The 144,179-nt window shown below is 43.5% G+C and overlaps 2 protein-coding genes and 1 long non-coding RNA gene across 14 annotated transcripts; 1 reads left to right on the top strand and 2 right to left on the bottom strand.

Moving 5' to 3' along the window:
- Nucleotides 1-7,929: 7,929 nt before the first annotated feature.
- Nucleotides 7,930-109,031, bottom strand: PIK3CB (phosphatidylinositol-4,5-bisphosphate 3-kinase catalytic subunit beta). Of its 12 annotated transcripts, none has more exons than XM_037406312.1 (27): nt 108,944-109,031; nt 105,489-105,691; nt 88,121-88,289; nt 82,452-82,508; nt 65,514-65,633; nt 50,808-50,993; nt 48,845-49,070; nt 47,022-47,245; nt 44,185-44,367; nt 43,754-43,924; nt 42,759-42,836; nt 40,071-40,322; nt 39,408-39,504; nt 38,401-38,531; nt 34,828-34,881; nt 33,130-33,318; nt 27,787-27,908; nt 25,800-25,943; nt 24,733-24,832; nt 22,147-22,325; nt 21,410-21,519; nt 21,010-21,088; nt 13,469-13,636; nt 12,884-13,007; nt 11,710-11,855; nt 9,985-10,117; nt 7,930-9,473 (listed from the first exon to the last, which is right to left on the bottom strand). In XM_037406312.1, exons 6-27 carry the CDS (start codon nt 50,958-50,960, stop codon nt 9,336-9,338), a joined length of 3,201 nt encoding a protein of 1,066 aa, XP_037262209.1. In that variant the 5' UTR covers nt 50,961-50,993; nt 65,514-65,633; nt 82,452-82,508; nt 88,121-88,289; nt 105,489-105,691; nt 108,944-109,031; the 3' UTR covers nt 7,930-9,335. The 12 variants fall into 12 exon arrangements, with proteins under 12 accessions (XP_037262209.1, XP_037262216.1, XP_037262220.1 ...); XM_037406313.1 differs by lacking the exon at nt 108,944-109,031 and adding an exon at nt 107,160-107,315 and having other exon boundaries at nt 7,934-9,473; XM_037406319.1 differs by lacking the exon at nt 65,514-65,633.
- LOC119156526 lies at nt 87,332-88,332 on the top strand. The gene is made up of 2 exons (XR_005107176.1): nt 87,332-87,594; nt 87,827-88,332. It is a non-coding gene; the product is annotated as an uncharacterized LOC119156526 (long non-coding RNA).
- Nucleotides 109,032-140,947: 31,916 nt separating the features above from the next.
- On the bottom strand, nt 140,948-143,176 carry FOXL2 (forkhead box L2). Its single transcript, XM_037407085.1, has one exon. It carries the CDS (start codon nt 142,960-142,962, stop codon nt 142,042-142,044), a length of 921 nt encoding a protein of 306 aa, XP_037262982.1. The 5' UTR covers nt 142,963-143,176; the 3' UTR covers nt 140,948-142,041.
- Between the last annotated feature and the right edge of the window lie 1,003 nt (nt 143,177-144,179).

Below are 144,179 nucleotides of genomic sequence, written 5' to 3' on the forward strand. Positions count from 1 at the left end.
CCACCGCCTCTGTTCGTTTTCAGCAACCAGCCTGATCATGAAAGTGAGCGCGTAGAGGGAAATATTTATTGTATTTAATGTCCAAGCCTACTTTCTCCAATTACGTGGAACAGTGGTTGAGAAAGAATATCCAGAGTCGCCTTGTATCTGCAGGATTTTCCAAAGCTGGTATTTGCTCCATCTGACAGAAAGCGGCTGCTCACTGATCTTGACTAAACCTTCTGCGTAACTCTGGACACTTCCAGGTTTGGAGAGGAACAGATCCAAACGTCACCAGGCGCAACACAGTTAGAAAGAGGCTTTCGAAAAGCTACTCGGACTTCTGCTCTCATCTGAGCAGGTGCTGCTGTTATGGCAGATGAAACGAGCTGGCGCAAGGGAAAGAAGGGACTCCCAGAAGAAAGCACAGGAGATGGGAAGCACAGCCAAAAAAAGCGAGCACGGCTATTTAAGAAGAGATTTTCTGGACTGAGCCTCTTCTCTGGGTCTCCTAAGAATAAACTGTAAGTACATCCAAGGCTAAGTTTTGTATACATTTTTAACAAAAATTTTGTAAGTATTCCCAGAGCACCTTTCAAAGAGCCACAGATCCCTTTGTCACCCAGGCTGGATTAGCTGTCCCACACACAAGGGGACAGTTACAGGCAAATTAAATAACTTAACCTAAAAAACTAGCAAGTCACTGGCAGAAGTAGGTATGAAATCCAGGTCTCCAGACCTTGTGTGTCTACATCTTTATCATGTAACCAATTCCCTATGCTTTCTCCCACCCAGCAAGAGAAATCTGGAGGGGCAGCATCTCTATTCCTCCGCATACACACAGGCGCTGCCAGGTGTGACAACCCAGGACAATTTTCTAGGAACAACATTGCCGCAGTTAGTGGCACCAGTACACCCAGCTCCAGGGTGTAACAGGCAGTAGCAACATATGGGCAGCAGCCAAAAATCACTGTTTGACAAAGTTAGTACTACCAATTCTCTTGAACCAGAACATAATTATTGCTTATGTTCCTGTAATAGTGCCTTTATGCTTACTACTTTTCAGATAGATGAAGAAGGGGGACCAGGGATGGGGGGATGGACGAGACACAAGCAATTCAAAACTATTCATTTTTTAACCAGATGAAGCAAAGCAAAAATGAGTTTGAGCTAACTACTTTGTGCATGTATTAGCTTTGAGCTATCACCATCACTCTTACGGGATTTGAAATTCTTTTCTTGGGTCTTTGTACTTAATATTATTCTTCCCTAACGTTAGGTAAACTTGGTGTGTGCATCATGCTAAGATCAGGAGTAGTTTTCCAGTAAATGCCTTTTTTCATCCATTACAAGAGCAGTTTTCTGCACAGATCTCCTAAAAAGGAGTCTGTCTTTGATAATTATCATGAAATTACTGTCTTAGCAGGAAGTACATGCAAGTCTCGGCAATTACTCAGCTAACTACATTAAGCTTGATAGCCACAGCAGCTGGTTACAAGCTCAACATAAGATTAAAATACGCTAGCCAGAAATGATCCTGAGCGCCACATTCTTCTCTCAGACTGATCCAATTGCAGAACAACCAATACCAAGGGCTTTGCTTTGGGATTTATCTTGCTGCACTGCTGAGGAACTGGACTGGAAACATAGTCAAACATCCAAGGAATTAGTGAATTACAGCTGTGAATTTTCCCTGTTGTCCATAACTTTACTGAAGCACACATTTGGGAGACAGCCAAGTGCAAACAAAGCAGTAAAATCATGCTTTCTAGGCCTTGATCCTTAGTCTTAAGTGATGAATGCAGGTTTTCCCCAGTTTGATTAAAAAAAAATAAAAATCAAAACAGTAACATAGCATCCTTGTCCCATGGTACACTCACATTAATGGAAAGTCAGCCAGTCTTCAGACTTTGCTGGATGTATTTCCACAGATGTTGCATAGCAGTTGTTTTTTATAAACATTAAGTCATCAGGGCCTACAACTTTCACAGTGCTGTAGCCAAATCAGATAATCTCTACAGTTCAGCACCAATTTGTGAGCTCTTGTAAGGGATTATGTAGGTTAGTGTCTGATTTTGACATACTATTTTGCAGGCTGCTCTAGGTGAACCTGCTTTAGCAGGGAGTTGAACTAGATGATCTCTAGAGGTCCCTTCCAACCCTGACCATTCTGTGATTTTATATAATATAATGGTAAATAACTCTATCCAGAGTGCTTTTCTTTCAACCCTTCCATCTCTATTCAAGGATAGTGTAATACAGGGTTTTATCTACTAGCCAGCATAATTATTAGCGCATGACAAGTATAAAAAGAACCTTTATGATCGCATAGGTGAAGCCTACTTGGTCAGAAGCCTGTAATTCAGACACACAGAGCTGTATGAAATTTGTCTTCATGCAAACACACGAGGCTCATGCCACGATCAGCCAGAGAAAAGCTGTACATTAAAGAACAGAGTAGAAAGCTCCTACCTAGCTAGATGACTTTTTTTTAATTTTTTTTTACTGTTTTGTTTAAACGGTGACAATCCTTTTAACCCTGTTCTGAAACTAATGCCCTGTCACTGCCATCAGAGCACCAGAGCCAGACTCTCCTTTTCCTGTCTGTTCCCATTTTCTGGGGGTGCCCACAGGCTGCACCTGCTCCTCCTGTCCCAGGAAAAGCCTCGGGAAGGGCTCACACTTCACACACCAGCTGCTCCTGCTGATCTCATCCATCTAGGGAGCGCACAGGTTAAACCCCTCACCTTTCCGACTGTTCTAGGCCTCAGGGAAGAAGTCCGCTCTTTGAAGACAAGAGGAGATGTTTACACAGGAAAGGTTCCAAAAAGCTGAAGCCAGCACGGGAGGAAATATGTTCTTTAAGGCACCCGCCCTCTGGGAAAATGTGTCCGAAATGTGAAATCCTCGTCTGCCAGAAATGCGAGACGCTGCATTCAGAAAGCAGCTTCATTGCCCACAGCCTGCTCGACCATTATGACAGAGGAGACAACGCTGGCTCCAGTATGTTGGTTGCAGAGAGTCGAGTATGCAGAGGCGATTAAAGGTTTGCTGCGCGTGTCTTGCTGGTCCCTGACCACATCCAAAATGCTACAGCTGGGATCCGTTCAGGCTGACTGGATCGTCGGTCTGTGCAACCTGTGTGCGTCAGCACTTACAACGATGCTGTAGTTATGTAGCAGATGTACCATCACTAATTCAGCTAGCTTAAACTCTGCAAACAAAGATCTGTAAGTAGGAGCTAGAAGTTTCTGAGCTATTAGGAACAGGGAATTGTTTCAGAAACATTTCCAGAGTTTTGTTTTTCCTCTTGAGGAAACAAGATTATCCCATTGAGCTGCAACAGAGAAAGTGAGTATTAAATGCAGAACCACTGGGTCATTACGCTTATTTGTGATGTCTAGGTACGTTTTGCTGTTGTTTGTGTTCTGGAACATTAAACTGTTTATTTTTAAATGAACTAACACTGGTATGGCATTTGATGGGAGAAGGGGGCTTTTAAAGGCTATCCTAGCCACAAAAATTGTAGATTACATTCAAATTCCCTTCTAGAACTTCTGAACTTTTACAGACTTTCAACTCCTAACTTACGATCCAGCACCTCTCCTTAAAAGGAGCAATAACGATCACAGCTCACAAAGTATTTAAGCTTTCTTTGGGTTTAAGGTCTGTGTAGTACAGCACCAAGCAGAACAGCGCTGGAAGTCGAAGCGTACCAGTGGAACCCACACCTTGAGGTGTCTGTCCCCACTCCCTTCCCAACGCATGGAAGGACTTGCCCAGCACGGTGAGTAGCCAACACGCAGCGGTAGGTGGCATTAAGGTCCAGGCATACACAAGACTATTTGCCTTTATAGAATCCATAAATTCCATATAAAATAAATTCCATATAAAATCCATAAAGGGTAAGGGTGGAAGTAGCCGCTGCAGCGGGTCACCCCAAGCCTAGCAGCACGCATCTTCTCCTCCCAGGCCAACCGGCCCGACTCCGTACGCAGGGTGAATTCCTGGCTACTTACTTGGTAAGGAACAGGCTAAACAGACTTGATCTCACACAGACATTAATATTAACGGTTCTTTTATTTAGCCAAGCAGACAGAACATGTGCCGGGGAGTCTGGACCTCTGTTTCACCACTCCTTTTCCTATGTTCCCAATCCACTAGTCCACAACGGAAAGGACTCTGTCCTCCCCACTCCCCTTTTGGCGCTGTTCCATTTTTGTTCCAATGAACGTTTGGTAAGGGAACTGGAATCCAAATTGTATTTTTTCTGTCCCTAGAGAGCACTTTAACTCAACTCCGCCATCCATTCTTGTGTGGCGGTTTTGCACTTCCCCTTGGAAAAGGGTTTCGACAGGAGGAACCCAGAGCTGTGCACACAACATTCCCACACTCCGCAGTATCCTAAGCAATACCAGCTCCCCCCGTGGGATGTCAAAAGGACACCCAGTGCTCCTTATGCAAGGGAGATGAAGAGACAATTTCAGAAACAAGAATGAGCTGCTTTGCCCATGTCACACAGGCGGTCAGATGGCAAATGCACGCTCAGAGAGGGCTCACGGGGCAAAGCCCGTCAGGTCAGACCCATAGAAGAAAACCTCACGCAGGATTCACCATCGGAAACCACTACCAGGTTCCCCACTTCTGCCCAGACTGGGTGGTTCTGGGCACCCGCAGCACGTGCCCAGTTGCCCTGCCCAAACACAGACTTCTAAAGCCAAACATTAACATTACCTCTCACCAACATCCTTGCGCTACGTTTCTATGGGGCTTGACTGTGGCTTCCACTCATTTGCTTCATAAAAGCCAAAAGATGCCTGGCAAATCAGAATTAACCTTTTTCATTTCTCTCTGACTGCTATTCTGAAATTGTGACCCTTCACAGGTTTCCCAAGAATAAGAAATTAAGAAATGTATATTTCTTAGATATAAAAATTAAGAAATAAGAATTAATAAATACATATTCATTCCCATCCCTCTTCATCAAGCAATCCAAGGGAAATTTCCCCAGATACTCCCCTGAGGAAAAGCAAGGTGACAGACCGAAAGGACAAAGGACTCATCACAGTAGCATTATTTTACATCTGACAGTCCAATCCAGTAAATCCTGCTAAAACAGGTTACACAGTTGAGACGGCTTTTAGCCAAGTGTTCTAGAGGTGACTTCACAAGCATGGTTCTAACAGCATCCAACGGGCAGAATTCCCTCCTGTGGTTTGCAAGAGGACAGACAGCAAGTTCCTCATGTGGGCTGTTGGGCTGGAAAGGCACCCAAATAATCGTAGCATGGACACCCAGCTCATAAAGGGAAACCCTCCTCCTCTGGCTTCACCAACAGCTCGTGCTATTTTGCCATAATGCTGTTTGAAGCACAGCTAGTAACGTGGGCAAGGCACCTCAGTTCCCTGCTCAGCACCAGCAGGAGCACATACCCTTTTCTTGGTCAGTCGTGGAGCCAGGCCTGGAAGGAATAACAAGATTTTTATTATGCGCGGAGGCAGCGCAAGCAGCGCAGTACTCAGGTCTCCTCAGTAGCATTAGCTGTTGAAATTACTGCATCTTTCCTGGGCTAGCTAACAAAATTTGGTTGGTCCTGCGTATTCCTGAGACCACTCTTGCTCCACCTGTGCACTCGGTTTTACACAAAAAAAAAATCCTCAACGTCCCCATGGGAACGTTAGAAACCCCAGCTCTGCTGAGTCACCAGCCCCTGAACTAAGGGGTACGGGGCTGTGCCCCCGAGGGCAGTGACCCGTGTGGGCACGGTTACACACGCTGCTCCCACAGACGGCGTCAGCTCTCGCCATCCATGCCACCTGAACGGATTCTCTAAGGAAAGGCAAGGCTGGTTTTCCAAACTGACAGGCCAAAACATGAATGACTAGCAGTTCCTATGTCCATTTAACCACTGGAGAGTCTACAATTATGATCTTACCGTGACTGATCTGCAAAGATACTCCAGTTAGAGAAACAATTTCACTACTAACCGCAAGCCCAGATGATACCCACCCAGCCAACAGCAGGCAGATGTGCCTCAAGCGATTAAATAGTCATCAGTGAGTGCTGTAATCAGGCAATAAACCACTACCTTGAGCTCAATCTGACTTTTATCGTGAGCCAAGCCAGAATGAGGCACATTTGTCTATTAAAAAAAAAACCAAAACCACCAACCACCACAGGCACATACAAACCGTGAGGTCCAACAGCAACGCAGCCCTGCCGTCTCGTATGGCAGCACTTCATAAAACTTGCTTTCCATCAGGACAGCTCCACTCCCCCGCCTCTCAGCAGTATTATGCCAGACAAACTATTTTAAGAAAACTTGCCAACTGGAGGGCATTTTGTGAGCAAAGAATTTCAGTTTTAGATTTTAAAGCCAGCCCAGACACATAATTATTATATTAATACAATATATTGTGAAAAAGTAATAGAAATACTGATTACATACTTGAAAGATTTAGGCTTGAAATCATTCCTAAAGAATAAAGCTATGATCATAGCCTGACATATTAATTATTAAGAGCCTGTACTATTTAATTAACCAATTTCAATAGCTCTAGGAGATTAAAGAGGAATATTGGACTCTATTATATAAAATATATGAATAGGCTCTGTCAAAGGCATTCGCTACAACGTGAATGACTTGGCAATCTGTACATCATCAATAAAACTGATAAAAGCATCAAAGGGAAAGCAAGCCGCTCCAGTGGTGAGGGGCACATTCACAAGGAGCTCTTTCCCTGGAAATCAAATACAGGACAAGCAGGACTGTAAAAGCAGCAGTCATCACCATTTGTCACAAATCACACGACACAAGGTAAAGAAAGCAAACCCATCAAGTAATCATGCAATCAAAAGAAAAAACTAATAAAATAATGTATACGATATACACACTACATATACCAAATTTCGGTTGTTGTTTCTAAAGCAGTCTAGGTATCTTTTCCCCCTGTCCTGTACAATGGTGGCCTTGAGGAGCAGAGTTGGTTTAAGAAAGGTAATTTTTCCAAGGAAATGCGCAGTCTAGATTAGAAGTAATTAATGTAATGCAAGACCTTCTCAACTGAAGGTATTTTAGACCAAAGTTATAACTTTTGTTTCTTTTCTACACCTGCATAAAGCTACATCCTTTCCACATTTAAAAAGGTTATGTTTCTACTCACCGTTACGAAGAAAGTCTTTAAACTCTCATATTACAATCTGACCATTTGATGCCTTCTGAATTCTGCAAACTGTCTAAACTAATGGCTTAAAAGAAAAAAAGTACGATCCCACTCAGCCCAAATTAACTTACCATTTTAACAGTATAGCTGGATATTGGGAAGTAAGTACAGAAATAATTAACGGGCTCACATGACAGAATTCCAGCGTTCTCCTCTTGGAGGAGACACTGCGGAGAACAGGCCTTCCCTCCTACTTTACACAGAGCAGTTTATTTATTTATTTATTTTCTGAATGAAACCCTGTGTGCCATAAGCTGTAGCACAGATGATAGAAACCCAGGGAAAGTGGTGATCTGTTTACTAATACAATTCAGCAAACCAGTACTCCAACATGAAGTTATCACAAAATTAACCCTCGTGACCTTATAAACACTGCTTCGTGTAAGGCTCATCCCTGAGAGGTGAACCTGGAAAAGCATTCTGAGTTGTCACCTGCAAGGCAGGTTTCTTTACCCTTCCTCCCACCTGCTTTAAAAATGGAAAATACAAAAATTAAAAAGGGGGACATGCCACACCTTAAATGCCACTGTATTATTTTTTAAAGAAAACGCAAACAAGCCACAAACCAGAACCCAAAATCAAACCTCTTTCACAATATTCTAGAAGCAGAGATCTTTTCAGAGAGATTAGCCCAAAGGCTGAGGACAAAAGAACCAAACCACTGCATAAAATGCTTTCCTGGCTCCAGATAAGGTTCTTGACCTTTAAAAGAAACAACAAAAATAAATCACTTTCAACAAAGTAAAACCACGTTTAATTAAATTCCTACATAAAACAACATCTCTATGCAAAACAACTGTTTAGTCAAAAAGTAAATATATATGTTTAATTCTCTTTCAAACGTCAACAAGAATTGAGAGCTACCAGTGTTCCTTGGAGAACAAGCAGTAGTTAAAGTCTGCCTTGCTGATGTTCAGAAACAGTATGTTACATCTTTTAACCAGCAGTTCCCTATTGCACGTCACAAATTTGCTCTCCATTTAAGCACCTAAAAGCCTGGTACCTCACTAAATAAATTAAAACAAATCCAGTTTCTTCAGCAACCATCTTCAACATATATATCTTGGTAAAGCAACATTACTGCAAGTTTTTAATAAATACAGAAAGAAAAAATTAACTTCTCACTGGTGTTTTATAGAATGATCTTTTTTCCATAAACACTTCATTTTCCAAACAATTGGGGGTTTTGGTATGTTTGCTCTAAAAATCACTCTGTGTGGTACATTTAATGAAAGTTTGTCCATACATAAGTCAGTACATTTGCATGGCACAACTAATCTGAGATATGAATTCCAACGTAAGGTTGTAAGGAGCTTCTTGCTGAACCCAAAATAATTGTGTCTCTTCAGGAGTTGAAAACAAAGCCCCAGAGGCCAAACGGGAGAGTGTTACCGATGAGGGATTCTCAGGCATATTTGGAATTGGCCTAATTTTCCTCTCACTGAAGGGCTTCTTGTGTGTGTGTGTGTCACAGGAACAAAATCCCACAACCCTGAACATCTGGACGCTGCATCATGTTCAAAGGTGTGTTGGTGGTGACATCGCCCCCCGCTCACATCTTCCGAACACCCACCCTTCTTTTGGCAGCAGCGTAAGACATTAAGCAGCTCCCTGCAGTACAACAATACTGTGGTTGCTATTTACAGTAGAATTAATGCATCTGTGCCAGTAGGGCAGGGTTCGTATGAAAAATATACACAATATGGTCATTTTTAGCCAGATTAGGATATAAAAAAAATTTACTCTTCAAGTCCCAACTTCAAACGAACAACAGTTTTGTTCGAGGTCTTCAAACCTCCCGAGTATGTTAGAGCACATTACCCTAACGTATAAAACCAAATATTTACACCTCCATAAAGTACCAGAGAATTTTTAAAAATGCCTAGTAGCTCTCAGCGTGCAAAGTCAGCAGGAACTGATTATCCAGGATGTTCAATATTTGTAGAGACAGTCTTGGAATGAAGCATTCAGAAGCAGAGTGCAAAAGACTCAGGAATTATTTCAGCCTATTTCTTTCTGCTGATCTTTTGTTTTCTTTCTTGTTTAAAATAAGTTTTGTTGGTCCATGCTACAGACCCCCCTTAAAAACACTTATCAAGGTAACATTCAGCTTAGTGCAAATGCAAAAATCTTCTAGGATCTGTAATCTTTTCGAACAGTGTGAGCCATCCAGTTTACTTTAGTAGTCCAACTTTCACGGAGTGCTTCATCAAATTTTTGCTTAAATTGTTTTAGTGCTTCTTCCTCACTCTTCCCTAAGGCGAGAGAGTCCTAAGATGACAGGAAAACAAGTACTGTTAGGAATTCTGAAAGCCACAGTTAAGGTCTCCTTCACCTTTCCACATAAACCACATTCTGTTTTGTTGGGGTTTTTTGTTTTTGACACTTTTTCACTTATTATTCATCAAGCGATACATCAGTGGTATTTTCTGGGTTTAATATAAAACTAAAGAGTTAAGCAAATAAATTTCATCTTTACAGGTCTGTGCTTGTGCATGAGCCAGGACATAAGACACCCTGAAATGACTATAGTCATAGCACAGTCATAGCATAGATGCAGGAATGCTAAACTCATTACAGAATGGCTCAGAGGAACATACATTCATAGTTTCCTTTGACCACCAGGACTGACCACAGACCTTGTTCTATAGAGCTGAAAGCTTTGAGAACTATGGGAAAATCTTGACAGAAATGGGCAACAATAAAAACGTATTCGTCTTAGAATCAAATTTCACATACTGGAGAGATGCCAGGTCCTGCTGAGCTGTACATCTTACTTTACCTTGAGATACTGGATGTCCTTGACAGAGGTTAGCTCCGGAAGCCCTGCAGTTAACATCAGTGCAAAGAGTGTAATAAATAGGTTTCCATGTTTTCGCAGAATCAAGTATGCTTCTTCACAATACTGGCGGAACCTTCACGTTCACCCACAAAGCACATGCAATGAAGACAACACATGAGAACTTACAGAGCTGACAAACACATATAATTATTTCCAACAACTCTTATCTGGTCTAACACATACATCATAGGAACCCAGTAACAGAAGGGACAGAGATGTCTCTGGAACCTCCAGTGTATTCTCACCAAAATATCCCTTGCCTCTCCAACAAGTCCTTAAAGCATCAGCACTCGAGACCAAAAACCCCACTGTTCTTCAGAAGGAACAAAAAAATAGCAAAGGTAATGCCAGTGTCCTGCCTCCCTGAGAATTTGTTAGGTGAAATGCCCCGATGATTCCATATGGTGGATCTACAGTGGAAGAAGGAAAACCTCCAGCAGTCCCTACCAATCCAGCCTGTCTCTGTAACGTAATTCCTTCCTGCAAACACGGTCACAATCGAACCGACAGCCACATCTAGCGCAAAGACCCATTGTGCAGACATTTGAAAACTTGCTCCGTGCCCCCAAATGTGCCATCGTCCACTGTCAGATCCGTAGATTTCCACAGGAAATGGGAAAACCCCTTCAGACTAAGATGACAAGTTATACTTCAAAGAATCAACTATCTTCTGAGGAATTTTTCAAGTGAAAGTGGAATCCTACTGCCATTTAAAGTACTCCGTATTCCACAGCTCTTGCAGCAGCACAGTCACCTAAGAGCTTTTACTTCATGGTTTTAAAAATGGAGCCACAGGGTCATTTCCTTACTCTCCAGGAGAGACACAGTCACTGGCAGTTGCTTTCCATTCTTACTAGGCACACCGTTACAAACGAACGTAAGGCTTCTTCCACCAGAAGCAGCTGTAAGATTTATCAAGCCATACCCAGGTACTTCATTCCATATGTCTGCTAATAAATTCTTGCTGTGCAAATGATAGCAAAGTGAGAGCAAAACATTCAGAATGCCCCTCCCGTCATTGGTGAGAATGACACAGAAAGGAAAAAGAAAAATCTGCCTCGACAGGCGGGATCACAGAGGGTAGTTTTCCCTTTCGTGTTCTGTTGCAGCTCTCTAACCCAAGATGGGAAGGGGCATGTCAAAGTGTTGGACTACGAGCACATGGCTCTATGTGCCAAAGCATCCAAGTAAGGCTGGGATCCATCAGCAGACTGGATGTGCACCGATGTGCAGAAAGGGCAGAAGGGAGCCTGTTCCCAGCTCCAGTGCTTCATCTCGCCTGAACAACAGTCTGCGGAATCCCTCCCTAGTGCCCAGTGCTGCTGAAGGTAAAACAAGATGAGCCCAGAAGAACGTGCCATCCCCTGCCAGAGGAGATAAAAAGGAACTCTATGTTTCCACTGCAGAGCTGCAACCTCTGTTGTACGAAGTAATTTGTGTATATACTCTAGCTCAGGCAGAGAAGCAGATAGTAAATTCCAAATGCACGTTCATGCATCTGTATATGCATATGTCTATGCAATCAGTAGATTCTAAACGCCTATTAGCGCACTCCCACACCAGTACAAATGGTCAAACCAAACCCAGACAGGTTCCTGCGTGGGCTGGAATTTATCACCAGAGATCATCTTGGTTACAAAAGGAAGAGATTGAAATAACACTCACCGACCAAATTTTTCAGTGTTCCCTGTCTTCCCTTGTTGAATAACATGAATGAAATCATAGGTGAGTATGAAAGGTACCCGTTCCCTTTTAATTCCAAACTTGGACTTGAAGTTTCCAAGAATATGCCCAAAATCTATATGAAAAAGCTAAAAAGCAACCAGAAGTGAAAATTAATTTCCTCTGTAAAATGCTTCACTTTTCTAATTTCTCCATAGGATACTGGTATCAAGAACAGTTAATTCACAATGCTACTCTCCGTAGCCCATGGTTTCAACCCCTTGGGAGTGTTTAGTTTTAAAACATTTCAAAATTTATTTTAAATCAGTGATAACATTCACAGTCTTACAAGGACCACTGCTACAAATCTGCATGCAAAAGATTATCTCAGGTTTAAGCTTTTGATGTCTGCCAACAGACATCTTTGCTGGTAACATTAGGTAGAAAAATGAGCAACAATGAGCCCAACAATAAGCCCCTGAGGCTCAACATCATATCCAAGGGCTTCCTACATAAAAGACAGGAACAAAGCTAGCAGAAATTAAGTTAAGCTCAAGAAACTTGTGAGAGTTCTCCCATTTTACAGTCAAAGAGCACTTCAGCTTTCTTCTAGTAGGTAAAAACTTAAAAGAATAATGCAAATATCTATAAACCTCTCACTTTCATAATCTTTGCTAGTTTAATAGGCAGAATAATTTAAGTAAAATGAGACAAGTTACAGTAGAAAGTAACAATTAAACAGGAAAATACATTTCTAAGTTTACCTAGGTTCTAGGCATTGAAACTCAGTCACAGCATCACGCTGGTACTGAGCTCTGTATCGAAAATGCCTGCACAGGTGGGCTGCAAAGACTCACTCCAGGAAAACTACACTGCTCAAATGACTACTTTTACTCAAGGAATCCAAACCATTAACAGGCCATCTGGATGTTCTGAAAAGAGTTCTACAGAACAGCCTCACTTGATATCAAAGTGCTTACGAAACAGGCATTGGTTGGACCTTCCACTAGTCTTACATTCCCTTTCTTTGAAGCTCCCTCCAATTCTCAGTAAACAAAGACATCAGTTGCAACATGTTGATTTGATTTTACCAAGACACTAAAGAAATCAAAAGTTCTCAAAATAATTCTTGCACAACAGATACGGCAGTCATTTTGCTTACAGAAGAGATTTTTACCTGACCATTTTTTCTGACCATGATATTGTCACTGTGTCTGTCACCAATCCCCAATACATAAGTAGCTACACAGTAGCCAGCACAAGACAGAGTAAATTCTTCAATGGCTCGATCCAAGTCATCTCTATAACCACAAAGACAAACAAGATTAGTGCACGCTACCGGTAATTCATGTCGTGCCTCAATAAGGATTTTTTGCTTGTTTAAACCAGAAACCCATTAGGATGCTGTAAAACTAGACTTATTTGAGAGAAAATACTGTAAAAAAAATAATACTCTTTTTATTATTATTATACAAGGGAGAATAGGAGAAATGCAAATGTTATGAAATTTTTCTTGGGTTCCTTTGTTTTGCCAAATCTAGTAAAACTTAACAACATGCAGTCAAAATGCTGCAAATGGCAGAATTTCAGCTCAATCATTGTTTGAATTCTACTGGCACCATGAAACTGAGTCAGAATGTGACATACTAGAAAAATAACTAGTAACAAACCAGCCAGAAGAGGCACACATTCCTCAAAACTGAAAAAGAAAGTTACAGGAACGTTGTAGCTTACACTACGAGCAAATAACTGTAGAAATTACCCTAAATTGTATTCCTTCAGCCAGTTCAAGAGAGCATCTTTGTTGAAGGCAGCAGCAGCAGCAACGTTGCTACTATTTAACTGAATGTCAGCAATGGTTTCTGAGCTAGACACAGCCTCGATAAGGCCAGCGTGATCCCCAGTTGCTAAACAGCCGTAGGGCAATATCCTGAAACAAAACGCAGATTTAGGTTAAAACCAAAAAAACACTAAGAATGTTTCTTCGGTGTAGCAATATGTTGAGCAGGCTGAATACTCGTGCTAACGTGAACATTAAACTCTCAAAGGTTAACACACAGATAATGCTTGCAAAGTCCAAATAGCAGCAATACATTTAAAACATTGATTTTTCCTATTATCTATGTAAAAAAAAGAACTTACAAGCAATCCTAATTTTTCCCTTTTACTAACACATTTACTTGTAATTTTACAAGAGAAACCGTAGATGGAGCCCTTTGTTTTCATTTGTTAATTTACTGGCTAAACAGACACTAAGTGACACTAATGTTCACTGTGGACTAAATTATCTGTGTAAATGAGAAAAAGGATCTTATCCTTTTCCCCCACTCTTCCTATTTCAACTTAAAAAGCTAGCAAACCTTATAAATATAAGCATGAGATAACATTTTCCAACTCTCACTGATTTTAAGCATTGAAACCTAATGAAAACCAGGAGTACATCTTTTAACCCACCTGATATTTAAGAATATTCCTGTGCATTCATACACTAAGCCTAGTAAAAACATATACACCAGTATCACTACATTAAAATAAGACACAGTTAAAGACAGGAATGAAGGAGAGAGATGTTTAAATAGGTAAGTGTTTTTCCAACACATTTCCTCACTCCAGATGCTAAACAGAATGGCAACTTAGATGGGAGCTCAACGTATGCAATGGGAACTTAAAGCAAACTCTTCAAAGGCATTGCACCACAACGGGAGGTGCCTACCCTCACGCCAGGCACCTCAGGTCAGGAATGTTACCTCAACTCTGGGCATGAATTCACGTACTAAAGAATGGATGCCTGTGCAAATCTAACTGCGGTACACAAGCTATAGACTAGCACTCATTAACTTATAAAGCTGTACAAAAAAATTGCAGGACATACTAAAAAATTGCGTGTTTGTGCATGTGTATAGATATATGGACATAGATATATAAAACCCCACTGCTGGTGGAGTAGTTAGTTATTTATACATAAACCAGGTATTAAGTCTTGATTGTTACAAAGCAGAACCACATCTCTTTACTGACACAGCCTATTATCCCAAGCCACAGAAGAAAAATAAATGAGATTGCAGACAAGCTCTTTGACATAACAGCTACTAGATAACTGGACAGTTTCTCCACCTCAGTGATAACACACAACTGAAGCAGCACAGGCAGTAGTAACTGTATAGTTGGGGATTCTTCTCTACTGGCCACAAAGCAAACTCAAACCCAGATTCAACAGAGTATTTAGAGAACACTCAACTTCAAAACAAAAAAAGAAGCGAAAATTTGGAACCTTCTTCCCACGTCTATTCTAATCTACTTCCCCGATTAAAATCCAGAGCAGAGGCTCCTCACAATGACCACAAAGGTATCTGCAATTACCGAGCACCAGCGTTCATGATAGAAGGAAGCACTGCCCATCCTTATCACGACACGACAAATGTAAGCCAAATATTGCTAGGTTAAAGTGCACGCTGGCCTTCTTCCATGGCATTTCAACCCACCCTACTCACAGCTTAACTGGGCACATGTCCAACAACTTCCCCTTCAAAAGCAAGCAATGATGAAAGCACTCAGCCCCTTGAGGGCCGTGTGCTTACAACCGCAGGAAAAAACATCCTTGTCAGAGAGACAGTTTGACAGGAGTCAAGTTAGGGACAAATCCTCTGGGCCCTTTCCATCTCATCCTGGTCTTTCTGACTTCAACATCTGTCAGCACGATATGCTCCCTGCTTTGTAATGCCAGTAAAGACCACAGACAGATCAAACCGGCAGTCCTGGGCAGGACAGGGAGTTTTCTTCTTTGCTCCATTTAATACTGTTCTTGATTTCAAGAGTTTTAATTCTCCAAAGTAGTATCTTTCCAAATACAACACCAAGCTCTAGCAATTTATCAACATCTTCTCTGTAACTTCAGGCATTAATGAAAAATAATGGCATCTCTTAGACTTGTAACGAATACATTTTTCAGTGTGTTTGTGAACTCAGACTTCATTCATACACAGCCGCTTACCATCAAACTTCACACGTATTAAGGGAGGTGAAAATGAAAACTCACTATAAATAGGCAGTGAAATTAAATAGTTTGGGGAACTCCCCCCATCTGTTCAAAAAGTACCCATGTACTAAATACTTTTATGACAATTTACCACAGCAGAGGTCACTCAACACAGATTAAACTCCTCTGACTTGGGATTTTCTGTTGCTCTGTTACTTCACTAATTTCTCCCTTAACACCATCTCAATGCTATAACATCAGTAAAGCAGTGGAAATTCTTTTTGATGCCGGGATCGCTCTCCTAAGAGGTGCAACGCTGCAGACCCCGCAGCATGCTTAGGAAGACAGATGTTATGCTTCTCTGCTGTGACATGTATTTGTAATATCTAAACAGTCCTCACTGAAATAACAGAAAGTTATTTAATCTACTAGGAGTATGTCCATACACATTACTTCGGAGGTAGAATTTTTTAAAGCAAATTAACTTGAAGAGTGGGAATTTGAATCTCTGAAAGGCTTTTTGTTTCTCTGCAGATGCAACCTCAATATAAATACCATTTGACTTAAGTTTGTTCCACAATTGCCCATATTTGAAGGAACAACTAGAGATAAACTACAGAAAGAACTGAGGAAGTTTGCCTGCGTGTACTTAGTAATGTCTTAGGCCAACTATTTCCTGCTCAATTTTCAGATAGTAGTTTGTCTTAGAAATGAATAGGTATGGGGATTAATTAAAGAATATCCTTTTTTGGTTTTCTCATTTCTCTCTGGTACTTGAACAACTGATGTCTAAGGAACCTGACTCTGAATGAGACTTCTCTAAATGACAGAGCTGTGTTCGTCTTGGGTGACCGTCCGCTGTCTAACGGCCGGGTCTGCACCGAGAAGCAGATGCAATTTACACCTGGAGTTCTACCCAGTCGAGCACTCCACAGTCCATCCAGCGATAGCCCAGGACGAAGGACCTACTGCAGTTCAAGGCTGCGTCCTCTCATCTACACATATTTACTTTTCTGATACAAATCCTGATCTTGTTCTGGTATTTAGTCAGAACGCACACATGGGAACCTAGACAACAAAACACAGCATGTGTGATTTACCCAGGAGACAAATCAGTTGACAATTAAACGAACAAACCAACCAACCAAGCTTTCTCCTTCTTCAGCTTTGGAGATCTCAAAAGCAATATATATTTTGTGTTCCTCTCCAGAGCAGAGAAATGCCACTGGGAGTATTGTGCTTGCTTTAGGCACGGACTGGGCTAAGATTTCATTTTAAATTACTACTAAATAACTAACTGCAGATTGCAGTGCAATTATAAGGAAACCGATCCCACCCCAAACTCCTCAATGGCAGCATACTGGTTGCCATTTGATCCGTGCTTCACAGAAGCTGTACGATTTGCTGGTGGCTAGGTATTATTGATTGAAGAGAGAGGCAAACAGCAACTGCTTCCGCTCTTACACCGGTGAAACAAGTGAGAAGCCTGAATGGAGTTATCAGACTTTCTGTCGTGGATAAAAGGAAGCAACAGCTTCAGGGAAACTAAAGCCTCCAAGGACGACACGGGGTGAGAAGAAAAGAATTCACTCATTGGTATGGACGTATGAAGTTGTATTTTTCAGGAAGGCACATCGATTTGACACTACCTTTTTGTCTGACACCATGCCTCTTACCCAAGCAGAAAGAAGCAAGCCAACAAGTCCCGACTCACACATGGCAACAGAACTCATTAACACTGCTGCTAATTCATAGATGTTGAAGTTATCTCTTCCCGAGAGGCAAGTAGACTGTAAACACAGAGATCACAAAGTTGTACCCTCTTAGCTGCATCCTCGTGCTCCAGGTGTGCAGAGTGGTGGTTCTGTCAAATTTTCCTTTCAATTAAGGCCATTTCAAGCCTTCTCTTGGCAATCTCTCTTGGTTCACCTCTCTGTCAGATATGGAATTATAAACCTGCCTCAATCCCAGCATTTTATTTCATAATCATAACTATGAAAGGATGAATGGAAGGAAAATGCTGCCACTTAAGTAGATAAATGGAAGAGGCCAATTATAGAACTTCAAGTCTCACCAGGAACTTCCCCTTTCTACTTTTTTTTTTTCTTCTGAGAGTTTTAAGAGAAATCTTGGGCATGACAAGCTATTTTTTTGGTTTCCTTTGCTGAGTTTAAAAAAATGCCTTAGTCAAGAAAAGCGTATTTGGTGTCTCCTTATCACTATTCCTGTTTGCTAGGCACAGTGTGTGGCCCAGGCTAGAACCACAACCTAAGCTTCTGGGAAGGCAGCAGCACAAGTATGCCTCATCTGGGATTCCACAGCTGCCAGAGGTTGTCCTTGCTCCTAAATGCTGGATCAGTCTCCTCGCAGTCTGTTTATAATGACATAAATTATCTGAAGTTTCTTCCAATCATCGTTCAACTTAACACACACTCAGCCACCTCATCACAAACATACACTTCCAGAAACAATTTATTATTCACATTCCTAATTCCCTCATCCCATATTTCACTCAGAGGAATCTTTCCTTAAGCAACGTAAGTAGCAAATTTATACTTTTACTTATCTGTGCAGGCTGATACGAAGCTCCCACTATTACATTCGAACCACAAAAAATTTGAAACTAGCTCAAAGAATCCAAATGAAGTATTTCAAGTAATATTTAAATAAGTACTTTTAACCTTATAAACAACACTTAAACACAAAGGATTACAGCTCTTTCACAGGCATACAAGACTGAATTTATGGCTTCCTAATGGCTTATAATAATGTGACACCCAGTATCTTCTTTAGAACTATTCTCCTAAAAACAATTAGAATTTGAGAATTGTATCAGCTAAAACTGGCACATGATTTGGCTGGGAAAATTCCCTACATAGAACCAGAGGGTTGCATGGTAACACTGAACAATGCCCAATACTGTTGCTCTTTGGAATGCTCTCCTATTCCTAGAAAGAAGTCATGTTTATCTCAGCTTTGCAACAGACTTTGGAAGATACTAAGGTATTTCTGGTCTGAAGAATGTTTTCTGACATCCAAATAGTGTCTTATCAAGAAAAAAAATGCAAAGTGGGACTTCAGAGTGTACGTTGATGTTCACAATGACCGTCAGTCTCGGTGTAACCAGTGGGCTGCTCGCGGAAGGAAGGAAAAATGGCTACTACAAAGAATAGCTGAGTTCATTGCTACTTGCTGATTTAAAAGTGACTAGTTTACATAGGAAGAGATATCACCCTGGAGACTTGACTGATAAACTAGTAACAAACGAAAATCCCACAACCCTCCTCATCATTATGAAACAAGTTTTCCACATGCTGGAAACTCCTGTGCTCATGGCATCTTGGAAAGGTTTTATTACTTCATTTTGAAAGAAGTGGCTTTGCAGAAGCAGCAGAGCAAATGAGAAGACTCTTTCTAAACACAGGATTTCTGTCTTAACAGAAAACAAATCAGGCACTCGACAACCTCACAAAACCTGCCTAAAGGAAGCAGAAATGGAAGTTTTAGCATGAAACACAAGTGAGTTCAACACCATAAACACGTCTTTAGTACTTCAGTACAAATGCGCCAGAACATCATGCTTTTTCTCCACTGTCTTTATAATGGCTTGGTTAGAACTACTTCATTGCAATGGCATTGAAAATTTCAAGGGAACTGCAACATATTTCCACCCCCCACCCCCCCCCCGCTATAGTATTGATTCTAAATATAACACCTTTCCTGTCAACCTCATCTTACTACAGAATCTTGTCTTGCTGCTGACTATGCACCGTTTATCATGATTCAAAAATACAACTGAAACCGTGCAGTGTTATTAACATTAGTGGGTGGTAAGCATAAAACAGATGGCAGTACTTTTTCTTACATACATACTTCAATAATAAAAGTCTTCCACCGCAGAATACTGACAAGGCTAAGATTTTCACATATAGATGAATTTCATTCAAAATTCCACATAGAATCCAGTGATAAGCCACTTGGCAACAGCTTCCAGGTAGAAGAGCCTGTAATTGTCCACCCTTCCAGACTGTAACATCCTAACTCAAGAGGCAAGAATATTATGGGAGTCAGACTCAAAAGCCTCGCTAAAGTCAAGGTAAGGACATTCACTACTCTTCCCTCCCCTCAAAGACGGCCATTGGATTAGTCAGGCATGGTTCACCCTTGGTAAATCCATAGCGACTGTTCTCAATCACCATCATTTTCTTTGCACAACAGCTCTCCTAGAAGAGAAGCACAAGTAACTAACTTCTCTCCCAAGACCCTCATCTTCATGAGGCTTGTCATCTAATTAATACAAGACAGATATTCTTCTGTTAAATTTTGTAGGAAATAGATCACAAGTGTAAAATTTATTTGGAGAGTTAATACGTTAATTTGTGGCTATGGCAGCACAAACCATGCATGCCCTTAACAAGTAAGATCAAGAGAAATAAGAAAATGTTAACAAGAACCACCTGTGTTTGTGCATTCCACAAATCTGATTATTCTCAACCATACAATGAAATTCTATTATAAAGAACCTCAAGCCCTCTATTCCCCAACCCCCAAATTACCAGTACTAATTTCTACAGAAGTTTTGACTATTAGTTCTACCTATTGGAGAGTCTTGATGGTGCATTCCAGGTGCAATCCTCAGCAGCTAATACCTGACCAGCAGATACATGTTCTATGTTTGTACCTCACTTGCACATGTGTATCTTAGACCTTAAGAGTTGTAATTCCCATAATCATTAAAGTCCCATTTTTGCACATGCCTGGAAAATCAGTGACCATTAATAGGTAAGTTGGTTACATGAGGAATTTATGAAACGCCTCCGTTTGGGAAGGTCACAGACACAAACATAAAAAGGCACAAAACCTGCCTGCTGGAGCCTTAACTCAAGAACTGGTTCCCGACCTCATAGATGCTTTTTATCTAGATGCTTTCCAAAGGATGAAAACAGTAAACTATGTAAGAGAAGAGTGGAATTTATAATCAGCATGCCGACTTAAACAACAAGAGACAGGGGGCACCAGGAAAAAGATGCTGCTTGATAATAAAAAAAAATAATCTCAAAGTTTCACCTCTTCCATTATTTCTTTTTAAGGCTAAATTCTTTTGGACTGTGGGCCATCTAAGGAATGAAGTGCAAAGAGAAGCCATCTAATTAGTTAAAGCAACTGCCTTCTACAGCCTGTTCACCTTGGCTGTGACAACTGAAACTTCTGTCCCCTTTCTAAACATCTATATCGAAGCCCAGCAGGGTAGGTATTTAAAAAACAGGAAAGCTTTACTGCTAAAAGTGGACTCTCCACCCAAATAAAGTAGCCCTCAAGATCCTTACCGGAGATCCAGACCAGCTTCTTTCCAAAGTATGTCCATCAAACGCAAAATCTGGAGCGTCAACATGTCTTGTCGCAGATCTGTAATGAAAGGATGAAACTGCTACTTCAATTTCTCAGGGTATTGTAGACAAACTTTATAATGTTTAAAAGGCCTTCAGGAAAAGGTATCTAAAAGTATTTGTCAAGCCTAAAGATTAAAGTGGAATTAACCATAATTGCATCCTCATGGCTGATAATGTCTATAATTTGAAACCTAGTTAGAAGATGATGCTCAATTTGTTTACCGATGTTAGAGTAAACCACATTTGTATTGTGGCAATACAGAGCAACATAGCTTAAGTGCAAGCGTGGGAGTGAAGAAAGGAAAGGAAATATTAAAAAATTTTTAGCATTGCTTACCATCACCATTTTTAAAGATGATCCCTACAAGATCTCCTCCAAACATTTTATTGTTGTATACTATCCATAGGGGCTTCATTTTAGAATCCATGTATCTACACTTCTCAACGCTAGAAGAAAATACAAAAGTTTTAGTCAAATAAGAATAATCCAACTGGAAAGGTCTAAACATTGTTCAAAACACAACAGAACACATACGCTTCAGTTTGGAAGTACTTAAAACTTCTGAAGTTATCTCTGCTTTTGTCCTGCTACTACGCTATGAACACATACCAAGTTATGAACAAACCTGTTACAGACACCGTGATTAGCATGCACATATGTAATACTTAATTTAAGCACCTGCATTTTCAGGGAAAAGTTTTCTTTATATACTTTCCCATCATCTAAGTGCTGTTAAAGGTTCTAATGGCTTTTGTGCTTATAGTTACAAACAGAAGCCAGGAATGCAGTCTAACTCACTTTTAGGCTTACAATTGAACATATTAAGCTATGGTAATGCATTGGCTAAGAGAGTATTAAGTTTCATGGCAGATCACAAGAATCTTCTGACTTAACCGATACCTTAACCTTAGGAAGATTCCCAACAGACCTTCTCTCGCTATAGGAAAAGTTCCCTCTGACAGCATACCTGCTGAACAATACAGCCAAAGGAAGTCAAAGCAAGTATGCATTTCTGCTTTACTGTTTCTGTGCAAAAGCTACAGCGACATTCTATTCACTCATTCTCAACTTACTGTAGTTCTGAAAGTATAACAGAAGGATTCAGAGGAGACTGGAGGTCAGAAAGTGCTTCTCTGTAAGCATTTTGTTTCAAACACGTATGCATTGCATCTTTTCCTTTTGCTTTGCTTTGCTTCATGGCATTCAGCTTAATTAAGCTATTTAAAGTCTTCATTTTATTAAGGGCTTCCACCTGAAAGAGATATTTTATCTTTAGAAGTTATTGCTCCGATTTTATACATAATGCAAAATCCCATTTCAAAACACAACAAAGTAACAAATAACTCTACAACTTTCTAGAAATGGAAAATGCCAATTAAGATGGCATTCCTGAAAAAATATGAGAATAGCCTTTTTTTAATTTGCTCATGTCCCAGAAATCCCACTGTCATAAGTAACAAAGCCATTGATGGGATGAAAGCTCCTAAGCGTCGAATCACTTTTTAAAGCATGACTTAAAATCTCCAAAAATTAATGAGGCATTTAAATGTATGATGGGTTTACATAAATTCCTTCTTTAAAACACAACTTTTGTCTGCTAATTCAACAAAGCACCTAACATAGGTGCCTCTATCTATACAGAAGTCAACAGAAGTAGAGTGCTTCATACTGCTAACAAAATCAAACATTATTCGAGACGAGCTATGGATGCAGATACTTCCATTGCACATGTTCACTTAATTGCATACAATATGAAATGGCCACGTGACTACTTGCAGAGAATTTTCATATACTTAACTAGACATCGTCAACTTTTACAGAGCAGAGTTTGCTCATTAAAATCCTGCTGAAGTTAGGTGTGAGGTAAATGCTCTAATCAATGAAGAGGTTCCAAATCATATCTCATCTAAGCAATAGTTACCTTAAAAATGTGTAAAAAGGCAAGGCAATTATTTGCAATCAATACAGGTGGGTTTAACCCTTTTTCTCTCCCTTTTCCGGTTTTGGAAAGTTTTCTATTGGCACAATTTCTAAGAAAACAAGTAAACTAGTGATGTGAATGAATGTACATAACACCTTCAGTAACAAACCTAGATAGTACATACAACAAATACGAATTTCTACATCTACATCTAAGCAACTTGTTAGCCAGGTATAAAATAGTTGTTATAACAATCACCTGTATTTGCACTAGCCACCGTTACTACACTCAGTAACACACATATTCTCTAGCAAACAGCATCAATTTAATAATTACAAAAGTTGATTTCTATAGAAGGAAGCTTCAGTCTAACTTACAAGGTGCTGAGTCAAAACTTAGCACTTCTGCAGACAGACAGAACCCCGTCAGGCAGGATGCTGGGGAAACTGTATGCAGTTTGATTATAAAACCGAGGCAATGGAGACCTGCCAGGTCAGCCATCTGTCAAAACCAAAAGCGCTCTGCTTTTCCACTATTCTAGGAGCTGTACAAACATAACTGACAAGGGAACAAAATGGAACCTGTGTTGTACAAACAGGAACTTTTTGAAGTATTTCTACTATGAATTTCTTCCGTGTTTGCACAGTTGGGAATTTTTTTGCCCCTTCTTTGATTGTACTGACATTTGTTTCCTGTGAAGTGCGCAAAAACTTTACTGACCTTAGGTCTATTGCTTAAAGCATTTCATCACCTAATCTTTTTATGATTTTGACAACGCTAACAAGCACACATGTGTAAGAGATGGGTCTTTTTCAATGTCCTGTGAACTGCAGGAATAGAGCACAACAGTACATTCCTGTTCCATGTGCCTCTCAAAGCGTAGTTTCAATGTAGACCGTATCAAAACTGTTAGAAATAACACTCATCAAACAGACACCTACTGAGTTAGTCTGTAGCCTGATACAGCAAATACATTCATTCCAGAGATCATTTTTCAGAGATTTCGATGGTCATAATCTGAATTAACTTGCTAAAACTGCATTAGAGACTTCAAACATGTTTTGTGAGTGTCTGTTGAAGATCTGCTTATAGATTTAGTGTATTTAAAGGTAAACCTCTCACTAGGGTATGTAAAAGTAAACTTTTTTTTTTTTTTTTTTTTCAAATGGCATACCTATATTAACACAAAAACCAGTGTTTGGTTTACTTCAACACCTCTGTTTCCAGGGAGTACTACATTATACTACAACTTCAGGGGGTTGTGCATCACCTTTTACCAAAAGGCAAAGCTGCAGAAAGTAGTCCTGGAGTCATCTAGATAAAGTTTGGATAGAAAGGTAATAGTTTGTATCAAACAAGCCACCCTTACTGGGGAAAAATGGTCACAAGTTTTAAGTGCACAGAAACCCTTTTTCAGTTAATAATCCAGATACTGTACTGTTCCATTCAGAACGTATGTGTACTGCTGAAAGTATCTCACACATCTCACAACTCCATGAAAAAACAGCTCCCTACCTCTGAGCCCTCAGCATGAGCTGCTTTCCGTGCCAGGGAGGACTGCTCCATCATCATTCCATTTAGCCCTTTTATTTCTCTGCCCCATCCTTCCTTCCAAACCCTGCTCCCCAACAGATGGACTTTGTCAAAGTAACCAACATGCCCCATAGGAGCAATGGAATAAGTATCTGAGTTACAAGCTAGGACAGGTCAAGATTTAAAGAAAAAGGGAAGTCTATACCTGTTTAGCAAGCACTTTCATATGAGCAACACTTCCTCGGCAGTAAGCTTCAAGTATCAAACCGAACTGTACAGACACGGCAGGTATGTGAACCTCCGACCTATATGGAGAAAAGCTTCTCATCAGACCACAGCATTTACAGATTAGCATTCTCCAAGTCATTAAAATTAAACTTTAAAAAAAAAACAAAACCAAACACCAAAAAACCCTCACACCCACAAAAAACCCAAAGAACAAACTGAAAAACCCAAACACCAAAACACCTCGTGGTCATGTAGATAAAACAAAAAGCCAGATTACTTCCTCAGAACAGTCCCAGAATGTTCTGTCACTTCTGAAGCAATGTTGAAAGGTAGCAATTTGTTATCTGTTTTCAAAAACTCCTCCTATACAAGAAAGTAGTATTGCTAAGTCATAGAAGATGATATTGACAGTCAGGGCTGATGTTAAACCATGTGTTCTCAACCTTTGTAAGGGAAAAGCCAGTATTTGCCTGAGGGGGGAACACTTTGAAGCAAACCACTGAACCTTATATCAGAGCCAATTACCCTCCAAAACAGTTTTTATATAACATACTTGCTCTTTTTATTTAGAAATATTAAAATAAACTGTGCTTTGAAGACACAGAATCAGCCTACAGCCCATTCTGCAAGGTTTCTGCAATTCATGGAACTGGTCATCAAAAGTAGCAACCACACACAGAATTGCTTTTATTTTGTGTTACTCTCAGCAATATACATTTTTCCCAACTGTGAGGTATAAACACTGTACTTTTACTGCACACACAGCCAAAACAAACACTAAGGTTATGTTCAAACCTAACTTAACAGATTGATGAAAGTATTCCAAACTGACTTCAGCTCTAACAGTAGATTAAAACCCATTGTAATATATCTTTTGATTATATCTTTTGATTGCTCTGATGTATAAATGCCAAAGTTGAAGAAACAGAGAGGACTTGTAGGGGACTACAATGATGGCTCATTTAGAAGAACCCTCAAGAAATCATATTTGAAAGTCCAATCAGGCTCAATCGTTTCAAAAAGACATAGGAAAAAACCTCCTACCTTAGATGCCAAAACAACATCTGTCCTATTCTCCTGTTAGCGAGTGCTCTCTCTAAAAGAAATCTGGAGAGCGCACAATCGAGAAAAGGTTCGTATTTCAGGACTTGCACAAGTTGAAGAAGATACTGAGAGAGCTCTTCATCACTAGAATGAGGTCATAAAAGCAGTCAGCAACAGAGTAACTAGATCGTGATATTCCAGAAATTCAGACGCAGGACAAATCCAACGATGACAGATTTGTTTCAACAGCAAGAGTGTCCCCCAATTTTTCAGTCACACAGAGGAGGACAATAATACACAATTTAGTGCAAACGCCAGGTTGATCAATTCATAAGTTACATCTCTAACAGAACTTAAGGCCCTCAAACCTGTGAATAAAAACCTGCTGTTCTGTCACAGGCTTTTACAAGATCAAGATCTCAGTCTGAGTGAAGTATCTGGGAGATTAATTATTTTCAATTATTTCCAAGTGGATATTGGCTCCCTCTGACCGCTCAGCCTCTGACTGATGTGCTGGATCTTTGGAACCACATAAAGAACGCCTGTAACCTGGCAGGCAGCTGGGTGGGCATGGACAAGAACAGTGATTAATTGCATATACCTATCAAAGTCACTAATTGCATATACCTATCAAAGTCACTCAGCTTACAAAGGGGGAGAAGTTCCACCAAAAGCAATTCAATTGACCTGTCTTTAAAAGTTACTACCTGTCGGTTAATAGGTGTTAATTTATTAAGAAACAGCTACAAAGTGATCCATTTAGCCAAAATGTTTTGATTGAGGTTTTGTGTTTGTTTTCTTTCTTTAAATCATACCAACAACATGAAGGTTTTGAGAAGATAAGGGAAAACACACCATCTCAGAGAAACCAAACAGTGCCCAAATTACATCTACTTCAAAGTGCCAATTTAAGTATTTAGCCACAGTTCATAAACGTACCTCTGAAAAGCCTCTATGCTAATTAACTACTTCAAGTAATATTCTGACATAATAAAAAAAACTCCGAATAATCTTCTATAAAATCCTGTATTCATCTCCCAACAAAACCCTCTCACGCTTGACAATTATGTTACTCTAGAACAAATGTGAATGTTCCCTGACTTTTTAGTATCTTTTATACACATTTTAGTATCTTTTCTCCTATGAAAGGCCTGCAGAATTCAAATTCTTTGTCTAAGATAGAAGGAAAAGAGTAGAAATTCTTCTGTCCATCACTTGAAGACTTCAGAGATGCAACTACTGAACTCTTTTAATTCTTTCTCTCTTACTCTGGAAAACTTCAGTAACTAGGTAAAAACTTTCAATTATGCCGTGTTGTATTTATTTTCACCTATTTTTTTTATTTCAGCTAACAGGATCACCTTTAAGTTACAGTTTTTACCAGCTGCCTTCATCAGACTTAAAAAAGGCTGAAAGTTGATTTCTGACATCCAGCCCAACACTATTTTGCTTCAGAGCCAGAACTGAGAATTCTCAACATAATTCCAGATGCAGCAATTCAGTAATATTAGGATAGCCCAGCAGCTAAATTGCTTGTTTGCATTTGAAAGAAGTCAAAATATTCTTTTTTTTTTTTTTTTTTTTTTTTACCCCAAAAGTCTAGCCTTGACCGTTTAAAAAAATTAATCATTAAACTATTCACCACAGAGAATTTCGCATTCAAGGACAGGAAATATGCAATAATGCTGCAAATGATAATGTTATACAAATCCTGCCCTAGGTTACAGTGAAAAGCAAAATTATAGCCTATAAAGGAAGAACTGCAGATAACAAAGCCTACTGTGAAAAACTGGGCGTTTATTGTATGCTACAGTTTACATTTCTGTTAAGTAATAGAGCCGATACCTGACATAGAACATGAGGTAGCTGGACGTCAGTTTTTATAGTATACAACTATTGTTAAATTCTCCCTCTGTTATAACTATAAACAAACAGAACGCAGTTTTTCATCTCAAAAACCCATGCACACTTAATATAATATACTCACCTCATTTGCTTTAAACAGCCCACTGCGTATTCTCTGACGTACTGGTCTGGATAATTGAAATCCAACAATTCCAACGCTTCCCTAGGCAGCAGCTTGGGCCATATCTGCAGGAGAGCCTGAAGCTGTTCCAAAAAGACAACTATTAAGTTACAGATAAAGTAACTGAAGAAAACAGATGGGTATAACTGCTCATGAAAGTGTTCATACTAACAGAAGGAGGTTACAGGCTGCTTGGGGAGGGGGAAAGAGCGAAAAGTAATTCTGGAAAATGGGCCCACTCCCGATTAAGTTTCTTACCCTTTACAATGATCCAGATTGGTTTTTTAGCACCAGATCTCGTTTACACTTAGTGTGAAAAATCTATTTCTTCACATACAGACACAGTGCACAGGAAACAATTAGCTAGCCCCAGAAATGTATGGTTTAGAAAGGGTTCCAATAAAATTGAGACGTTGTTTTCTAAGTGCTCTCATAAATACATAAACACTTTGGTAATGATAAAAGTTTTCCATTAAAACACATTGTTGAAAGAGATCTTTACCAAAAGTATTTATCCAGCTCAACTGAGGGAGCCTTTTCTCACACGCACTGTGAATAGTAATGAGCTTAAATTGCAAAAAGAATTATTCAGGTTAGATATAAAAAAAAAAAAAAAAATCCCAATACTGAAGGTAGTGATGTGCTGGAAAAAAAATTTGAGAAAACACTAGTGTATTATTTAGGACTACCAAGGAAGAACAACATCTAAAGGTCTCACAATATAAACTAGTTTTACTGCATTTTAATGAAGCTACCCACTGAGAGTATATTTTTTATAATATGTATATAGTTGTACGACTAAAACAGTACACTATTATTCAAAATAAACCAACTTGAATGCATAAATGCAGTGTATTGACAACACAAAATTTTTCCTCTCTACAGGAACAAGTCACAAGTCACGATAAAAATACCCTTTCCCACAAATTAGATAATACAGGTATTTCGTATCTAAATAACAACTTAGAAAATTTGAATGATTAGGAAGACCTTATTGTCCTCCTGATTTCGTAATCATTTTACACCGACGGTGAAAAATCTGTATTTCTACTATATGTCATAGTTCAACTAATGCATCCAGCTCAAGTATGACAAACACATCTGAGTTCACAGTCTCAGCCTGCATTTAACAGGCATGGTCATAACACTACTTAAACACCTAGGGGGTCATATTCTGAACTAGTTCATCTGTGCAGTTTTGTGAAATTCAGAAAGCAAGAAACGGGCACAGATCAATCACAATGCAAGGCCAGTGGCCATGCTGCAATTCCAGAAGCCGGAGAATCAATTAAACGGTTTTCACGGGCAAATACTGGTATGACATATACAAGATTCATAATGATATGAAATAAAATTAAATATGTTTTTAAATGTAGATGTCATAATCCCACAAAAAATACACAGGCAAAAATCCATCCAATCCATAGCCCAGTAAGGGTCAATGACACCCATCCTTACGTCAAGAAGAACTACAGCCATCCACATTTACGTATCATGAATGCTTAAACACATAATCATGAAATTCTGAAAGAAATACTGAGCAGATACTTAATACCATAAAACAGATGTTGAAAATGCAAGCGGCCACTATGCTTGTCAGGCACAGTAAGAAACTTCAAAACAAATGTATCAGAACTTCTAGACAACCTACTTCAAATCAGGTGCAGAAACCAACAAAAATATAGAAACTTTTTTACTAATGAATGATCAAAATGTACGTAGAGCCTGAAATACAGTCTGAAAAGGCGAGTCAAAGTGGCCTTACATACCCCACATATCAGGCAATGAATCTGCACATCAACTGTGAAGTTTGTATTTGAAGATACAGACCTCCTCACTTTAACTGCTGAAATTATTTCAGAGGTTATTACAACGAGAAAATGTTAAGCGGTATGAGCTTAGAGAAAGCAAGATCTAAATGACCAATGAACACAGCCAAGAAAGTTTCCCCAAGTGCCTACAGTCCAGCCAGCTGCGCACCCCCGGCGCACTGCATGCTTCTCAAAGTGAGGAGGAGAGGGTCTCAGAGATACTTGTTGCATTTGGACCAAAGAAACATGCATCATGAAATGCCCTCATCTGCTTTGGCAACAGAAAGGTCACTCCAAGTGGCCAAGAAGAACTTCCAAGTACCTCTCTTTTGTGACGAAATTTTACATTTCAAAGAGGCATTTCCGGTTCTTAAAATTTATCTGCAATATCAAACATGATAAAATGCCACACACGTGAAATATTGCGTATTTCTCTCACATGGTTTGCAGCTCCTGAGAAGCAGTGAGAAAAGAAACTGCAATCTCAACAACCATCTAAAAGTTTATCAGAGAAAACTCAAGTTTGGTCTCAGTGTATCAATATTTTTCCATTAAAGAAATAACTATAATTAACAAAACAAGTTTACTATAAGAGATGATGCAATTCAGCAAAGAACACTATTTTTCCCCCCTTTGTTACTTCAAGTATTTAGATTAGCTGTCCTTTCTCTAGTTCTCATTAGTGATGGTATCACTTCACTTGAAAGTGGGTAGATTTTTTTTTTAAAAAAAAATAATGGCTAAGTTCTGCTTTGAGAATAAATACTTGTTGTGATTCCTGCTAACAAGTTCTGCCCCCCCACTATTCTGCTGAGCGCGGAGGTTATGGCAGCAGTAAAGGCAAACACCTCAGAATCCCTTCAGTGCAAATTTCTACTAATATATTGCAATGAGAGCCTGGACAAAATCTATATGGTAAATAATACAAGAAAGCTGCTTTAATCCATTGTACACTACTTTACAGACCACTGAACTAATAGATTAAAGATGGTCTAATACCCCATTTCCAAAAAAAACCTTACTACTTTGGAGCTGCATTAATAGAAACAGGAATACAGTTATTTACTTCATTTTTCTTATAAATAGCTGGGTGTGTGGTTGTTTGGGGGGCGTTTTTGGTTTGGGGTTTTTTTGTTTGGTTGGTTGGTTTTTTAAAAACATTTGCCTTAAGTGTCAAGACTTACCAAAACACAGCTAACAATAGGCCTTAAAAAAATGTCTGGCACACAGCATGCATGTTGTACCAGCACAAATATTGCACCATACAGCTAGCACTATATATATTTAATTTTAATGAGAAGTAAATTATGAGCCCTGCTAATTTTGGGATTCATAAAGTTCATGATGCTGTCTTGCCTTATCTGCAAAGGTAAGTCATTGGAAATACTTACATGTGTATGTACTAAAGAAATATTTGGCATGGCTAAGAATAAGATCTCATTTTCCAAAAATAGACTATTCTTGCTGCCAAAAACAGTATTAAAATATAAACCACGTTATTTTCTATACATAAGCAAACATAAATACTACATTCCTTCCAAAAAGTACACAGTAACAAGCAAGATGACTGTATTTTCAACCATCTGTCCAAATATTATGCTTTATACATATTTTTTACTATTTCCAAATTTAAAGGATTTTGAGCTGTCAGCTAATATCCATACTCCACACACCTTCCCAAAACTCTGCTACCAAAGGCCATATTTCAAAGCCCCTAGCAAGCAATCAGAATGCCTTTACCTTCACATATTTTAATAAGTAAACAAATACCTGCTTATATTTCTACAGTTTGGATTTCCAGATAACTTTTTAAAATTAAATTCAGAAGCACACAATGGAAATACTAAGGAACAAGGATTCTTGCATGTGAAAATACAAGTGAGCAAGGAATGTGTGGGTGCTACATTTTGTTATGTAGCATTCATGGCATGGAGAATGAGCTAGGATGAGCATTTATTTTTACAAGTTCACAGAACATATACATCTAGCTGGTAGGAAGGATATAATAGAAAATAACCTGTGCTGGAGACAAACCAAGATTCTGACTAGCTGGATAATCACACACACACACACACACAAATCACACGATGACTAGATGGAAGTTGAGTTTTCATGGAGTGGTTTCCTTTTCTTCCAAGAACACCTAGCCTGTAACATGCAAAGGTCAGAATACTAAGCCAGAATAGAAATTTATACTATCCATCATAATCCTTCACAGCAAATGCTTTTTAGCTCAAAGTTTTTTAAAAATGAAATGAAAAAAAAATAGCTCTCAATTTAAAAAATGAGTGTCATGGAAAGACATAAATCTTATCTCAGTGTAACAGTCTGCAAGAAGTTGAGTGTCATTTAAATATGCAATTCTGTCAGGATAAGCAGATGAACACAGTAATGTCTGGGTTCAGCCCTCAGAGTACTGTGTGCTCGTTAACACCGGCTGGACTTCATAGTTTTGCCCATCTGCTCCGTACACAATCAGACTAAAAAGTTTCAATACTAATCTGTCATTTTGTTACCTGTAAGTGAGCCTACGGAGCACGAATGGTCTCACTATAAACTCATATAAGTTTTCCTATATCAAAGTTGCACCTATTGCCAAAAAGCATCACAACAGTTGGATTCTATTTGGGTAAGTACAGAAAAAGGGAGCTACACCAACTACTTTACTGTATAATGAAATAACCTTGCATAACAATACAGCAAACAAATGATACAATTTTAATGAAAATGTAATCTTGTATCACAGCACCAGTCTTCAAGTCCTTAACTACTTACAGTTACTTTAAAAAGATACTAATTGCTCAGTCAACATGATGAGAATAAAGTATCTTGTAGCACTAGTGGGTATCATAGCTCTTTGAAAATGGTTTGACTCAACGAGGTTTAAATACCCAGCCTGAGATGTGGGGGTTTTTTTACAGTATTTGAACAGTTTAACATTTTTTATAAGAAGCTTTATTTCAGATCTTGATTTACAAACTTAAAACTTTTATTATTTTTTTTAAAAATAACCTTATAGAAGAAGTTCTTACTGTGAGGGTGGTCAAACACTGGAACCTGTTGTCCTGAGAGATTGTGGAGTCTCCATCAATGGAGATACTCAAAACTCAGCGGGACAGTCCTGCTCTAGCTGACTGTGCTTGAACACAGGCATTCGACTAGATCTCAGGAACACCCTTCCAACGCAAATGACTGTGAAATTCCTTGCATTTAGAAGTTGAGCACAACATTTTAAAATTAACCTGCATAAGTAATTGTTGTGATTTTCTCATCATTCAGAGAACTCTGATAGGTATTTTGGATTCTGTTTTTGTTTTGCAGGTTTTTTAAGACAGTAAGTTCTTGCTTATATGTCCAGGCCACAGAAGGTATACAATGAACGTTGGTTTATAAGATAGTACCATTTCAGAATGTCTATACTTGGGAAAGAAACCCTGTTTACTCGTGGTTCAGCTCCAGTGTTTTTCCCCACCATCACTGCGTTTTCCCTTACCTGAGCAACATCTTCAAGTTTGTTCCATTTTAAAGACAGCAGCAGTTTTGGCAATGATTGTGGGAAATTTTCACGGCAGTCATAGCGCAAAGTCCAAATAAGATCCATTTCATTTTCACAGAGTTGAGACAAAGGATCTCTTTCCATTATTTCTTTTAGCACAGCATGAAACTTCTTACCACCTCGACCCTAGAAAATAAGAAACGTATACTGTTTTGATATATTCAGTAGTAAGGCTCTTGCATTTTAGCTCAAATACTAGAAATTCTACACCAGGAAGAATACCATCTAAAACTCATGAAACACAGGGGGAATGACTACCATGCCTTTCTTTCAGATTTCTTACGCTGTAAGAACTGCAACTAACAGATTCAAAACTGAGTGTATAGAATTTTCTGAAAAAGTAACTAAACTTCAGAGTTAATGACACTAGATGGCAACATTCTATTTTCCAACTGCCATGGAGAACTTTCATTTATGATGCATATACTTTCTCTTTTTGTTTTTCAGGTGATCAGATTTAATAGTTACACATACAAATACTTTTTTTAATTATTAAAAGCCAAAAAGTACTTTTCCAACAATAACCAAAGGGAAGTACGTTTGCCAAATATACAAACACCTATTTTTTTTGTCTATTAATCCAGACTTGTCTTTTCCAGACACTTTGCTCCATTGTATACCTCTGAAACATTAACACTAGCACTGATTCTGTAAATCAGTTTGCATGAATAAGCCTTCCGTTCCCAGCCACACCCCTATGCAAACTGCAAGGGCAGAAATTAAAGCAACGATACCGGCAACAATAGCATTCCATAAATTAAAGGGAGGCAAAAGAAACTGCTGCTTTTGGGTAAGGAGGCAGTAGTTGCAGGGAATAATTAGTTATAACAACTATGCACATGCTCTGTTTCTGTACCAAAATAAGTGAACAGTCTGGACAATAAGGTGATTCTTGTATTTGAAAGTGTTAAGCTTTCAAATTCACAATAGTGTCAAGTTGGCATGCTGCTATTTAACATTTCCGATTATTTGCACCCAAAGTAGCAGCGAGTTTCTACTTTTCCTGAGCACTTTAGGCACTTGGTTTTATAACTCACACATTTTTCAATTAGCAATTTCAATTATTCTCAAATGCAGTTATTACTGTTGATCCCAATGGGCTTTCACCATCTTAAATTGCAATCTTCTGTATTTTTGTACATAATACAAAGAAAACACCTTCAGATTTTGGTGATTTTTTCAAAACTTGTCCTATCTATTTAGAACTATCCCTCTCCTCAATAAGTGCATATAATCATTTCTTAAATAAGAAACAACATCTTACAGATCAATGACCATTTTTGAGAGTGCTTATTTGGAAATATCTGACAAGCAAATGATCACAGTTAATAAAACCGTGCAATTTTCCAGCAATATTTTATGGACCCTAGGAATGTTTTCCAGATCAAATATAAATCTTACCCGGCTTCCACATCTGCAACTGTGCTTTTTAACATAAAAAGCCATTAAGTCCAAAATATACTGGAAAGGGAGGATATATACCTGATTTGTAAGGTGGGTCACCGATTAAAAAACAGAGTCAATAGAACTGTCATTATCGGAGCAGTGATTTATTTATTTAAAGATTGATGTAGAAGATTTAATAAATATTCTCTGGGGGTTTTTTTGTTTATATGGTGTTTAGCAGATGCTTACCGCCATTGCAGCATTGTCACTGTTCCTTGCAATCTCAGCTGCCTTTTCAAGTATCTGCAAAAAGATGTTTTTAAATACATAAGATTTAAAAACAAAGCTGACAGCTTTGAAAAAAAACAAATACTATATAAATGAACCAGATAAGGAAATTTTGCTATCTTCTAGGTAATTACAGCACTATTTATATATATACAGCACTGTATATACAGTGGTATAAGAACATGAACTTTCTACACTGTGTCCCTTTTCTAATCTGCAGGACTGTGGATATCAAGAACAGGAGCACTCATGATTACCTCAGTTTTCTTCCTTTTCACCACTCCTGGGCTAGGGCTAAATGGTCTTCCCTATAGCACAGTTTTCTGTTTCTGTTTTTGTTTCCTCCAGATTTTTCAGTACAGCAAACCAATTCCTCAATAATAAATCATCCTTTGCTTTCTCATCTCTCCTTCTGCTGTTTCTCATGGCACTGCTTCCAAAAGTCATACCTGTTACGCACAGATCCATACTTCCAGCTCTCTATTTCACTACAAATCCATAAACTTACTCCTTACACCATCCCCTTAGATCGCTGATATGAACTCAATTAGCGTTTCCATTTCCAGTCACTTCTCTAAATCTAGGATCTTCCCTTGTGTAACACCATGAACAATCAGCTTCCAACAAGAACTTCTAATGGTAACATGAATATTCCACCAACAAGCTGCCAGCAATTAATACATCGTAACCCTCAGCAACAAGGACTGCTACTTTTGTTAACAGCAAGGCAACATTTCCCTAGCTCCAAGTTACGCTTGCCCTTTTTTTTTTTTTTTCCCTTTTGAACATTCTGCTGCTTTTTCGAAGCTCATGTAATAAATCACGATAGGTAGTTAAGTACAGGTGTAAATACAGTTCTTTATTCTGCACACAATTTCAGCCAACAGAGATGTGTTAGAATGGTGAGCGCCTAAGCTAATTAGACCAGCTGAACTTGTCAAGTAGGTATACCCATAGCTGTGAGATGATGCTGCTTTGAGAAACAATTCATAAAATGAAATATCAAATAAGAAAGTCATCAAAGGAACTTCACCACATCCTTTCCCTTAGAGGTCCACCTCCCTCATCACTCAGGAATATACCACCACCTTCAGACACAGATCCAGCAAGGCTTGTATTGTCTTTACTAAGGCAATATGAGAAACAACAAAAGACTACAATAATCAGACCATAAATACCCAGCAGCTAAAATCCTTAAAAAGGTATGCTAACTTGTTTTATTTCTTTGTCTGTATGAAATACTTATTAATATGATGTATCACATCTGCTGCCTGGCTACAAAGTTTGTTTCATACTGTGCATGAAAAGCATGCATGAACAAAACAAGTATGTCCCAATTCTATGTTTGATGCTTGCCTCCTTGTGCTTTTTAGAGTTACTGGTTTGCAAATAAACTGTCAGTGTCCAGCTTTGTTCAACTGAACCACAAGCCGCTCAGTGTCAGCAGCACTGATCATTAACCAGCACTGATCATTAACCAGCCCAATATACAGCTCCTGCATTAGACAACAGTTTTCTTATTGACTGTGAAAGCACTTTTGCCCACTCAGCCCCAAACAGCTGTTCTCTGCCAGTAGATTGATGCTATGATTGAAAAGATTAATCTTTTTGCACATTATGTTTCTTAAAATAAAAGATTTGGCATCCAATTGTCCATTTTCTTGGCAGAAACAAGCTAAAACACTGGGAAAATTAGAAGCAGCCGTACACTAAGCACATCTCAGCTGGACAATGTTGAGAAACAAGATTCTCAGCTGATAGAATTCAAGCAGCTACCATGTTACTCCTGATTCAACAAGACCTTCAACAAGAGAATCTTTCAGAGATCAGGTATCTGACTCTTCTGGGAGAGAAATGCCAGTTTCACATATATGAAACAAATTATCAGAGAGTTTAGAGTTCCAATTTTCCCAGTGATACTGCAAAACAGTTTCTTAACTCTAGGGAATAACAAGTAGCAAAAGTTACTGGGAAAAACTAAGAACTGCTGAAAAAAAAGCACATTTTGTGGCATTTCCTCAAAGTTGAATGCTTTCAGTGCTTTCACCGTCAGCTCTGCAATCACTTTATAAAGATGCTCTGGGATTTTCCTCTATCTGATACACAGGATGTTCTCAGGTACAGTTCAAGAAGGGGGCAAAGCCACAAAATAGAAAAAGCTAGCAGCCAAACTAAAGTTACAAGGGATGGTAAAGACCATCAGACACTACCTTAATGTCAATATATCAAGTGACTACCCGGTAAAATCTTTTGTCTGTATTCACCCCAGCTTTTAACATACTGCAAACTTGGTATTACAGGTACAAATAAAAGGAACAATAGAGCTAGAACAAATAGACAATTACTTAAGAAGCATACTTTCATGTTTGTAATATGCACATAAAAGCAGTGTTTTTCTTTAGAAATTAAACACATATAGTGTAATGAGTAAAAAACTTACAAGCAGTACAAATAAACCAGTAAAAAAACCTAACTAATGTCCCGTATGAAGAGTCAGCTGGTTCAACCATAGTTAAGGCAGCAATTAGTCAGCACTGTTTTAGCTCTTAAGGCATTTCCAACCCTCTTTTAATAGAAGAACAAGCACTATGCTGACGAGGCCCAGAACACCAAAAATTCAAAACTGAAAAACGTGTCTTGTTATTTGATTTCATTTTGATGAACCTTAAATCCAAAATCCCTCTTTGATCAAACTGAAAGCTTGGTGGTTTCTGTCTTTTTGTTCACGCCCCACAAAGGTGCAAAACCCTCAAAGAAAAAAAGTAGGGGGGGTGTGTGTGTAAATTCTCTAAGTGGCTATTACCTTTCCCCAAAACAAAATTCAGACTAATGTATCTACAAGTTAAAACTTTGGTTTTCTGATGCATCATTAGCTGTCTGTTTTAACACTTACTTTCCTACTTGCTTCCTGGTCTTAGCTTTATTTGCTGGTTTGTGAACAACTTGCTGTCTAGCGTTCACACTACAGACATTACCATGTGCATTCCAAATATATACTTCCTTTCTAGACAGATATGCTTATCCGTATCTGTAGAAAAGTGCAGGACAACTTAAAGTGGATTTAGTTCAAGAGCAGACCTTCAGAAATCCCTTTTCGTATATTATTACAAGTCTGTTTATCCTTAAAAGGATTTTACCTCATAGAGGAAAGAAGTGTCCCAAAGATAGGTAAGATACATTTGTACAAAGGCTTAACAGATCTTTCTAGATCACAGGCAAGCACAGCTTTAAGGTTTCCAGAATGGAAGATAAATTTAGCTTTTTTAAGTCCACTGATGTGGGAAAATGATCATGCTTCTGACCCTCAAGAGACTATGTATAGAGTATTTTAAAAGCATACATTTTCAAAACACTATCTGAAGACCCTCAAGTCAGGGCACTGGCACTCTCATGCAATGCACGTTTAAAAAACTGCAGCGTGTTAACTAAAAGGCAGGAAATGGGGAATTCAGCAGGAAAACCACTGTTGAAAGGAAAGAAGAAATAGCTATTTACACATAAGCTTTCATGACTGCTCTTTATGTCATGCCTTACCTTATCAAAGGGAGGGTAATTAATAGGCTGCTTTGAATATTCTTGAAATCGAATGTGCAAAGCCGTTGCATTTTCAGTGTAAGGGTTAGTCTGGACAGTTCCCATTGGATTCAACATTTCTTCAAGTTCATCTGAAACATCAGACAGAGAAATTAATACCATAGGCTAGGCATGCATTAAAATTAAAAAATCTGAAAGGCAAAGACACAATAAGAAACTGCTTACTGTATACAACGGACAGATAACATGTTTTGCTGCACCACACTGCATTTCCAGCATAAACTACCATGCTACCTACATTCACAAGTGTTGGATTATCACTCAGTGAGAAACTGTTTCTCTTTCCAAAACAAATGTAACAGTCAAGGGAAGCCAAGATATCCCTATAATGAACCAAATCCCAGTAAGATCTGCAGCTCCTGTAAACCAGTACACACACTGCCTCTGTATCAAATAGTACCGGAAAAAAAAATTAGTTTTGAGCCAGATTTCTTTAAGCACTACAGGCAAGCCGATACAGTGTTTCTCACGATGGAATGAAGAGTGAAATGGAGATTTCAGACACTGCTACTAACAAATCTGAATGCCAGGGAAGAAAGACTTGAAAAAAAAAATTAATTTATTTGTATGTGACAATATTTGCATTGGCAAAACATTATAGCTTACCTATTTAGTTTAGGATGCATAGTACGGGAAATCAAATGAAACCTAAACTGCATCTTAAAAATGGGTACACCAGATATAAACGTGTCATCTACTTTTATGTGATCTTTCTTCCATAAGAGATGAAACTTTTAGAGTACTATTTCCAAGCAGACTCTTGCCCTTCCTCTTTCCCGACACTCAATACTTTCAGAAAAGAGATTAAGACGATATATATTCATCCACATAAAAAGTACAAGCAGTAAAGAGATTATGACAGAAGAACTGGACATGCATACAGTATATATTCTCCTCTTCAGTCTTATAACTATTTAAAAGTCTAAATCTTAAAAGTTGAAGTTTACCAGGAAATGATGACCAGCTGTGCAGCACCAGTTCTCCATTCTTCAACTGTCCTTTATAATCGAATACCATGGTATTTACCCAGGCTACAGGATAATGCTGTTAAAGGCAAGAATTTTTACATGAAAATTAAGATGCCAGTGAACATTACTATGCAGCAAGCACTACAATGTTAAGTACAATTGAGAGGGGTGGGTTTTTTTAGATGGTGATACCTTTCAGAAAAGCAGCTAAACACATCCATAGTTTTCAGTATGTACTCCAGTACTACTGAGGAGAGTAAAACTTCATTTTAAGGGTGTCACTCTGCCAGGGTAAAAATACATAGTTCCCTGAATGTGTGCCAAGATGCCAATTTTTTCATCTTTTCACAATTACAACTCATCTATGGTTCAGAACAAACCCAAGCTTTTAAAACACAGTTTTTTAAATAGCCGTTTGCCAACTGGCTTACAACCCAAATTTTCATGCCTTTTTCAGTGTCTGAGAAGTATGAAGTTTTTTTCGAACAAAGACATGCAATTCTTGATACATAACTCTTTTTGCTATTTTTTTTTTCATTTTGCATTCTTGAACACTAAAGTGAGGTCAATTGAAGGTTTCCAAATACTCGTTTCAATATACTTCAGAGGTACGCTCAAGAAAAAAAAAAATTAAATAATTACCACTTTTCCTGCTTTCCTAATGGTTTGGTATTTGGAAGGATTCATTGCCTTAGTTGACTTTTTAGTTTTCATCTTATCCATCACAGCATAAACTGCAAAGCAGAGCCTTGCCATTCTCGGCAGATCACAGACGTTTATTTCAAACTCTAGTACTTCATTCCAAATGTGGTCACTTCTTCCAGATATTTCTGTGCTTACAATTGTTTTACAAAGGAGCTCTGTACCATGAAAAAGACCAGCCCTAACGTGAACCTGCAATAAAGAAATGAGAAGTTTTAAGCTTGCCACAGAACTTACAGAATTCTGCACAGAATATTATACAGAACATACATATATGCATTACATCAATGTTTCTTTCTGAAAAGAAATACTAATTTTTAGGTTTTAAAATGAACAAAACAATTCTTGAGAACAAATTCTTTTTACTTTGCTATTCATGTTCCTGGCCAAAGCGAAACATATTTGTTTAAATAATGTTGGCTACCAATTTTTTCAGTACTGAATTACTTACACTATCACATATGACTAATAATAACAACAACTCATTTGTAGTAATAAATAGAATACACAATTGCTTCTGACAACGTACTTAACACAGAAGGAAATGAAATTGTAGGAAACAAAGAACTAAGCAGAATGAAAAAGGTAAGACTAGTTTTCTGGATACAAATTCATATCTTCAGGTAGAACCGATTTCTAAACTCTGCCTGTTGATTCCTCTTTTTAAATCAGGGGTTTATTCACACTTGCATAATTTTGATTACTGTTCTTTGACTTGCTCTCATCTCATAATATAACTTTATACGCCACCACACTTCCCTGACTTTTCTCATACTTCATTAATACAAAAAGCGTAAGTGATCAAGTAAAATTTGACAGTAAAAAAAGCATCGTATTGTTGGAACACATCGCTGGTTTGCTTGCCTTTTGGCTAGTTCTAACTCTATGTTTTCCCATCCTGTTCATGTCAGAGATTGGATCCTATTGTTATTCTTTTCACTCTGACACTCCACTTTTACTAATGAAATGGTATGTACCAACGGTGCAGCCAAAGAGCAAGACAAAAGGAAAAGCAATTTCAAATGTCATGTATATGGTTGGGTGTTAGACAGCTGAATGAAGTCACTTGTGCTCTAGGTGAAAATACTCAATTGAGCTCACATCAGTGGAGTGCTATCCATCTGACAAATGTTTTGTTTCCTACTACAAACACTGCATTTATGAACCCTGTTGGTGGTTTCAGCAAAAATGGATGAATATTGGCTTGACCCAAAGCACAATGAAACTAAAAGAACAATGGCAGTGAATTAAACAGCCTTAGAGTCAGGACTAGGAAACAAATACGTTCTCAATAGTGACAATTCCATAATAGCGTAGACAGACAATGCAGGGAAACATGCACAAGCTTGGAAGGTTACTACACGCATTCTTGGTAACTACAGGACTTTAAAGTTTTCAAGATTAAAAAGCATTCAAAATATTAAATAATATTTAGATAGTGTCCACTGGCACCAATACCAAAGAACTGTCAGGTTTTCCTGTTTCTCCTCCAGCTTACAATCAACATATTTTCTTTTTCTTCTAGAAGCATACTGCAATTAACCAAACTTCACTTTTTGTAAATATGGGAGAAGAAAAACCCACAAACTTGAAAGCTTCTGGAATTCACCTTCTTTTTTCCCTTCCCTTTTCTTTTGAAAACTTTAAGAGTCTACAGAATGTAGGCTTAAGAAGATATTACACCTAGCTAAATAATGGTTTAGACAAAGAAAAGGGAAACAGCTGGTTTTGCAGGCATCCATTTCCACAGTCATGATGTCTCGGGTAGTAAAATTGTAACTACGGCTCATTTAGCTAGACAGTAAAATGTAGTACTGCTAATATACAAGGAGGTTGTAACAACAGTTTTGAAAGCAAAAAAACGCACTGAGTATCCCGAATAAAGCATCAGAACAGCAAACCTCAATGGCTAATTAAATTTCTTCCTAATCTACATGACAAGATATATAGCTCATTGATCGCCAAACAAAATAAAGGAAATTAATGTGCTACCTCACAAGCAAGTGTCCTGCAAGGTCTTAAAGTAATTGTGTAACAAATTCCCATGTGTTAACAACCTGTGGTCTGTGAAACAGTCAGAAGCCCAGTCATGTACATTTTTACAGGAAGCGATACTACAGCTTTTTTTGTGTGTGTTCAGCATGTTTAGAAAATAAAAGACAGATTGTATAGAGGCATGCAGTCCAATCTTAGACAGACACAGAGTGTATTCTGGACTACAAAAATACTTTATGTTCCATTGAAAAATGTTTAGTACTTAATCTACATCTGTTTGTCAGATGTTTACAGCAGTTCAGTTAAAATAAACTTATTTCACACCAATATCAGTACTTTACAGATACCATCTTAATAAGATCCAGTACCATATGAACATTCACATCACACTGTCCATAATTATTGATAATGTTCTAATACACATACCCAACTTCAGACAAAAAAGCAAAACTTTAGCAATAAAGCAAGTCTTTAACCAATGCGACCAATATAACTGTGAATAACTAAAAAAGCTTATACCTGTTCAAATTGAAATCTATGATTTTGAGTTCGCTAAACATTGAAAATCATTAAAATTATGAATCATTAAAATGGTGAACAAAATATCTTCTGATACTAGGCATAGTTACTTACTTTGGCATTTTCTTCTGTATTTAGTTTATTACCCTTTAATAGGATAATCTTGAAAGGGTTGGAAATATCCCATACACTCTGAGAAAGAAACAAAGATACAAGTTCATCATTAATCAATGCCACATATTCAGACCTATTTTATAAGCCAAGTGTTTTAAGCAAAAGCCATAAACCAACTAAAAGAAGATGCATTTTTAAAAATATAAGTTTGGAATGTTAAAAAATAAATCAGTTATCATAAATACAAGAGTATACAAGATGCCCTAATGGGGAAAAAAGTTGGAGAAAACGCTCAGCTGAAAGGTGAGTGGGGTGGGGCTGGCAAATTACATTGAGTACTACTGGCTGACAATTCTGAATAACTCTTCAAGTTTATTATTCATTGTGAATATATACAGCGTGCACAACAGAGCCAAGTCTGTCCACATTTCTTACGAGTGACAGTACATAAATCCTAACTGTGCTGTAAGGCCATAAGTCTAGCAATAAAGGAAGCACTATGTTAAAAGATGTTAGATGTGTATTATGGCAAAAGCTGCCATCACTGAAGTCGCAACACCATGCAAGGTATCTGGCACAATGTGTAAGATCGGACCACTACTACCCAAGCTAGTGGAGCCTACACATTGCAGGGAGGCTGCAGAATCCAGGTTCTCTGCAATAACTTCTCCAGTTGGTGGTAACAGATCATTGTTACATTGATCAGTTACATTGATCAGCTCTTCTGGGTTGTGATTAAAAGCAGAATCAATAGGAAAGGAGACTGTGCGGGGAGAAGGAGAATGGATGAGGTGAGGGAAGGTAAGAAGTTTCCAAAAAGCCTCAAGTTCTGCTATTTCTGACGCAAACCTCACAAGCAACAGAAAGCTCCAAGGAGACCCAGGAGACCTACACTGGAAAACAGCAGTAGTAGCATAAATCCCAGGCACTGTGATTTATATTCCACAAGTCACTGTTTCTTTGGGGTATTAGATATTCTCCGTATATCAACTTACAGTTGTTGTTCTTGTTTTTTTTGGTGGCAGAGGAAGAGGAAGGTTGGATGATTTGCGGTTTATGGCAGCTTCTACGGCAATCATCTCCTGCTCACACATTTTCTTTATGGTGCAACACTCCACTAGAGTCAGCTGAGGAAGAGTCCTGTTCATCACACAGTTGCGTATATACTAAAAGCCCATGGGAAACAGTTGTTATCAGCTAGTAGACTATTTTTATGGCAACTTTCAAGTCAAAGAAACATAATGTATTACAAAGATACAAAGGAAATCGTGTATATGTATTTTACAATTGGAGACGGCTGCAGACATGAGAAGGAAGTATACTACTGTTCAGCACAGGTGACCATTCAGTGGCACAAGCAGCAAGGTCCAATTTTGGCCAAGGCACCAGAGAACTGTTATGATAAGTTTCAAAGACCTTTATTTACCTGAAACTGAATTAATGGGTGATCACCAAAAACATATTCCAGTCGTCCACTAACTTGCAGCACATAGTCAGCAGGATCAACCTCCTCATCTTCTTTTCCATGGATAGTCAAACGTTTTCGGATTGCCAGCTCATTCAGCTTGATGGGATTCATGTTAGGAGACACCTGAAAACTAAATACATCCTAACAAAACACAAACAGGAATACTGAATATCCGTAGTCAGATGTACAAGGCTTAAATTCTAGCACACACAATAAAATAGGCAGAAGTAGTTAACTTAAAAAGTCTATTTTAACACTCACAGTTAATGTCTACGTCTTCAGTGCAATCAGAGCAACAGACACCCTAAAAGCTGCAAAAGGGTAAATTCCCAAACTTTTATGGTATCAGAAGTACTTCAAAGAAAACAGAACTTAATTTTGATCTAGGAGCCTGTATTTTACAATGAGCATGAGTGAGACAATAAACCATGCATATATGTCAAGGTATTTAGCTGTACTAGATGTGTAAATTTTTCTTCCTTCTCGCTACTAGCAAGTTATCCTCTTTCTAGGTACCCCTGTACTCAGAAGAAAAAGAAAGCTTCAGGTAATAAAGCAGAAGAAACCGTTAATGTGATTTATGTACAAAACCACCATCTTATTTGGAGATTTGTGAAAAGAGGGGTAGCAGCCAATACCTGTAGCATTCCAAATACAGCATGGAAAGGTGCTGCATTTTCAATGAAAATTTTTAATCAGACCTTTAGAGACTATCTAAATATTTCCAGAAGTATCTCTAATTTTGATGTGTTCTAAAAAGATAAAGGTAAGAAGTTACATTCTTCTTTAATTTTTTTTAAAAAGCTTTAAATTAATTTGAAGTTTCTAATGTAAAAGCTCTTCTGTGAAAACTTACCTCCCTTAATCTACCACATTATGCTCTGCACATGCTTATTTGCAAAGGTTGATCCAGCAAGTTCTGGGGTTTTGTTTTGATTTTGGTTTTTTGTTTACACACAGACACACTCCTGAAGATGTAAGTATTCTAAAAGCAATCATTTACAAACGTGAAGTGTTGTCTGGCTTACATTCTTTTGACTTGTGCTTTATTTATATAGAAGTTTACTAGTAAGAAGCCAAGCTGCCCTAATGGAAAAATCTAACTTTGTATGTTATTTTCTCAGGTTCTGCATGGTTCACAACAGCTTCCCCCTTTCAGAAAGCTGCCAAACCGCGAAGGCTTTCTTCTCCTGTCATAACTGGTAGTGGGTAGACAGGGAATGACATTTTTCCTTCCCAGGAAGCTGGGGACAGCTATGACGGCTGCCTTACTTCCAAACTGTAGGTCTTTGCACTTAGGTCACAGAAATGGGGATCAGTCTCTTTCTCTTGCTCCAGAGACGATCAGGTAGCTTTTATAGCTCACTCATGCATCCTAGATAAAAAATATTTTAATATTCCCTTCTCTCAATCTTGCAGCGTTCCTACTGAAAGAACACAACAGTCCCCCATACCTTCCTATTTAATTCTTGTGAGACTATTCTGATACTCAGATGATTCTAATACTCTGGAACAGAGTTTACTGCTCTAAAAAGCAGCTCAGATTTGAACTGTTAATAGCTTTGAAGGTCAGAACTGGCAGCAGAAGCATTCGAAACATTTGAAATGTCAGCAGCCTAAACTATTACAGCGGCAGGCAAATACATTCTGCACCAGCACGAACTTTTGCACTGCTTTTGTACTGTTATCATATGCATATATATACACATTAAATACTTTAATCTAAAGCTGACAAACACAGATATTCTCACTCCAGAACAGCTACAAGTCCTCTGTTAACCCAAGAGGACTGGAAAAAGGTTTTGTCAGAAAAACACCTATGCATCCAACATCAGCTAGTGGTACTGGACCAAATTCAGCATTCACCTCTGCATTAAGTGTCTCCAGAGTCAGGTATGATTTTACTATTTGGAATTTTTTATTTTTTAATTTTTAAAAAAGATAGTATCAGAAATAATAAAGTTTTGTAAATAAAATCAGCTGAATCATTAGTAAATCAGTATCTAGCACCTGGGTCAAAATGGACACCAAATATAGACTGAGATATTAACACACCTGCGAGATGTTAAGGTTTCCAATGCTAAGCCCTCACCATTACCCAAAAGAATACAGTGCGAAAATGAGTACTGGGAATCTGGACTGGTGCTGAATTATAGCCTCTTCAATACCAAAAACCTGAGACTAAATAATTCCAGGTGGAAACCACAGGTGTTTTTATTTTAAAAATACACTAGGAATTTGTTAGCTAAAACAAAAAGGTACCTCTAAGTTTTAGCTACTGTTTTATCTGTCTATGTGCATGTCTAGTCTAGGGAATACTAATTCCTCTTTTTTTAAAATGTATTCCTCAACCTCATTAGCAGATCAACTCCAAAGATGTTCAACAATGCATCACAGAAAGTGCATTGAATATGGTGCCTCCCAATTCACCGGCATCCCCTGAGCCTAAAACTGAATGCTAACGAAGCAACACAGTAACAGCTGGCAAAAAAAGTCCTGACAATTTTGAATTACACTTTACATTTAAACAAATGCGAAATAATATAGAATATACAGGTTACACATTTTGACTTTAGAAGCAGAACTGTAATTTGACTTTAGAAGTTCAGTTCACAACTGTAGGTTTGTGTCCTCACTTTCTTTCAAGAGTCAAGGATCCTGATGAAAGAATTTGCATTTTAAAGCAAACACCATTAATGTTAGTATTTTATTTCATTACGTCCTTGATCGATCACATGCTAATTCAGATCAGGATCAAGAACAGCACAGGAAATGTGATGAACAACCGCTCCTACCTGGCAGTTATCAAAATGAACAGCCACTACAAGATTTCCACTATAGAGCTTATCTTGGAAGCTCTCTGGAATAACAGGCTCCTGTTCTGGTGGGTAAGTGTGTTTTAACCAGTCCATCCAGGAGAGACCCACAAGCGACTGAATCTTTTCCTCACTGATTCTCCGCATTTTAGCTCGGAAGTCATTCACCTCGGGATCTTGTAAGGCATCAAACTCATGGAGACCTGAAAGAATTCAAGCAAGCAAAAGGATACCTACCTAGACAAACACTGCCCATTTATTTACCACCCCACTCAAACTTTTATTATCTTTAAGGTTACAGAAGTGGCTTTCTTCAGATATCACATCCAAAATGGGTGCTCAAAAGTGAGCTGGGTTCTATGGTGTCCTGTACATCAGTGGACTTGCAAAGTTATTTGCACAATTCCCATGCAACCTGGCACGAGAGTTTAGTTCAAATAGCAAGAACCAATGCCTCTCTTAGGGACTATTAAACGGAAAAGCCAACCCCACCCTGAGTTCAAGACAGTTTGGAAAGTTTTAAGCCTCTCCTCACACGAGCAAATGCATCATAAAGACCATAGAGGGGACTAAGTGTTTGCAAACGAGGGTTTTTTTTAATTCCACAGAAAGCCAACAATCTTTTTTGATTTGTTTAAAAGACAAAAAAGGGCAATAGTGGGACTGTAAATAGATACATTTGTTCTTGAATATTCCTTGTGACTAAAATCTTCTACTCAAGGCAAAATGACAGGATTGAAAATTCAACCAATTCAAGACCAGTCAAGTTCCTTTTCCAAAACACATCAAGAGAGAATACACAGTGGAGAGTCCACACAGCTGCAATTCTTTGGCACTTAAGGGAGTATATGGCCTGCAAGTGGCTGTTTCTTGCTTTTCTCTTGAAATTTGAAGGACATCGTCCAAATTACACAAAGCACTGAACACCTTTTGAGAACAAACCGCTAAGTTCAGAAGCTTAGACAGGAACCCACTTTTTCCACTCCTAAGGTACAAAAGAGGGGCTGCCTAAGGAAGGATCTCGCACAGCTATAATAAGCAAAATACTCAATTAAAGTATGTGAATTTCTCAGAATCTGTCAGAATATGTTTGAATGGTTAAACTGGCTAACTGTTTCCATTGTCAGTTTTAACAAATAGGCAGACAGTGTACTACTGAAATCTAAACAAAACCTGCAGTCTTTATAAAAGAGCTAACAATGGTTCATTGTTTTAAAACAAGAGGTATGACCTCACACGACCCTGTCAATCTTGATTGTATAACCAAGCAGAGTAGATTTAGAAGCTAAAAATTCTGTAATAACATCAAAAACAAGTTACTGTGAAACTTTTAAAAATAGCTTTTCATTGTTTGCTGAAAATCAGCACCACAATTGAGAGTAAAAACAAGAATCATATTGTTAACCAACTCAGAAACCATGTACAACAAACCCACAATAATTTCTAGTTTCTTCTGTGCCTTCAGTTTGCTATTAGGCTATTTATGACAACACTTTTCAGGGATTATGCTTTCCTTCACCTGGTAATAACAGTACAGATTTCTCCCTCAACTAGTAAGATAAAATTTGCTCTTGTCTGATGTAGTAATACAATTCAGTGCCAAAACACAATAGAGAAAGTAGTTTTCAACAACTTTCAAATGTTTCATCCTGAGTATTTAAATTCTTTTAAACTACATCAGTATCAGATAAAGAAAGGGAAATTCTGTCAGGGAAATACTTAATGTTCCCTGCCCAATTATTAAGACCCTCAATACAAAACAAAGTTTACCTTTGTTTTTCAAAATAATCAAATGTAATTACCTTTGCCTATAAGGACACCTATTTTGGAATCCAACTTTTCTCCTGGATCACAATTCCTCGTCACTAGTTTAAGGACAGGAAGAAAGGGTCTAACATCACAAAGTCTCCGTGATTCATCCTCTAATTCTTCATGTACAGCAGTCTGATTCACGCATGAGAACATGTAAGAGTCAATCTCCATGAGGAGATGAAAGAGCGGATAGGAATGTGCCTGCTTCCATAACAGCTGCAAAGAAAGTACATAAAGAAAGCATGGACATATCTTATGGCACTGAAGGTAACATCAATTTCTATTTACATTCCCAATAGAATGTAAGAATAACATGTTTGCCTAACTTGGTTCATTTTTATCCCTATATATGGTTACATATTTACTTTTTCTTGTTTGGAGGCCCTACCTTGAGGTTATTTTTAAGCAGCAACTTGTGTGCATAAATATCCCAGGGGTAAAAAATACATAGGGACAAGTACTATGAGGTGATGAGAGAAGGGCAGCACTAACCCTCAACCTGATGCTTATCCTGGGATTGACCCAACATAGTCCTACTTGCAGCAAAAGTTGCAGGACTGCGGCTGTCCCTACAGTAACAAGTTTATCAAGTCATCTTTTTATACATCCAATTTGGGCTTGTCACAGTAACGTGGTGGGAGCAAAGCTACTAATCCGGTATTGCCCTCAAAGTCTTCATTATTGTTTTGTTTTCAAATACAGTGATTTCTGTGAAAGACCTCTGTAGTTATAATCAACATCCCTTTTCTTTGAAAAAGAGCTAAATATCAACAGTACCTGTTTATAGCACATTAAGTTTTAATGTGCCAAAACCATCAAGAAAACCAAACAGCTTAGTTCAAGTCCCTTATTGTTGTCACTTACACACTTGTTTTTTTAAATTCTTTATCATGTGAAATCACAATCAGCTATTCCATTATCTTACCCACCAATTAACCTGTAGTTGCCTAGGTTACCCTTTTACTAAAAGAACAATTAACATTTTTCCAGTTAGAATCATTTCAAGTATTTGCGTATAGCACATAACTTATTTCTTGGATCACTTCAATTTCTAGTGGCACTCTCACTTCTTCTAAAACACTAAGTGGTCCACGGAATGAAAAAAAAAAATAATACTTCAGTGTCTAGAATGTTTCAAATTACAGTACAATAAATTATACTACTGGTACAAAGAAAATTTCTATAAACAAGTGAATACTGTCAGATTGAATAGGAATTAAAAACAATGTATTTATTTACCAGGCAATGCAAGTAAATCACGCTTTATGTTCTTTTAGAAGTTTATTATGCTTAAGGAGCAGATTACTTTGTGTTGTACTTCACCCAGTACATAATTCCACAGTACCCTCGTTAAATGCCCTCACATGGCCATTATTTGATGAAAGGTCAGTAGATTACTCTTTAGTATCTGTGGTTATTTCCTTACCTCCTGCTCCCCTTCCTTTGCTTTGAGTATTCCCTCACTTTTTAAGTGATGCCCTAACAAGGTACTTGTGCACAACTTGTAAGAAGTGGCATACGCCGTTTTTATTAAAGTACCCATCTTTGGTGTCAATTAAAAGAAGCAGGAGCACAACCTGTGCCTTCTCCATTAAAAATCAAATCAGGCACAGTGTCTTCTCTTTGCACACTAATTAGAGACATGTTAAATCAATGTACAACATACTATCAATGTGTTAAAATAAGGCTTAGATGTAGCAACACAGTATTAATACAGGGCTATTAGAACAGTTTCTGCTGAAGTGTAACCAACAGCAAGAAGCAATTTCTCCAAACCTTGCCATCTGCCCAAAAACATTCCAAACCCCCAGAGTCATATACACCTTTATTAATCAATCTGCTATGCGTGCACATTCAATACACTTGATTTTCCAAAAAGCACGTAAAAGTCAGAAACAGCACTCATTCCAAATATAAGTTTAACTTCAAAGTTAATTGACCATTTGGTATTACCTGTTTAATATGAGATATGGTGGCATCTCGAGGGACATCCAGGTTGATGTAGATTCCAGTGGGCAACAGGAAGTCCACAGATATTGAGCCATCAGCACCAATCTGCGAATCCACCGCCCAGATGTCAAGGCTGTCTGTCACGGCAGGAGGCATTATGGAATCTCAATAATATCATAACCACATGGCCTTAGGGGAAAAAAAAAATATTAAAATTCAGTATATTTAACCTTCGATAATTAGACACACATTTTAAAGCCTTTGGAAAGATTACATAAGCCTGCTTGTACAGCTCAGCTTGCAAGTCTGGGGTCTCAAATGCCAATACTGCAAACACATAAGCATAGTTTTTATACTAAATGGAATTAATGCGTAATAAAAGCACTTGCCTGGTAAAGCACTATTGTTGAGATGTTTATGTCATTAAGATAAAGTGATATGAGAACAGAAATAATTAATTAGCGGTTAGCTGAAATTCATTTTAGATTTTCTCTAAAACAATTTATCTTCATAAAATACAATCAAAACAACCTTCTTGGATGAAGCATGGCAACATTTAATATGAAAACACATGATGAATTTCCTAATTTTGTTTTTGCATATTTCCCATTAGTTTTCCATAAATGTGGCCAAAGTGACATATTCAACTTGAAAGTCTAGATTAACACAGGAAAATCATCTTCAACTCTATTACAAAGTGACATTCCCCTCAAAAGACATTTATTGCAATTTGCTTTCACCCTTAAATAAAGATCACCTCCTATGAATTCAACGCACTGTGTAAACTACATCCACTGCAGGGTAGGAGGAAACCCTTTGTGTGATTTAACTCACTACACTGGCTTCCCGATTACTTTTCCTTGTATTTCAAGACTTTTTTATTTACTCTTCATTCTACCACTAGGCTTTCTGACCTTCCAAGACTTATTTTTTGATTACCACTCTCTAAAGATGTGTCTTCACTGTTCACTGAAGTATTTACCTTCCTCTTCATCTGACAAAGGGCTAGGAAGTGTTGTAAAACACTATTGTAAAGCACTCCTCCACTAAGGACACATTATCCCTACACCTTTTTAATTCTTCTAAGACATCACAAGATGTGGGAAGTCACCATTTGTAAAAAAAAAAAAAAAAAAGCCAGTATGTGCAACTCCACGACTGCTACAGCTTTCCACCACATTTACCACTCTTTCCCTTCTCTTTTAGATGCCCTTCCTGCTCTGAAATAGGCCTGTTCTGCTTAACTGAATGTATTTCCCCTATTACAGCACCAGTAGAAAAAGCAGGATATAACCAATACACAGGGCTGCTGTATTGTAGGATGCTTTATACATCACAGAGCAGGTTCAAACAAGAAAAAGAAAAAGATGTAGCACAACAGCCTTCTGAAATCCAGTTGCTACTGCTGGGTACGTGGTTTAAAAAAAAAATGTTTGACACACAGTATTTTCCCCTTTGTTAAGACACTAGGCAAAATCCCTTCTCAAAGGTTAATGCTTTCTACAGATGCTAAACTTATAAGGGTATACTGCACTACGTTGCTTAAATTGGTCATGCCATTGAATTACAGACAATTAGTACTGTATGCAAACTTTCCAAATTTATATGCATTTATGAACACATGTGTTCAATCCCAAAGCACTTTATTACTATTTGTCCCCAAAACAAGCAATGAGGAAATTTTTTATAGTGCACCATAGTTGAACTGCCCACAAAACTGCAGGAAACCAACTACATCATCATAAGAAAGATGTTTCATTCATCTCCAGCTTACATTTTTTCTTTATAAAGAACAGCTTAGTTTAGGAAAAAAATCACACTGCCAGTTACTAAATCCAAACTTTACGATATGCAGGAGTTAATGCATCATTTATTTTGAGTTAAATTTATTTGATACTCCTATTTCACAAAAATTCAACTCTGTAAATTGGTAGGCTTTTAAACCAAACAATTCACTGTCATATGCATCGTTGTCCTTAACTGACAACAGCAATGCAGAAGTGGTACTTCAGAAAGTCTCTTTGTAATCCCTTGCTCGATACCGACAGCTTGCAATGAAATAAATAAACAAGAAAGCATAGCGGAAAGCTAAATGTGCCTACAATGAGTAACAGAATATGCCAGCAGCACAAAAATCAATTACTAATTTTTTATTGACAAACAAGCTATTGACATTTTGTACATATTAAAAAGAGCTGTTCAGTGCCAACTTTTAATGATCATCATTGTTAAACAAACAGTATCATTTAAATGACCATTTAAAAATATTCACAGTCCATCTCTGCTTCCTAAGTACTGGTTTCCAACCTCCAGTTACCATAAATATATAAAATCGCTCACCTGACATTTAGAAAAATTCAGATGATTAAAATCTTCAGCAGAGAAAGAAGGTTGGCTACAAAGGACTGAAATGTCCTAAGGCTTACCAGGCACAGCAAGTCCAACACGCCCATGGAACCCAGCTAAATACTCAAAGCAGCTACTCGGTACCACAGCTGTGCTACTATTGGCTTGCTAGTCCAAAGCTGCCTTAGGTATGAGAGAACATGTTTAAGTCTCACCTCTAACTGCCACGTAAATACACCGAATAATGAGACCCAAGTCATTTCAAAACCTTTCCATACAGTCTTAGCAAGGTTGTGAGGACCCACACAAGCATGACTGCTGCCAACACAACTTGTTACCACACTAAATATGCATTCACTTAATTTTTTGCCTGTACTAGATAAAAATACAGTAGAAATTTAATGAAGTGCAAACAAACCCCCTCTAACTTTCAGAAAGCATAAAATAAGGAGAAATATTTTTACTCAATAGAAGCAACAATTAGGGAGCTCCAATCTTTGTCATTATTGAATAATAGTTTATCACCATTGGGTCCTCACCCCCAAAAATAAAATCTACTACACTGCACCAGACTGAATCAAAACAAGAACTGGAGGTGAGACTGCGGCCCTGGTAAAAACAACAGATCAGATATGGAAATATTTTTTCTTAATTACCAGATCTTTACAAATCCATCCATCCTTCACCCATCAATGGGCGTGGAAAGTTTAGCATGGTGTATGATCCCTTTAAATTGTCTAAAAGAAATAAAATTTAACCCCATCATGCAACACAGGCTACACTATTAGAATAACATAGCATCTACCCAAAAAGTCCAGAGAAAACGCATAGTTCCTCACTATCAATCAGTATACCTTTAACAAGCTACTACTTAAATATGAAACTATTTCTTTTCTTTCATCCAGCTACTTCTACCCGTGACATCTTGGCTGCAATTTTGTTGTAACTGACAACAGTAGTCACAGAAAAAATCATGTGAATTATCTAAAACTAAAAATTTTTCATACTTGGACATACTATATTTTCAGTTATCTGTGGTCATCATGGTAAAATAAAGCAGTATCACCGTTATAAAGCATTATTTTAACAGGTACAGCAGCAAGGAAAAACTACAAGGAACAGGTGAATATATTTTGTTTATCATTTCTGTTTTAATTCAGCACAAGACCTTTTCTATTTTCATCCTCTTTTGGATGTTTTTCCAGCACATTTGCAATTGTCGAAACCACTTTAGCGCATCAGCAAAATTTTAAAACGTTCTAAGAAACAAAACTCAAAAATGCTGTTACATACCCTATAACCTAGGCACCGCAACGCACAGAGTTATAAACTTCTTGTAAGACACTTGTTTATAATTATGGATTTCCAAAACAAACATCAGAATCTTTTAAAATTACATTTCCATTTTCAACTAAAAAGGGAAGAGAAATCATCACATCAATCTGAGCATGCTGGGAAACTATTCTTGCTTTCAGACACTTACTCAATATTTCCTTCCTCAAGGAAACAGGTTACTGTCTTACACAGTCATCACCCAGTTTCCACCAGTAGCTGACATCACAGGGGTCAAGAGAGAACAAGTATTTATACTGAGAATAACACTGATTGCCAACATAAGACGGCTGTGAGAATGAGTCACGGGCCAAACTGTAAAATGTGTGGTGGCACTAGTGACTAACAATCTGACATCTAGTAACTGAAACAAAGGCAGAAAGCCATCTGGATTGGGAGCAATAGCACCGGAGACATTTTAAACAACTTCCAGCTAAAGGAAAAAATGAACAATCAAAATAATAATAAAAAGCTATTTCAGGCTGTTAACCTCATAGCTATTCTTGCCTACTGTCATGGTAAAAACAACTTCTCATACAAAAGGAGGAAGTAATTAAAAGAGTACTTAATCTTGGCTACTCAAATATCTAATCAATGATTATTTGCATTTAATAGCAGTTAAGCCAAATATTAAATGCTCTTCTAAGTCACAGGTATGTAATATTGACAGACAGCATTCAAACATTCCCATGTAAGCTGTAAATTCTCTCTAAACTTTGACTTATTATTTTCAGATTCATATGTATGTGACACACACATACAATCTCAAAACTGCTCAATTTATATTTTAATATACCAACAGGTCCAAAAGAGCTGCTTAGACTAATGGAAAGAAACAAAACATCTGCAGAACAAGAAAGACAGAAAGAAAATTTTAACACTCATCTTTATATTTAATATACACAGACAATAAGCCCTACAAGATTTCTCAAACCAAGACAACTGCCTGCAATTTTTACGTCTATAAACCCGTACATCTGGTATGTGCACCAAGCGTTAAGACTGAAGTGGAACAACTATCACTACAAGCTGTCAACATCTAGGTTGTAAGCCTCCACACTGCACCATAATACGGTTTTCCTAACACATTCCCAAGCGAGCCATGCAATCCAACGCCCGGCCCACCGACAGCTAGAGGGGAATGCCCACCTCCCCCCTTCTGCTCCCTCTACTCCAGGCTGCCCCGTCCTGCCCCAGCACACCTCACAAACAGTATCAGCCTATCATCCAGGTGGAGTCAATGAGTAATTTTCCTTCACGTTATCTAGTTGAAGTAAATCACAGAAGGATCTGAAGAGTGCCAGAGCCTCTGAAAGGAGAGGAATGGAAGCAGGACTTTCCCATCAGCAGCAAGGCCCCAGGTTGTGTCACTGCGCTTCAGGTAACTAGGGCCTCAAACGCAGCTCTACAGTGGGCTAAAACTGATAGCAGATCACACTGCTCTTCCTGTCAGCGTGGTAAGAGTACTGATCCAACTGAGACTTTAGGTATTTCTCTTCTTTAAAAACAGTTTTCAGTAAACAGCTTTCCAAGCAGGCAGGCTGCATGAACACAGAAAGAAGGTGGTGGTAACACTTAGCTGGGAGCAGGGCAGGAGCATCCCTTCGGACAGCAGTCTGCATTCTGAACAACTGAAGCGACACATGAAATAACACTTTCATTTGCTTTCACCAGAAAGAAAGAATGCCCAAATAAAAGACAATTAAAACTCTAAATGCCTAAACCAAAATGCGTACTTCACATAATAACACAGTTCCAGCTCGGTAAAAGGGGAGGGAGGAATCTTGTGAACCATACAATAAGTTACATAGATTTTCATCACTGGTGTCTTCCATAAACATTCACTTGTCTTGAAACTGCTTCACCAACGAACCAGCCTGTTGTACCATATTTTTGTCTCCATTATGGATTCCTGCAGAGAGTGAGAATTTCCTCTGTGAAACCAATGTGAAAGTTACAGAATTTAACTTTCATCTTTCCTCTGTGTTGTGACCTTGATCATAAAATAATCAGATATTTTAAGCAGAAGAGACCAGCCAAAAGGCCACAGCCCCTGAACAGCTACTGAGAACAGCTATGTGTTCCCAGGTGCAGAGTTCTTTATTGTTCTTGTTTTGTTGGGGGGCGTTTTGTTTTTTAAAGGACTTAACCATCTCTAGGCAGACAGAAAAATTTGCTCTAGTTCCAGCAGCCTTATTCCAGAAGAAAAGAGACCTTGTAGCTTCCTCTCCATCCCCCAACAAAAGTATCTCTCATCATCTAGCCAAAGAGACCACTAATAAAGGAAAAACAGAAAAAAACTAACCAAACAGGAAAAAAAAAAAAGGACTACCAGGCGCAGGCTGCTTCTTCATTGATTCCTAAAAGGGTTTCAGGAAAGATGACAAGTCAAAAGTAAGCTATAGAAGTTTTTCTGTGAATTGCAGCCCACTCATTTTTTTTCCCCTAACCAAAACATGGAACTAGAACCATGCGTGCCTGGGCTGTACAGTGCAGGTACAAAAGCAGCTTGTAAAACAATATAGGCAACACTTCCAGCCAGTGCCAGTTACTAGCAGAACCACCAGAACATTACACGGTATAAATTTACAGAACCCAGGCATTCACAACATTCCCGAGAGTTACAAGACTTCTTTTAGACTAAAGGATCAGGAGGGTTTCAGAAGCTGTGGTTACAAGCTGGGGCCGAGTTGCCTTACTAAGCCATCCACTCAGAAGCTAATCCCGTTTTGCCAAGAAGGCAGGCAAGACCAGTTTGTGGCACACTCAATTCCATCACGACTACTTGAGGACAAGGCAGTATGAAAGTCCACCCAGCTGCACAGGCTTCAACACCACTGCTACAAGAGCTGGTAAACTCAGTTTTACCTGCGTCGAGTAGTTATCTTGCTCATGTAAAGGAATTAAATCCAGAAGGTGCAAATATCTGACATGAAACAGTACTGACCAAGAAGGTATGAAGGATGAAACGAAGCGCAGGAGAGATTTTATAAGGTTATCCTCAAATTAAGAGCTCAACAAGAATATGCGCAGAGAAAGCGAGCCTGTCTGGAGGTACTGCAAAATATTAAGACGTGGAATAACAATGCAATGAAGTTCCCTTTGAAACTAATTTATCATCTCAGCAAAAGACTTAGACGTTAAAAAGTACTCACAAATATGCATAGATTGTTATCAATACCCAACATTAATCCCTGTCAGGTAAGTTCTTCCGAAACAAACATTATTTTGAAGAATGCACCAACTCTGAAATCTCACAGTGTCATTAAGTTAGAAATTCTCCTTTACTTGTGAACTCACCACAAATCTCCTAACACTCATCCTCTGAGGTGTATTTTTCTGTTATTAAAAGAATGTCAATGTAAAATCCAATGGAACATTCAACCTATTATCCTGAAGCATAATTAAAAAGAATCTAATAAAAGACAAGTAAAAGAAGCTGCAAGGAAGCTGGTGAATATGAATACCCATATAATAAAGTGTTAGAGGAAAACTCTGATGCCCTGTTACCTCTCATAGCATCTCCTGGGCTGCCTCATAGCACCAAGGAAATCCAGTCTTCAGACATCTGAAATTGTCACTTATCCCTGAAATTGTGGTCACAATCCACAGGATGAAGTAAGCATGCTATCCCAAATAGATGGCAAAATTGGGGGGGGGGGGCAGGATTATGTGTATGAAAAAGTCCATTTCCTTAAGAATTAAGTTTATTTTACACGACCTCTTTCAAGCAAAGTTGCATTTTAAGGGCACAGAAGTATCTACAGCTCTGCATGTTAAATACAAACCTGGGTTTATTTTTCTTTTCACTAAAAACATGAATATTTACATAAAGGACAAATATTCAGAAACTAGCTTGTTTTGATTATGCAAAACCTAAGAGTATTCTGCTTATCCAGATTTTTGCTTTATATAATGTTAATACAACTGTTAAGCACCACATTCGAGGAGATCATCACTGTGATCAATACAGCTCTTTATCTACTGCTTGCTCTGTCATGTGGCAGTCAAGGGGCTAAAAAAAAAAAAAAAAAAAAAAAGTCTTGTAGCAGTGAAAGCAGTTGAAAAAGGCCACCCTATCCAGGCACACAAGAACACTGTTTAAACAATATCTCACTGTCCAGAACAGACTAGATGACAATCTGACCACAGTAATTTTCTAGGAAACAGCAGCAGCATATCACATCGTGTAAGTAGGAGAAACACTAAGCACTTACACAATAAAATCATTGTAATCGTTTTTCTAACTACGCAAACATCCAGAACTATAAAAAGATGAGCGAGCTATAAAGGAAATATTTGAGAACAAATAAGGGAAAAGAATCTAGCAGCAAAGATGGAAAAGGAGTCAAAATACGCAGGCAGGTTTATGTCCTATGCAACTTAGCAGACACTTGAAAAAAACATCAAAGGAAAAATTCCTCCTTCATAGTATCTGAAAGACTTCTGAAGGCTCTGAATTCAAGAGTACATACACTAAAATCTGTGTGCCAGTTCATGGCTTTGTAGAGCTGCATCCTCTTCTGTTCCCAAACCTGTGACAAATTCAGAGCTGCTGGCACCCCCGTGCGCTCGCAGGCCCAGGACCGCTCTGCAGTCAGCACACTGGCAGCAGCCTCGGGGTTGCAAGGGGCTCCCACTCTGCTGACGCTGCTCTATTTATACATATAATAATCTGCAACAGCATCACTTCAGACACTGGCTTGACCCTCGTAAGCCACACCGCTCCCTGCATGCCGTTTCACCTTCTCTGTAGCTCGCTTTGAGGGCAGCCCACAGGGAGAAGCAGCACTGTTACGATTTTCCCCTTCCTGGCTGGTCCCCACTTGCCTAGCCACACAACGGAAAACCAGCACGAACAAATATTACTAGTCTTCCACCAACTCGGGCCTCGATCTGCCTCACCCTGTGACAAGCAGGTATCGTATCTAAAACGCTGCTGAGGTGACAACACTGCCGTTACCCTCCAGCACCAGTCACAGGGATGAAGTCAGGTGTAAAGCAGAATTACAACCTAGGTTTTGTTTAAAGGTTTAGCATGACAAGAGAAAGCACCTATGCTAAGCAACACACGTACTACTAAAAACTGTATTTTCTGTTCACTGGACCTCACAGTTCACACAGGATCAGTACTGACCCTCTTCTAAACATGGGATCTGATACACTTTAGTGTATGATGATGACACTTGAAGTTTATGCTGTATGTCATTTCATACCATGCCACTGAAATTCCTGTTTTGTCCCAAAAAATGAACCCACTCAAGGCCTTCTACAGCTGCACAGGTGAATTTCAATCTAAACTGCTTACTAATTTAAAAATAAATACAAACAACTTGATTATAAATACAAATGCCTATATCAGCAAAGCTAAGGTTTTCCCACTCCAGAAATGTCACAGTTATCTATCTACAATAGCAAAGATTTTAAGAATTCAAGACATCTACAGTGTAGCCTGGAAAGTTATTTTTAAAGATCATGTGGTACTATAAATATTTCCCAGCAGTTTAGTTCAACTGCCACATGAGCTGGCCCTATGGAATGGAAGATTAAGTGTCCATTTAGTCAGGATTCCTGCAGAAATCAGAATAAAAATATCGCTGTTTATTTTTCTAAAAATATCTATGCATAGGAAACATGAAAGTACTTATTTAAATGTGAATCCCTCACAACGCTCAGACTGGTACCAAGAGTGGTCTCTCAGCCATTCAAATCTCAATTCTCTCATGTTCCTCATGAAATACAGCTAATTTTCCACAAAGAATTAAATTACGGTTTTTTCCATGGTCCCCGATTACTTTGCCTGTTCATCTTCTGTAGCTTTATTCCTCTGCTGTACCTATAGAATTGCAGAGTAAGTTTTAAAAACTAAAGCCAGAATTTTAAAACCACAATAAATGGAGTTTCTACTTTGATATTAATGCCACTAAAAAGAGATATGAAAAGAATGCCAACATTAACTGGTTTCAAATTAAAGTTTAATTCAATTTTAAGCAACTTGATTTGAGCACATGGTTAGATTAGATTACCTCTGGTCATCCCTTCTTATGGAAATTATTCTATGATTCAATTAAAGTGTAATTTTAAAACTAGCTGTAAATGAGATTATCGTCTTCAGAAAAATTTTTCCTGCAAAACAAGTCTACAGGTAGGAAACAACACTATTAAACTGGTAGTCCAGGCTCAGAAGACTTATCAGAACTGGTTTGAACAACAAGGATAAAAGGAAATTATTACTCTTCATTACTTTATACTCAGGCAACTAAACACAGTTCCTGCTCCCTCCAGATATTATTCTCAATGAACCAAACTAATAAAACTTAAGCTCAGGCTTCTGATAGGCTTCAGACAGCACATCATTCACAAGGAACACAAAATACGAAAGTAACATAACAGCTTCTCACAGCCAGTTCATGACTATCCTTTGCTCTATCCTGAAATACATACATAAAAATAAGGAGTTCAGGTCATCTTTTTGTATTGTACTGTTAAAGTGAGTGGCAAGGAGAAATAAAGACTTCTTTCACATTTAAATGCTACTGCCTGAAATTGTCTTTAGAAGCTTTTGATCAGGGATCACACTGAAGCTGGGGCCACTATAAGAAAACATCCCCTTTCAGCTCAATGGATTCCAGTTCTGAATATAAAGAATATAAAGAAATGGAAGAAAACAGCAGATTATAAGAGCACTGTCACGTAAGTAACAGTTAATTTGACACCTCAACCAACAGAGTCAGGGAGACAAGAAGGAAAGAAGCTCAAATGAAGCAGAAGTCAAGTAATTCAGCATTCTACGTCAACTGGGCTGTGAGAACATCTCATATGCTCACCTCTAGGAAAATGTGTCAACAGCTCTCTTAGATATTTTGGCAGGTTTTAAATAGCAGCAGGCAGAGTGGGATCTCACGTGAAGGCCAATGCATTCTGTATAGCATGCTCCAGGAGAGTAAAGTGAGACTGATGATGATTTGAGAGAAGATTAGACCGGGTTAGTTCACAACCTAGATAATTCGCTTTTGATAATCCAGATCACTGTAGATAATTTTATGTACTAGGGGAAAGTTAGCATGAAATCTTAGGATATGTTGAGTTCTAATATTAGAAAAAGGTTCTACTAAACATTTCAATGATGGAATGCTCACATGGATATTTTAAACAATAAAAAAAAAAAAATCAAGCTTAACAAAAAAGGTGAATGTAGCTGGCACAAGGGAAGAAAGAGGACTGGACAGTCAGACTGCAAGGGAAAGGAGGACAAAGAGCTCAACCTCAGCCCAGAAGAACCTTTTAACCAAAAATAAAGATGTCATTTTAACACAGGTGAGTCAGACAATTTCCTACAAAGCTGCATAACTGCTTGTGCCAGCAAAGTGAAGATGTAAATAGAAGCAGGATGAGTGGTGGAGGAAGAGTGACAGCTTCTTCCAGCCCCCAGGGCTGGGTTGCCACTTTACAGTTCTTAAGCTCATTCTAACAAATGCAGGTAAAACTACAGCCTAAAGGCCTGGCATTATAACAGCTCAAGCTATTATTCAAGCATGTAATGTGTCTGTCATGAATTTGAAAAGATGCATTAATTATCTGGAGTTGTGCTCTTATTGATTTACTGTATTAAGTAAACTGTAGGGTCTCTCTCCCCACATTGCTATGAAATAATTATACAGGAATTCTTAATAGTCTTAACAAAAAAACTAGGAAATACTAAATAAGTATTAGTTCTGCTCCCCAGTATTTTCTCATCTGTTCTACCACTCAAGAGTAATTACTTGTCCCACTGTAAACACAGAGGAAAAGACAAGGAAATATTCCATTCACAATACATTCAAATACATAAATGTATGGTTAGTATTTCCTCTCCTTTTGAATTGTACAAAGGGACTTAGACCATTAAGTGTTACCAGCAGCTCACTATTTCTTTCAGCTCTCAAAATGTTAAGTCTCTAAATTATGAGCTAATGACTTTCTACTATAAAAAAAGTTAAGACTAGAAATTGAGGTTTTCCTATATATAGATACTTCTTCACACAGGGACTAAAAGATTCACTTTTCAATTATTTCTGATATTTCAATCAAAACCTCTAGGAAAGAGGGTTATTCTCCAGCAGACAGATTGTATGCATCTAGAAAGAGAGGTAAAAAAGTGAAATAATTAAAGAGTGGAAAACTAACGAGGAGTGAAATTTTGTCCAAAAAGGAGAGCACACAGACCAAAACACAGAGTCGTCACATAAGCAGACTGTGCTTAAGTCTCATATACAGAGATGCTATAGATATTAAAAGCTAAAAAGATGCCCTTTAAGGAAAAAATAAAATAATAATTTACATCCTCCATCAGACATTCTTCCTGACCGGGCTGGTTTCTTACACAGAGCAATCTGGTCTGTATTTTTGCACTTAGTTTTCTTCCAACACCAGCTTCAATGTCACCCACTATACAGATTCAGAGGTGGCTGTTTCACAGCTGTTTGTTATATGAACAGGACTGTTTAATGCTGAACAAGCATTGAAAGAAAGCCAACAATTCAAGTCTAATGCAAATATTTAAACATATTTTATACACCTTTTTAATTACACTTATTTATAAGTCAACTTGAAATACAATGCCATTTGGTAGAAAAGAACAATCCTAAAAACTGCACACAAACAATGCTTTTGTCATGAAGTTAATGGTAATAAAGTCAAAAGTAGTCCTGGCCATTCATCATAAGGACCAAAAATAATTAAGATTATCTAAGAATCACAGACTAATTTAGGTCGGAAGGGACCTGTGGGACTCATCTGCTCCCAAGATCAGTTTCAACACTGAAGTTAAAGCACATTGCTTAAGAGTTCGCACAGTTAATTTTTAAAAGTCTCCATGAGCAACCCACTCCAGTGCTTAACCACCTTCATAGTGAATTTTTTTTTTCCTCCTGTGCAACTGGAATTTCTTTTGTTGCAACTTGCACATTCTGCCACTTGCATTCTATCTTTCCCTCCACCTTGCAGACACGTGGCCATATCTTCTCTATAATCAGCCTCCTTCAGGCAGTGGAAATCTCTAGTAAAAGATCTTTGTCTCCTTTCCTTCTTTTAAAACACTGTGAGAACTCCACTTGGCTTTTTATCTTGAATATAGACACTACTCAGACTTTATTTTAATTGTTTTACTACTTCAATGAAAGATGTCAATCGCAAAATACTTTGTGATGACTGAAACCTGTACAAGCATACTCAAATGTCCAAATCCAAACAAACAAACAAAAAGGGTTCAAAAATATTTCCGCAAAAAGGAAAAATTAGAATCAATCTTAGGTTACAGCATCTGAAAAGTTCACTGGCCGCTAAAACCATGAGCAAGTTTTGTGCCTGCAATAAGCCTGCATATGACTATTTAATATGACTAATGCTGCCTCCAGTAGACATTTTTAATTTCCTTTGTTTGAATAGCTCAGTTTCAACTCTATTGCCCAACCATTTCAGTAACTTGATTACTGGAGTCAAGAATTAACTTGTCAAAATAGTGTGTAAGGAGCAAATAGGTGTTATTTTATTAGGACATTGTAACAGGTGCCTGTATTTCTACTGTGTTGTCTGGTGAGTCAGTTAAAGACAAATAACTTCACAAAACACAGTTTCTGAAAACTTCAGAAGCCAGAATTCAAATATCAGGTGCTACAAGAACCTCTCACCGGTATATTTACCTGTCACTTGACATATGGCCTAGATCAGGAACCGATACAAATTTACATGTGCTGACTTAAAATTGGAGCATTTGCTTCAAGTACTTACAGAAAGGGAACTAGCACACACATTGACCTCTTCAAATCCACATTTAATTAAAATTTTATAAAAATTTCCTGTCTTTAAAAAAAGTTATAAATCCAAACCTGCCAGTTAAAAACACCTTGGAAAAATACCAAGTAGGAAGTTTAGCTTGTCTGACTAGGTTTCACAGACATTTTTCTGCCCAAATTATGACACCATGTACACATCCCTTTTTAAAGAAGAAGCTAAGAAGAGTCATTTCCTCTTGGCAATAAAGCAATATGTCAAAATATACTTCTTGCACACTAAAACCATCTTCCACTCCCCTTCAGTTCTAATGGCCAGATATTTTTCATTCCTAACTATGCATTCAAGTACATTTCCAATGACTCCTGCAGAATTACATGAATGTATCACACACCATGAGTAAAATCTGCATCAGACAGAAAATGCTGCAGATTTTTCCCAGTTTCTAACCCCTACGAGAATATGTTTAAACATTTTACAATCTGATGCAAACTAGGTGACAGAAAAATGATAACATATCCCATCTCAAGCAAGTGAAGCACAAAGAAATTAAGAATTACACTGCATCAGTATATAAATGTTTAGGTATCTACTACCAAAAGATGCAATCCACAGTCCCCGAGTTAGGTAGTTAAGCTTCATGTAGCATAAATGAGACAGACATCTCACAGTCTAGAATTTACAAAAGCTACAAGTTACCTACAAACAGCAAAGAAAAGACATATCTGAGATCCATAACTAAAGACTTATCCTAGTTTGATGGATGATGAAACTGCAATACAAGACAAACAGACAACAAAAATATGAATGTCACACAGGAAGAGCCAGGAGGGAAAAGTTACTGACAAAAAAACAACTATATTTTCAAATTCCCTGGAAGATACAGGCAGGGCTTTAACTTTTCCCAGCAAATCTGGGGTTATATGTAAGTACATCGACACTAGGCTGCTTCCCGCTCAAAACCATACCCAGAATACACAGGAGTCAGAGAAAAATCCTAAGCCCATCTAAATTTCATAAAACACAATTGCTTTCAAGATGGGAGACGCTTCACTAAGAGTCCAAAAGAGTGTCCATTACCAGCTGATCAACTGAAATAAGTATGGAGTCACTGATGGATTTATTTTAAAAGCAATTATAACAAATTTAAATACAATAATAGCCTAATAACTATGCTACTGAGTTTACAGGAAGAAAAAAAAAAAACTCAGAACAAACAAAAACCCACCAAAACAGCCAACCACAACCCGTAATACTTACTCCAGACAACCTGTTCCTGTTTCAGTCTGACTGTGTAGTGAAGATAGTGCTATTAAACATCGCTTTCTTACTATAACCCTTGTTTTCTCGGAAGGTTCTGCAAGGTGACCTAAATGTGACCTAAAGAAGCAAAACACAACATAATGTAATTAACCAAATAAGAAAACCAGCAATTTATAGTTGGTTTAATAGCTCCATAAACTTTTTCGTGCAGAAGTGTCTAATTAACTCTAATATCTAATCTTTGGATACTACAGTACCATATTCACATTACACAATCTAACAAACGAATGTCAAATACTCACTCAGTTACCAGAAAGTAAAAAAAGGAAAAAAATATGTAATTTTAACAATACAGGCATCATAATCATGAATTACGTAGCCAAAAACATTTTTTAGTTGCCACAAATATTTGTAAATTTTTGTATGCTCAATGTGGATGAGATCAACAGACATCCACTGTAATTAAAGACAAAAGAAAGGGAATCAGAGTTGCCTTTGCTCTCCTAACCACATCTTTTCTTTTACACTTGGCTGTAAGCTGGTGAGGGTTTTTTGGTGGTTTTTGTTTTGTTGGTTGTTTGTTGGTGTGGGTTTTTAAGTGTAATGCCATCTGTAGTTCTATTGTGGAGAATCTGAGTTGATGACACAAGTGATCCCATCTTCCTATTCAGATTTCAACTTGTGAAGCAGCAGGAGAAAGGTTCAACACATCTCCCCCTACCAACATCCTGCAGATGTACAGGACAAAATGCAGCCACAAAGCCAAGGTATCATCTCCATTTAACTCTACCTTGCAAACCAGACTCTCACCAAACTGAAATAAACAAAAAATAATTTAAAACCCCATTGAGAACAAAGTAGTGCTATCAGTTTGCACTGATATTATCTACAGGTTTGTAGGCTAAGCCACAAAACACAAGGCATGTAACTACATTCCTCCTCCTACAAACAATTCTTTTTCTAAACCACACCAAGCAGTCCACACAGTGCTTGTAGGGACACAATTCCATACAGCGATCAGGAACTATCATTCCCTCCGTCCCACACGGAGCAGAACCTCTCTGTGGATCAGCATGTAGAGCACTGTGAAGCAACTTATATTTATTCAGTGGCTTTGAGGGGAAAATAGTTGCTGCCCCATCTGTTTAAGTCTGAAAGAATTGTTACCGCACCACGCACAACCTTTTGAAAACAACAATGTGGTACATAAAGGTATGAACCAGTTCAGAAACCTCTCACGATTAAAGCCCAGGAGCCTACAGCAGGCAACAGACAAAATGAAAGACTAGAGAAAAATGAAGGCAGCCTTACACAATTTAGAAATTGCAAGGACAAAGGAACAGTGTGAATTTCTTAGAACCAATGCTGAAGCACCAGTCTGGCATTAATGTTGACAGCCATGTCAAACTTGTGCTTATGGAGTCAGAAAAATCAGAATTAAAAGCTAGTGGCCAGAAGGCAGGCGCTTGGGACAGGGTGTGAAACGCATCATACTATATAGATAGAAGATAAATAGTCATTGCTTCCAGAACTTCCACCTGCGGAAGCAATCTTTTATGATCTGTGGCCCCTCAAAGGAGGGGAGGGGAGGGAGGGAGACACAGTGTATGTCTGAAGTACCATAACATGGGGCAGAAGCAGGATGTTATTTTAACGCAACACTGGACATCCCAATCTTCTAGAGGTCTGTGGCTAACTAGTCATGTGATGACAAGTCAGATGGTGGGAGCCTAACACACCACTCTAAATTCACAGGAAACCTTTCACGAGAAACCTACCAGCACAGCAAAGAACGGCGTTTTGAAAGTGCATATATGCCACTGCTGGTATTACAATATGAACTTACTCTCCCACTCACCAGTCAACCACATCCATAGAGGTTGGCAAACCACAGAGGACCCTCCCAAATGAAACACGGGAATCACAGGCAAAATGTACAATGCTAATTTTGTAATGTCAGCACTGATACACTGGAAAAAACTGTGACCCTATTCCTTCCCTATACCATACTATCTATCCTTTTTATTAAGTTCATAAATGGGAAAAATGTAACACAGATGTGTTGTCAGATTTCTTGACTAAAAGTGCATTTGAAACACACACACAGAGTTGGCACTAGAAAAAATGAAATGCACTTGGTGAAGTAAATACCAGAGGAGAAAGCAGGCAGTCACATTAGCACTGAAATTTCTGCTCCGAGCCTTCTTCTGTCTCATTCTTTCCTTTCTCTTCACACCACATAGGGCGAACTGTGACCTGGAACAGGAGACAGCTGCTTGGTTCCCATCATGCTTCAAATCACCCCCATCTTAAACAGTCAACCTCCTGCACTGTATGCATCTCCAAGACATTAGCAAGGCAAGGAGAGCTAATGGTCCTCATGCCTTACTCAGAATTTGGTTAAGAAATAAAAGAAACGTGTATTAGCACAGTGGTCAATGCACTGGTGTCTGATACAAGAGCTGGGCACAAGCATAAAGCCCAGAAAATACTCAGGGTCCCTAAATTGTACATGTTTAACAAGTCAGTACATCGTGAACAGCTCCTGTCACAGTTTATCAGTTCCTGTGTTCTCCACAGTCTCTTTCCTGCCAGATTTCTGCTCGCTTCCCTACAGCTCTCTGTCCTTTTCCCCCCCTCTATTCTCACAGTAGTTTGCATTTCCACTGCAATTCCAACGTGACATTGACAACAGGCTTCCTGCTGGTCCTCTGCAACCGACTGTACACTGGGGATAGCCAGGGGAATGGCTAGCCCTCCAGACCTTCAAACGTTTCTGATGCATACAAACTACCTGCTACTGTATTCAAGCATTAGAAACAAATAATTACAGGATGACAGTGTGCAGCTTTATTTTCCAGCTAATCAACACTTCTTGTTTTTCAAACCAGCAGAAGAGAGGTTAGGAGAGATGGTTATCATGTAACTGCAGATCACATCACGGTCAACCTTTCATATGCCAGTACACTTGCTGCCTTCAAAGCACGAGTGGAACATTTTTCCAAGGCTGGCAGCTATATTGACTAACAGACCAAGGTACAAACTCTGCTGGCCCTTTAACTACCATAAACAGGTAGCGAGAACGCCCAACTACAAGAAATACAGAAGAATAACCTCTGGGAACAGAATAAAGATCAGAAAGACCTGAAGCAACTGCCTCAAGCAGGGAACACAAACAGCACACACCTTTTCCCCACTGCATCTTTCTGGGCAACACGGGAAAAGCAGAACTGTCACCTGGATGGTACCAGCAGGGCCTCCTTCATGGGTCTCTCTTGACAGTGAGCTCAGCCAAAAGCATCACACAGAACCACCTTGGGCCCCTGCCCCTGGGTCCACAGCCATACCACTTACTGCAGAAAGTGCCACCAGGGACCTAACAGAAATTCTATTCCATTTCAACTTGCAACTTCTGCATAAGAAGTTGTATTGTGCAGAATAATCATTTTCGTGACTCCTTTCAGTACACCTTTATTACTTAGATACCGTTTTCATGCAAATCATAACTGTTGGGGGGGGGGGGGGGGGGGGGGGAACAAGTCCTACAAAGTAATTCAGGAATCATAAAATCGTTTGCTGGCAATCAAAATGGCTGTGGCAATACAGTAAAACTTTCTACACCCTCTATACTTCTTTCTGGCCCCAAAAACAGTTATGAATGTATGACCAAAAATACTGTACCACAAGGGAAGAAAGGGGGAAAACGTACAACAAACTTTGCCTGAAATTCCTGTGTGGCATCTAATGTAAAACAGGAACAGTTATAAGCCAGGGAAGTAGGCCACTTGCAAAGAAAAGGGGGGGGGCGGGAACAAAAAAGAAAAATAAACAATATAAAGGTGCCACATAGAAATTACTGGGCTAATTGTGGCCCTGTGGTCTTCTGCTCTATAACAAGTCCCAGATGCATCAGCCAGGCTCCTCTGTGAATTCTGCCAAAGCAGACAAAGAAACCGTTCGTTAGAGAGGATGCTCTGGGTTTGCTTTAGGATAAGGAACTCTGAGTGGGTTGAATGACATGATAGAGCAGTTTCTTGAGTATCTTCCTCTCTGCAAATAAATCTACTCTGGAAGAATGCATTGAGGAAGACATCAGGAACAGCACTGAGAACACTAGCAGATGTTTTGGACAGCGACACATAGAGAAACGTATAGCTAGGGTATTTCACAGCTTTTGGTTCACCTCTTCAGCTACCTCAAAGTTGTCTCATGCATTTCATGCTCTCAATAGCACTGAAGAATGGACAAGCAAATGTCAAGCTGAATTAGCTGCTGTAGCATCCACTCAGCAATGAAGAAACTCACCATTTCACCAAGTCCGAGACAAGACGAGGATTAACCGTCAGTAAATACACTAAATATCTTCAAATGAAAAAAATACTGAGAAATATAAAGCAACGTTCTTTTCCCTCCTTCTACAGTCTTAAGTTTCAACAATAATAGGCACAAAATTCTCCAAGAATTTTCACTGTCAGTAACTAAGCCTGTGAGAAACAGTGAGAAAGAAACAGAAAACAGTGAGAAAAAGAACTTGCCGCCATGCACATTTGGCTAAATCACAGCAACTTCTGACTTCCACATACTGTACATCTTGGCGTAAATGTTGAAAATGCAAGTTAAACCCTGAATCTGAAAAAATTATTTCCTATATATTGCAGTGTTGCATGCAAACTGATCCAAACAGTAGAACTATACATAAGCACCACCCTAATTATGCAGTGTCCATAATCTCATCAACAACAGAGACCAGTTTTAACCTTTTAAAGGTGGCATATATTTCTGCAGTAATATCAAGCGACAAAATATTTTATTGCTAATGCACAGTGTACGCACAGCAGTGTTCTTCCTTACGTTCTACTTTCACAGGTGTTGGTGGTTGGTCAAAAACCAGTAATACCCTTTTTAAAAAAAAGCCTCAACCTTTTCTGAAATGTGTCACTTTAAAATGCAGAACACAATTGCTCTACAAAACCTACGTATCTCGTATAAAATCTTTTCAACCAAAACAAATCAGGCATATAGCTACAAGCTCTCATCACGTACAAATACCCACAGAAAATTAAAAAAAAAAAAAAAAAAAAAAAAAAAAAAACCACACCACCAAAGAAAACCCCAGCAGAGACAGAAACTGCTGAAAACCAAGCTCTAAGCCAAATGAGTTGCAAAGAGAGATCGACGTCAGAACTACAAGTCAAATTACAGCCTTTCTTTTTTCTCAAGATGGACAAAACAAAGACCACAGAGCATTTTCATGAATAACTAAAGAATAACACTGACCCACATCTTTTAAGTTAAACAGGTAACAGTTAGAAACATGTAAATTCAGTCACGTCTTCATTAAGAACTCTATATCATAATTACATTTATCCAGTCAGTGATTCAGAGTAGGAGCTCTTTACTCCACTGCAATGAGTTGCCCTCTAACGAAGCCGTGCCCACTCTTCCCAGAGAGCCAGCCCCACCAAGCTATGGCTCACCTCTGTGAAATCCCCTGCAGTGTCCAACAGGCTTGTTTAAAAGAAATTTATACTCCACACAAGCACATACTAATATGCTTTACAATAAATCAATTTTACAATAAATTTTTTTACTTTGTTACACACGCTGCTGAATTCCTTTCACTTTAGAACTGTAAGACAATACTAAAAAGACATTGCAGGTTTTCATCAACTCTTTATTTTGACACTGATTTCTAACAGCGTGTCAGTTACTGACATGGAAATTTAAGGGGAGGGTGTGGGGAAAGCAAATCGCTCTTTCACAGTGATGTATCTTGATGGTGCTCAGGGTTAAGTAACCCACTAATCCTCCTACCCACTGTAGTTTAGATCTCGGTATCGTTGAAACTGTGAGGCAAATGACAATCTTACAGTTCTTACTGGCACTGGAAAATAAAGGACTTGCAACTAAAGGAGCAAAGCACAGATGCTTCCAGATGACAAGGCATCATCACCTCCACAAGTCAGGATCAAACAACAAAAACCTAAACAAAAATAATTCATGTTTATTTTCCCCAAATGATTCAGCCATGTTTCTTCCACTCTGCCACCTTCAAAAGAAATGCCTCTGGGCAAAGCAGAACGGAAAGACATCACTGTTCATGAAGCTTAACAACAAAAAAAGACTCTAGTAGATGGCAAATTTTTCCTCTCACTCTGTTGGTCAAACAAACATTCCCCGATTTGAGAGTAGTGTGCTGAAATCAAGATTAGCAAAGTCTCTGTAAGTGGGGAAACCCTGCAAATGTGCTCAGCATTAGAGAGCTGGCTGCCATGCTGATAACTTACAGTGACAACTGCAAAATACCACACATCCTAGAAGAGATTCCAGGCTGGAGAATGTACTAGATCCGAGGCTGCTCTATAGTTCAAAAAGCACAAAGTTCTAGGCTGCATGTGACTATTTTCTAAAAACAGCAGTGTTTTTATTATTTCGGATGACTCACAAACAAGTGCTTAGATTTGCTTTACATTGATTCATAAACATGGAGTCAAATGAGTAGCACTTTCCAACTCATTTCCCGTTGGGTGCATAAGCAATTACCCAACTGGTTCAGAAACTCCAAAGCTGGTGACAAAGAAATCAACAGCTAAGGTTGATTTGTAGATAGATAGTTGTCCACCTTGTCTCAGAGCCCACAGATCACTTGCACCTCCAGGCAGTGCTGCAGTTTTTCTACACTTGGTTCACAGAAGTAAAGAATTAGAAGCCATGGTCACAGAGCAGTGCTCCTCTCCCAAGAAATCCATACCTAGACGTGCACGCACATGCACACACACACACAGCGTGAAGCTCAAAGGCTGGAGGCTGAGCTAACAACCGCTGCACAGTAGTTCAGGCAGGTGCAAACAAACCCACCACCCCGCACAAGACCTTGTGATATCTACAGAGATGTTTGCAACAGTTAATGAACGGCCACTCAGCTGGTCAGCAAGCACTGTGCTCCCTCAGCAGTCACACTACTGCAATTCACCTTTCTGAATACTGAAATGGATTGCAAGCAATAATAAAGAATTTGATTCTGCATGGGTTTTCACTACATCTAACACAGTATTTCAAAACAGAAGCCTCAGGGAGGGGGGCATTGATTACCAGCAGCACAGCATTTGCTGTACCTGGGAAATGTCAGTTAGGCACTGGCTCTTTTGGTCCTGTATCACACCACAATTATGCGCCATACTTTGTTTTTAAAGCCTACTTTCAAAGCTAAGTTAACTATTCAGCATAACACAGAACACCAGGAATTGCTAAGGAATAAAATTACCTCCATGCCATTATTTTTTGATAAAGAAATCTTATATTGATTTAATGAGCTCAGGGCCATTTTCAGACATGCTGAAGTTTATGAAGAAGTCCTTCTCCACGATCTCCCTCTGGCTCAAACTCTGAAAGCCTTAAGGTGCATAGCTCTCACTGACCAGGCATTTCCTCAGAACTCAGGATACATGAATATGGCCCTTATTGCTGATGCATTTACTACTCACTAGTGTGTCAGATGCAAAAACACTGCAAAAAACCCCTACTGGTTCCACCCAAAAGTTACTAAATGAATAAATATTTCCTTGTATTTAAAGTACAGAAATAAAACAGTGAGTCTTCATCTCGGCTCTGCAAAGATCTCATCACAATTAATTAGTTACTCAAAACATTACTAATAGGATTACTCGTGATTTCTGTTTCTTGTGATCCCTTCTGTGTAGTCTATTTTCTTCGCTACTTTCACATGCTGATGTTTCACTTCCCATTTACATTCTGTTAGATGCCGAATATGGTGAAACTACACCAATTTACTTCTAGTTAGTTCTCAAATTCTGCTTTTTGTTGTGTGCACATTTAATTTTATATAAATGAGAACTATTAGTGGAGTTTAAGAAACAATTTTTCAGTAATTAATTGTTACGAACCATTTTGCAAAGCTGCTTCCCACTCCGCTCCAGGTACCAGTATAAAGGCTTTGTTCTTTACAAAAAAAATGAACTCCAAAGCATGGATTGCAAAAGAATATGAACAAACACAACAGCATCCAGCTAAGTGTACTTCAAAGACATGCTGCTGTGGTCCCACTTACCCACTTGGTTTGATTCCAAGTATCACTACATGATAAGCATCAACAGTATTTCATCATTAACATCATGTATACAGTAAATACCATCTGAAACTAAAAGTAATCACTATTCCTTGTGCTGGAGAAGGAAAAATTCAGGCATTTAACAAAAGCAGTTTACCTTCAGCTATATCCAACACTCAAAAGCAAATCTATTAAGCTCTTCTAGGTAATGAAACACTGCATCTTAATTTGCTCTTGCTCCTCTTTTCCCTCTTTCTCAGGTAGTGAGACTTCTATGGCCTCATGCTCCAGTGCTGAAAACTCAGGGTATTAGCAAAGAAGTTGCATGTTCTGTGCCAGAACGTACAAATTCAGGTTCTCAGTGTGTGTATGGAAACCCTTCAAGAACCTCAACTGTGTTACAAAACAGAAAGGGAGAGTATCACTAGGGGAACGTGGAAGCAAGATGAGCAGTTAGAAGAAAGCAAGGGCAGCCGCGCTCCTGCTCCTACTAGCTGCTCAACAGCAAGCCTGATACGCATTTAAACGGTGGCGGGGGAAACAAGGAAACTGAACAGAAAACTAATAGCAAGCCTGAATGAAAGTTTGGGCTTTTGGTTCAATTCTTACACTTCCTCTGAAACATTGAAATGACAGAAGCTTTATGATATCCCTATTCCTTCTAGTCCTTATGTATGAATTTAAGATTGGCGGTGCAATGGCCATCAGTGCACAGTTTACAATATAGAATGTACCTGGGAGTAATTTGGGAGCAAATTTTCTAATATAAAATTAAACAATGATATTCCCAGGTTGTAATATAACCTCTCACATTAATATCTATAGTTATAGCAACACTATTTCATCCCTTTAATTAACTACTTTTTCTTCAATATAATAAAAGCTGCAATCTGATACATATTGGTAGACCGCCTTCTTAAACGCGTCTTTACATAAAAGTTCCACAACCTTCTCAATCATCTGGTACATCCATTATTTAACAAGAAAAAGTGTGTGGTGATCAAAGATTTGTCTTCTTAGAGCTGATAATCCCTAGCATCACCAACAAATTTTATTTAAAAAAAAATCCCCTCCATATTAAGCTTAATTGTGTTTTTTCATTAAAGTCACTACGTATCAAGAACAGGAAGAATAACTCAACAAGTATGCAGCTACCCAGCTCTGCTCGTGGAAGTTTAGCTGGGGTTTGGGTGGGTATTTTGAGGTTTGGGTGTTGTTTGGTTGTTGGGTGTTTTTCAGGAAAAAAAATATGTAAAAATATCAAGTGTAATTTCAGCATGACCATTCATAATACTGCATAATTTAAGAACCCTAAATCTGCACTACTCCCAGGCTAGGAGCAGGGGAGTATTTGATTTAAAAAGCAAAACAAACCAACCAACCACAAAAGACAACCTTCCTCTCATCAAATCAACAGTTCAAATCTGGATTTGGATCCAAAGACCAGGTTTGAATAGCATTCATGTGTTTTACATTGCCTTTAGACATATCACCTAAAATTATAACACTTGATGTAAGAAACAAACCAACCAACCAACCCCGGTTTTCATCAGCTGCAATGCTCAACATGGTAATTTAGACTATATGACCTTTTTCAGCTTCCTTCATTAACGAAAAGGTTTCAGTACATTGAAGAACTCTCTTTTCTACAGGCTTATTTCTGGCAGAAGTAAAAGCTTTTTGTGGCATCAGGGAACAACGCAATGAGAAATTCACCTCTATATGCTGAGAGGGAACAGAGCTAAGTACTACTAGAGTTGAAACTTCGCTCTAAGTGCCCTTTTGGGTGCATTGCCATGTGTATTCCCCTCAGCCAATTTTGCACAAAGAGTAGCAACAGCTATGACCCCGTGTGATAGCAGCACTGGCAGAGCACAGAAATACTTGGGGAATACGCTTCCTCCATAAAGAGAGCAATCTGCTTGGCAGATCTCTAACATAGATGAACGCCTTTTTACCCATAGTATTGTAGATGCCATGGTGAACAGAACTGCTCTAACCAGCTTCATTCTGTATTCAACATGTTCACATTGCAAAGCGATTCCTGACACGGAGATGAACCATGAACAGCAAGACGGACAATAAAATACAGCCGTCAGCCTTCTGTGTAACACCTCTTAAACCACAAAAGAGGAACCTGACAAAGGCTGGACTGAAAATCATACATTTTCTGATATTTTCCCAGGCAAGGTGTGGAAGGACTGAGGAGATGAGGAGCAGATGCATTCTGGAGAATGCTTTTATCCCCCTGCTACCACTGAATTACAAGATCAATATTTACATCAGTTTCTGGCAGCATGCACCTAAAAACAGCTCTTCTGATAAATGAGAATAAGCTCCTCCTCCTTCCACAGTGAACCACTACAGACCTTGACAACCACTTCACATCAGAACAACTTTCTTTTGCATGTTGCTTCACCTCCAAATAACAGCAGTGATAGTATACAAGGTATATAAACCTGGGCACATAGAAGAGCACTGGAGCAGCATCATCTGTAGTTAAGAAAACTATTCTTAAAATCATGCCATAAAATCAGAAAGGTGGCTCTTGCAAATGAAAGCAAAGGCTTTTTTTCAGTATTTCTCACCATCACCTCTGACAACAAAAGTGTGATTGGCCAAGGGGTGCAATCTTGAGTAAAGACTCAAAAAATACTTGCCTTAACTCCTTTCAAATTCTCTCCCATGATAAGCCAGAAAGAAAACAAAGGCCCTCTATAATCCTATTTTACTTCTCACAAGTAAATTACAGGAAAAAATAATACATCACAGAATTACAGAAAATTAAACAACACTGAGACAGTTTCATTTGCCAGCACATCCCAAAAAAAATCTTTCTTCACGTTAACTGTTAATCCCCAAACTGTAGAAGCTTGAGCTGAAAGTTTCAGGAAAGCTGCTCTTTCTGAAGACTTCTTACAGGAGGGGTCTGACCAATCTCACTGCCTGTTTTTCAAGCAAATCACCATTACACAGGCAGAAACACTTTATTACCCCACGAAGAAGTGTTAAAAACCAGTGTAAAAGTAGCATGCTACTTTCCTGGCCAACAAGCCCCAACTAAATTAACAATGAAGAAGGAACTTTTGGCATCAAGAGGGTGGAAAATTTTCATAATAACTGGTATATATTAGGTCTGGCTCTTTCGATCCATATTAGTATAGCACACATAGCCTGCACCTCTCGTTCTCATCAGCCAATAACCCCACAAGATCAGTCTTAAGCGGTGATACACCAGTATTTTAAAAACCATCAAGCAGTGATGGGAGGACCAAAGGAGCCACCAAATGCTGAAGGCCTCTTTAAATTCTGTACTTGCATGCAATAAAAGTTGACAAGTTACCAAACTACAAATCTGAAAATACAGCGACATGATTTCTGAAATTCACATTAAAAAAAGTAACTTGAGGACACTAAAATGATTAGCTGCAGTGATAGACTAAGGCAAGAATTGTTCTGCCTTCTCATAAAATTTACCTAGAAGTTAACTGCAATGGGAATATTAACTCAGAGAAAACAGCTATAAATAGAAGGGGGTTAATCATTCAAAGTTCTTTTCCCATGACAACAATACACTAAAGATTCTAACTTGCTAATCTTTTAATGTGATGCTTTGAAAATACTTTAGCAGCTGTACTACAGTCTGCTGCTACCTACTTTTTATGAGTAATTTCTCTTATTTCTTTTTTTAAAACACAGTAACGGAGATTTTCTTTCAACAGAAGCATTTTCACAGATACTAGGCAACACAAGGCTGTACATCAGCTGGGACGATTGTATGTGGCCATTTAAATGGATCTTTTTAAATGAGGCCACTTAAAAATACATTTGCTTTTTCTCCATCCTAATATAAAGCACATAAAACCTATCTGCTATTCATTTCAACAACCATAGCTGCTACAAAGTATTTTTCAATTAAGCATTTGCATTTATCCTGAATTAGCATAGAATCATAGATTTGTTTAGGTTGGAAAAGACCTTTAAAGGTAATTGAGTCCAACTGTTAACCCAGCACTGCCAAGTCCACCACTAAACCACGTCCCTAAGCATGGCATCTACACATCTTTTAAATACCTCCAGGGATGACAGATGACATTATAGACATTCAATGACATAAACACAAAAGTTTATCCAGCAAAGACACCGATGAACAAAAAAGTAACCACCCCATCCCCAACACATAGATATATCATGATAATCAAACTTGGCTAAACTCAAACAGCAGTCGTGTGACACACTTGGAAACAGGATCTAATTATTAGAAATCCCCAGCCAGTGCTCTACCCACAGTACTTCTCACCCAAATAAATTAAGTTGAAGCTTTCAAGTTTAAGAAAATGGAGTAAAGGAAAAATAGAAGTTCTTTATTTAAAAAGCAGAAACAGATAAGGCCTTTTGTCATTCTGTGGTGAACAGCAAATCAAACAAAGTTTGTTGTAAACCAGCACATTTGCAGTGTCAGAAATTATAAAAGCATACAATATGCACATTCAGTTTCAAAAGATACGGAGCTCCTGCAAATCTTGATGAAAGCACTAGAAATTCAGACCAGAAATTAGGAGGAAAAGGCTTGACTGTGGCCTTAACATCACTTCTAACTTTAAAATTTCATCTTCACATTCTTGCAAATCTTGTTTTTACTGAAGAACTCAATTCCTATTTAATAACTTCTCCTTTTTATTGCAATACTTTATCGCTATTCTTAATCACTGTAGCTCTTCATACACCAGATTTATTTATAGCACTTAAAGGAAGCAGAATTTACTATAGTTATCAAAACAGACTGCCATATAAAAATAAACAATCTTTATGTACTTGTGCTATCAGAGCTCTAAGAACTTAGGCAGAGTCACATTTAGTAGTAGAAAATGGTACCCTAACACTTAAAACAACAATTCACTAAAGACAAATGCTTTTATTATTACTCAGATAAAAAAATAAAGTTAAATCATCAAGCTTTGTAAAACTTGACATAGCTAGAGATCACCTAATTCAAGGGTAAACAATTATTTTTTTATTAAAAATATGACTTCCTTATATTATTTCCACTACTAGTAGACATAAAACAGTACTTCTGAAGCACTGGGGAAGTAAAATTGCTCCCAGGATAACAGCTTACCATATTCCATACAGTTTAATACACATCTTAATAGTGGTATCTCTTTTATCTTTTAATAACACTTGAAATTTTGCAATAGTTTATACATAGTTTGTAATAGTTTATGTCATAATAGATTTATTATTTAAAGAAAAGTTTAGTTATGTAGATGGATGCAGATTATCAGTATACTAGGAAGTATTTTTTAAAATATAAAAGGACTTTATCAAAAGCATTGTCTCTCTTACGTGGATATTAGAAAGAAGCTGAACAATACCTGCCTGCTGAGAATCAGTTCCTTCTTATTTTTATTATTAACAGCAGCAAGGAAATTCTCTTCTTTTGCTACCATGAGTTTCGGGCCAAAAATTAATGTATCATTTGCTGCTGACAACCTGCCAGACTAATGATGCTTTTCTTCACTCAAGAGGGTTCAGAAACTGCTACTCACTTTCCAGTCAGCATTTATTACAGATTCTGGAATACAGTCCTCCCATGAAAAGAAAAACAAGACAGCTCCTCTCCACACCCACATACACATGACTCTTCACATTTAAATTACTACTAGAAGTAAATAATTCAAAATACTTCAACAGACACAGACAAGCATTCTTCACCTCCTGATATTATGGCTTAATCCTAATGTCATGGTGCACACGAAACTTCCATGCAAACCTGACATAAGAAAACTGAAAGAATAAAATCATAGAATTGTTTAGGTTGGAAAAGACAAAGGGCCCAACCATTAACCCAGCACTGCCAAGTCCACCACTAAACCATGTCCCTAAGTGCCACGTCTACATGTCATTCAAATTCCTCCAGGGATGGTGACTCAACCACTTCCCCGGGCAGCTCATTCCAATGCTTGACAACCCTTTCGGTGAAGAAATTTTTCCTAGTATCCAATCTCAATCTCCCCTGGCACAACTTGAGGCTGTTTTGTCTTGTCCTATCGCTTGTTACTTGGGAGAGAGACCAACATGCACCTCACTACAACCTCCCGTCAGGTACTTGCAAAGCTACATTTCCAACTTTATTTCCTACTAGGTTTGAACTCATTATTGCATTTCTTGTTCTTGCCGATTTCCATACATTAGTAACAGGACTTACATCCTACTGTGTCTCATTGATATCCAGCCATTTCATGTGCCTATATGGATACGACATACACATATACACACATATATCTGTGGTTTACTGCTGTCTATATACCACCTACTAACTGTTCTTTGCCTAGAGGATCCCCAGTTATTACTCAGACAATCCTCCTTAAATATCTTCACAGATGTGTTGAGTTACATCCTTAGGAGGGCATATAGGTAACTAGACAGTAAATTCCGAGGTCCTCCTCTGTATCAGCTGAAACAAAAGCACCAAAGGCTGGAAATACAAACACTCCAAACCCACACGATTTTCAGAGCACCACACACAATGGAGAATCCCAAAGACTTTGGCTACCTTAGCAACACCCATTTAAGTCCAAAAGGGACCAAAAAAAAAATAATAAATAAATAAAAAGAAACCATACAACATGCCAGCAGAAAACATACATTACTGCCAGCCATCTTTAAACACTGAAACATAGAGGATCCAAAAGCAGGTCACCCAGTATCACAATTCCCACCACACCAGCCCCTGCACCTCCCCAGTATACCTCTAGCCTCAGACTGCTGAGCCCTTACCATAGCAGTCCACTGGTTTCCCAGTCTGGACATCATCTGTGACTACTGCTTCCCTTCCCTCCTACAGCTGTCACCAGAGTCCTTGCTTCTGCAGATTCCATTTTACAGAATATTACACTTTGTAAAGCATAAATTATTTCCAATACACCCCCTCACCACAGAACTCCACAGAGCACTGTAAGGAACCTTAACCTATGCCTCCGGGAACAGCACTCTAAAAAGACAGGACACTCAGAGTGAAGACTCACACTTGGTTAACACACAGGTCTTAGTTTCATTGTGGGTTGGGAGGGAAATAATGGGGGATCTGGGGAGAAGGAATAAGCCAAGAGCAGTAAATTTATTGATTGACTGCAAGAAGATGGAGGAGGGGAAAAAAGTAAAAGCGCAGGAATACTGAAAGGTAGGCAAAGTGGAAAAAAGTACAGGAGTAAGGACCAAAGGGCTTTTCAAAACCAGAGGAATTTGAGGCATGAAGCCTATCAGGAAGGTGACACAATTTTTAAATAACATTTTATGTGTTTCTTTCTACCGCATCAACTTTGTACTCAGCTTTGAGTTTCTACTGACAACATTTACCTTTGTTTACCTGGTTCTCTTCTGTGCGTACGTACCTGTGTGCATATACACAGACCACAGGTTAACTTACAGCCTTCTGGAGGGCACAGCACTACACCACTGACACAAACCATCATACTGTAGCACCCGAAAGCAGTCTTTCTGGGGGTTATTTGTAGTGACACAGATTTAATCAGTTTTCAAAACCAGATATGCTGTAGATTATTCTGTTATTAACATTCTACGCTGATAAACGTCAAATTGTTAACTGACCCTAGCACATTTTGAAACATCACCTTTCAATCTCAGAAAATAAAATGATGCAACAACATCAAAATCCATCTCTCAAGCACCTTATTTACAAAAGATAAAAAAGGCATTGCTCAATACATAACTACCACAGGAACCTCAAGAACACTACAAATGTTACCAGTTACTCTATTTTTTAGAGATTTTTTACAAGATTCTCAAAACCATCTACCTACTCTGTTTTTAAAACTGCTTCTAGTACTCTGTAGCTGCATACAAGCACAAGTCTTCCACATTAAATCTGTCACAAAACCACTTGACAGCAGGGCTGTGAGCCTGTTGCCATCTCAGGTCAAGTCTTACAGAACACCATCTATTGCACATTCCACACAAAAGTTTTTAGGAACAACTGACTATTCTTATGCTTATTTTTTAAATATTTCATTGCCTTCTTAAAGATACCTTCTGTGCATTCAGACAACAAAGGACTCTCAGAAACACTGAATATCAGCAAACACTTCATAACAATACCACATCATAAAACCAAAGGCACACTATTATTTTTCATAAAAGTGACAACACAAAGCTGACAAACACTCCCATGACTTCCACAAAAACATTTATCTACCTCTATTAACCAAACAAGCTACTGCACACATGCTGCCAGTTGATGTGAACTCAAAACTTACATCATCTAACTCATCTCTGAATCCCCTCAGGTTTTTTTAATCCAGTGGATTAAAATAAAATAAACTGGGGGCAAGCGGAGGACAGGAATGACCCAAAGGGAGAGCAAACAGTGCAAGCTCCTAATGGACAAAAATGTTCATTGGTTCAAAATTAACACATGAACAAAAGCCTCTGCTCTGGATACAAGAAATCTGGGAACAAAAGCCTCAGAAGAACATTGTGAAAGGAAGTTTAAACTCTCCAGTCCAAACCTTAAGTAATCCCCAAAAGTGAACTTCAAAAGACAGTACCACGCAGACACTGATTACTTGGGTCTTGTAAAAACAAATTAGAAATCACAGGATGGTCGCCTCCTCCCCTCTTACATGTAAACTCATGCAAAGAAAGATACCATCACATACTGGCACAAAAATTAAACCCACAACGCAATTTTTTTTTCCATTACAGGGCATATCTTTCCCATTCAATCATCATCGTTTCCAGAAGAAGAAAAAAAAAGTGTATTTATACAGCTTTTTTTAATGTGCAATATTCACAATACTTCATGATCTCTTAGAAGTACTTTATTTTTAGAGACAGATCTATCCCACCTGGTCAACTCAGTCCACCGCTGCCCCAAGGAACTGTACCTCACTTCTTCAAATTTTCTGTTTTAAAAAAGAAGGAAAAAATAAAGTGAAGTAGTAAAAAATCTGGGGATCGTTCATTTACTTAACATGGGAAGTAAAACAGTTCAGTATTACAGCAACAGAGAGAGTTAAGTTACACAAACATAAAACTATAGACACTGATATATACGATGGAGCTCCTGTAAGATATTTTGATGCAGAATTCACAGAGCTATTCTAAAAATCAGAATAACTACTGCAAATAGCAGCAAAATATTCAGGAAACAAAAGAGCACTCCTTAAATTGAGCTTCATAATGGAATGCAACAGCACCTATCAAAAACATGCAAGTTTGACAATTTTGAAAGAAACAAAAGCAAGCTGTGAGTAGCAAATTTGTATTAATTATATTTTGCATCAAGAGAAAAATTATAGTACTCATAATTCTTTTGTTCTTTTTAAAGTAAATACAAAAAAGTATTTCTATATATCTAGATTTAGTTCCAAAGATACAAAATTACTCCTGAGTTCAATTAATTCACAATTTTAAGTCAAGAGTGTCTAAGGTCAGAAACTGAATAATCAGAGTTCTCAGAGCTGCCCTCTCCCTGGTTGGTTTGTTTGGGTTTTTCCCCTCCCTTCTCTTTTTAATACAAGTGAAAAAGATTTGGGGCATTTCCCGCCCCCATGGCCAACAGCCAAAGCTCTGAAGTGGAAGTAGCAAAGATGGTACCTGAGGACAGTCTGGGTTCTCTATTTGCGCACAACCAAATCTACAAAAGGCTGTATTTTGTAGCACACTAGCAATTAAACTTTGGCTACCTAAAACTGCCAAAACCAAAACAAATAAACAATGTGCATGCCCCAGCCCCCCCAAAAAAATCATCAGTGGCAGACAGTATAATTGCTCCAATCCTACTTTTCCAAGGAAGCTTTTTTTGACACATCAGTGTCACTATTTGTTTCTTTAATCTTCTGAAGCCAGTATGTAAATTCAATTATTTTGGTAGCTACATATCCACAAGCATTTGCACATGAAGGCCTCACTCTGCAGCTCTAATACATGTAAATGAAACCCCATTCCTGAAGTTACTTCCACCAAAGGCTGAGATACAAAAATTTACCCATGTAAATTTGACAGATTGTAATACAGATTGGTCAATGTTGCACATAACTAACCGGTACTTCAGGTATTATACAAATACAATACATGTAACCTTAACCTTGCAGAATCTCAGATTTGTGATTTTTGACAGAACCATCTTACCTGCTGTTAACTCTGGACCCTAAGTATACACCTCAACAACCTGAAGCAAAACCGGCTGCTGACAAGTTACTACTGTGATTTCTAAGAATTAATTTTTAAAAACCCCTTACATTTCTAATGCATGATAATTTCTACCACCAGATAGCATTCAGTTACCAAAACAAAACACACTGAAAGTTTCACATGCTGAGTGATTGTGAGGAGTAACAGCACTGCCACAAAACAAAGTGTTTAATGAACTCAGATGCTGAAACTGAACTTTTTTTAGCCCTCCATGATTCAAAGTCCTCATTTTCTGAGGCAAATAACCGAGATGTAGTACGCAACACTGTGTCAATGCTCCAAGGGTATCAGTCTGAGTACAAACACGCATTTACTAAAAAAAAAAAACTAAACAAGCAAGCTCTTCTATGTAATTTTTTTAAATAGTACTTATTTCAGATTTTTTGCTCCTGGACTGCTTTCACAGAGACCGCCAGTTGTGAAGAAGGGTTAACTTCATAACTTAATGGTCTGCTGCTACCAAGTGTGGCAATTCAGAAAGCCCACCTCAAACCGAAGCAACCCTATGGACTTTGCATAAAATACAATGCGCCACATTCCACTGCCCAACAACCCAAGTATTTATTTTCAGATAAGTTAACTGGTGGCACCTTTTCAAGAACCAAGGGCAAAGCTTCCATATGTATCTCTAGATCTATGAAAAAACACTGAAGCTACTTGAGCTCTGTGGCTCTTGTCACTGAAACACAATACCAACTTTCCAGCTGAACAGCCAAAACACGAGCATGCATTTCCACCCGAGTTCTAAATTACAACGGTTAGTATTTTTCCTGTAGCCTTCTTGTACATATAACATTACGACGGCTTGCATTTTTACTGGATTTTGGTTTTAAATTTCACATTTGCAAAACAGAACATATTGCAGTCAGTTGCGAACTTTTAAAAAAGCGTGCACATTTCACAAGCCTATTGACTCTACCTTCAACTTCCAAGAAAGTGAAAGGAGTTGTAGAGTAGAAGAGGCAGGATACATTCTCTCTTTACTGTATCACAAGAATCAAAGAATTTTATTTTTTTTTTAAGAAGGCTTTCCTACACTAGAATTTGGAGTTCTGCCAAGTCTACAGACAATTGGAGAACTGGTGAATTTATGACAACAGATATTCCAAGGAAGTGAAACCTGATTTAACGGAAGTGAATTTTATTCAAAAAAAACATGTATTTAAATGGCATCAACAAAAATGTTTTAAGACCACATATGAAGGAAGCTCCTTTTAAAAAACTTTTTCAAAAACTTTGAATTACAAGCTGAAACCCCACCCAAACATGTTTCCAAATCAATCCACAACAAAACATTTTTAACATTACCAATATCCCTAACATTATTTTTTAAAAGGCTAAAAAAAAAAACCAGTTACCAAAGAATTTCTGTTCAATAAACCTTTTCTTCCTCTCACTTGTCTGGGAAGCGCTGCTTGCTGGCATGAAACTTCCCAAGTCTGGAAAACCATCAGTCTGAACTGAAGCTTCTAGATGGAAGTTTCCAAGTGACCTGGTGATTTGATTCCCCAGCCACCTTAATGCATTCCACTAGGCTTCACAACGCTTCAGCAAGTGCATGGATATTCAGTATTTCTTTATATGCAATTTTCCTAAAAGCAAGTGTATTATAAAGTTTTATTTTGCCTTTTAATTAACCTTTGAAGACCTATAGTTGTGGGAGTCCCTGGACAATACTGCAAACCACAGGCTGATCGAATTTCTAAGACACCCTTCATGTATTCACATAACTTGAAATGCTAAACTACAGTCCTGAAAACATAAATGGTGTGTTACTGGGGTCTCTAGTAATGCCCAGCTTCAAAAACTTCCTTAAGCCTGAATAAAGTTCAGTATCAACAGCATAACAGCAGTGTTGACTTAAGAGAGTGCACAACATTTGCTTTGGCTACAGCCGTCAGTTCCAAATGAACAAAACTCATCAACCTATCTGGTGACAAGAAAAGTCTGTAAACGCAGAAAGCTCTGGGAGGAAAAAAAAAAAAAAAAAGAAAAAAACCAAACTGAAAGCTTTCTTGATTTTGGAAGGTATCCAACACCAGTCTGTAAGCACACATGCGTTGGAGCTAGACAAACCAGCGATTCTGGCACAAAAAGTTTCCGATTCTCTTTTAGGAACTCTTTGAGACTAATGAAGATTGATTCCCCCCTAACACAGACACAGGTCCCTCATCTGGGGAAGGGTTTAGCTGTCCCTTTGGAAAGCACACGATGACAGCTGCCTGCCAAGGCGGCTCCGCGCTGCCCCTGGGCTGCAGGGACGGCGCAGCGGGCTGGAGCCTCCGCTCTCGGGCGCGCTGCCTCGCCGCGGACATTCCTGCGGTTCGGGAGGAAAACAGGGCTCGAAACTTGGCTGAAAACAGCCAGGAGTAAATGCAAACGTCACAAAGATCACAAAGCTATCGCTAAGAGCTCTCACCTCGGAAAAAGAAACGTAAAGATCGCCAGGCACAGCGCAGGGACCCAGCCTGCCCGGGGAAGCCCCCCGGAGGGGCACCGCGGGCCCGCCGAGCCCTGCCAGGTGCCGCCGGGCCGGGCCGCGCGGGGGGCCCCGCGGGGCTCTGACAAGGGGACACAGCCCGCACCCGACCCGCGGGGCCCAGGGGCCGCCCTGCGAGCCGCCCGCCGCCCGCCCGGCCAGCCCCGGCCCATCGCCTGCCGAGCCCCGGGGTCGCGCCGGCCACTTGTTGCGGTGGCCGCTCCCGCCGCGCACTCTGCGCAGCGCCGGCGGGCGGCAGGGCGGCACAAAGGCTCCCGCCCGCTCCGCCGAGGCGGCCGGTGACCGGAGCGCGGCCCCCGCCGCCCCCGGCCCCTCGCCCCTCTCCGCTGACAGAACGGCCGCCCCTGCCGGGCCCTTCCCCCGCGCCGGGGAGCGGGCAGAGCCTCCCGCCCCGTTGAGCAACTGCCCGTGTCGCAACGGGCGGCAGCCGAGAAGTACCCTCTTCCTGCGGGGCTCGGCGCCGCGGGGCGGGGAGGGACCAAACCGGGCCGCCGCCGCTGGCCGAGGGGAAGCCCCGCCGCACCCCCCATCGCCACGCAGACCCGCCCGCCCCGTCGCGTCCCCCTCAGAGCGCGGCGCGCACGCCGCCGCACCACCAGCTCGGGCCGCCCAACGCGCCCGCGCACACCCACCTGCCCGGGCAGCGGTCGCCGCCGTCCCCTGCGCCGTCCCCTGCGCCGTCCCCTGCGCCGTCCCCTGCGCCGCCCCCAGCCAGAGCGGCGGCGCCGGCGCCAGCGGGGACCCGCTCCCTCACGCCGCCACCGGCCACGGCCGCGCCGCGCCGCGCGCTGCCGCCTCCTCCGCCGGCTCTCCGCGGGGGGGTGCCGCGCGTTACCTAGGCAATAGCTTCGCCCCCCACCCCCGGGTCTCGCCCCGCCCCCTCGCCGCGGGCCGCCAACCCGAGTGCGGCTTTCGGTATCAAATCGCGGGCGGCGGCCAATCGCGCCGCGCGGCCCCGCCCCCTGGCCCGCGAGGGGCCCTGCCCCGGGCACCCGCTGCGCCTCTGGCCAGTGGCCCGTCCCGCCGTGCGCCCTAGGGGCCGTGCCGCGGAGCGCCGCCAGCGGGGCCCGGCCGGCTGCCGCCCAGCCCCGCCGGTTGACGAGCTGCCTGTGCGCACAGGAGCGGCGGTGGGAAGGCAGCAGCGTGGCCCGCGGCCGCTGTGCTGCGCCCTCGCGGGGAGGCCTCGGCGCTGAGCTGTCGGGAGTGACTGCAGCGAAACCAGCACGCGTGAAAAACAGGCGGGTTTCCAGGGGTTAAAAGTAGCAATCAAGGAAAAGGAAGGCGGAATGTAACCGGTAATGAAGCCACTGACTTTGGGGTGCAGCTGGCCCCGCACACCCCCCCCCCCCCCCCCCCCCGGCTGAAACCAGCAGCGTCCCCACCGCCCGTGAGGGAACGGGGCCCAGCGCCCCATCCCTGCCCGCGCTCCGGGGGACTGTGATCACGTTATGCCTATTTTAACATCCCTCTGCTAATAATCCTGCTGTGTTATTACTCTTGTCTATTGTACTCTGTTCCTTTTCCCAGTTATTCCAGTTCTGACAATAGAAAGATGGATAGATCTACTTCCTCATCAACTTCATCTGCCTGCCGATACTCAAGGCACTAAAAATTCATTAAATTTGAATTAGACAACATCTAGAGAATATTTAGCTGTTTGTTCCAAACAACTACAACGTGGACTGACTGGATCCGTGGGAAGGACAGCTATCTCCCCACTTACTTCAGCAAATGGGATTTTTTCAGGAACGGTGAGCACGGGATAGAGCATCTAGGCAAATCTCAGTGGAAGGGCAGAAGTTAATGAGAAACCTTGCCTACCGCCAGTTGCCTCCACAGCCCGCCTGTTGCCTGTTTCAATTAACAGCTCGCCTTCCTGCTTTTAGCCAGTTCTTTTAAGGCCACTCAGTACTACAGGCATTGTTGCTGAACGTCATGCTGCTGCTTCATACCGCAGGAGTGTGGTAACTTCACTTGATTTCCCTTATTCCTGGAAAAAAAATAAAAATAAAGCCAATTGATTTCAAATGAAAGTAACCGGTTTCTCAGGCAAGCGTACGGATCATACAAAGACAGTATCATCTCTGTGGATCATGTCCTATATAGTGAAGTTCAGTTCAACACATTGAACTACTTGTCTCTTTTTGTTTAGAGTTTATTGCTACTGAAATATATATATATGAAAAAATAAGGTATTAATGAAATCCAGTAGTGCAAAAAGACCCAGATATGTAACTTTTCAAACCATCCTAATACTTGTGGGTTTGACATTAAATATTCCAGATAGTCTGGGCCTAGACATTCAAGCCTTGGCTTGCTAGGTGGCCTCACTGATGACAAATGTGTCTGTGCCTGGAAAGGCTAGATAATGGGTTTGTTTTTAGAAAAAGAGGTACTGACTCTGGATCTTGCAACATTATGTTGCTGTTCTACTAGATCCAGTGCAGTCTTTGTGAAGTGTAGGTTAACTATGATGTGAGTGATTTACTAGACAGAGCAGAGGGCTACAATCCAGAAACTTGAAAATCTGTCTGTGCTGCCATCTTTTCAATTTAATAATGATACTTTGAAGTGTCTGTCATGCATAAAGCCCCAAGCGCTTAAAAATTGTCTTGTATAAACAACTTCTGCTATATCTATGAATGCACTTCAACAAAATCTGCCCACACAGAGTTTTCCTGTAGGGTTGTAATCCCTGGCTTCAAACTTCCTTTCCATTTTGTGTCTTAATGCCTGCAACAACAATATCAGTATTTAGCAGTGGAAGTAAAGAGATCTCAATCAGTAGTTATCAAGATACTTCATATTATAGTTGACCCACTTGCATGATATATTCATGTTCTTGTCACACATGGAGTTACTATGGACAGTGTGTGCAATAGGGATAAGGAACTTGTCTTGAAACATCTTAAATGTTTTGATACCTACGTGGCAATGAAAAAAAAAACAACAGACTTTAGATAAAATTTTAATTTTCAATTTCCTTATCTTTAGATTCTCTTCCTACCTCCCTTCACAAAACAACCAATGTTCTATTATTCTCTCTCTCCCCTCCTCCCCCGGCTATTGTTACATGTGTTCTCAGTGTAACAAAAGGGTTTTGTCTAAAAAGGCTGTAAGGCTGTATCTGAGTCATGTCTTTGCATGTGAAACAGCTGTACACCTAGGGCACATTCTTGGTCACTTGAAAATGTGTCATTTTCAGCATTCTGGGTTTACATTATTTCAGCCCTGTGTCACTGCAGTGATCAGAAGAAAGGAACTAACGCTCAAGTTGTCTGCGTATCTGCAGACATCACAGAACTGTGGCAGCAGACCCGGACAGAGGGAGAAAGAAAATTCAAGTGAAATGCCACATGAAGGATGTTTGGCCTAAAATAGAAAAAGCTGGTCTGAGAAAAATTAAAGTTCGTAAATCTAAAACACAGTGATCCAGAGCACAGCTGAATACTGGGGAGGAGATACTTAGAAATCATTTATTACAAAATGTAAATGTTCGTAGCAACTTGCTAGTGTCTGATACAGTGATACAATGGCAACATCTACAAACCAAATCAGCTTGGAGTAGTTAATGCACAGGAATGTTTTGTGGTGAATACAAAATAAGATGAGAATCTCTCATGAGTCTTTCTTTTCTTTCTTAAAAAAAAAAAAAAATACATGAAAACTGTGTGAGCAATGGTAGAAAGAAGAATGGCCACTTTACACCATGCAGTCATTCCTTTGTCAGCACGCTGCCTACTGTCATCCGAATAAAAGGCTTTAGAACATCTTGTGTATGAAAAATAACATGACAGCCTCCTAAGCAGTCACTAAAGGAAAGCCGGTTTGGATTATAACTTTCAAAAAATAGCTTATCTAGAATTAACAAAACTTTCATCTTCACATAGATGAAGAAGTCCCTCCTTTATCTGTACTAGAAGAAAAAAAATGTCCCATTGCCTAAGGTGTCAGTTGTTACCATTTGGGGGACAGAATCGCTGGTTAGTCACTGAAATTTAAGAGGTGTTAATAAGCAAGCAAATATTTTTGACGTGACTATTTCAAGCCAACATGTTTAGAAAAAATAAACCACAAGAATCAGGTTATACCTCAAAGTTGTATTTCATCTCCTAAAAAGGAATCACTAAGAGATTCCCAAGGAATTTTGTTTGTTAAAAATACATTTACTAAGTCTATACATGATTTCAGGCATTAGGTTAAAATACTACAACATACATGAGTGATATGACAGAGAAGATATGGTATGCAGACAGCATGACACTACAACAGTCTCAGCTGATAAATAGAAGCTGGCCTGCTGGACTGGACCTTCCCCATCTCTGCAGATGTTAGACCAAGCTGTGAAAGTAAAGCTGGCCACTGCCATTAGGGCCTCTCAAGGTGCACTGATAAAGTGCTAATGGCATGGTGAAAAAAGCGGTGTGTCACTCTGGCTCAATTTTGTAAACATAACGTTCCCTTAAACGTGTCCTGTACAGTGTGTTGGTCTCTCTTCCTGCGCTTGCACCAGCATGTGTGTCTATAATAAGCTTCTCTTTGTTTCCCACACTGACTCCGGTGAAGGGGGAGGCAGCAGCAAATAATGGACTGAGTGACATTCAGTACCAGACTGCAAATGCAGATGTCAGACAAAACGGATGCTGAATTTGGCTAATGAAGCTACAGCCTGCAGCAAGAACAAGCAGCTTTTAACAGTGCTTTGCTAAACCGAGTGATTTGGTATGCGTAAAATTCAGTGGAAAAGTTCTCTGAGAACTTACGGCATACGTACAGGAGCCAGAGAGGCAAACCTGTTATCTACAGCAGCAGCTCAAACAGCCAGCAGCACTGATACCCAAATATTCAGCACCCTGCCACTTCACTGTTCCGTTCCCCCTACTGAATTTGGTGTCTGAGGCCTCTCATTTTAAAATGTTAAGCCTAACGTAAATGACGTAACGCCACTTGGAATAGAGGGCCTCTTCCTCAGCCTCCCTGACCTCCGCTGCCCGTTGCACACACCAGCAGTACCAGCACGTCAGCTGATTCACCAGTCAGGGCAGAGAGAGCCCCGCTGCTGCGCATGAGTGGGCTGAGCTCCTTCCCCTTTTCCCTGCTCAGGCAAGCTGTGTGAGCTGGCATGCAGCAGCAGGGCCATGCTGAAGAGAGGCCTTAACTGACCAAAGCTCTCCTTCTGGAGCACCAGCTTTGCTTGTGATCCCACCAAGCATGGCTGCTTCTCTCAGGCTCCCTAAATCTGGGTTGTGGACTGGGGGAACTGGAGAGTCCCTCTGTATGGAGGCTGCAAGCATGCCAGTAAGAGCTGGGAGCTGAACCTGCCTACCCTACCCTGTAAATCCACACCTGGAAGACACATCATCATATTGCTTCCACCATCAGGAGCTCTTAGGCATGGCGACATTCTTGATCACTTTATGCCAAATCTATTGTAATAAAGCAGCCGATTTTTTATATCACGTATCTGTAGAGAAACGGGTTCAAAGCACTTTGCTGTCACTAATTCTATACTACAGCAATTGTATATGTAGTTGCTTATTTTCTGCATCTGCTCATGACAAACAGAGGTTTCTGCATACGGCCTCAGCTTGTTCCCGAGGTATGTGGACACCCACCTTGTATCAGCCAATGAAGATCAAAAACATTGCCCAGAATTAGGAAGAGTTAGGTCTTTACAAAGATCAAGAGCATCCTGAAGAGTCCATCTGACTTTGCTGCAATGTTCTTTCTTTTTATATAAATACGTCCACACAGTTTTTCATTTTTCCAGTTTCCTAATACAGATTTTGCAAAAATAGTTCCATTCATCAATACAAAACAACTTGTTTCATCAAAAGCATCGTGAATAGCTGGTGCCTAATAGAACCAGGACTTCTGTCCACATGTAACGTCACTCACCACACAGGCAAGTACCCCACCAGCTATTCTCTCCTCTGCCCACTTTATGGGTCTGACCTCACACACCCAATACTAACATATTTCTGTAATAAAGAGCAGCATTGGGTTGTTAGAACTGCCAGTTTTTAGATGAGGCACTGAGTTCCCTTGTGTTATTTCTGCTGACTTTTCTAATCAAATATAAAGATCCCATGACACATTTTGACAAAAAGTAGGGCACAGCTGGCTTATTTATTCTTTTACTAAAAATAGGCCTCAATGTCCGGCAGGTTGTAATGTGTTAGAAAGCACTTCAAGTGTAATAGCTGCCGTACCTGGCTCGATACAGCTTTATTACCAGTTGGTCTTTGCAAGATGCTGATGATGAAGATCAAACATCAGGCTTCACAATTACTTTAGTAGTTCCATTTTGCTAAAATGCTTACTAGGATTAGACTATCCAACAATTGAAAAGGCAGTAAAATACCTTCTCATCCTTACAGGAAGAGTTTCTGACACCCTTCGAAGCACAGCACAGCATGTTTTACATCTCTTGGGTTAATGGTATATTACTATTCTCAGCCAGAGGCGAAGACTAGAAAGAGATTCATTATGGGAACTGGAACACAAATGGTTTAAAGCAAGCCATATCTCTCCCACCTCCTTTACATATTTATTTTATAGCTGGCCTTTTCCTAAGGCTATTCTGATAACAGAATAGATGTAACAACTGTGAAAACGAATCACGATCATGAATACTATTGAGCCTACCGCACTTTTTAATGACTATGGATATGAAATACACTATATTATTTCTGGATTTGGCCTTGCAGAAGACTTTCAACTCATGGTTTGTCAAGTTTGCTTAGAGAACCTCACTGGCCAGTCACAACGGTGTGAGTCAGGGTTAGCAAGACTTCATTTTGCATAGAACTGCCATAAGAGAGAAAACAACACGAGTCTTTAGCCCCAAATCACACCGATGTAGTTATCCTTTGAGTCAAATACATTTACTGACCTGCAGTACACAGGGAACATCACCTCTGATTTTGGTCACGTACCATTTGCGAACCATGAAAGACTTGCTCAAAAATAAATCTTTATCTCACGCAAGTTATAAGTCACGTGCAAATCAAATAAAGAGAGAAAAGCAAATGCAATATATTGCTGCTACCATAGAACACAGGTACACATTAACATTTCACTAGCCTATGGGAAAACATGATTGCTTTAATATCATTGCTTATGACACACTACTGGAAAGCTAGTACATCTGTATCTATCTATACCTATGTATCAAGACAAACGGAAAAAGTTCATGTGATATTTTAAAAAACAATAAGCACAAGAAAAATAACAAATACTATATGCAACATCATTCCTCTAAAAATATCAATTCTTAGCTAGAAATGGATAATTATTCTGAATCCCTATTTAAAATCTCAGATTTGAACTTCTTCCCTCTGGTGAATGAGTTACCATTTTAATATTACTTATGACTTTCTATTTTTAAAAGAACTGTCAAAAATACAGCTACCTAGCTGAGAGGCATTTAAAGATTTCTTATTAAGGATGTTTCAAGTGTCTAGAAACCTCTCCAATATTAATTTACAAGCACCTAATCATATCAATGTTTCTTTTGCTATAAAACTGTTCTTCTACACTAGGATCAGTGCAAACAGTCACTAAAGACACAGTGAAAACCAAGTACATTCAGTGCTGTGCTGAAACAAACAAAATCACTTTCATCTCACTATTCTATTAATTTAAATTCCCATGATCAGGAGCCATGAGTCCCACCCTCAGAAAATCCAGCACTCTGACACATTCCAGAACAGTGCCCACAAAGTGCTATTAACGGGCACTGCACCACCAACGCAGGAGAGATCCTGGGAATACTCCAAAAAAGCCAGTACATCTCTGGGAGCAATACTCCAGACAACCTTTTGTTGCAAGACAATCCAGTCATCCTGAATCAGAAAGACTCGTGTTATTTCTAAGAATTACATTTTAGACAATTTCTTCAAGCTACATATGCATCATCATCTTTTTTTAGTCCTTAATAGTTAACATTACTAAACCTGGCTAGATGCCATTAAAAAAAAAAAAAAGATTGTTGTGGCATAAGAGGAAAAGTGTATTATTATTACTTTCAAAACTAACAAATTAAGCTTGCCTTACTATTTTGGAAACTCCAGGCTTTGTGCTAAATCACTTTTTGTTTACAACAGTTTTTCCAGGTATTGATAAACCCAATCAAAATATGTGTGCGCTTCACCCACTCTGTCTGGCGATCTATCACAAGTCTGAAAGCTTCGTTTATATGACTCATACGCCTTTAGATTAAACAACTATGCAAATGATGCCAAGTCTCTATTTATCACAGCTTTGTCAGCGAAACAAATCATTCAGCAGGTGAATCATGAAATTCCTGTCTCTGTGGATGCCGAGTAAACAAGAGAGGGAAGCCGGGAGATGCCAGCTGAAGTTCACACTTCCCAATCTATTCCTCCTTCCCATCTCCCCCGCCGTATCACTGTGGCACTGCTAATAGCAGCCGAACTCTTCTTGCCTGATTTCCCTGCACACGCAGCCCATTTGGCTGCAGTTCAGAAAGTCCTTTAGACACATCAGGAAAACTGAAGCACTTGCTTAAGGGGTTTGCTCAGGAGTGCATGCTTGCTGCGTATGCCTCTGAGAGGGAACGGGGGGGTTCATTTCCAACACAAGAAGTGCATCCATTTAAACAGCTCCACCATTTAGTGCTTAGCCCTCCTGCTTAGAAGGGGCTCAGAGGGGGTTTTCGTTACTGTTCTGCCCTATGAAGACAGACTGACAGGATATCGCTGCCCAGAGAAGGGCTAGCCAGCTGGACACAGTTAGGTCACCTTTACAAGAGAACACATTCCAGCAGTTCATAAAAACGTGGCTGAAGAGCATTTTTCTTTTTTTATTCCTGGAATGTACCTCATTGCCAAAGAAGGTAGCTATGCTCAGGAAAATATTCCATGGGGAGCAAATGAATTCTTCTGCAAAGCCATTCGCCCCTGCTCCACCCCAGCTGACATTACACAAGTTGAATAATGCATGTCAAGTTATTAAGTAACATGTAAACATTTCCAGTAAATGTTCCCACTGCAGACCTTGGCTTAACTGGTATTGCTTCCCTCTGTGATAATGGAAAAACAACTTCCTTAGCTCTTCTGCACCTAAAGCTTAATATTAATGAGGCATTTCCTACCAGTCACTGACTGGAATCTTCCTCCTCCCCTATCTCTCAATAAAACTTTTAAACCCTCGAAAACTTATCTAATGATGCCTTACTCAGAGATGTCCTTCTCTGAAAGCCCCTAATTGACCCTACAGCCTATGCAATGGGGTAATTTGACGTCCCAAAAGTATTACAGTTCTGGTAATACACTCCAGGACAAATGACAAATTCCAATTGGAAGCGAGTTGGCTTCTTCTCATGCCACCAAGGATGTTTTCTATCAACGCCTGGCTTCCCAACATGAACTGTCCAACAATATTCCGTGCCCCTCCCCAGGCCAATCAATTTCGAGATTATGTATTTTTACATATTTTTCCCCAAGGGTGTGAGAGCACAGTGTTGGGAAGCCACAGCCCTTTTCAATCTGGTAGAGGAAATCCCCTTGGAATTTAGTCCCGCTCCAGGCACATACGGTTTGTACAGCATATGCCAGTAATTCATTTGCCTTTGCTGTCTGTGACGCTCCGCAACAGGGGCAAACGTGGCTCAGAGCCAGCTACCCCCACCAGGACATGCTGAACAGCTAAAGCATCACTGGGGTGAAAACGGGCTCTCGAATCACCTTCATGAGACTGAGAACCATTAATCCCAAAGGAGAGCTGCCAAAGGAAATTTCTGGGATTTTCCACTGGAATTTGTACTTTCCCAAAGGGGTTTCTGTAGGAGAAACTGACCTAGGGTCATGTATCTGAGGAACTCCTAGGAAACACACCGAATTCCACTCTGGAAAGTGTTTGGGTGAAAAGTTTGAACAGAGCTGTTAAGTAGGAAGGTAAAATAATGCATTTGCTACAACTTTCTCCAAGTATAAATGTCTTTTAATGCCTGCTAGCTGCACAGGGCTGAGAGCTGTGGGGCAAGCTGGATTGCTCTCCTTTGCCTAAGGGAATCGTTTTCCTGGCAATCCAGTTTGCAGCCCAGCGGAGGGCATGACACCAGCAGTGCTAAATATTGCTTAGAACCAAGGGTGTCACTGATCCCAAAAAATAAAATAAAATCTTGCTCAGTACTCAAAGATGCTCGAAAAGGAAAAAGCTCAGTTGATCTTCCAAGCTGGAACTAACACTGGGTTTCAATGTGATTTTTATAGGAGCTTGTAAGCGATGACACACGTGGAGTCTTCTGGCACAACAAGACATAAAAATACCCAAAGAACAGAAAATTAATAACCTGTTTTGATGTTCACTAATCATTTAACTCCAATACAACTTTTTGGAAGACTGTCTTAAAGTGAGATGAGTTTCCTTGGGCTTCATTATGGAGTTGCAACAAGACTGCTCCCAGAGACCAACTGCACCGAGTAAGAAATGTGCCTCTGTTTGGGCAATATATGGAAAGCAGACATACCAGAGGACAACCTTTACCACGCTCTTTCTTTCCCCCTGCTTACAGCAGCAGCCTTTTTTTGCCCGATCTGTCACACCAGGATGAGAAGTCATGGGTTAATGGTGCTGAATGTCACAGCTCCCAACCCCAAGGCCACCAGCTCTCAGTAGATGTCCACCTCTGTACGGTACCTGCAGCATAGGCATCACAGGCTGTTCAAAGACAGCAAAGCACAGGGAAACAAAGCGTGGCCACCATGACAAAATCAGATCACAATAACAGGAACACGGTTGTGCACACCTCAGTACCTGATGTGGGCCTATTTCTGTGTCTGGGCTGATCAGGACAGGCACAAAGCAAAAACCACGCTAGAATGAGCCTGTCTTGCTCAGAAAATTGTTTCCAGCAACACAGCAATGAGTTAATGATTGCATTACAGCTATTGCAGGAATGCCAGTGCTCAGTAAGGAGTGTTTTTTTAAAGAAAGGTTTTTGAATGCTACTTCCCTGCTGCTTTTAGTTCCCTCACAGAAGAGGAACTACTGGAAAGAACAACCCACCCACAAACACCTTTGCTGGCTAGCCACTGCGGCTTTCCTAAGAAAGAGTAACTCACGGCATTCTTCATCCTTCTTTGTACCATGAAATAAGCTTTTTTGGTGAAAGACTAATAAAATGTCAGCTTTCTAGGCTTCTAAGAACATTACTGCCAGAGCTAAGTGGACTCTCAGAAAGACCAGTGGCTTCTAGATTTTTCAAGAAATTCTGTTTAACTGAAAAGCTGTTGATTTTTCAGCCAGGGCCCCAGAGCTCAGGTATAAACTCCCTATACAGGAGGAATGTGATGACAGGTAAAGAAATGCATTTGCACTCTCCTTTTTCCCCCATCACCCACCACCACCTGCAGCCAAGAAGCGTGTTCATGGCTCGTGCCCCGAGATGCCTCTGCAGGGATCCGGGGGAGAGGCAGGTTCTGCCGGAGCCTCCGCACCAGCAGCATCTGGGATAAAGCAGGAGCAGCACTGCCGACAGGGGAGAGGGGTTTTCCTGAGGGGTATTATTGGTGTGCACATTGCACACACGCATAGATGTACATCACCCACCCGATAACACACACCTCCCAGCGACTTCACCGCAACTTGGCCTTCTGTCTTTCAGTACATGCAAGAAATGACAGACCTCAGCCTGACGTCCACCATCATTTTCTTGTTCTAAAGCAGTGCCTGGCAAGACTGCAGAGCCCCTGCGCAGCCTCCGTGCCCTCTCCGCATGAGTCCCGTAACCGCAGCCCGCCAGGGAGATAACGATGACTACGGAAGGCCAAGACTGGACGGTAACAAGAGTCCGTACACATTTGGCCTGTTGAGATGTTTACCCTGTCTACCCATAGATCTGTATCCTTACTGCTGTACGCGGAGTCACAGAGCCTCGAGCCGAGGACTTTGGCAAGCCTGTTGCAGCTGCAGTGATCCATACCTGACACTGCAGCGAGCTGCTAGAGCAGAGCAGTGATGCCATGACGTTAAATGAGAGCACACTGCCTTCAATTTTCCCACGCAAATCCAACAGCATTTCTAACGTCACCATACAACTGGTACAAACACAGAATCGTCTAAACTGAAATTCTAAACATATCCTTACCTTGTCATTAAACCATTTTTAAAATTTCTTCTGCCAAGTACAACTCCAGTTAGGGGCAATCAATTATAGTGTGGACTAGAGAGGTGTTTCACAACAGCAAAAGGTATCAAGTATCAGATCTCATGCGCCTCAAAAATGCCATCTTTGCTCTCAAGCACCACTAACAACAAATGGATCCAATACCTAGAACAGCCACAACACAGAAAAAAATCTCCACACTGCAGCAAAAAAAGTCTCTGTGAAATACGGCCTGTAAACTTAAAACCCATCCTATGCCATTTTCTTCATATAACATATCCAAAATAACCTCTTAAACCACTACAATTTAACATCAGTGCTCTCCTTTAAAAATTTAACTTAAAAATTTATAGTCAACCTTCAAATCTTGACTCCAATGCTGAACAGTCTTCTGAGAAAAAGTCTTGAGTAAAGAACTAGAGAGAATAATGTACCTCACCTCTTCTAATCTTAGTCACATCTCAAATTACCATTTTTCACAGATATATGTTAAAGAGACATACACATAGATATGGAAAATAGGTATGGAAATACACATAGATATGGAAAAACAGGATATCAAGTTTCCTATCAAAGAACATGCTGTTACACTTTGTGGCTTAATCATTTTATGCAAACTTAGGAGTTAATGATGCTCAGCTAAATTGTTGTTTACCATAAACATACCTTGAAAAACAGCATGATTTTCTTTTGTTGTTTTCTCTCCTTCCGCATGACAACAGCTGAGGGAACAGACATGCAGTTCTACAGCGGCTTGGCCACCTGAACTCTATTAAAAAACTGATTATTTCAAGTTGTTAAAAGATCAGGTGATAACCTCCTTCAAAAGATAAAAAAATATGAACAGATCTTAATTAGTATCTGATAAAGAAGTGGGGCTGTTGCACTGTGTAAACCCTGAATTAGACTAATAATATAGGGAGACTCAACAAAAGATGCTTTGTGTTTCCCACCGGAGCTGGTACGGGCTCCTCCGCACGCCCGCCCCTTCCAGCACTGCAAGCAGGCTGAATGCCATCATCTGATTTTTTCCACGCCCTGCTAAGATATACCTGAAAGGCGCTTTTGTAGTGTATTTGAAAAGGACAAGCTGGTGTCCCGTGCTACACATCTTGCCTGAAACTAAGAATTTTGAAATAAATCCTGCTGGGCAAAGTCTGAATAAATCACCTGCCCAGTAAGGTAGCCCTGAACACCACGTTCAAGCACGCCGGCGCAGAGAGCACGTGCAAAGTGTACGGCGCAGTGGGGGCACCCGTGGCATTGCCTGCAGACTGTCACCAACCTCAGCGATCCTGACAGCAGCTCCTCCCAGTCCTTACGCTAAAAATCAGCTCTCGCTCCCACCTGCAGCTCACACTGATGGGAATATGCACTTGCAGCTGATACACATGACCAATTCACTCAGTAGCAAGTAACTAACCTGCAGATTAGCCGAGTACTTTGCAATTGATAGCACACAAACACATTAGGATTAGATTTAAGGTTACTAAAGCCAGAAGATGACCAACAAACTTCTGTATAGCAAGTTTATTGCCAGATCTGCATTACTGCGTTGCTTCATTCGAGTTCCTTGACAGATACTGAGTATCTTAATTAGCAATCTGCCTTCTTAATGGACAGAAAATCATAATTTGTTTTGCACTCTGGGTCTGTAGTGATCGATTCCACATACCCGCACACGTAACCTTACACACACGAGCAATCCTGCCGAGTTCAACCACCTTTCCAAACCAGCCTGCGCTCAGTGCATGTCTGGTTCTGTACATTTTGCCCTTTTCCAGTTCATCCCATCTGTTTATAGCCTTTCCATCCATTTGACTATGATTTTCCAAGGTTTCAGATTCACCTTTTTCCTTTCAGTTTTTCCTATCTGATGTACATTGTAATGAAATTAAGGGGAAATTTATTCAAGAACTAGCTTGACTCAATTTCTTTCCATAGTGTTTCTCCAAACCGGCTGGCTGAGTGTGACCTTTTCAAAAGGATTTGGCACAGGCCTGTCATTTGTCAAGTTATTTTTCCAGTTTTTGTCAGTGTGAGTTTTAAAATCAGTATCAAATTATTTTTGTTACATCAGATCAAAAAAATGCTCTCTAGCCGAGCTAACATCTTTTAATCTAACTCCTTCAAACTGCATGAGACAAATGAAGTGCATGGTGGAAAAAAACACACAAAAGCCTGGTTTGTGGCCAAAATTCCACCTAGACACAGAGCAGGAGTGGGAGAAAAACTACATCTCTTGAACAGTATTTCCCAAGTGTTTGTTAAGAATCATTTTCTTTCTTAATCTCACATCAACAGTAGTCTCAAATCAACAGTGCTAGATCTGGGCTTGATGAGATCTGTTGAAAATAGTACAGGACAACATCCCATCCTGCTGCCCTGCCATCTCCAGTAAGTTGTGTGCCCACAGCACATGCAGACCAAGTTGCTTGTTTCTTACAGCTAAGTCACTGGTTGGTGTGTTGGTTCTGGATGCTCGGGTGGAATCAGGAGACTAGTTCAAATATCTTCTTTAAATCCCAACTATTTTAACAGATTAAGCATGGCAGGTCAGAGAGAGGAACAAAGAGTTTTATTCATGGAAAATGTTACTAGCCTTCAAAGCAAGTCACATGAGAGAGATATGAATACATATATTTTTATATCTAGTGCCTAAATTAGAAACAAGATTTAAAATCTCAACGTCCCTCATGAACTCCTTCCCTTCTCTCCACATTCTCCTATTCATTTTGGATGACACACTGTGCCCTTTATTATTTTTTTTCTTCCTCTCATCCTTTCTTGTCCCTTGTCTCTCCACACTTCCCATCCTACTGCATCTTGACTTCGTGTTCACTTGTAACCACATACTGGATTCAGAGATGTGATGCACCAAGTTCTGGCATTTTGGAAATCTGGCAATTTCCAGCTATGAAGAGACCTTCTCATCTTGCCTCCCCCAAATAAGCCATTAATAAAAAGCACAGAAGGGAAAAAAACCAGCCAAAAACAAACAGTAAAATCTAAAACTCCTTAAAATTATGGTGTTATCTTTCCCGAGTGTTCCCAGTTTCGATCAAAATGATGAAGTTACACTGGCAGAGGCCAGCAGCAGATGCAGCTTAAACTGTCTAAGATTATTTTTAATATTTTTATTCCAGGAAGTATGCAGAAACCATAATTACACAACTATGCCAGAAATCCTGAGGGGCAGGGCCGCCTTCTCAGGGCACATCTGAACTCAGCAGCCTGGCTGCAGGTTCTGGCACAGTTATTTTACCTTAACCAAGCTGCCTATGTTTCCCCGTAACAGCCTTATAGTAACTGTAGTAATGGAATATTCAACAATAGGACTCCTACTTGCTTGTATTATAGAGGTGAAGAAAATAAGACCACGCCATGCATGCCATGTGCTTCTGTTGCTGCAGTGTGGTTTCACAGATCTGTAGAGCATCAGAGAAGGAACTTTTGGTCGGCAGCCCAAGCGCCGGCTGCCTGCAGCACCTCTGCCACCGGCCGCTGCCCGAGAAGCCGAGCACCTCTGTTGCAGCTCAGGCTAGCAAAGGTAGACAGCTGGGCTTTGGGGAGAACCATGTGGAAAGAGCCTTCTTTCTGGTTCACTTATCACCACAACATGTTTCAGAAAACAAGCCCAGCGTGCATCCCTGCTGCTTCACTTTGCATGCGTCTCATCTGTCTGCTGGGTCCAGGCTTGGATCAGAAGGCTTCGGCGCTGCCTTCTTTATACATTCTGCCCTCACCCCACTGTGAAAGGCAGGCAGCCTTGCAGGAACACAGCCACTACCAGCTCCTTCAGCTTCCTCAGACATCAGTACATCAAGGCTAATTGTACTGTGGTTCTGGCAGCACATCTCTAGGGGATGAGGATGTGCACCCAAATGTCGATATTCAAACCAAATGGTACCACACACCCAACGACAGCCCAACAAAATGGGTACAAAGCCAGAATCTAGCTCTCTTAAGCAAGCTATGTTCAAGTATATTTCATAACAAGGTAAGAAATATGCCAATTTAATGCGGTAGACATGAATGAGAAAAATTGTCACAGGCCAAATTCACCAGGAAAAAGGCCATTTCCTCACCCTCTGACTTTTGGAACTAGACCAGGACAAGCTGCTGGGTGAGGCAGAAGCACTAGCCATTCAACCAGTGGGGGCGGGGAGTGGAAAAGGAAAAAAACAGAAACAAAACAAATCAAACAAAAAAACCCCAACCCAAAACACAAGTGAAACTGTTTCCCATGAGTACCTCCAGCAGGACATCCAAACTGGGAAGCTATGTTAGAAACCATTTTTGTGCCGCTTGCTGAATTAAAGTTATGAAGCCAACCAGGACAGTAGTTTTCTAAGATGTAGAAAAATACAGATAGAGCAGCCTTTGCCTTGGAAAAAAGAGAGAGTGAGAGGAAAACTTCTAGCTGGATGAAAAAAATCTGGCTACGAGGACAACAACCTCTAAAAGAGGTAAAAGAAGCCCCAGCAGCTACTCAGATTTACATCCATGTACCAGAACAGAACTGAAGCCAGGCAGGCAGGCATCTCCAAACAGTACAGCTGCGTCATTGGTAGGTATGAACAAGTTTACAGCCTCAGAAGATTGTGATCTCCCTTGCCATATAGGCAAGGAAAACCATTTCTTTCAGAGGAACTCAGAGTTACTCAACTCTAATTAAGCTTCTAAAACAGGAAATTCCTGCCAACACAGGTGGAACTGTAATACACCGGCTGTGCAGCTGGGGAACATGAAAAATGGCGTTTCCGTGTTCCCACCTTGCTCACCAAAACCAGAGTGCAAATAGTGTAAAACACACAGCTGAAAAAGCTGGGAAAAGCAAGTAAAAAAATTGAAAGGAGGACTATAAAAGTCACTTAGGTCATTCATAAGAAAGTTCCCCACAGTATTAACTCAGGTTGGAGCCCTTCTGAGGAAGCGGCCATCGCCTTGAGAGCTCAGTTATCGGGCAAAGGAAATTCAGCTGAATCTGTATTTGAGGAAACAAAGTTGAGAGGACACTTTGCTGACTTCTGGTGTCACCTGTACTCCTGAAGGAGCCCTGAAATGTGTACTGGCAATACCAGCTTCTCCCAGCCGTCTCTTTGTTCTTTAGAATTGGTATTTTTAAATACAGTTTACACTTACTTGCTGGACCATGTCACAAAAGGAGAACGGCAGGATAGAAATTTGCCATTGAAATGTTACTTGAGTTAAAAGTAAGACAAGAAATAGAGATTCTTTTTTAATATTTACTTGTCTACAGCATTTTAATTGTGGAGGCACATAGAAAAGAGGGATATAAGCAATTATGTACATTGCTACACATTTCTGTCTCTAACTGGAAGCAAAAAGACTTAAGGACATATGGAGATGACACATGTCATCACTGCTTGTAGGGTATGCCTGCACTCTCCGCTCTAAGCACTAAGGCTCTGTTTAAAACCAATATTTCTCATGACAGCTTAATTCAAGTTCCACAAAGCCATCTGTATCAAAAGAACAACACAGGGCAGATTTCAGTGGAACTGAAAAAATCAAAAAAAAAAAGTACTTGTGTCTACAATGAAATGACTAACACAAACAGCAGCACCAAAGCTTTTTTTAGGCTAGGGACAGTTCAGTAAGTCACTGATAAAAGAGCTGTAAGGGTGGGATACCAAAAGGTATGTTTTCATCAGAAGAGTCATGCTGTCGTCACATCAGAACCAGAGTACTTCTAACCATGGGAAGTGACCTTCACTCATCTGATGCCCCAAAACAAGCAAGCGACTAAACCAAGAACAGATTAATTTCCTTTAACTACAGATATAGCATTACTACACCTGCTCAATAAGGGAAAAGGTAAAAGTATTTACTATTAATAAAAATAAGACTGCGGGGGGAAACAACTTTTTTTCTTTCCTACAGATGCACACGAGTAGCTCTGTATTTAGGCTATCAGAAGGCTAACTTTTCTCACACATACATTTCAGTCAATATATAATGTGAATGCCTATCTGTTACTTTCTTATGAATTTATGTTTTATTGCTGCATTTTCAAAAGTCGTTGACTACTAAGGTGTCCCATGGGTTCAATATACTATGGTACCGCACAGCAAACGCATGCTTAGAAATGACCTGAACACATGCAGTAAAAGGAGTAAGATTACATCACTGGTCTTTCATTTCAACCTGGATACTAGTTGCAGCAAGAAACTAATATATATTCACCCAAACAAATGTCCATCAAAGCCACAAAAGCAATTTAATGCTTACGCATGTGCTGACAGTACTATGGCAGGCAGAGCTGTGAGTAACCCCACGAAGGAGGCTGTAGGTAGATCAGAAGTACAAGCTGGTCCAAGATGCACAGATCCTCCTCACCAGCATCACGGCCGTTCTCAGCCTGACCTCTGCCATTCAAGCTGATACACTCGGTATTGAAAGTAAATATACAGGAACAACCGAAAACAACTTTCCTCCTGACCATATTGGTGAGGGAAGGTATTTAATTGACAAAAATGACAAAAATTACCCTGTGGTTTAACAGACATTTATTCCTTTTAAGATTAATTGGTAAGACACAGAGTTGAATGTAAGGTAACTTCGCAATGTTGAGATAATGTCATGGTGTTTTGCTTTCAACAAGATGAAATGAAAGCCCTGGGTTTGGTCACTACGTTAAGGGAGGAAATTGTCTTTTAAATAAAAAGTTATCTCAGATTCCTGGCAAATTACAAGGTTTAGGTCAGCTCTGAAAGGATTTTGTGTCAGCTGGAAGAGGGCATCTATGTGAAAGATTCATAATAATGAAAGCCAAGCTCTTTAAAAAGTAGAAGTAATGCTTGTTGAATTTCTCATCACCTGCAAGACTGGTTATGTTAATAACCCTTCACATTATGCCAGGTAGACTGAAAAGAATTAATAGTTCACAAACAACCTTCCCACAGAAGCTTCAGTGCCAATGTTGTTTTGACTGATGACAATTAATAAAAAAATATAATCCCAAATATTTAGGCCTTGCACATAAATTCCTTATATCTGAAAAACTTCCATTAAAAATAATAATAAACCTACCTCTCACAGGGTAATTGAGTTCCTGGATCACAGTGCCACTGGGGAATTCTGGTCACACTGTTCACAACTTTTTTTAAAGTCCGTTCTATCCAGAAATGAAGAAGCTAATTTGATGTATACACGCAGGGGTTCCACCACTGAGCTCTGCCGAGCCACTGCAAATGGTCAGGAGTCAGAGGGCGAGGACCAGGGTACTGTGATGCCTTCGAAAAAAACAAAAACACCAGAGCTTAGCTGATTGTGCTACTCAGGGGGTGCTCATTAAATGCTGAAGGCAATCTGTTTCACAGCACAAGCTCCTTCCTCCTCTTGTTTGAAGTAGCTGTGAAACAATGGTCAATTGGCAACGTGTCTCAAGCCAGCAATAAGGAACGCCTGCCAGGACACAGGGCTGTGAGAGAGGATGAAGAGGAAGAGAAGGAAATGGAGAATAAAGCAAAAGATGGAAGTGAGGAAGGTCAGAAGGTTGTTTATACATTTACAGTATCTCTAAAATTAAGTCACAACCCAGTGAGATGCAGGTGGCAAACTGATCTCATTAAAAAAACCACAATGGCTCAGAGGCAAGGTTCGCTTTTGCCAAGGATCCTGTTTCCAGCACTGCTCATATCCAGATGTTGCAGAGGAAAGTTCCCAGCCACAGTGTTTGACAGACTTAAATGTGATTCCTGCAGGACAGGCCAAAGAAGTTCTGCTAAAATTCACTACCAAGTTAGAGAAATATTATGCAAGGTAGAAAACAAGATCCACTGCTTGGAACGTGACATGCATGGTCATAAAGTTTAGAACTTTTTTCCCTGAAAACAACACTTGGTACAGCACACAGCATCCCAGCAGAACTCTCAGGTCCTAAAAACTTTCATCTATGCCTTAAAAGCATGGAAAATAAACCTGGCTACTCACTGCTCTGTTAGCCTAGGAAGGAGGCAACTGGTGCACAAACAGTACAAAATTCAGCAAGGCATGAAAGGGACTAGTATTGCCACACACTCCACACAGGCTTTGGGAGCGAAGTGTAAAGATTTACACAGGCCACCTACTCTTCGGGAAGAAAGTGCCACACTGGGATGACGTGGCAGTCAGCGTTTCACTCATGGTTGCTGTCAAGGCAAGAAACGGACAAGATCAACTGCATTCATTTCCCATCCCTCCATTAATATTGGATCTGAATAACCGCTGCCCGAAGCTGCTCCAAAAACTCCCTTCACTATGTTTTTCTACTGGAAATTGTGGCTTTCTTCAGGGGAAAAAAAAAACAAAAAAACCCAAAACAAATGAAAACCAAACCCAAAACTTTCCACTAAAAGCATTCACTCTGGCTAGTATCTCATTTCTAAACCCACAAGACCTGCTACCTTTTGTTTTCCAACAAAAACTAGGGTTTGAAGTGGTGCCTCACAGGGGCTGCGGCTCAGCACCCACCAGAGCACACCTCCCACCGGGCAGCATGACAGCACCCAAAGGGGGGTGGTGACACCACCAGGGAGATACAGCCCAGCCAGGGAAGTCGGTCTGCAGCTGAGTCAAACCTGCCAATCAAAAATATTCAAAACTTAAAAAAAAAAAAAAATATATATATATATATATACCACTAGTGTCAGTAAAAGTAATTTGTCTCACTTCAAAATTTTATGCAAAATAATATATTTGGTGATCAGGTGTGCTCCTCACCGTTTCTGGGGACCCTTGAAGCTGCCACTGCTAAAGATGGAGCCAATTACACCAGGATGGAGGAGGCCCCATCAATGGGAGCCACTGCCAGACTCTTCCCATGCTTGGGAATTGCAAGGAGTTACCTCCTCCTCCTCCTCCACTTCGTCCCCTCTGCAAGCAACTGGGTTCCAGCACCGGTCCACTCGTACTGCCAAAGGGGACTAAGCTCACCAGGAAAGCTTGCCCATCACCCTGACGATGTCAAAGATTAACTGGCTGGGCTCTGTGTTTAATGTACAAAAGCTACTCCTGGAACATCACGTTCAATCGGTTCACACAGGTTCTGATCTGAGGGCAATGAGTGGCCCATGGCGCCGCAGCAGCTGCCTGCGCCCTCGCAGGGTGTCAGCCAGCCCCAGCGCACCCATGGGTGTGCAATCAAGCGCTGCTCTTATCACACCCCTCCCAGCCTGCTCATGCTGGAACAGGTCACCGACACCAGCAACCTCCCGCACGTTACAATTGCCAGTAAAATACAACAACCTGAAACTGAAAATACCTCCGGCCTACCAAGAGTTCAATCTGAGGCACAAACCTGCTGGTGGTTCTGAGACCAGCTTAGCCGATGAGACAGTGATGGTCTCGGTGCTCCAAGTGAGCAGCTTAATTAGAACAGCAAAACAGGGTGATTAATCACCGCTAAGGAAAACACCTTGCTGCAGAAGACAGGTGACACTAATGCTTTACATCGTTACAAAAAATTGAGGTTACTCTTCAAGACAGCACACATGGAAAACATTTAAGGGAAAAAAGATGAAATGTTCAATCGGTGAATTCTTCCCATTAACACCCTAGCAGCCTGACACACGCTGGCAGGCAGGAGGTGTGAGCCTCAGCCACGCTGCCAGCCACACGTCCCGCTCCGGCAGCTGCCAGGTTCCCCTGCTGGAGGCCCTGCTCCCGCTGCTCGCTGCCGAGCTCGCCTCTGCAGCCACCTCTCCGCGGCGGTTTTAATTCCACACCCCACCCCACCCCCGGTTTCTTTCTGAGCAGCATCAGCATCCCCCCGTCTGTTCCAGTCTCAGCCCCCCATCGCACCCCCGAGCCCGGGCTGGGCCGCCAGCAGCACCTCCGGGGCGGGGGGCACCCGCGGTGGGGCAGCGCCAGCTCCGCTCCCCCACCGCAGCGGCCGGGCTGGCGCGGCAGCGGGGCGGGATGTGCTCCCCCTCGGCCTCCCGGAGCCGAGCCGTGCCGTGCCAGCCACCCGGGGCCGAGCAGAGCCGTGCCAGCCACCCGAGGCCGAGCCGTGCCGTGCCATGCCAGCCACCCGGAGCTGTGCCGTGGCCGTGCCAGCCACCCGGGGCTGAGACGTGCCAGCCGCCCGGAGCCGAGCCGAGCCGTGCCAACCACCCGGAGCGGAGCCGAGCCGTGCCAGCCACCCAGGGCTGAGCCGTGCCAGCCACCCGAGGCCGAGCCGCGCCGTGCCAGCCACCCCCAGCCGAGCCGAGCCGTGCCAGCCACCCACCCAGAGCTAAGCCGAGCCGTGCCAGCCACCCACCCGGAGCCGTGCCGTGCCGTGCCAGCCACCCACCCGGAGCAGAGCCGAGCCGTGCCAGCCACCCGGAGCCGTGCCGTGCCATGCCAGCCACCCGGAGCGGAGCCGCGCTCCGAGGGAAGCCGAGCCCGTGTCCCGCCCTGCCAGCCCCCGGCACCCGCAGCCCGCCCCGGGGCTCCCGGTCCTGGGAAGGGGTCGGGGGGAGGCAGGACACGAAGGAAAGGAGGAACAAGCGCCGCGGCCCTACCCGGCTGTGCTGGCGGGGACCCGTCTGCCGCAGGCTCGCACCCACACGGCGGCACCGGCACCGGCCGCCCGCCCCACCCCGGGGCCGGCCGCCGCCTCTTCCTCCTCCTCCTGCTGCTCGGCCCGGCCCCGCAGCCAGGCACAGCCGGACCGCGGGGTTATCGCACCCGGGTGCACCGGGCTGGGCTCCCGGCACCCTGCTCCCCCCGGGGCTTCGGCACGGTCCGGCTTGGCTCCCCGCCCGGGTCAGCACCGCCGAAGGGAGCCCCGCTCAGGCGGCCACCGGGCGACCGCCCGGGACAGTGGCTGGCCTTCCCCCGGGCAGGACAACGGGCCAGCCCTCAAGGTTTTCAAGCACGGTTTTATTCAGCCATGACTTTACACTTGGTAGTGAAATACGGAGTCATGCAAATGCTGCCCAGCTATTCCTTGCTCTCTCTCCCCCTTTATCTCCTTCCCGCAGGAAAGGTGATTATTGCTATAAAAACTGCCGGTTGGTCGCACCCCAGTCTGCAATTCCTCCGGAGGAACGGCCTGGAAAGGACCAGGTAATAGGTGACACCGATGGGGGACACAGGCCCCAGCTCTGCCATGGCCAGCCCAGGGCACTGCATCCCTGCCATCTCACTCCTCCTCCTCCTCCTCCCAGCCGTGTCTCAGGGTGGTGCATCCAGCCAGCCACCCACGGTACCCGCCTTCCTCGCAAATGTCACACGTGCCACAGGCCTCTGCCTACCAGAGAAACTCATGCAGAAGCCCCTTGTCAGCCCCTCAGACTGACACACGCCATCCTGCAAGGACACTCCTGCAAGACCAGGGGACGCTCCAGCTTGCCCGAGGCAGCCCAGTACTGCTGCATGTCTTTCATCAGCAGAAACCAGCTACCCACAGCCAAATACACACATCTTGCTAGCCTCTGGCCCTCAAAACGCCTGAACACAAAGCACCCTCCTCTGCACTTCAGTAGCATCTTGTGCCAACCTTCACCAGCCATGCAGCCACCGGGTTTCAGGCCACCGCTTGGGAAATGGTATTTTAATAAGTCCAAACCTGTAACGTCGGGTGTGGGGCTCACGGATGCGCAGATGCAGTCGCCACGTTTGGCAATATGTCAGGTTGAGGACAGTTGAGCACAAAACGTTTGCTGCTGTGAGCTGCAGGTTGTGTTTGGTGGGAAGGCCGCGGGGGGTGTCTGCTGTAGGAGACAGGAGACAACTGTTAGAGCGAAAAGGACAGTAAGCAGCCCCCACAGAAGGGGTGGCCTCAATCACTGGGAGCAAACGCAAATGTGGCTTCTAAGAAAAGTATGAATCCAAAAAAGTGCCCTAGCAGGAGGCCTGGAACATCCCGCAGGGCAAGCTGAACATCATATTCCTGTTTTATCGGCTGTCATAAGCAGCAAGAATAGTGTTCATCAGCAGAGGAACTTGAGGCAATGGTCTTTTGCAAATTTTAGTACTTGCAGAAAGCTTTAATGAGAATTTTCAAGCCTACAAAGTTGGAACACACACTAAAAATGCGGCAACATATTTGTGAAGCCTGACATTCTTTTAATGCTTGGTATGGGCAATAGTCTGCAGTGAACAATAGCAACTCCAAACTCCCTTCTACAGCTGTGTTGGTCACAAAGAAGGGTCTGAGCAGGGCAGGAAAGCCAGCGGCACAGAACAAAAGAACGCAAAGCAGCCTCCACCTGGAGTTTCCTTTTCCAGGCTCCTCTGGAGCCCATGCTCATGGGTTTGCTTTGCAGATCCTCAGTGCCACAGGTCTTGCCTCCCCATCCCCTGGAATGAGCAAAACCCTCCCTCTTCACCGACAGAGAACAAAATCCAGCTAGCAGTAGCCTCCTTGCCATTTCTTGCAGGGTGCTGGTTCCCCTCCCCTTGAACAAACATCACTGCCTACCATCACTACCTTACCACACTGCAACTCACCCTCCCTACAGAGAAGTGCTTCAGGGCGCTCTGGACATGCAGCTTCCTTCTGGAGTTGCAGAAAGAGTAAAGCCAGAGTTTAGTCAAAATTTCATCTGGCATAAACCCACACCACAAGAAGACACCACCTTCCCTTGCCCACTACTGATGCTCTCTGCATTGCCACCTCCTTTCCACTGTTGCAAGCTTCTTTGCCACTGGGCAAACGGGCTGAGTGAACTAACCCAGGCTAAAGCAGAGCTTATTGCTTCTTTTCCCAATGTACTTGTGATTTCTCCTTAACAACTGCCTTCTTAAAGGAAAAAGAACATATTCTGCTGGTTTCTTTCAGCATAGAAGTGCCAGTATTCATTTCCGTATCTGGAAGTGGTTGTTTAATAATCTAATTTCAGGTACCTACCCTAACACCTACATAAATCGACAGCAGATGTGTTGAAAACCCTATAAGCAGCTGAGAAGGAACAACTAGGAGAAATAATCTTGGTCAGGACCTTATGAAGTGTTTTCCACCACTAAGTCTCAGAGGCTACTGGTGGTTTTGAATTTATATCTGCATCAGAACTGGCAGATTTTGAGTGAAGTATAGATCTCCATGACTGACTTTTGACAGCACTTTACCAGCAGCTCTTATGGCATCTGTAGGTTAAACCACATGTTGAAAGGATTCCTCTTCCTTTTGACATGCCGGTATGAACACCTACGCCATGGAAGCTAATGTGTCAACTTAAAAATCCAAGAGAACTACCAGCAGCAAAGGCACTGCTGGCTCCAATTCTTCACTCAGTGTCCCTCAGACAGCTCCTTAATCCAAATCTCCAATTCCCTCCCCCAGAGCAAGCTTAATGCTTCACTTCTTCCACCCTCCACCAGCCACCCCTGCACAGATGGTTCTCCCCAAGGCTGTTCCCCATGCACAGAACACAGCTGCAGCACCCAAGGATCACCTGAAAGGGTAAAAATAAGTCCTAAGGTACTGCAGAGCAAGACTGACTTGCTCAGGTTCTTGCCCTTGCTGTGAAGAAATCTTACTTTGAATGTCCACTAGCCTAGTTGAATTTTTCAGCCCACAGACAGCTTGTCTGCCTGGCTTAACTTAAATACTCCTGACCACAGTTTCATCTCCTTCAACTATCACTTATCAGCACATTTAGCATTCTTCAGATCCTGGCAATCCATGCCTCTCCCTCACCACTTCCCAGGATCTTTGTATTCTTGTCATTATCCAGCCTTGCCTTTTATTCTTGTTTTTTCTTTTTACTGTCCTATCTCATTACACACCTTGAGGAGGGTGAGTTTCCTGGAAGAAGGCTTACAGAAAAAGATCTTGCCTCACTATCTGAGGAAGTAAGGGAGCCAGGAGCTATTTACATATTTTCTGATAAGCAGTGAGAATGTCCTGATGGTCCTGTAAAGTCTGCAAGGAAATGACTTTGTGTAGTTCCGTATTTTTTGCCTGCATATGTTCACCCAATTCTAATCAACGAACAGTATTAAACATACTAACAGTACTAAACATACTTTTACATATTTACATTATTTGGAGGAAAAACAGTATCGTAGTCTTGAATTTAGCCATTAAAAAGATGATATTGCCAATAGTTAGCATTTAAAAATCATGCAAATGAATTTAAAGGTTTGACATTTTCATATTAATTATCAGTTAATTTCTGCATGAACTATTAGGTTACAGCTGCATCTCAAATGTTTTTCATGCAACCATTAGGACAAAAATTATATTTTATAATATATTATTCATTTAAATTCTTTTCTTTTTTATAAGGACTACAAATGGGGGTTTGGTATGTGGGGGGGATGGGGGGTGGGGTTTTGTTTTTCGGGTTGACACTTTCTTTTATTACCATAACTTTAAAGGTCAAGCATCTTTCAAGAAAACCCCAAACCAGCACACGCACACCCCCACATACCCCCACCAGAAGATGTGCTCGAGTCAGTGTCTGGCACCACCACCAAGAGGTCCCACTGCCCTGGCATGGGGCCCTGTGTCAATGGGCAATGGGGGTGCCCAGCATTTCGCTTTCCCTGGGGGAAGAGAAGGCAGCCAAACCCAACCGTCCACGTAAAGCAGCAGCACAGCAGTGAGCCTCAGGGAGCGAGCAGCCCTGTAAGAAGCGTTCAGAGTAACCCATGAGCTGATCCAGGGGAGCAAAGGGAAGGAGACAGCAGGCTGAGAGGCAGAGCGAGCTTGCAGTAACTCCTGGTGGTCCCAAGCCCTAGGTAAGGAAACGCTGGGGAAAACTGGCACGTTACTCCCAAACATTTCCCTTTCAGTAAGTGATCTTTGTCTACGATGAATGCAGTGGATTTCTCAGCGTTTCTTGCTCTGTAAGTAAGAGGTACAAAAGTAAGACAAGGCTACGCAATAAAAGGCTACTAAGTGAAGAACCCTTGTGCACGGCCACTTCTGCAAACACAGCTGAAACTCTCTCGGAGGCAGATCTTCAGATTTTAACTCTTTTTACTTGGGCCATATTCAAATCAGCCTGTGCTGACAACAAACAAAATGAAAATTAAGGCAAGCCACAGCTTCCACAGCGGGAAGAGAGCACGCTGACTCCCTCCACAGAGGCTGCTGGCTGCTTTCAGGGACTGGGTTATTGCTCTGGTGGGAGCTCTCTTGTCCCCACTAACTTCATTCTTTAGTTTTTCTTTAGCCACTTGACCTGTTACGACTTTCAAAGTGTGTAACTCAAAGTTTCATCTTACTAACAGCACTTACTGAGCCCTAGCACTTAGCAAATACCTCTAACACACCTGCTTTGAACCTCAATTTAAATTACAATTTAAAACCCACCAATCTGGTCAACTAAAGTTGGTCACCTATCAGTCCTTAACAGTCCCACTCCTCCTGTGTCTAACACTCACCTGGTGCAGTGTTCCTTGCAAGCAGATTAAGGGATATCTATTAACTTTTGGTCCTTTTAATCATTAAAATAAAATCCTGCTATGGACACATTTCCTGAAGTTTGACAAGGCTTCTCTAGGGGCAGTTTGGGCACAACGCTGACTTTGAAGCACTCCAGATACACCATGTGCATGAAAAACAACATGAAGCAATCAGATGGCAGGTTTCCTTCCAAGGAGCAAATTCCACCATTTCGGCCCAGATGAGCCTGACACTAGTGCAGTACCTTGAAGACAGTAGAGACCTAAACCACACAGCTATCTGCCACCGTCCCAAATCTTGGTCCAAATGCTTACTTGTGAAAATCCCTAACGTGGCTTTTGAACAATCATATTCATATTCTGAGAAGTTGCTGATGGAAACGGTGCAAGTTCTGTGCAGTTCTGTGTGTGATATTTTATTCGGCTAAACGTTGCTGTTCCTTCACCTTGCTGTACGTGACTCAAGTAGCGCTGGAAAGGGAAGACACATCTCCACAGAACAGGGCAAGGGACCTGAGACAGTAGCGGGGCATCCTCTGCTACAGGGGCAGGAGATGAAAGAACAAGTGAGGGAGAAAGAAGTGCTGACAGAGAGACCTCAGGGCTGGGTACGGGGGCCAAAAGTGGTTCTGCGTGCTGGCACTGCTCGAGGCTGTGTGCTCCCTGCGAAAGGGAAGGGCTGGTGAAGGAAGCCCCAGAAGCTGGCTTTGATCCCCCCAGCTGCCCCCTGTGAACGGTACCTGGGGTAGCCCAGCTGCCCTCCTGGGGACCCTGGGGGACAGGCAGCAGGGCTTACAGCTGCACAAAATGCACGCGAACTGTGCAGCTCCTAGGCAGGTTGCAAATGCTGAGGAAAGCAGTATTTCAGTGCACTAGGTACTGCACAAGTGTATCGTAAATAATCCCCCCTGTACCAAGGACCTCGCAGCCTGGGAGGGAGCGCTGCACTCAGCCCGGCTAACAGCCTTGACCTTGAATTGGTCCTGAAAGCAGTGCTGCAGAGGAACGAAGCAGCATTACATATGCAAGTCGCTGCATTCAGGCGGAAAGACAACCCTCCAGCACATCCGACACAGGATCACCTACCGCTGCATAATTGTGCGGTACCGCGCAGCCAAGTGCGGTACCCCCGGGATGGCGGCTCACCGGGGCTGTCTGGCACAGCAGCTCACCTCCCCATGACCCGAGGCTCAGCCAAGCAGCACTGCGAACGGGAAAACACTCTGCACTTGCACTGCAGAGTGAGCCAGCCGGCTTACTCACCTGTGAGCTTTCAGTGCTGTTCCATGATCAGCATTTGCTTGATGCAAAATGGCATTCCTACTGACGGATGCTAACAAGATGCTTCCTGGTGAAAAAAGCAAGGATGCTTCTGGGGTTTGCTTTAAGACAGTCATTGTCTGCAAAGTTGCTGTAATGCTTTCTAGAGTCCCTGGGATATTTTTATACTTCTTCATTATAAGGTCTACCAACTGGTACAAAATAGCAAGGGCTTTAGTAACAGCATTACGTATTAAGGATGGCTTTAATTACATATACAATATCTATGCAAATGCCAGATAGCATCTTCTGCATGAAAGGAAGGGTTGGTTGGTTTGCTTCTTATCCTCACAGTATGGAATCTTACTGCTTCTTATGATGCAATACTAATTTGATTAGACTTAATTTCATTACTTTGGTTGGTAATTAAATTAACATTTCTTAAATTAAAAAAAAAAAACAGTATCATCATGAAGTATTTCTATCATGGTGGCTCCTAAAATATCTCCATCATGATTAGATTCCTATTGTTCAAGAGGCTGTGAAAAAAAAAATGCACAAGAAAAACAGGGCCAGACAATCCCATCTGCCTTATAATGTGGGGAAACCACTGCTGAATAGCAGGTGCCTGGCATCTCAGGAAAAGGAGTACAGGTTGCCTGTTTGGCACCAAAAGCAAAATTTTTCTCAATCACCTACTAGTTTGAATACCTCAGCCTGAGTGTCATGCCCAGCATTACTCTGTAAATCATTAAAGCAGCTTTTGTTTCACAGCTTTTCTCTAGCTATTTCAGCCTGTTTGGTTAAACCCTCAAGCACCAGCCAGTAAGTTCATAACGACGATACTCCTGTGTAGCCCAAGCCACCGAGAGGTAAAGTAGTTTGACCAAAGTAGTGGCTAACTCAGTGGTTTACACTTAACTGTACTGCTGCCATAACTGCACTGAGTAGTCATGCTCCTGTTGGAGTAGAAGCAAACAGATCAGGCCCTTGCTGAGTCACTGGCACAGTCAGAACTCTGACATCCTGGCACGGGCAGGGATGCTTAAGGCACAGTACACACGGGAACGGGCATCTTCGACTTTTCTACAGGAGCAGCTTCCCCTAATGTGGTTGGGCCAACCAGGCTTGACCATGGTTTGAGGCAAAAAGCAAGTGTTAATTCCAGATTAACACAGCAGTCATGGAATAAAACTCTTCGCTTGATTATGAACTATTCCAGAATATCATGTGTAAGGTACAATGCTACATGCGCGCTGAAAAAACAGAATCAACCCCACAAATCGCCAGGACAAAAGCTACCAACACCACTTCAGCTTAGTCCTCTACATGCCATGTAGCAACAGCCTCGATTCCTTATTTTTCCTGTATGAATTTACCAGCGAAGCTTGAGCCCAGACTCACCCTTGCAGCTCTCAGGAAGAGATTGCTCCCAGACTCTCTTTTCCAGCTGAACCACAAGGGAAACATTCAGTGTGGGCCAGGAGAACACATACCTGAGAGTGAGTTACACAAACATTTGCAAGACAGCACTGGAATGTCAGCAAACAGGATCTTTGGGTCTAGCCCCAGCTCTGGAGGCAGAGAGCAGCCAAAGTCATCATAAACAAGAGGCCAAATCGCACCAGCAGGTAGGTTTGTTTTGAAAGGTGATATGGCAAAGCAGATGAACCTCGCTGCTTGCTAAACCACGGCTCTGTCCCCAGCTCTGTACACAGCCCTCTTGCTGGCAGTTTGTGTACAGAATGGGTGAATAACCGTTGCCTCCCTACAGGAAGGATAACCGACTTATAGGAGCATATATGCTAACAGCAGCAGCGGAGCACGTGGGATTAGACATCGTGGACTTCTGGGCAGCGGCAAGCAGCATTGTGAGTGTATCTTACTTCTCCCCCTCCACTCGCTCTTCCCTTGTCATCCTGAGGGCTGCCAAATGTGTCAGAGCCACATGAAACGCGTGACACGGGTGAGCCCTGACCTTGTGGCCCCTAGGCTGACAGTCAATTCTAAGACACAGACCAACCCAAAAGGAAACGATGAAGGTCCTACCCAGACCATAGAGGACTGCAGGACTGGTCTCAGTGTGTTTGTTTATTCTGTGATTTTGAAGTTGGACCCCCCCCCCCCGTAATAACAACAAAGCTCTTGAATTCTCTGCGATGTAGAGCAATTCTCTTATATCTGCATGCCGCATGTGCTTGTTGATGTCAACGCCCTGTAACCGAGAGCCACTGCCGTCTATCACACACAAGTCCTCATTATGTTGCATAACAAATTACCTTTGTTGCCTAACAGAATGGCACAGTAGATTTTGTTGTTGCCTCGTGTAAACTTTAGTCTTGCGAATTCCATTTCGCACTGACGCATTGCTTCTGCCTGACAAGTGCTTTATTTCTGTTGTTAAGCAGCGAGCTTCACGATACGCAGGCAGCCACAGATCCTGAAAAACAAGTTTAGAAATATATAAATACGCCACCATTATGTCTGCAAAACAATCGGCCACGTGGATCCTGACTGCTGCCCTAACGCTGGGCTTAGAGGCTGCAGCTACACATCCTGGGAGGCAGCACCGCTGCATATTCATCACTCGTGGTCATCTGATGTTTTCAGTTACAAGAAAAAACAGCAGCATAAAGAAACAAAGAAAGTGGCAGAACAGCAAAGGAATTTTAAACCAACAAAGAATTCATGGTGTTGGCATTTTAATGTTACACTCTTGCCTTTTTCAGGGATTTATCCAACTGCGTTACATTTATCTCTTGTTTTCAGTGTTTAATTGCTGTTTTTAACCAAATAATATTAGTTACAATGCTCACCTATTAAAGAACAAAGTGTGCAAAATGTTAGCAGATCCATCCATACAATTACAAAATGTTAAACCTCGCTAGGCACTTCTTTGGAGTCTTCTTTCTATATATGTTCAGCACATATTTCAGGGGAAACAAAACATTTATTGCCAGGCTTCAAACAGTGTTTCCTTTCTTAAAACATTTTAGTTGGCAGCTCTTTCTATTGGCATATGACCAATACTCTGTATAAGTAGAAAAATAGTGGTGATATCTACAGGCCAGATTTTGCCACTTCTTACAGTGAGTAATGCTATCTTATTTTCCTATGTGCTGGCCATACCCTCTACTCAGAGCACTACTGGAAGCTCGCTGATAGCTGCTCCCTACTTTTTCTGGACAAAATCCAAGGAGAAAGAGAACCCAGTCCTTATATGAGCAAACTTCAATAAAGTCTGAGAGTTGGCCTGTTGGGATAACCTTAAATAAGGGTAACAAAATCTGGATGCCCGCTTATTTAAAGATGCACGTATTTTGACACCATCTCCTACTCCTTTGAGAAACATACATTTCGATCTCCAGTATATACAATAGTCTCCAACACACTCTCCAAATCGTTCAGCGGTATTGAACCTGCTTTTTCATCAGGACTCCTATCTGTCCTGATGAGCATCATTTTGACTGCTCACCCCACCTGGTACACAGCCAAGCAACAGTCATCAAATAAAGCACTGGAGACAGTGGTGGACAACGGGTGAATGAGTTACTGCTGAGGAATTGGGTTTTTCTCCCTGTTTACTGGCTGTAGTTAGAAACACTTCAAGCCAAATTTCAATTATAGGGGATAAAATGAAGGCTAGCCTGGTCCGGGCATTTTAAGAGATAATTGTACTTCAGTAAAGTAATTAGGCATGGTTGTTTTCAGACCTTGCTGCTCACAGTTAATGGTGCTGATACAAAATCTACCTGGGTATTACTGCAAACATCTTTGGAAAGCCTGCAGGGGAACGTGTAGCTAACGAAGGCAGCAAGGCATCTGGGTGCTTGAGGTACAGGACAGTGAAAAAATAAAATATCTTTGCAAGAACCTGAGATACGTGAGCACCGTGCAGCTGTGACTATGTGAAATCAAACAGCTACTCTTTCAGCTTATGGAAAAAAATCATGAGCAGTGTTAAGCGGTACGAGGAAGGAAGGGAGGTTACAGCCCTGCCCGTGACGGGGTAAAACACCCGCCCTCAAGCTGTTGCCACTTCATCTTCACAGAGATGCTGATGATACAGGCCCTGGGAAAATTCAAAGATTGAAACGCCAGGACAGAAAAGCGAGAGAAAACTTGATATAAGCACACCCTGGAACGAACAGGATTGACACAGGAATGGGAACGTGGCTCTCTCCTGCCTTATGTCTGAATACAGGGATGTGCAAGGAAGTGGAACGGGTGCGAAACTCAAATCTGAGCAGAAGAAACACTGTTTCACACAGAAATTTTAAGTGAGTCTAGAGAGAGTCTGGACATTAACAATAGTGAATAGTAACCCAAGTCCTGTTTGTGCTTGACGTGTTCTGACACTCACATGCACAGTTTAAGGTCCCTGTTGTCAGCTCTGGGCTGACTGGTTACCCCCTTTTAATAATACAAGAACAAGATGACTTCAGTTCGAAAGGCAATGTTTCAAAGTATAAAACCCCTTTGCATCTAGCACATAAGCAACGTATGGAACTCATCCCCACAGGATTTAAATTGAGCTGAGACTCCTCTACATCCAAGAAGGATTGGACGCGTATTTATAAACCGGCACAATTCCACTTGGGGCAAGGGTAGTAAACATTCAGTTAGGTATTTGTAAATGATCCTTTTCAATCCCCTTGGAGAACATGCCAGAAGGCCTAAGGACCTCCGCAACGAGCAAATACAGCGTTACAGACCCAAGAGGCCATAATCACAAGTGCTGTACCCTAACACTCGATTTCAACAAAAGCCGCAGCTGAAATTTGCCGCCACAGAAGCTGGCAGCAATGCCCCCAGGGCCTCACTGCCACTTTGGTGGGCACTGTCACCCAGCACCTGCCCGTCACCCAGGTGTCCTTACCCTGCTGGCCCCGGCAGGGTGAGGGTCGGGGTCTTTTTATTGTCCAGCAGCTCCAAGCAGAGGCAGGGCCCTTGTGTGCCAGACACTTTACATACACACCTTCAGGTTAATTCTAAGAGCCTGAGGGAAAAAAATATTTTTTAAAATATTTTTTAAAATTTTTTCATTTGTTTCATTTTTTTTCTTTTTTTTTTTCTCTTTTTTTTTCTCCAAGCAGAGGCAGGGCCCCTCTATGCCAGACACTTTACATATACACCTTCAGGTCAAGTCTAAGAGCCTGGGGGGAAAAAAATACTTTTTTAAATTAAATTTTTTTAAAATATATTTTATCTGTTTCGTTATTTTATTATTATTATTATTATTATTTTCCCAAGCAGAGTCAGAGCCCCTCTATGCCAGACACTTTACACACACACCTTCAGGTTAAATCTAAGAGCCTGGGGGAAAAAAATATTTTTAAAAATATTTTTAAAATTTTTTTCATTTGGTTTTGTTTGGGTTTTTTTGTTTTTTTGTTGTTTTTTCTTTTTCCCCCAAGCAGAGGCAGGGCCCCTCTATGCCAGACACTTTACATATACACCTTCAGGTCAAGTCTAAGAACCTGGGGGAAAAAAATACTTTTTTAAATTAAAAAAATTTAAAATATATTTTATCTGTTTAATTTTCTTTTTTTTTTTCCAAGCAGAGTCAGAGCCCCTCTATGCCAGGCACTTTACATATACACCTTCAGGTTAAGTCTAAGAGCCTGAGGGGATCTTTTTTTTTAATTTTTAATTTGTTTCATTTTGTTTCATTTTTCCCACCTTTCCCCCCCCCCCCTTTTTTTTTTTTTTTTTCTTTTTTTACCGGGGATATCAGCAAAGCCATCATTTCACCTGGCTGACGCAGCGGGAGGAGGCGGGAGAGCAGTGGCTGCGGGCCCCGGACACCTACGGTGGTGGTGGGGGGGGGTGGTGTGTCCCTGCCGGCCCCGGTGCGGGCGGGCCCCGGTGCGGGCGGGCCCCGGTGCGGGCGGGCGGCTCCCGCCCCGCAGCCCCCCCAGCGCTGCCGCCGCCCGGCCCCGCCCCGCCCCCGCGCAGGGCCCACCGCGCCCCATGGCGCCACCTGGCGGCGGCAGCGCTGCGTGCCGCGGCACGTCCCGCCGCAGCCACCCCGGCCCGGCAGCGCGCCCAGCTACGCGGGGCCGGCGGCTGCTGCGCGCGGGGCCGGAGGCTGCTGGTGCCAGGGGACACTTCCCCAAGGGCCCTTCACCCAAAGGGTCACCATTTCACAGGCAGAACGCACTGGATAACCGAGGGCACGGAGCTTTTTATCCCCCCGAGCGTGTCGTGAGGCAGCATCGCTTAGTGAAATAAGCGCTGCAAAGCAGGCTGAACGGCCGAGGCGCTGCGGGGCATCACGCAGGCATGCTCAGCCAGGGACCAGAATGATTTTTCGGAGGAGCCTTAGGCGAATATCAATCAGCACAGAGAAGATGCCGTGGAAGGTTCTCCTTTACAAGCAGAAGCACAGGCATGGCGAAGTGATGCCCAAGAGAGTCAGTATGCTGCGCTGTGTCCTGCAGCTCAGCACCCTCGCACACAGGCTCCCGCACTGCTCACTGCAGCAGAGGTGAAGACAAGTAGTTTCATTCTTTTCGCTAGGTCCTGCTGTCACAGCCCCCTGCCTATGTGCCTTCAGGTGGACACCTCCAGCATCCAAATGGTCCACACTCAGAGGGATGCGGGATGCAGCAGCTGGCAGCCACTCTCTGGTGGGCACTCCACAACAGCCCACGGCTCTGCTTTCTGGCCACCTGGCCCTTTTCTTAACAAACTGCAAACCAGTGCTCAGTGCTGGATTCCAGGTCTACCAAGAGAGGAATTCCTCACATCTGGGGCAAAAAAACAGGTTTCTGTTACCATAAAACAAGGTGCATGGTTTGATACCACTCTTGAACTTTGGAACCACCCATCTGTTCTTCAAAAAAAAAAAAAAAGCCATATTAAACGTTCTTACAACATCCAGGCTCCAGCAACACCCAAAGCCTTTCCCCCTGTGCCTGTGTTTTCACCTGCACATGCCGCAGCCTTTCCTGGCCCAATCTCCTTCCCACTGCCTGTAAGCTAACACTGCGGGGGGGGGGGGGGGGGGGGGGTAAGCGGGGGGCCTGCAGTCCCCCTTCAGCACTGCCCTGCGTCACCCCTGTAGCTCAGGGGGAGGGGAGGGGGAAGGGGATGGGACTGGACTGCAGGAGGGAAGGGATACATCCTCCTGTAGTTTGGCCGTGAGGCAAGGTAGCCTGAGAAGCAGCTGAACTGCAATGGAAAACCCCTTGGAGCTGTTGGCTTGCCTAAGGTGCTCAGTTCAGCTTCTCCCATCAAAGGGAGAAGTCCAAGGGCCCTCTGGAAGGAGAGAAAGCAGGAGGCCCTTGCCCCTCCTTGGTGCAAGTACTACCTGTAAGGGCAGCCTCAGCAGCCTCTGCTGGAAACAGGGAACATTGCCAGCACAGCACAGGTGGCTGGAGAAGCAGCAAAGGAGACCTGAAAGCTGATGTTGCTCTTAAAAAAGACAAAGCAGAGTCCAGGCAGCAGCAGAGAAGGGAACCTAGCAAGAAAAAGCAACATTCAAACAAGATGATTGAGGAGAAGTACTGGAAAACGGGAAAACACATAGGAACTCCACCATTTTTGCCTCTGCGATTATCTCCATGTTCTAGGATACACTGTCCCTCCCTGCCCAAACCTGCCAGGAAAGAGTTTCTGCACCTTACGCAGAAGGGTTTCTTCACCTCCAGACAGAACTCACTGTCTCTTCACGTGGACGGTCGAGTTAAACACCAGGCCCACCTCCCAAGGGCTGCCTGTCACACCAAAGCCCAGCCAAGGCTGCTGGTTCCTCACCTCTGTCCCCCTCAGGTCCATACTGACAAAGCAGGTCTGAGGCCAGGCTGTGACATCAGCCTGTGGGCTGGGGTTCATGGCCAGACACTGGTGTGACCAGGGCTGGAGACCAGCACGTCTGCCACATAGCACAGACCAAGACTGAAGGTTCTGGGATGATTTGAGAGAGGCTCCTGGGCCACGGACAGGAGTGTGGGTGGAGGACCCAGCTGAGGTTCGTCAGACTAATTGGAGCCTATCTCAGGGGCCTGACATGGCAAGAGAGTAGCTTTGCTGACTACAGCTTTGTGGTGACTCCAGAGACCTCACTGACAGGCAAGGAGGGATCTAACATGGAGCAGTTGGCAGAAGCACGGGGAGAGGGCGTGCTGGTGTGCAGCACCATGGCTGCAGCAAGGAAGTGCTGTACCATGGCCCCAAAAGCCCAGCTTCCCTGAAAACAGCACTTGCAACGGCAGCGACTCCCTTCCAAAGTGACTAGACAGAGGGCCACCACGGATATCCTAGAAGAAAAGAGGAAGGAGCAACATATTTTGAGAGTAACTGCAAAAATCAAACATGTTATTTCAGAATTTCACAATGGTGTCTGTGACCCCACAATTAAGCAGGGTTTGGAGAAGCAGCTGCAAGTTTCAACAGTTTTCTGTTCCATTCAAAAGCGACACGTGCTCTGTCTCCCTGCATTTGCAGCCTGAAGTTTCAAGGCAGATCAAGCTTCACCATGCTGGATTTCCTCACCCTCAGCCCCTCTGGAAAACATTTCATGTGCACATAGCATCTCTCCAGATTTTATTCTCATTCCAAATCTGCAAGTACAAATATAGCAACATTCCACTCTCCTAATGCACACTTAGGAGATGTGCTGAAATGTCAGATGCTAAACGGTATAAAAAAGCACTTTAGCGCATTCCTGTTGATGTGCGATATAACAGAGAAGGCAGAAATTGCTTTAACATCTGTTGATTTATTAGATCTGAATATTCTCCTTTCATCTGGCAGCAGTTAGAGCTATTAACGCTGCAACAGCTTCCTCAGAGCTTGCAACAGCGCGCTGGTAAACACATACCTCGAGAACAATCTCATTCCTGCAGGGTTTTGAATGCGACTCCTTGTATCCAAACCAGAGCAGCCAGAGCAGAGGGATTATAGGAAGGTGAAGCCAGCAGAGAGGAGCGGACAAGCAGGTAATACCCCTGCTGCCGGGAGGAAGCAGGGGTGAGGCTAGAAAGCTTCCTACCGCCGTAGCTATTGTCCCACTGCTTCCTCTGCCGCACAGCTAGGGAAACCATCGGTGACGCAGCCGGTGGGATTGAACTAACCCAGCAGCAGTTGCAAGGCTCTGCCAACCTGATTGGAATTGGTTCTCGACAATTAGTATTGCTGAGTCATCCAGATGAAAGCAACACAGGGTCATTCCCCGTGGTTGGCATTGTTTCTCATGCTGCTAAAAACAGCCTGTTGGCAATATTCCTTCTGCACATTTGTATTACCCTGAAAACTGAGCTCAGCCAAAAAATTTGAGATAACAAGATTTTTTCCTCCTTCTGGATGGGAAACAGAATTCTTTGACATACCAAGAGTCTTCAGAATGAAAAAAAATCAAGTTTTTGTTCTGATAAATTTGCATTTCCTCAGGGAGTGGAGGGCCAGGGAATCACTTTGTTAAAATTCCCAGTCAGCTTGAATAATAAGGATATGACCTTAAAGAAGTCAACTGTGACATGAACATTTCTCATACATAAGATACAATCACTACCTACTGTAGGTCTTAAGCAATATGACTGATACGCTGAACACCGTCCAAAGGAGAAAATGTGTGTTCAAGTGGCAACATCTTATCCAAACCCAAAACTCAGTGTCTGGGCAGCTCAGGGGAGAGTTCACATGCCCTTGCACCACCTCTGGTCCTGCCCTGCTGCATGGTTTCTAAGGAGACAGTTGGAGCTTTTCTGCTTTAGGGAGGCAGCCTACCCTCTCTTGGAGGACACGTAAGGAGAATAGCTGTCACGGGCTGTTGAGTTGTCAGCGCAGCTTGCTGATGTGTTGGCTTTTGCAAGGGTTTCAAATGTCCTCCAGACTGACCCATTGCTCCCTTCCCTGCCAAGGGCACGGGCACAAATCTGCTCCGAGCACCAACCTGTCAGCTACAGCAGCTGTCAAAACCCTTACGCTGAAAAAATTGTGAGGACAAATTTGTTTGGAATCAAATTAGAACTTCACTGTGGGATAAGCACCAGGTTAAGCTGAACCACCTCAGGAGCATCCTTTAAACAAGCAGTCCTCAGTTCTCCTTGTCCGCTGGCAGGAAGCCTCTTGACTTCAGCATATCACTTTACTCAAATACTCTCACATTTTCCTAATGCTGAAATCGTAAACTGCCAGAGCAGCTAAATATAGGAACAAAATCAACTACACGTACAAGAAAGAAAAGCTTATTTTGTGTCTCTTCTGGTTTTTTTAATAATATTTCTTTCCTTTTTCTAGAGTTTCTTGCTGAGCTGGAAAAAAAAATCCTTGTTGCCAAATCTGTACTTAATCTGATGTTTCTTTCTATGTATTTGTCATATTTTCTTTCCTTTTTTCAGTCAAGGTTGCTCTGTAAATTCAAGTTCTCCACATCGTCCTAGCCAAAATATGTGCTATATTAGTGGGAACTAACCTGTCAGTACTCAAGGAGTGAGTCCCAAGGGATTTTTCTTCAGCAGAAGGTCTGTAATACTAAGAGCACTGACAAATACTGCAATTCATGTCTTTCATATATTGTGTACAAAAGTTAAACTTCTCACAGCTGCATTTCTGGCTGCGATCTCCATGGAGATGTCACTGACAATTTCCCCCCTGACAAAGGGAAATGTGCAGCCTAAGATGGGACTTGCATGGCTCCTAGAGCACGCTCATGCTGCAGCCACGCAGCCCCTTCTGCCGCCCGGAGTGTGGCATCCCAGCCGGCACACTGCCCTGCAGCCAGGCTGGAGGGATCGCTCCCAACAACCGCTTATCTCAGTGGGTTTGGGATCAACCCTTCCATCTGGAGCACTAAACCAGTGGTGACCTGAAATCGAGAGTATAGCACAAACGGTCCTGAAACATTTTTCTGCATCTGTCTGTGTTAAATCCAGCTAACTTTTGCCATCTTCTGGAGGAAGGAAATAAAATTAGGATGCTCAATTGTATTTGTGCTTGATCAAACTTAAGGCATTAAATAATCTATCTCAACCCCTTTCTTTAGTTATGCTGAAACATATATTATTGCAGGTATCCCCAAGAAAGCTCATGCTGCGATGACATTACACCCACTTCTGTTACTCACCTGAGGCTCTAAATTGAGGATATGACTGATTTTCTGCATTATGCAGTAGTGACCGTAATGGCATATGTACTTCATTTAGTCGTTTGATCTTTATTTGCTACTCACATAAAGATCGATAAGTTTGTAGACTCAGTGTGTGTGCGTGTGTTTGTGTGTGTGTGTTTGTGTGTGTGTGTTTAACCATTTCATCCCCAGTTCTCCAATGATGTTTTGATTCCACCTCAGACTCCAGAAGCAGCTTTTATCTGGCCAGCTTGTTTCATTCTGAGTCCTTTGTTCTCTTCTTTTATTAAAACATAGGGAATTTCTTTACACCATCCAACCCTTTTGACCACCTCAGAACTCCTAACTTCTACTTTTTTTCTATATTTGATGATGACAACCCTGATCTCCAGTGGCTTGGGAATGCCTAGCCCTTGACCCAACTGGGTTTCTAGGTTATTATAATGCCCAGAGGCAGGTCAGGGATGAGGACAAAGTAAAGTAATACCCAAGACATGGACAAGGTAGAGGACTCTAAGGAGGCCAAGAGCTGGCAGGCAACAACTGGGGTGGTAGTATGGACTAGAAGAGGTCCGATTCATGGGGACACTAAAGATGACACCTCTGGAAAAAGCAGAATATGGTATTTCTTTCTCCCTAGCAAGCCCAAGTGTGCAACACTGAACTCAGTATGAATTTGCCATTGACTTCACACTGGTGCACTATCACCTTCTTCATCAGAAATGTTCCCAACGTATACAGGGCATAGCTGGGGTCTCCTGACAAGTTTTTCAGCATTGCAGCCTGCTGAAAAGAACTGCTCAGTACCAGAGCAGTGGTGCATTTCCCCTCAACTACAAAACCTCCTTCGCAGGAGAGCTGTGCTTTCCAGTGATGGTGAACTCACTTCCTTCTGTTTTGTTTATAGCTGTATGGGAGGTTTTTCCTCTTCCATTCCCTTTTCCAAAAGCAGTGAGACAATAAGACATTGTTAAGTGTTAAACATCCATGTTTCTATTTCTTGTCTTCATAACAGGCCTATTAGAATGATGAGAAATGAAACAGGGAAATGATGAAGGAGAATGGCAAAATTTAACTCAGATTTTTATCTGAAATAGCAGAAAAGACATTCAGAAATGGCCCAGCAGTGTCTGGAAGCCTTTTTTTTTTCTACACCACCATCACCCCCCAGAAAAAATACAGATTAACCATGTAACATTTAATGAACATGCAAACCATGCTTAAATAGAAAACTTTGTACTCTAGAAAAGGCAATTTTAACAGTGACAGCTGTAACAGGGCATAGGAATGAAGCAGCACAGGTCACTAACAAAATGCAGAGGTGCCATGTCTAACAGCACCAGGAAATAAAGTATCCATCACTGAACTACAAACATAGTGATCCCTTGGACTTCTCAAAAAGGTGCCCTCCCTGGAGGAACAAGCGACAAATGCAGTCGTGGGAGGACCTGAGGATACCTTCTGAGATGAGGAAGCTCTCCACAGTGTATGGACTAAAACTAAAGGAGTCTGAGCCTCCTCACACCCTGGGGAGAACCTCTAAGGCAAGACAAAATGGAGCTGGAATGGCTGACCCAAAACTAGGAACCGGTGCAAGCCCAGGACCCAGCTGTGTGGGGATGCTTACCCACGTGGACATCCAGCCACAAATCAATCACTGCTCAGATGAGAAATTTCAGTTTACCACTATCCTCAACACCCTGGGTGTGGTGGGTGTGACAGTTTGTCCTCGAGCAAGAGAAGAACACGCACAGGGACCACGAGCAGCACTTTGAAATGACCTTGTGGTCAGCTAAGAAAATCCAGAAAACACATGTATTTGGTTTAATGAGAAGAGTCAGCCCAGCACATGGATGATGGGAGTTGGCAGAGAGGTTTGGGCAGCACACCTGCTCCAGCAGGCATCAGAAATTCCTTGGGATGCTTAGCTGTCTAATGTGTGTCACACCGATCTGCCCAAGCCAGAAGCCTCACTACTGCTCCCATCCCCCTGAGACAGCCTTCCAACAGCCTGATGGATGACCACATCAAATCCACTTTTGCTTGCCAAGTATGTTACTCCTCACACAGTAACAAAGCACAGTTAACTGGGCATGAGTATAAATAGTCTTAGTCAAAGTCCCCAAGCCAAAGGTAGAATGTGATGTTAAGATAAGAAATGGCCTGTTTTAAAGGAGGCAGATTCTGATCAATATTTAGCATTGTTAAACTACACAATAGATCGATTAAAATATCACTCATTGACTTTTTTAGCCAAAAAAGTTTGAGAAGTTATGCCATTTTAGTAGCAGCTTGCATGTAGAGGGACAGACAAGGCAGAAACAATTAAAAAAAAAAACAAACCAACTAACTCAACAATAAAACATTTGATGCAATTTGGATCGGCCAGTGTGAAATGAAAATGTTGCCATAAATATCAACATAAGGAAGCAGCGATTGCAAACACCAGTGATATTGCAGCGGACAGCCCCGAGGTCATATCAGGTTCTCATCTCACCAGGGGCCGCAGAAGAGGGGAGCCAGAAACACCCATTTCCAGCTCCGAGAAGGCAGGACAGAAACAGCAAACCCAAACAGCCAGCGTGGCACGGAGGAAGGGCATTGCTGCTGCCGGACACATGGCAGCCTGGGGAAAACCGTGACTCTGGGGCATAGCACGAGATCCTCAGGAAGCCTTTAATTTCTATGTAATTTTATTTATGTAACGATATGCATAAAGATATATAACCACCAAAGAAAGACCCTCCCACACACTTTCTATACGTAAGTAGTATTGTTTAGGGCTGCTCCAGGCTTTGTTCTCCTAAAGTGAAAGCTTCCAGATTACACAATAAAATGTCATTTTCTTGCTGCTTTCCTTCTTTTTCCTATCTCATAGCTTTCCTTAATTTTTTTCTCCTCTTTTTTTTCTACTTCTTTCTCTCCCCGCTTCTATTCCTGGTGTTCCCTAACCCCCCTCATTAGCATTTCATCTCTCCACTCATTCTTGCTCCTTTCCTGCTGCTTCTGCTCTTCTCTCTCTTTCCCAGTCACTCATTTCTTTCATACTGAATTAATTCTACCCCTGGTCTATGCATGCTGACAATCTATCTGGTTTTAATTGTTGCACTAAACTTAGCTGGACATTTCAGAAAGACGTGTACATTTAAACCGAGGACCTTTTCAAAGTCTTCATAATTCAACTTGATTCCACATATTTGATACAGGAGCCATATGTTCTTGAGGATCACGTATTGTTTCGCACATGTGAATACTTACAGAACAGACGTGCATTCGGGTATCAATTGCTTTTGCTTTCTGAGCTGTCAATTTTGTGCTATGTAATAGCATGGATACTTTGCAACATGCAGAGATTTCCTCCATACTTCTAAAAATACTCTGTAAATGTAACAAATGAGGGCTCACAGTGCTGAGGGGACCTGGTTTGGCATCCTTTCACAGGTGAAAAAGAAGCACTCACAGGTGACTCCCTGCCTAACAGGGCTAACAGGATGATAGAGACTGAGCAGCATCCAGACCACATTCCTTCCCCACCACCATCAGCCTTGTTAATGGCTCTTCACAGACACCACAGGTATTTCTAGGGTCTATTGATTCATCCCAATAAATCCTTAGATTCATCCCTAGAAATGACCGATTCATCTATTGCATCCTCAGAGCAGATCTAGTAGCATTTACTCAGACAAAACTTTCCTGCATCACACGCTGGTGCTACATCTGTAAAGAAGGGGAGAGAAGAGAGAGAAAATGATCACGGATGCTGGCAAAGGTGTGTAAGAACGGACCTTTCCTTTTCAGCAGTTAAAGCATTAAACCAAACATTGGAATCCTACCCTAGGTGTCCCCAGCGCATCTTTGTATCAAATGTGTGCATCTCCAGGGAAAAGTGGACAGAGACTAGCACTGATCCAAATGGAGGGGAAAAGTTCTCACACTGATTCAATTAGAGTAGTATATGTTGTAATATAGCTTCAAGGGATAACTGAAACTTTTGGAGAGGGCTTCTTTTTTTTTTTTTTTCCTTTCTTTCCCTTTTTCTTTCCTTTGGCTGCTGCCACATGGAGCTCATTTCACATTTCAACTATAATGTAAGTGATACAGAAAAACAGTTCTCACATTGTGTCAGATCCACTGGTGCCGAATCCACAGGCACCCTCCTTCAAGGGCGCGTAGAGCTTTATCTTTCCCACCCTCATCCTGCCCCACCTGGGTTTCAAGCGGATGAGCTTTCCTTCTGACCGCTAGCCAGAAAATACCAAGTGACCACCAGAAAACAATCCATCTCACTCAGTTCTCTGGGAAAAAGTACAAAAGTTAAATCATGACAGTTGTTCTGTGCTACATACAAAAGTTAAATCACGACAGTTGTTCTGTGCTGCAGCGATGTGAAACACAGGATAAAGAGAAAACTACTATTAACCGAATATGTCACTAGAAGTAGAAATCCACATCTAATATGATGAGGCTGCGCTGACTTTGTTAACTACTGTGTTGACTTGCACCAGTGAAGCATCAGTCCTGGCAAGTTCTCTTGCAGGGCATCCTTCCATCTGAGGCAGCCAGCAGTCCAAAAACATCACAGAATTATTTTGACTGGGAGGGTTCTCGAGACGTGAGGCTGCTTCATATACGGTGGTATTGCAGCAATGCTCCAACCTTGAGATGTAAAGCTGCTTCATATACTGTGGTATTGCAGCAATGCCCCAACCTCGCTTGAACAGTAAACAAACAGAACAACAGCTACAAACATAAACTGCAAAAAAAATTGCCCTTCCCCCTGGAATTCCCAATGCGAGGTGAGTGCCTCCCTCTCAGAAATGGCCAGCAGCCCATCTACCCACTGCGCTGCTCGAGCTGTGGGTGCTCCATGCGTCTACAGTTTGGCTCTGCTCTGCCCTTTATTTGGCACTCAAAGATGAAAGATCTAAAGAAAAAACAGCCCTAGGAAATCAGCGGGGTTGCTAAGGGTGGAGAGGTCCCCTAGCTCAGCCCTTCCCACTGGGCGATGACACCCTACGGTCAGAGCTGTGGTGCTGCTCGGGCAAGGCTGAGCGGGAAGGTGCTTCACCCCTGCCGGGTGTCGGGGGGCTCCGCAGCGGTTTTACATTTTGGTGTTGGCAATGGGGGCGACGACCGCACAGCTCACCCTCTGGCTGGGCCGGCTGCTGGGGCACAAGGACTGGAGTCATCTCCGTCATCTTCCTCAGCGGGTACGGAGAAGAGGAAGGTGGGGCAGCCCCGGCAGCCCTGCTGCCAGCGCCCACACGCCCCTGCCCAGCCCCAGTGCAGAACCGAAAGGGGGAAGGTCCCCTGGCAGGCCTCGGTGGCCGAGCCCATGTCAGTGCAGGGAAAACCAGGACTTCCCTCTGCAGCCTGAACTGTTTCCCTGTGCCTTGTGCTTCTCTAGAACCCACCGCACTTGATTTTCTCCAGCAAATCTTCTTTCTCCTAATACTTTATAAATATTTGCTTCTTTTTCAAATAAAAGGCGATAGCTGATCATATAAAGAATATTACAATTCATGTAGGATCTAATAAACTGTGAGCACCTTAAACTCTGCTACAGCAGGAACTGCAGTGCTCGGTGATTTTGTTCTGTAAATTACAAACTGCTGCTATAGGCTCGCCGCTACCCTGCACCCGTGCATGAACACACGTGAGCAATGTATGGAAAGGGATATTTCCTTCACCTACAGCCTTTTTTTTCTTCCTCATTTCACATTTCATAATCACAGATGTGCTCATTTGCTCAAGACCAATGGACCAGACTGTGACTTTTTGGGTCTAAGGAATATAAAATGAAAGTTTATCACCAAAAATTTCTGCACACGAGTACAAACCCCTTTTCTATAGTTATAAGGTCTCAGTTGCCAAAGGAGGATTTTTTATATAAACAGGTATTGTACCCCGCAGGTATTTACAAGGAAATTGGGCTGTGATGATTACTTGACACCTTCTAACTCTCCTACCAAGTGCTGCTCTCCGCACTGCTTTACTAGTGTTTGTACAGTATTTGTACACTGTAAAACACAAGGACTCAGAACGACTCGTTACATAAAGGGTTTTTTTCCTTAAAGAAGAGATTAGTTGTTAAAACTACGGACTAACTGTAAAATGGCAGAAGCCTGCTGTCAGGGTGGAGAGCTCCATGCAGCCCTGCGGTGTCAGAGCCAGCGAGCGGTGACAGCAGCAGCAAAGAGGAAAGGGGCGAGGGACAGGCAGCTGCGCGCTCCTGCCCGCGGCACCTCCCCGGGACCCCGCGGCACCCCCCCCGGCAACCCTCCGGCACCCCCCGGCACCCCGCGGCACCCCCACGGGACCCCTCCGGCACCCCCCGGCACCCCCCCGGGACCCCTCCGGGACCCCCGCGGCTCGGGCCGGCGGGAAGGAGCTGCCCCACTCCTCCCGTGACTTTCCGGCGGCCGCACGACCCCAGGAGCAGCCGGCGGCGACGGGCAGCGCCCGCTCCCTCGGGGGATCCCGCAGCCCCTCCGCGCCGCAGCAGCACGGGGCGCCGGCGGAGTCGCTCCCCGGGGCCGGGGCGGGGCGCGGCGGGACCGGCAGGGGGCAGCGCCGGGCCGGGCCGGCGGGGGCAGCGGCGGGGCGGGCGGGGGCAGCGGCGGGGGCAGTGGCGGGGCGGGCGGGGGCAGCGGGGAGCAGCGGCGGGGGCAGCGGCGGGGGCAGCGGCGGGGCGGGCGGGGGCAGCGGGGAGCAGCGGCGGGGGCAGTGGCGGGGACAGCGGGGGTCAGCGGCGGGGCGGGCGGGGGGCGGCGGCGGGGCGGGTGGGGGGCAGCGGAGGACACCGGCGGGCCGGGCGGGGGCAGCGGCGGGGCGAGCCGGGGGCAGCGGCGGGGCGGGCGGGGGGCAGCGGAGGACAGCGGCGGGACCGGCAGGGCGGGGGGTAGCGGCGGACCGGGCGTGGGGCAGCGGGGGGCAGCAGCGGGGCGGGCGGGGGGCAGCGGGGGACACCGGCGGGGCGAGCCGGGCCGCCGGGGCTCGGGGAGGGAGCTGAGGACGCGAGGGCTTCCCGCATCGGGCCAACTGTAACTACTTAGGCTGTATTCCTGCTTTAAACTCCAAAACGTGTAATGTGGAACATCAGAAAGGCACACTGGTGAACTCTCCGCCTCTAATGGGAAACAGTTGAGAGCTCTACCAAATCTGTCACTTTTTAAATGAAAACATGAAAAAGGGCTAAGATAAAACAAAACAACAAAAAAAAGAGAGTTGGAATAATGCACTTTGATTCAGATACTGAACAATTTTCCTCAAGGAATGGAAAAACTGATCGGGGGAACAACAAACAAAAAAAAAAAGAAGAAGAAGAAAAAAGAAAAAAAGGCAAACCGAAATCTTATGGTGCTTGTAGCAGCCTGGGCAGACATTCCTCCCTGTAATCCCCTCGCTCCCTTCCCGCTCCGGGAAGGGAAAAAAAACCCACCCAAGCCTTCTGTGATGGCTCGTCGAGATTTTGGGACCTTAGGATGTTTAAACAAGTGGTTCCCATTTCTATGGCAGGGCAACTGGTGACTGTCCCAGACAACACTTGGCTGCTCTGGGCTGAACTGAACGGTAGTTTATCAGAAGAGGCAAACCGAGGGGCTCCCAGAGCAGGCGCACCGGCCCGGGGAAGGGGCAGCCGAGCAAGGGCTGTTCTGTGGGGTGCAGCTGCCGCCGCCGGGCAGGAGGTGGGATCCAGGATGTGTGTTTCCAAGGACCCTGCGTTTGGAAAACGCAGCCACCTCTCGGGAGCACCACAGGAACCCGCAAGGCGACCTGTGGGGCGGCGGGCAGCGCAGCCGCCCCTGCCCCGCGCCCCCGGGAACACGAGGTCGCTGTCATGGCAGTCTATGAGGACACGCATTGCATTGAGGTGTCCCGGGGATCCACCTCCCGCGGGCATCCCAGCGGCCGCTCCCGGGCGGTGCGGTCCCTCCTGCCCCGGGGGCGGACGGGGCTGGCAGCGCCCGCCGGGACGCCCTGAGAACCTTGTTGCAAACGAATCCGGGGAAAATTGCAGCTGCCAGACCTCCGCCTCCCGCGGCCCGCCAGCCCCGAAACCCTCACCGGGGGGGGATGTGTCTTTCATCATCCCGCCCGCCAGCGGCGCTGAGGGGTGGCCAGGGCCGTGCGAGCCGCCAGGGGCAGCGGGGCCGCTGCGGGAGCGCTCCGCAGCCCTGTGCCGGCTGCCAGAGACGCTGTCGCTGATAAGCGCCAAGCGATATCGCCTCCTGAAAGCAGGGAGCAGAGGAAGCTCAGCACATCGGCAACATCGTGTGCTCACCGCTATCATATCTTTCTGAACATCTCGTTAAAAGCGACACCTGAAAACCGATGAGCGGCGAGTGACAGCTTTTTGTTTCTTCCCCCTTTTGATAACTTCGGACGTTACGCCTCGTGTTGTGCTCAGCCTCGCCCTGTCCACCGGTTGTTTGGGTTTTCACAGAACGATAGTAATAAAAAAAATCACAGTTACGGTGAGCAAAACCCGGGGGAACAGGCTCGGTATCTTAAGCAGCGGGTCACAACTCCGCTTTGTGGAGCTGGCAGTGAGCCCCCAAAGCCCGGGTCTCTGCACGCCGCTTCCCGAAGAGCTGAAAGCTGCCCCGCCAGCCCAGGAATCACGAATCTTGTCCCCTCCCTCGTCCAGAACCCGTTTACCGAAGCCTCACGGTTTGCTCAGACCCCCCCGGCTCGGCCAGGTGCCAGAGCTCCCACCAGCTGCCGGTGCAATGCCCCCCGAAGGCCAGGCGGCGGGTCCCGTGCGGGCATCCACACTGTGCTCCTAATGTCACCGAAAATAGGCAACGGGAATGAGAAATGTGATGTTCCATCCCGTTACTTCGTAATCGCTCCCAATTAGCTGTTCATGTGCTGTGAGGGTGGGAAATCCCGTTAGAGAAAGACAGAAAGAAATAAATTAAACGAAGGCAGGTGATCAAATCATCTGCCAGCAAAACTGTGACATTGGCAGGGAGCCGCTGGGCAGTCGGGAGCCCTCGCCGATGGCGGGAGGCGGCTGCTCTCCCGGGCAGGCTGCGGAGCCGGCGGGGTGCCCGCGCCCCCGGGGAAACCGTGCTCGGGACCCCCGGGACTTGAGGGCAGGGTATGCTCCCTCCCAAAGGCCGGGCAGGGAGAGCCAGTGCTTCAGTGCACCATCCCACCTGACGGGATTTCTCACCGTGCTTGCTCGCTGTGCAAGTTGAGGGCGAGCGGGGCTCCCCTGCCTTGCGCAAGGCGCCGGTGCCCGCAGCGGGGAGCGGGTGGGTTCGGCGCAGCCTCGGTGCCCGCCGCCCGGCTCCGTGTGCTGGGGCGGCAGCAAGCACGAGGTTTTGTCGAAAGCCGATTTCTGCTTTCAGGCAACATGCAGCTGATCTTGAACGAATTCCCACCAGCCCACCAAATCCTGCAGCTGCTTGTTTGGCTAATAAAACCCCATGCGGTTTCTAAACTTACAGAAAGAAAAAGGAAAAAGATGTCCATCCGAGTAAACTGTAAGTGAAAACTCATTGATTACCTCCGCCTTCCTGTCTCTGATTTGATTAATCGTTTGCCATCATGCTTTCCGAATCACTTCTGTGTTGGTTTCCCTCTGCCTGAATCCTGCAAGACTTTTCCAGAAGGGCGGCTGTGATGTTGAGACCAACATACTGTAAACAACCACAAGAAGCAGAGCTAATGTTTTCAATACAGCTCAAGGACTAAAATAAACTCATTGCATTAGGCCAGCCTGAGCGATTGTTTTGGTGAGCGCTGCCCAGGCCCGCTGCTGAGCACATCCCCGGGGCTACCTGCGGCGGGCGGCGGCGGCCCCGGGCAGCGGAGCGGGCGGGCGCCGAGCCCCGCCGGGAGGACACCCCCCCCTTCCCCGCCTGCCCGGCGCGGGGCCGCATCCCTGCTGCGGGGCAGATGTGACGCTGCCGCAGAGCTGAGCCCTGCCAAGATGCCCCGCAGACCCGGGGATGGGTTTCTGAGGGGTTGCCCGTAGGTGGATGGAGAAGGCGCAGAGGAGCCGCAGGGGCGGGACCCCCGCCCGAGGCGTGCCTGGGGATGCGCCCGGGGCTCCGCAGCCTGCTCGGGGCTCTCCAGGCAGGTTACCCCGGCCCTGTCCGTCCCTCGCTACAGCGCCTGGCTTTTTCGTCCTCGCAGTATTTTTCCCACCGCCTTCCACTGCCTTAAAAAGCACCACGCCGGCCGGCCGTGCCCGGAGCTGGCCCCCTGCGCTTGAGGCTGGCCGGCCTCCGCTGCGAGCGGGCAGGACCGGACCCCGCGGGGCGGGGTGGGGGCGAGGAAGAGGAGGGGTCCCGGGTCCCCTGTCCCTGCCCGCCGCCCGCCCCGCCGAGCCGCCCTCCGGCAGCGCAGGACCCGCGGCTCGGCCCGGGGTAGGCGGCCGGTCGGGGCCACCGGAGCTCGCAGCGCTGCCGAGCGCCGGGGCACGGCAGCCGGGGAGAGCGGCCGGGAGCCGCGTCCGTCACACACGCAGAGCGGAGATTTTTTAAGTAACAAATGTACTTTTTTATTTTTGAAACAAAAATATCGTTTTCGGCTTAACAATAGCCGGATCTCGCTGAATGAAGCCTTTGCATATTTTCCTGTTTTAATTGGTTGTATAATAAACAGTCCTGACCCCGCACTCTCTTTTCAATGAGTTCAGGGTGAAACGCGGACCATGGGACTGGAAATGACTTTTTTACCACTTAAAACACGGACAAGAATACCAGGAATCAGGCGGTATTAAACAGCCGCACCGGCCGGGACGGGAGGGGGCCGCAAGGTGAGAGCTCTGTGTGTGCCCCCCACCGCCACCCCCGAGTACGGCACTGCCCTGCCCACGGGCACCGGCACCGGCGCCCACTCTCTCCGGGCACGACGAGCGGAGCCGGGATGCCCCGGGGCGCGACCGCTCCCCTGGGGTCTTTCAGCCGGGCGGCGGGCCCCGCGCTCCCGCCGGGCCGCAGGCAGAGGGCAGCCGTGCCATGCCGTGCCGTGCCGTGCCGGTGGGCAGTGCTGCCGGCGCCGAGGGCTCTGCCTCCCTCCAAGCACGGCGGCTGGCAAAGGACCGGAGAGGAAGAAAAACCTACGGCCGCAAAACAGCCCCGCGGGACTGGCACTGCCCCGAGGGCTGGAGCGGCCTGAGGGCGGTGGGAGCCCGCCCAGCCCCGGGGAGCGAACCCTCCCCTTCCCCCGAGGGGCACGGCGGCGAGCTGCGGCCGTGGCCGAGGCGGACAGGCTGCTTCCACGCCCGCTCCGTGCAGGGAGAAAACAGCCCTCGCTCTTCTGCTTTCATCTCTCGCCAGCGTTGCGTAAACCTGGTCCGCTCCGGCAGGGCAGCGGCGGCAGCCCGGGCGGGTCAGCCGCCCCGAACGCCCCTGCCCCGGCTGCGGCCCCCGGCGCTGCCCCGCGGCGGGCGGCGTCCCCGAGGCCGAAGGAGGCTCCGCGCCGCGGGCTGGCCCGGCCAGTGCGTCCCGCTCCACGGAGCGTTCCTCCTGGCGTCATTTATGTAACGGGGAACGGCCTTACACAACGCGCAAACCCAGCTCCGGCCAAGGGACCCGGCGCTCGGCCGCTTGCTTTCGTAAGGGGCAGCCGGGGCTGGGTGCAGGGCGGCACGGGGGCTGGCGGGAGCGGTGGAGAAGGCGCGGCGGCCCGGGGCAAGGCGACGTTGGCTGAGCCGCCGCGGGCACCCCCTGGCCCGGCGCCGTTCGTGCCCACGGGGCTGCCTGCACGTGGGCTCGGTGCAGACACAGCGGCTGCCGCCCCAGCTGCCAGTGTCCCGCGCTGCGGGCCCGATCCTGCACCCCGGCAAGGCTCGCCAAGCGGACCTGGGCGCGGGGGCGCGGCGAGACGAGGCCCTTACGGGAGGCTGGGTCCCTGCGTGCCAACACCTGGGTGTTTATCAGCGCCCAGCGAGGCTCCCGGCGGGCCGGTGCCCGCGGCCCAGGCAAGCACCAGCGGGCAGGGATGCGATGGCCGCCCCGCTTCGCAGCCCGGCGGGACCCGGGCGGGAGGCCTGGTCGCTCCCGACGGGAGCAGAGGTCGCGCTGCTGCCGGCGGTACCCGCACACCGCGGGCAGGCCGGCCCGGGACGGCGGCCGGGCTCCGCTCCTGTTTCCCTTCCCGACAGCGCAGGGCCGGGGGCAGAGCGGGGAGGCGCTGCCGGGGCACGGCCGGGGCTGGAGGCAGCTCGGGGCCCCGTAGGGCCCGGGCGGGGGAGCGGGCTGCACCGGGGCTGCCCGGGCGGTCCTGAGGAGCCAGTGAAGGGAGGGGGCTTCAGCCGTGCCCAGGACACGGTGGCTGCTCAGTAAACCACGCGAGTTTACATTCAGTGCAGCCTCTGTTTATAAAATACAGAAAACGATCGTGAAAACATCCTACAGGAGCGACGGCGGTACCGGCTGGCTCGGGGATGCACGGATGCCGGGACGAACGGTGTCCCCCCACCCTGCCTGCCCGCATCTCCCCCCTGCTGGGCCCAGGTCGCGGAGAGCCGCAGTAGAGAGCCCCCGCTGGGCGAAGGCTGGCCGGGGACCCCGAGGGCACCTTTGCCGGCTTCCAGGATGCCCCACACCCGCGCACCGGGCGCTCCCGGGCCGGGGGGGGGCACGACCCTCGCCGATGCAGGGACTACCGGTGACCGAGCGGCAGTCAGACGCGCGGCTCCCTGCCCTTCTGTATTGACGCGGCCGGGTGCCGGTCACGCACGGCGGGCCCCGGCCCTCCCCCTGCGGCGTCACCGCTCGGAGACCCCGCGGGAACCGGAGCAGCCCCAGGGGCCGCACGGCCCTGCCCGGTCCCGGACTGCCGCCGCCGCCCCCCGCCCCCAGGCACCGCCAGGTATCGCTTCACCCAAGGCCGGCGAGGCCCGGGGCGTTTGCCAAGGCCGCTGCAGCCCGGCCGAGCGATGGCACAGCCCGGGAAGGAGCCCGGTGGACGCTGGCGGGGCTGCGCAGGGCCCGGGACGGCGCTCCCGCCCTCCCATCGCCCCGTGACCCCGGCCGGCGGCGGGAGGGGGTTCCCTGGCGAGCTCGCCGTGGCCCCGACGTACCCCGGAGGAAACATGCGGGACCAGCAGTACCTATCGAGCAGCAACAGGCAGCCCAGGCCCTGACCCTACCGCTCGGGGCGTGAGCGATGCCTCCTCTCCCATCCTGCCCGCGGGCCCGGGCACCCTGAGGCTCCGAGCCCGAGCCCCGCTCCCGCCGCGGCCGGCAGGGCCACGGGCGGCCAAGGTGTGAGTCGAGGCCGTGTGCCATGTGCGCTGGCAGCCCCGGGGCCTCCCGCCGGCCCGCCCCGGCCTTTCGCCTCCCGTTACATCGGTGCTCGTGTAGGGACCAGGCTCGCTCTTCCCTCCCGGTCCCCGCGGCAGACGCTCGGCCCCGCAGCCTCCTCTGCACAGGCGCCCCGCAGCGACCCCGTTTGCCGCAGCCCCCCGTCTCTGCCTGCCCGGGGGCTAAGCCCCTCGGCCGCACCGCTGCTCCCAGCGCCCTCCTGTCCGGGCCAAGGCATGTGGAGCGGGGGCAGGGGGAAAAGCAGGGCATCCAGCCCGCCCCGAAGCCGTGCCGGCCCGGCGGGTGGCCCCGGAGCCCTTCTGCCCTGGCCGTGCCCACCGAGCAGCGCCGCAGCCGAGGGGCAACCGGTCCCCGCGTCCCCCCCCGGGATTTTTGCGAGGGCGCAGGAGGCTGCCGCTTCCTCCCGTGCAGGGAGCCTGCAGAAGGCCCTGGTAGGGAGGGAGAGCCTCAGGCAGCCGGGTAATAGGCCTGTCTGCACTCAGCGCCCGCCGGTCACATCTCCGGTGGGCCCCCGCTGCAGGCCCCCGGTAACGGGATGGGGGGCTCACCCCCGGTACCGGTTTCGGCCCTGACACCCCCTCTCCGGGGGACCAAGCTGCCCGTGCAACCCGGAACAAGTGGGACACCCGCATCCCTGCTCCCGCCTGTGGAACAGCGGGCCTGGCCCGGGCTGCTGTCCAAGGGGACCCGTCACGTCCCGGGCCGGCACCGGGCGGGGGCCACCCGGGCTGCCCCGCTGCTCCGTCCCCTCCTAAGCCCCCGGGCACCCGCGCAGGGGCCGCTGCCTGCAAGCGTGGGCAGGCTGCGAAGCGAGGCCCAGGCCTCGGGAGCGCCGCTGCCGGAGCCACCGACCCGGCTGAGGAAAGCGAGCCCGGCCAGCGGCTCCCGGCACCGGCCGGGGCGCAGAGGGGGGGGGGACCCAGGGCAGCGCGGCCGGGCCGGGCCCGGGCCGACACGGGGCTGCGCGGCATCGCCCGGCGCCGCGGCCCCGAGCAGGCGGGGAAGAAACGAAAGCGGAGCCGGGGTCTGCGGCGGGCACAGCCCCCGGCACTGCCCAGGGGGCTCTGCCTGCCGGCGCCCCGCCGGGCCGGGCCCACGGGCGAGGGGCCGGCGGCTGCCCGCGCCCCGGAGCGGAGTGGCTCCCCGTCCCGCCCGCGGAGGCAACGAAACCGTCCCCGCACCGTGTCGGCGGCCGCCAGGACAGCCCCGGGCCGCCGGCCTCTCCCGCCGGTGCGCGTAACGGAGCCGCTCCGCCGCCCAAGCACACAGCCCGCGTATTCCCCGCGGCGCGGCGGAGCGGAGCGGGCGGGCGGGCGCGGCGGCGGAGAGCGTTGCGAGCCCGGCGGCGGGGCGCGGGGCCGAGCGGGGCCGTGCGGGGAGCAGGCCGGGCAGCGCGGAGCGGCCCCGGCACACGGCGCTCGCCCCGCTCTCCGCCGCCGCTTCGCGACCGCCAGCACGGAGGAGCGGAGAGAAATAAAACGATATGAAAAGAAGGAAAGGCGTTTTATTGGAGACTTTACAATGCTAGAACGTACAAGAAAAGTGCTAGTTCACTCTAGAAAAGTTGGTCCCAAAATGGTACTATGCCACAGCATCTATCAGCTTACATAAACATTTACAAAATCGCTATGAACTGGCCCCTGTATTATAAACGCTATTTTTTTCCACGTTAATCTATGTAAAATTGAAGGATCAAAACTTTTTAAGAAAAAGGTCAAGCATTCAAAAGCAGAACCTACCGGAAAACCCATTTTGGGCCAGGTTTGGGGTCAAAAACCCCGAAGATAGATTAAACTTTCATTATTAATAACAATATGCACACAGAAAAATATTCCAATTTACAGGAAACCGTCTCTATTTTTTTTATAACATCAAAATATTTTTTTAGACCTGTATAAAATTACTTTTAAGACCTCAGAGGACATTGTCTCCTTTAAAAAATATATTTACCACTGCCGAAACGTTTCACGAGTGACCCTGGTGTGTTTTGTTTGTTGGTTTCTAATAACCAGCAACATCGCCCATCTCTGCTGTTACAGCAGTCCTCACACAAGTACTATTTTGACGAAAAGACCCAGCCTGGATGAAGCGCGGTGCTTTGCAGAGCGAGGAGGAAGGAAGAGAAGATGAAGAGGAGGAGGCCGAAGGCACAGGGCGCTGGCTAGGCCCGCCAGCCCCGCACCGCCACGCGTGGAACTGCCTCCGCTATTTACAAGCTCCGCTTCACTCTCCCCGAGGCTGAGCCCCAAAAGATGACGGCCTAATTATAAAGGAGCAGAATTCTGAGGGCTAAACAGCCTATTTTTAACAACGTACCCCCCCACCCCCCAACCCCTCACGAACAAACAGACGAGCAGAGAAACGAACGGTAAATGCGAGCGCGCCCGGAGGCAGCCGGGCCGGCCTCCGCTGCGCCCGGCGGGACCCCCGCTCACACTGCCTTCTCCTCACCGTGGGACGGCTCCGGCACCGACACTACACCCGGAGCAGGGCTGCTCTTCCCCACCGCAACAGTTTGGGCACAGAGGGAGGAAAGTCCGCAGCTAGAGAGGAGGAGACAGACAGGAGGGCGCAGGAGGCGTCGGATCGGAGAGGGGCAGCGGGGCCGGGGCAAGGGCCGCGGCCGGCCGGGGCCTCCCTAGATGTCTATGCGGGAGTGCAGGGCGCTGTGTTTGCTGTCGTGCTCCCAGTAGGAACAGTGCATCATGGACAGCTCGGCGGGCTGGCGAGCGCAGGCGAACTGGAGGCCGGCTCCGTTCGCCGCCGGGGCCGCGGGCGGCGCGGGGCTGGCCGAGCTGAGCTGCTGCGGGTGGTGGGCGTGCGGGTGGTGGTGGTGGTGGCCCATGCCGTTGTAGGAGTTCACCATGCTGGGCAGCGCCATGCTCTGCACCCGCGAGTAGGGGCTGTAGGACGCCGGGCCCGAGAGTCCTTTCACGTTGACGGGGCTGACGTTCCCGCCAGACATCTGGCAGGAGGCGTAGGGCATGGGCGCGGGGGGCTGCGCCAGCGGCCACGAGTTGTTCATGAAGGTGGACTGCAAGTACTTGGGCGGGGAGAGGTAGCCGTAGCTGTCGGGGCTGAAGAGGGTCTTGCCGGGCTGGAAGTGGGTCGGGGGCGGCCGGAAGGGCCGCTTCATCCTCCGTCTCCTGCGGTAGTTGCCCTTCTCGAACATGTCCTCGCAGGCGGGGTCCAGGGTCCAGTAGTTGCCCTTGCGTTCGCCGCCGCCCTCCCGGGGCACCTTGATGAAGCACTCGTTGAGGCTGAGGTTGTGGCGGATGCTGTTCTGCCAGCCCTTCTTGTTCTTCTCGTAGAAAGGGAACTTGCTGATGATGTACTGGTAGATCCCGGACAGCGTGAGCCTCTTCTCCGCGCTCTCCCGGATGGCCATGGCGATCAGGGCCACGTAGGAGTAGGGGGGCTTCTGCGAGGGGTCCGGCTTCTCGGGGCCCTTGTCGGCGCTCATCTCCTCCTTGCCCCGCTCCGGCTCCTTGCTGCCGCTGGTGTCATGAGCTAGCAGTGCCACTGTGTCCTCCTCGCCGTCCGGGTAGCTGCTCATCATGGTGCCCCGCGTCCGCCGCCCCGCCGCCCGGGGCGCGGTGCGGAGTGCTGCCCGGTGCGCGGAGCCCGGTGCTGGCGGCCGTCTCGCCTCGCGCTCGCCGGGACCGGGAGCGGGACCGGGTCCGGGGTCGAAGCCGAAGCCGAGACGGCGAGCGGAGGCGCCTCTCGCGGCGCCGCTGGTCCGTGCAGCGCGGCGGCGGCGGCGTCCCTGCCCCCGCGGGCTCCGCTCTCCTCTGCCGCGGCGGCCGGGCTCTTTTCTGATTTGTATGGGCCCGGCCGAGTTCCGCTTTCGTCAGGAGCCCGCTCCCCTATCGCCGCCGAGCCGCTGGGCACGGCCGAGTTCACCCCGCAGTCACGGCGCCGCGCTCAGCCCCGCGCACACGCGGCCCGACGTGGCCCCGCGGAGCGGCGCGGAACCGCCCCGGCTCGGCCGCGCCGCCGGGGGCGGGGGGGCCGGGGGGGGGCGGCGTCCGGGGGGCGCTGAGCCTCCGTCGCCCGCCCGGGGAGCTCGGCGGGGCCCGCGGCGCTGCGCTGCCCTCCCGCCCCGGCAAGGGGCCGCCTGGAGGCGGTGGGTGCGAGGGGGTGTGCCCGCAGCCGCGCCGCTCGCCCCTGCCCCGCCGGCTGTCATACGTCCAGCCGCACACGCGGTCGCGTTTATATGTCTTGGCCCCGGCCCCGCCAACTGATCGCGCCCGGGGATCACAAGGAGACTGTTGCCGCTCCCGGCAAGTCGGTTCTTGCAGCCCTTATGCGCAGGAGGCAGAGAGCGAAAGGTGTCGGGGCGCTCCCCGTGCCCCCCCGCAAAATGCGCGGCGGCAGCAGCGCGGCGGCAGGGCTGGCAGGCGCCCGAGGGCCGGGCAGGGTGGCGAGGCGGGGGCCGGCACATCGGGCAGCTCTCCCGTTCGCTCCCCTGCGGGGCTCCGGCTTATTTCACGGTTCCTGGAGCAGCATATGTGGCACTGACATTGCCCTGCTTCTTCCCCTTCCCTGCCTTCACGTAGAGCCCCCCCGAGCCGCAGAACGGCAGTCTCAGCCGAGCACCAGAGGTGTCGTGTAATAGAGCAAATCACTGACACGGCGCCGCTCCAGTCGCGGGTGCCGGAGCGGACAGAAGACACTTTGCACTGATTTCTAACGGAGCCTTCGGCCCCATCCCCGGGAGCGGGGCAGCCCGGCCCCGTTTGTTCCCCCCGCCCTCGCCATCAGCCAACGCGGCCG

This window comes from Falco rusticolus, chromosome 13 (assembly GCF_015220075.1).
Source record: "Falco rusticolus isolate bFalRus1 chromosome 13, bFalRus1.pri, whole genome shotgun sequence".
In the NCBI taxonomy this organism is placed as follows: Eukaryota; Metazoa; Chordata; class Aves; order Falconiformes; family Falconidae; genus Falco; species Falco rusticolus.

What these genes read in the sequence shown, in the direction of transcription:
- PIK3CB (XM_037406324.1), bottom strand. Translation starts at nt 50,960, where the DNA reads ATGCCTCCTGCCGTGACAGACAGCCTTGACATCTGGGCGGTGGATTCG. An exon ending in ATACAGAAGAAAATGCCAAA is followed by an intron (nt 40,323 to 42,758) that starts GTAAGTAACTAT and finishes TCTTTATTGCAG; the next exon opens with GTTCACGTTAGGGCTGGTCT. An exon ending in CAGCTGGTCATCATTTCCTG is followed by an intron (nt 38,532 to 39,407) that starts GTAAACTTCAAC and finishes CTGATGTTTCAG; the next exon opens with ATGAACTTGAAGAAATGTTG.
- FOXL2 (XM_037407085.1), bottom strand. Translation starts at nt 142,962, where the DNA reads ATGATGAGCAGCTACCCGGACGGCGAGGAGGACACAGTGGCACTGCTA.